We start from the raw sequence: 144,179 nt of genomic DNA on the forward strand, positions 1-144,179 counted from the left end.
CATTTGAAATTAAAAATGATGTTAATTGCATGGAGTTTGTGAAATGGACATTTTCCCGGGAATAGGCCACTTTTTTTGCAGGACTGAAAGACCAGGTTCGTTGCAAATGGTCCACCTGTATGGTGGCTATTTTAAAACACTTCTCCACTAACAGGAACCCACAAGTGGCATGTAAGGCTGCATATAATTTACAACGTGGGGAAGATCAGGCACATAAGGAGTTTGCATAAGAAGTAAAACGTGCATTTGCGCAGACATTCAGGCGGGTGAATATGAATAGCAGGGAATCTGTGACCACATAGTTCCATGCTCTTCCCAAATATATAATTACCCAACTAGTTTGCGATTTCCATGACCGCAGGACACTGGATCGGATAATAGAGCAAGCCACCAGGATATATGTGGTCCAGGAACCCACTGACAGTAAAAACGCTAAAACCACTAAACCATCTACCACACCTGCCACTGGGAAGGTGGTGGAGGTGAAAAAGACCCCTTCTTTGAATCACTTGTAACAGTTCTTCAGCTTTCATTTGAAAAGATCCCTTTCCAATTCCAGCCAGAAAATAGCACCAATGGTAATCCTGGATATCCTTTTTCCAAGATTGTTTTGCCACAGTTCAAAGAATAGATTAAAAACTTCTCCTTCTACAACTTCACAAGCGGTTATGACCTCTGCAGTAAATTTGGTATAATTGTCAGGATATTTCTTCTTGGGTTGTTGCTTTCCTCTTGACAACTACCCTTCTACTAATGTTAGCTACTGTGGGAACAGACTCCTTTGTTCCACGGTATGCCACTACTTCAACCAACTTCAATGTAACATCTACCCACAGTGTTATACACAACCACAGTTCTGCTATTTCAACTTCAACTTTACACTTCCGGATGTTTAGGCATTTAAAGTCACAAGACTCTTCGACCTCTACAGGTAGGCAAGGCATTCTTCTTCTTTATGCTCCAAGAAAAGGGCAGCCTCTTTGCCTCTTCTCTCGGTCTTACTGCCGCAGGTATAAGCTGCCTCTGCTTCAAGACCGACTTTCTCTCAACTTCAGTAGTTTCAGCATTACAGCTTATTTGTTCAATGTTCTTTTCAAGCACCTGTGTGGAAGGAGGAGGCCTTTTTGAACCCCCCTCCCCTATTCCTACACTTCCTGGGTGGGTCCAGCCATTGGGTACAGGGCCCCAGCCCTGGAGCACTCGTGCAGGAATACCTTTAGGAACTGTGAACCCTTTCCTGCGGGAATACCTTTAGGAGCTGTGACCCCCTTGCATACACCCCTTATAACACTGTAAAACCAGAGGTGGATAAGACTCCATATTGCAAATCACAACTCCATTTTTGCAAAGTTAAATAGCCCTGGAGGTTTCACTCAAGCTGCAGCTCTCCCTGTCAGGCGCGCACAGAGAACGAGTTCCTCCCCAACCTCCTCCCCTGTGCCGTCTCCGCAACTGCTCGGTTCCCATGAGAAGGCTGGCTGCGAGAACGCAACAAAATCCACACTGTATCTTCTGCCTTCCGCCTCCCTTCACTGACCCAGATGCAGCCCAGAGCAGGGACCAGAGCAAAAGCTATCTGTCTCTATAAACCTGCCCACACCCCACAGACCCTGGCCATAAAAACATAATCCCAGTGCCCTCTAGGGCAGGGCCATCAGTTAGGAGGACCCTTAAGCCTGTGAGCCTATTTTCCCTTTGATATGGATACAAATAAGCACTTTTCTTCTTAGGCAAAATCGTACAAACCTAATAGTAGTCTAAGGAGGCCTATGAGTGAACAATATAAATACATACACGTGTGTAATTAGAAGTTCCTATGATAACCTGCTATGATGAAAGCACGATGCATGTCAACCTATGGTTCTGAAATGCTCATAGCAATATTTTGTAACACTACAATGTTTAACCAAATATAAATCTGTACACACCAGCACTGCGCTACCTCATTTCTTACAAGGTCGAATGTAAATACATGTATAGTGAAGTTAATCACTCCTAGCCAGCCGTGCTCCCAGTTAAAGACACACCCATAGACCCCAAGCTGTGACCTGCACGTTTATGAATAAGTGAATTTTGAGTCAAATATATGTTTTATTTCTTGATCACTCCTTGATGAATTCTTTGTTTCCCTTTTTGTTATGATGAGAGTGCCTAGTTAAATGAAAGTTAAAGCATGTCCTATACCAGTGTGATTTAAGTGGAAAACAGCCAGTCATGTGCTAAAAGCCGCTTGTAAAATTGTGTTCTGAAAGACCCCGAGCTATTGTATGATATAGAACCAGACTACAAAGGGGTCTTGATTCCCTCCAAGTTCATCTGGGTGTCAACAGAGATTAACAGTGAGTTAGTGATGTTTGGACATTCGATCACTGAACCCCCACAATGAAATGTATGCCTATAATGATATGTACCTTTAGTGACCTAGTCATCTCAGCCATCTATTCTAAGTTCCCTTTGTTGTTTTCAAGTGGACACCTCCGACCATACAATGACCCCATGAGCTCTACCCCCTAGCCAGTATATTCAGAAGTGTTTGAACAAGGGGAGCACTACATTTGGTGGGAGACACTTACTTCATGACTAGTAATAAATATCTTGCCTTAGAACCCTGTTTTCACAAGTGGTAAGATACAGGCTTTCCCACCAGACAAACAGATCAGAGTTCTGAATGAATGAGAGTGTGTGGCTGCAAGGGCAAATGTTACATGGCTAGGATGTCAAAGAATACATAAGGAGTCGACATGGAATACCAGGCTGATGAGCCCAGCTGACCGATTGACCCCGGACACCGCATCGCCTCATCACGTGCCCTCGGACCAATCAGTCCTCTCCGACTCTATAGCACCTATAGTTGCCTACCCTTAGTGCCCAATCCCAATTTCTCTTGTGCCCCCTAGGCCTTCCCACAGCGGTGACGTTTTCTGTGAATATAACCAAAGTGTAACATGTTTTCTGCAGAGCGCTCTCGGTGTGAGCAGAGTAGATTCTGCTTGGCCTCATTTTAGATAAAAGCCTTTAATATCACTCTCACTTGGTCTTGGTCTCATTCCCTCCTGGGATGTACTTTTATTGACTCTGTTGGGTAATTTACCAGTATTATTGGGGGTCTCTCACTTTTACATCCAGCTCCCTTCCCCAGATTTATTCACACCTTCTTGGTTCCAGTAGGTACCCTGAAGCTGTATTTCCACACTTCCAACTTTGGGTAACAATGTCACACTTGTATCAGAGACAGTGGATCAAATCAGGTGGATATATTTAAACAGACCTTTCTTCACTATCTATCCACCTGAGTTGCTTGTTCTTCTTGTTAGTACAACAACTTCTAGGTTTAAAGAATACTTATTCATAATGTTACAAGCTCCATCCTTAAAATGAGAAATAGATTTAGGCCCATGCAACCACTCTTTAAAGTAGATCTTTAACCCTAAACAACTGCAAGTAATTGTATTCCCACATATTATCGCAGAGATGCTTTCTAACTCCTTTCAGGAACCATATTCGACCACAAGCAACCTTCCTTTGATGCTGTAAGTATTTGGAACAATTGTGAAAGTGAACATTAGGGTTTTTGAAATGTTTTAGCAAGCATTCTCTCTTTAATCGGGGACACGCGACCACTTGGGCAACGTTAATAGTTCAACAATGGGAAATTAGATGCTTTTCTTCTTACGTGAGCACTGCGACTTTTACTGGAAATGTGCGTGATACATTTCCATTTTTAGCAATGGTTTTCACAATAACAAACAGTGTATACTCTCTTCTACTCTTACGCAAGCCACTTTAGAGCTGGCAACAGTTACCGGCAAGGTATTCGGAGTGAACCTGAACCAGGGACGTAATTTCACCAAAATGCCAGGGGTAGTGGAAGTGACATCACATGACCCATGAACTCTGATGATATCATAGGAAATTATGTCATTTGACCCCACCCTGAAGTGACATCACGGGAAGCAAAGGAACATGACCTTTCAGCCCTTAAGAAAACAGGAATTGGCATCACACAACATTGTTCCTAAGTACACTATGAAAAATATAGTTACAATATTACTGTAATGTGATATACATTTCATACAAGAATGGATCACCATATGTATCGGTAATATCAGTGTGTTTAGGCCCATATTACCAAATTACTGTGAAAGTAAGCAGATATCCAAGGCGAAATGATAATGATGTGTTATTACATAGCACTTACGCTTAAGAGCTTTATATAGAACAAACATACAATATCACCCGACCTGTATTGGTACTTATTTATCAACCTCAGAAGGATGAAAGGCTGAGTTGCCCTTGCTGGGATTCGACCCTGCAACCTGCAGATCACACACACATCGCAGCAGCGATTGCTCAATCCACTGAGCTTTCTCACTGGCTATAGCTATCTTAGTTGCTATAGTAAAATGAGCAATTACATGTCAGAAAGAAAGTTACACATTGTAGTGGATACCATTAAACTGGTAACAGATTTAACAGCAGGCCAGCTCATCTGCAGGTCTGGTGCAAAGTTGGCCACATGTCGAGGCTGCGTGGATCTACTTTACAGGCTTCAGAGGTTGGCAAAATACATACCATTGCGAGGGTTCATAACTGTGTATTAAAGAATTTGCACTTGCACTTGCACGGCATCCTGTACTCGTTACCTCATACATGCAAACATCCTAAACAGCATGCCTTGGAGATAGAAAGATAGACACATTACAACAAAGCATTGATTGTGGCACAGTGAAATCAAGGGCCTCTTCATGTGCTATGGTCAAACATTTCTGCACTGTACATAAGCTTTTTGGCACACAAATTTTGTCAAGTGACCGAGGACAATGAGATGGAATGTCTTGTGATGATTGTAACAGAGACAAAAGCAGAAAAAACATGCGATAACTGCAACATATGAAAAGCAAAATACATGATTCTTATGATTTTATGAAAAGCAAAATACATAGTCCGAAATGGATGCTTATTTTACTCTAAATGCTTTTTGGACAGTTTTATCTGCATTGTGAATTTTAGATGTTTAAGAACAAACTAAGTCAGATGTTTAAGAACAAACTAAGTCAGTGACTCACCCCCTGAAGTGTGCCTGAAATAAACCTTTAATGAATCTAGCAATTTTTGTATAGAATTCCAGAAAGACAAATTATTATTCCTATCTTATTTAGGGCCACTGCTCCAAGTATTACACTTGTAGAACCCCCTGTTTTTTTAAGAGGCCTGAACAAGAAAGCCAGCCACTCCAGAAACAAAGAGCCACATGGCGCTGGCCACAGCCTGGGTGCTTCAATTTAAAAGAAAAGTTTACTTTTTTTGCATTTGTTTAGTGGTATCAAGGGAGACCACAGGGGTAGCAAGGGAGACCTCAGGGGTCACAGGTGCGACCCCAACTACGCCCCTGACCTGAATGGCAAGCTTCACTCACTGGCTCCAGGAAGACTGCGGTTTTGAGTTTCTTCACCTTCCCGACTTCTTCCACTTCTACTATGGCTTTGGGGACACTTGGGACCCACACCCAAGCAGAAGCAGCACGGTTGTCTCAGGTCCGGCCATGCCAGCTTGAAGTCTCCTTCACTCCTCCCTCGGCTTACTTTCGGCTGCAGGCCTCAGGCTTCAGCACAGTCACAGCTCTGAAATTACAGCCACTGGGTGAACCCGGAAAAACCTTCACTCTCAGAAAGTCTTTCTCAGTTCAGCCATGGCAAGGCAGGGTTTATGAACACAGGACCCTCTCAGAACTTGCAGGTGAAATCTGCTGTCTCCACATCTCAGCGTCTTTAGGTGATCACACTTCTTCATGAACTGCCAGCCTCGAACTCTTTTACTTCTGCTACTACTACCTGTCTTCCAGCTCCTTCCGTCTTTCCTCTCCTGCTGCAGCCTTTTATGCCTCATAGGTGGGGCAATTGGTTTCAGGTGTTTCAGGTGCAAGCCATTAATGTTAATTGCCTGAGCCTTGCAAAGACTGTTACAACCTGTTGCACGAAGATAGTTGCAAAACATATGTTACAGATTGAGGGGTTAGAAGCTCTGAGAATGAGGGGGTTGCCAAGATGACAGGTTCCATGGGAAAGAAGCTCACTGTTTCAAGTTTGTTGCCACATGGGGTTAGTTTCACATTTGCTGCTAATTATGCTAGCAGGGTGCATGCAGGGGGATGCACTCACTATTACACTAAAAAGTTACTAACCAATAATACGTGATAATGTATGTTGGGTTTAGGTACTCATATAGGTGGGAGTCAATGGGGATGAAGGAATTATAATACACCTTATATTTTGTATTGTATGTCAACCTTCTTTAAATGCTGTAACCCAATGTGGGCGGGTCAAATGTTCAGTTGTTCTTTTCTACAGAGCTGACTGACTTTCCTGGACATTTACTTGCATGCATTAAAGAATTTTTCCTTGCAACCCATGCTTCTCATCATGGTTTCCTTTAATTGATTTTTAGAGTCTAACCCACATTTTTGGTGACCCCAGAGTGATTAACAGCCCTCCCATGGGAAGCTGAGGGTCCTCCTGTCTTACTCCCCAGATTGGGGTGCCCCAATCCCTAAGAGCAGTGTTTGTGCACAACCAACTGAGAGGTGAGCAGATGCTGTGTTTTTTGTCTAAACATCTTTCCCTAGAGGTATGCCATTTTGGGTGGTGCAGGCAGTTTGAGGGGAACACAGCATCGAGGGGACTCAGAGCACATAGTAAGTTGAGAGCACAATGTGTGTGAAAATACACAATTATTCCTTTTGCTGTTTTTCTTTTGCTATTTTCTTGGTTGCTTAGCCATATGGTGATTTTGATATTTTAATGAATTAATGAGCAGGATGGAAATGCTCCTCTGAGAGAGGAAAGACAATGCTGTGTAGCTAATAACACTGTAAGCCCTCAGTTCTAGAGAGACGGGAACTTGAGGAGGTCTTAGTAACCTTGTCCCGAGATAAGGGGAATGTGGAAGAATCTACATTATTGTGTATATACATGTATCTTCTTTGGTCGGGAGCACAGGGGTGAGCATTGTGTAAATATACATGTTTTATTGCAATATTTAATACAGACAATTGTATACATGTTAGTATTTATTTTCCTCTTTTTCTTCTTCTCTCTTCTATCTCTTGTTCATAATATTGTATATAAAAGTGTTTTTGATGTTGGCTTTGCCACCCAGAGTTTAGATAGCTATTGTTGGTCATTGTGTCTATAGGTGACACTAGCAGTTCTGTAAGCGCCACAGCTTGTTTGGAAGGCATTGTTGGTGATGAGGTAAAAGCCAAAGGTGGCTGGTGTTGTAAATTGGTGGCAGGTGTGAATGAACAATCCCTCAGTGGAGGGGGAGCTTTGAAGGTAACTGGGATTTGGTGTTTTGTGGTTTGAGAACGGCCACCAAGTCAGAGCTAACAAGACTTAATTTCTGATGTTGCTGTTGATCAAAAGTATTGTGATAATATGGACACATTATTATTATTAGAGCATATGTGTAAAGCATTATTACAGTATAAGGAAAAAATATTAAAGTATCACCAGGGGTGGGTTCAAGAAACTGTGGGGTAAATGTTTTCACCATGGCCCGAAGAGGGCACCCATAAGAAAAATATATTGGAACATTTGCATACCTAGTTGTTGTCAATTTATAAGGTCAAGCAATTGAAAAATCATCTTTTAGATTTATGTAAAATGCTTTTAGAAGAAGGGAGTGTCCCCAAGAATGGGAAGTAGGGGCCTGCCATCACTAGAATATAGGCGGTTGCCCCTCAGCCACCTTATGGGTGCTTCCCATTGTGGCCCGCTGTAGGATACACACACCCCAAGTTTTCTTCCCCAGAAGAGAGGGAAGAGGAAGCCAGGAAAGCCACAGGGTGCCCACGGGGAGTCAGCAATCTTGGCCATTGGGAGCAGGGTACCCAGGCTGGTAGAGGAAGCATTAGAAGAAGCAGAACAAGAATGAAGGGAAATAATTGCAGAGTCGGAGCAACAACCAGGAGGACAGCACACCCATAGGGACTGACAAGTGTAGAGCAGGACAGATATTATTTAAAATAGATAGCCAGGCAGTCCAAGTCCCTCCAATAAGGACAGGGTAGAGTGAGGATGAGAAACATACAAACGAGGACAGAGGGGTGCCAGAGTGGGATTAATTGTATGCAGGGGGCACACAAGTAAGAAACCACAGTGAGTGTGAGTCAGATGGCTTGGAGGAGCAAGCTCCTTGGAGCAACAGGCTTCGACCGCAGGTCGACCGACTAGCCTTAGCTAAGACCAGGAAACAAAGGAAAGCATTACAATGTAGAAAGCGAGGAACACAGTTCCCTCTGCTGCAGAAGGGAGTGGGGGCACCGCAGTATGTCCCCTGGACCCAAGGTGATCAGGAACATTTAAAGCAAACCTTGCCTTCTCTCACAGCGGGTAAGTGGATCTATGCCCACAAAAACACAAAGCACGGGTCACATTAGTGGTAGGGGATATAAAGAGCTTGCTTGTTTCCCTGCTCGGGGAGCAGACCAATGAGATTTGGAGAAAGGCAGGGTTCAACTGAGTGGTGCTGCGCGACACTGCACATGATGGCGCTCCCTTTAACAACTGTAGAGCACAGGTGTGTAAGGTTTTGAGGGATACATACCCTGGTAGGGCAGATATGAACTCTATTATGGCCCACACAATGAAGGCAGGTGAGGACCGCAGAGTTTACAAACAACAGATACAAGAGATATGGCATTTAGAGACCGGGTAAGCATGGGATAAAAACATACCTGTTTTTTATCCTCTGTTAAGTAAGGGCCTCCCCACAGAAGTACAGGCGGATCAGAGTAAGGTGGTAGAGATAGAAGTGAAACGAGAAACTGAAGAGATATCCAGAGAGCAAAACACTATTATTTACAAAAGTATCAAATTATTTTATTTATCATGATACAAAAATTTAAACAAGTCAATTAATGGCATTCTACTTTGTAGAGCATCAATAAATCACGTAACACAACAGCATAGATGAACAAATAACTGTGACTAAAATACATCCATCTCAACAAACATTCATAGTGCAGCATCCAAACCATACATCATACATAGTGACATTCAACCAACCAACAATGGCTAAAAAGATAACTAAATTAATTAACATTATTTGCCAATTGGGAGTGGGACAAACATTCATCACATCCCATTTGAATATTTTAATGTTTACAAATATATTAGACAAACAGCAATAGAATTCATTAAAAACAATCTCTCACAAGGGCGGATCTGTAAGGAGAAGTGTTGTGTAGATCACATCCCTAAAAGAATAAACTCAACCGGTTTCGACGTAGAGTGTGTAGTAAACAACGTCTTCATCAGGAGATACAAAGCAAGAAGCTGCAGAAAAAGAACATTACTACATAAATATGCGGCAGTGTCCCATCACATGAACTAAACTCAACAATAGATTGTATATAGCCACCATGTGCCATCTGTTACGAACCAATAAAACTAGACATTTGTGCTGGGGAAGTATATCTAAATGAGAACAACCCAGAAGCAGGGTTTTATTTAGAAAAGCCAGAGGCGAGGCACCAACCCTGAGAGTGTAAAAATTATAATTAAAATTAATAAGGTGCACCATAGGGGCCACAAAGGTCGAAATAACCCAGGCAGGAAAACACTAGACACCCCCACATGCGGCACAAAAATATCATGGCTGAATAGATGCAATATGCTAGACTAAACAAACCTTATATAAGTAGCCATTAATATGCAAAATGCCAAGGATGGATCGTATGCTGGAATCGTATCGCCAATGGAGTTATGACTAGTGGAAAATGAAAAATTGATTGAAGCACACATAAGGTAAAAAAGTGACTACAACAACCAAAGAAATCAAATGCGAGCGGTCAATTGTTACCTGTAGTTAACATGACACTGCTCTCAGTAGCCCCCTTCAAGGATTATGGTACGGTGGCTTTCTGGAGGGTGATGCAACGAAGCAAATCGTGTCAGCAGATGTACGCCTAGTGTACTAACAAACAAAAAATAATATTAGCCTAAACCGCATATGGCAAAAACAAACTAAAGATATCCCAATAAAGTCATATACAGTTAAAAAGTGGCTACTAATTAAAAAATTAGCTGGCTGCTGGCAGAAGTCTGACAGACGAACTGTATACACAGACTTAAGTACGTAAATGAGAAGTGTCTATGATACTGCAGGCTAAGTAAAGCACGAATCTTCATATACGAATGCAGCCGAATATGTATATTCATACAGACGACAAAACTTCGTCTCAGAACAAGGATAGTACAATACTAAAGCGGCAGTGTAAAGAGCGGCAGATCATATTCGTACTTACTTGAAGTTAACACCCGGTTGGCGTGGGCGGCTGGAGTTACTGAGCACAGCCTAGCCGTAAATCTCAATGGCCATGCTACATCGGCCGTGTGCAAGCAGCCGACTGAAGCCGTCGCTGCTGTGGACGTAAGTCACGTGGAAGATCATGTATCCTCAGTGGGAACGTGTTGCGTGTGCGTAACGAACCCAAAACGCGCCCAATTTAAAAACTCTATACAAGAAGGAGCAGTGTGACTCATAGAGGTGACATGGAACTAGAATAGAAACTATGTATACCATACAATGTCTGTACAAGGAAATTATCTATCTGCTATTGAACTCCCATGTTTCCATGGAGTTCAGGCCTTTGTGGAGGGTGCCTAAATTAAAAATCCACATTTGTTCTTTGTAGGCCAATTTGTTGGCAGTATGCACATGGCCACTTGCTGTGATTTTTTCGGTGCAAAACCATCTTAGTGAATCTGCATCATGCCCCATCTCGAAAAAATGGGAAACCAGGGGGGCAGTAAAACAACGCATCCTGATCTTGGAACGATGTTCATTGATGCGCACATGTACCTCCCTGGAAGTCTTGCCTATATAGAACAGATTACATGGGCACTGAATGGCATATACAACATTCTTGCTTTTACAAGTGGTGAATGTACGCAAGTCCCATCTTCTGCCAGCATTCTCAAAGTGTGTAATTTTTTGGGAAAATCTGCAGGCCATACAAGAGGTACAAGGGTAATGACCTACCACAGGTTGAAGGTTAACATCCCTAACCATGTTACCTTGTAATGGTAACCTGTTGGCTCTCGTGAGTTTCTGCGCCAGGCTCTTGCCCTTTTTAAAGGCAAAAAGAGGTTTATGCAAGTTAATCTCAGCAGAGATCAGAATTCTCCAATTTTTAAGGATGATCCCCTTAATAGACTCACTGAATTTGCAGAATGTAGAAACACAGACAATTTGTTCTCTCTCTTTGTTTTTGGGGCGTACACTAAGTAGGGCATCCCGGTTGGTATACCGCGCTCTTTTTCTGGAATGTTTGATCAATTTTTTGGGGTAACCCCGAAGTAACAATCTGGCTTGTAGTACATCTGCATGTTTGTCAAAATTGGAAATATTAGTGCAATTACGTCGTAACCGTAAGAACATACCATACGGTAAATTCCGTAGTAGGCTTTTTGGGTGTTGGCTCTTGAATTGCAAAGTTGTATTGCGTTCTGTAGGTTTTCTATATAATTCTGTTTGTAAGCATCCTTCATCCACAAAAATGGATAAATCAAGGAACGCAATCCTAGAGGTGGAGAATTCAAAAGTGAATTTGAGATTGGGATCTACCTGATTCAGCCAAACCATAAATGTATTCAATGTAGCAGAGTCGCCCTCCCATTTTAGAGCCTCTGTCCAAATATATAGACACCTTTATTAAACCACTTGCTATGGCCACTCTCACGTTTCTTTTGGACTCTAGGGATGTTATAAATCTGGTTGAAGCACGCCCTTTTGATTCCTCCACACAAATTTTGGTCTCTTTGGATATTGAGGCGCTTTATACTAACATCCCCCAAGATAAAGCAGCCTCCAGTCTACGCATTATGCTAGACAGACGGCCTTTACCTCATGCTGTCCCCACTGAATTCCTTATTAATTGTGTTGAACTAGTGTTGTCCAATAGTTTTTTTAAGTTTAAGGATGCCTACTTTTTGCAAACTAAGGGCACGGCGATGGGCTGCACTTTTGCTCCTAACTTGGCCATCATTTTTATGTCTTTGTTTGAAGAAAATCATGTGCTTAGCGTCACCAACCCCTTTGTCAAACATATTAAGTTGTATCGTCGCTACATAGACGACATCTTAATGCTGTGGGAGGGCGACTCTGCTACATTGAATACATTTATGGTTTGGCTGAATCAGGTAGATCCCAATCTCAAATTCACTTTTGAATTCTCCACCTCTAGGATTGCGTTCCTTGATTTATCCATTTTTGTGGATGAAGGATGCTTACAAACAGAATTATATAGAAAACCTACAGAACGCAATACAACTTTGCAATTCAAGAGCCAACACCCAAAAAGCCTACTACGGAATTTACCGTATGGTATGTTCTTACGGTTACGACGTAATTGCACTAATATTTCCAATTTTGACAAACATGCAGATGTTCTACAAGCCAGATTGTTACTTCGGGGTTACCCCAAAAAATTGATCAAACATTCCAGAAAAAGAGCGCGGTATACCAACCGGGATACCCTACTTAGTGTACGCCCCAAAAACAAAGAGAGAGAACAAATTGTCTGTGTTTCTACATTCTGCAAATTCAGTGAGTCTATTAAGGGGATCATCCTTAAAAATTGGAGAATTCTGAATTCTGCTGAGATTAACTTGCATAAACCTCTTTTTGCCTTTAAAAAGGGCAAGAGCCTGGCGCAGAAACTCACGAGAGCCAACAGGTTACCATTACAAGGTAACATGGTTAGGGATGTTAACCTTCAACCTGTGGTAGGTCATTACCCTTGTACCTCTTGTATGGCCTGCAGATTTTCCCAAAAAATTACACACTTTGAGAATGCTGGCAGAAGATGGGACTTGCGTACATTCACCACTTGTAAAAGCAAGAATGTTGTATATGCCATTCAGTGCCCATGTAATCTGTTCTATATAGGCAAGACTTCCAGGGAGGTACATGTGCGCATCAATGAACATCGTTCCAAGATCAGGATGCGTTGTTTTACTGCCCCCCTGGTTTCCCATTTTTTCGAGATGGGGCATGATGCAGATTCACTAAGATGGTTTTGCACCGAAAAAATCACAGCAAGTGGCCATGTGCATACTGTCAACAAATTGGCCTACAAAGAACAAATGTGGATTTTTAATTTAGGCACCCTCCACAAAGGCCTGAACTCCATGGAAACATGGGAGTTCAATAGCAGATAGATAATTTCCTTGTACAGACATTGTATGGTGTACATAGTTTCTATTCTAGTTCCATGTCACCTCTATGAGTCACACTGCTCCTTCTTGTATAGAGTTTTTAAATTGGGCGCGTTTTGGGTTCGTTACGCACACGCAACACGTTCCCACTGAGGATACATGATCTTCCACGTGACTTACGTCCACAGCAGCGACGGCTTCAGTCGGCTGCTTGCACACGGCCGATGTAGCATGGCCATTGAGATTTACGGCTAGGCTGTGCTCAGTAACTCCAGCCGCCCACGCCAACCGGGTGTTAACTTCAAGTAAGTACGAATATGATCTGCCGCTCTTTACACTGCCGCTTTAGTATTGTACTATCCTTGTTCTGAGACGAAGTTTTGTGTCTGTATGAATATACATATTCGGCTGCATTCGTATATGAAGATTCGTGCTTTACTTAGCCTGCAGTATCATAGACACTTCTCATTTACGTACTTAAGTCTGTGTATACAGTTCGTCTGTCAGACTTCTGCCAGCAGCCAGCTAATTTTTTAATTAGTAGCCACTTTTTAACTGTATATGACTTTATTGGGATATCTTTAGTTTGTTTTTGCCATATGCGGTTTAGGCTAATATTATTTTTTGTTTGTTAGTACACTAGGCGTACATCTGCTGACACGATTTGCTTCGTTGCATCACCCTCCAGAAAGCCACCGTACCATAATCCTTGAAGGGGGCTACTGAGAGCAGTGTCATGTTAACTACAGGTAACAATTGACAGCTCGCATTTGATTTCTTTGGTTGTTGTAGTCACTTTTTTACCTTATGTGTGCTTCAATCAATTTTTCATTTTCCACTAATCATAACTCCATTGGCGATACGATTCCAGCATACGATCCATCCTTGGCATTTTGCATATTAATGGCTACTTATATAAGGTTTGTTTAGTCTAGCATATTGCATCTATTCAGCCATGATATTTTTGTGCCTCATGTGGGGGTGTCTAGTGTTTTCCTGCCTGGGTTATTTCGACCTTTGTGGCCCCTATGGTGCACCTTATTAATTTTAATTATAATTTTTACACTCTCAGGGTTGGTGCCTCGCCTCTGGCTTTTCTAAATAAAACCCTGCTTCTGGGGTTGTTCTCATTTAGATATACTTCCCCAGCACAAATGTCTAGTTTTATTGGTTCGTAACAGATGGCACATGGTGGCTATATACAATCTATTGTTGAGTTTAGTTCATGTGATGGGACACTGCCGCATATTTATGTAGTAATGTTCTTTTTCTGCAGCTTCTCGCTTTGTATCTCCTGATGAAGACGTTGTTTACTACACACTCTACGTCGAAACCGGTTGAGTTTATTCTTTTAGGGATGTGATCTACACAACACTTCTCCTTACAGATCCGCCCTTGTGATAGATTGTTTTTAATGAATTCTATTGCTGTTTGTCTAATATATTTGTAAACATTAAAATATTCAAATGGGATGTGATGAATGTTTGTCCCACTCCCAATTGGCAAATAATGTTAATTAATTTAGTTATCTTTTTAGCCATTGTTGGTTGGTTGAATGTCACTATGTATGATGTATGGTTTGGATGCTGCACTATGAATGTTTGTTGAGATGGATGTATTTTAGTCACAGTTATTTGTTCATCTATGCTGTTGTGTTACGTGATTTATTGATGCTCTACAAAGTAGAATGCCATTAATTGACTTGTTTAAATTTTTGTATCATGATAAATAAAATAATTTGATACTTTTGTAAATAATAGTGTTTTGCTCTCTGGATATCTCTTCAGTTTCTCGTTTTACGATAATACTCTGGTCCAGAGGATAGAGTTTTCCTGCATCTTTCCGCTTTTGCAGAGATAGAAGTGAAACCATGACCTGAGACACTGGCACACATAGTACACTACTGTTGACAGGAGAAGGAGAAGGATCATGCAGAACAGATGCAGAGGGCAGAAGAAAAGTTGGTGCAGAAAATGTTAGCAAAGATGAACATGGAGGGTGCAGTAATAACCAGCACCACGGCCAGACAACCCGAACCCAGCCCCATACAGGGAGGGGCACGGGAACTTAGAATGGACATGGGAGGTCTTCAGAAAGGATGCAGAAGCTTTCAGAGGGGAAGAGGGGGAGGGTTTGCAGTAACGAGATCACAAGTAGGGCAGCAATGTTGGTCATGTGGAAAGATGGGTAATTTGCATGAGAATGCAGAAGCAAGCATTTACTCCTAATGCCGCAGCATATTACCCCACCTATCACCCCCAGCTGCAGCAATATCCCCCTACCCCTTAAACTCTGGGCCCTGCATCGCAACTACAGGTACACCCTCAACACGCACATCCCCAGGCACAAACTTTCACCCAGGCATTCACTCCGGTGTGGGACAAGAACACTGTGCCACTGGTCACAGTGATGCATTACACAGGGGCGAGCATATGGGGAGGGGGCAAGGCTTTCCCACTCCCAGGGTCCACCATCACTACACAATCTGACTGCCCACAGAGAACTTTAGTGTGTCCAGTGCTATCAATAACTGTCAATCTGGAAGAGGAACCCAGAGTGGAAGTGAGAATAGGTAATAGAACATTTTATTTTATGGTTGATACAGGGACCACCAAATCCTGCATTAGGGAGGGGTTGTTCCGACTGTCAGGCAAAATAATGGACTTGCAGGGATTCTCTGGTGCTGTTCAGGTGGTTCTTTTCACAGAAGATTTACTGATAACCGTAGTCACACATGACTTGTCAGACCCACTGCTGTACTCACGAGACACACAAGTAAATCTCCTGGTGGGTATAAAATGAGTAAGCTAAACATGACCATTTCATTTACAGAAGAGGGCCTAGTGTGCTCTACACCAGGCAAGTACTACACCAGGGTGGTTGCAATCATCAAGGTGTTGTGTGCACACAGTGCTTTCAGAGGGATGTCGCTTCACCCAGAGTTAGTCCTCTACAGGGTAATAGTGCTGTTAGGGCAGGTGTCAGGTAATAGAGAAAAGATTTTGTGCATACCCTCTGAATTTGTATTTAGACCAGCAGTTGAACAAGAAATAAAAACAGGTTCCATTATTATATTGCATCTCGCTGCAGTTATCACCAGGGCTGACCATATAATTGTGTGTGATACCGACGAGGATTACCTCGAGTGACGCACCATCTTTTGCATCGATCCCACACGAAGGTTGAGGGATGAGTCCGACGAACACCTGTTCAAAGACACCCAGCGGAAGGGGAAATAATGTTTGAGACTGGTATACCCTGCCGGATAAAGGTCGAGAACAGAGAAGTACCCCACACCCAGCTTTTAGCCAAAGATCTACCATCGCACTTGCAGAAGGATTTGGAGAGACTACCCAACTATTTGTGGACCAGTGGCCCACATGATGTGGGCTGTATGTGATTATTTCTAATATGAACATTTCGAAGATGAAAATGTCTAATTCTAAATGTTCGTATTCGAAATAAGAACCCCAGAGCTAAATGGCCACTGTACACCACGCTCCCCAAAATCCCTTACTTACCTTTTGGCAGCACACTTCGCTGTGTGCCACCGAGTGCAGTGCCGGTTCCCATCACTTCCGTGGATGGGAAACGGCACTGCTGGGTCCTTTTGTTGTTTTTGTTTTTTTGTTTTTGAAAACTTTGTTATTTTGGATGCAGGGGACAAACCCGCAACCTCCGCTTCCCTTGTTCCCTATAATGAGTGTGATAGAGTGTCTGGTGTGCCTGCGGACCGTGCTGCAATATTTTACTGATCCTGCTTCGTTTTTCACAGACTTCACTTAGCCATTGCTGCTGTTTTCTACGAGCCCTGCTGTTTGACAGACTTGCAGAGTCTGTCCTTGCTGCCCATTGCCAGACATCCCCCCTCCAGCTCATGCTCGCTCTCATATCCACCCAGAGTAGCGGAGCATAGCGGAGTGTGGTAGAGTGTCTGGTGTGCCTGCAGATCCTGCTGCATTATTTTATTGATCCTGCTTCATTTTCCACGGACTTCACTTAGCCCATGCTACTGTTTTCTACAAGCCCTGCGGTTAAACAGACTTGCAGAGTCGGTCCTTGCTGCCCATTGCCAGAAACTCCCCTTCAGCTCACGCTCGCTCTCATATCCACCCAGAGTAGAAAAGTGTAGCGCAGTGTGGTAGAGTGTCTGGTGTCTGGTGTCCGGTGGTCGATGGAGATGGACATGTTACTGAGAAGCTCCAAAAACCGGACCCCATCTGACCAGGCTCAGGCGTCATTGTCAAGAAATCAGACTGTCAATTCATCCATTGCTCGCCAAACCCCAGAGGCTGATGACCCTGTGGTGAGTATTCATAATTCCAAATCTTCTACCCAAATTGTTCCAATGCTTTCATCACCTTTAACGCATATTTTGAGACGCTCTTCAACCTCTGGCTCTTCTCTAACTATGGACACTGTGCTTGCCCCATCGCCCCGTAAGCCATCATTAAACAACGAGGTGGTGTGCTTTGCTTCACACCCTTTTCCATTTGTCCATTTTGTTTTCCAAATCCAACTTGCGCAGACAACATGTTTTTTACACCACCAAGGTCTTCATCATGTTCACGGAATGTGAACGAGCAAGGCTTCACCCCTGACTGCGTATTTGGTGCGGCGCACGCAACAAGTTTAAAATCTCAAACAATTTCAAATTTACAAGAACGGCTTGTCCGCGCCAATTTGTGTTCGAAGGCCCCTAACAGCCCTTTAAATCAAGAACCCTTGACGTCTATTGAGCCTGATGTACCAGCGGCTGCAGTGGCTATCCATTGCGAAAAATCCCCAGTTGTCTCTGAGGCAGATATGGTCGCCAGCCCAAGGGCAGGTATTGGAGGAGATGTAGAGGGAAACGCCAGGCCTCTCCTTGTGAAAGTCCTGGTCCACAGCAACCCTCTGTCTACAAGGGTTGTGGTCTCGTCGACCCGGTCTCCCAAGGGGGGCCCGCTCAACAATGACTTAAATCAAAAGGAACCTAACCACAACATTTTGGCCAAGGAATTCGTGGCTGGGATAAAGGCAAATACTTTTGGGACGGGTGGTCCTGGCTTGACCAAAGAGTCAGAGTCGGGTCAAGTTGCTGACCTTTGTGCTTTGGCCCCTTCTCAACCTGGCGAAAGTTTTGATGGCTCTAAGACCAGTTTTGGTCCCCACCCTACCCATCCACGATTGCTGCCCCAAGCAGTGTCATCATCGCTTTCTTCTAATAATGCGTTGCCAGAAGGCATCGCATGAAAGAAATCCTTGGCCAATCCATCGACAAAAGTGGACGACCAGCCCCGCACGTTTCATAGACTCCATAAGTGAGGAACCGCCTCAGGTCCCTTTGTTCCTTCAATGTTTACAAAAAAACTAACTGCCACTGCATCCATCTTAAACCCCGGAGACTTGTCAGATGCAGACTTGCTGGAGGGAGTTGATGCCTGGGGATGGCTGCCTAAAGTTCCGCAGGGCCATCCAGGATCTAGCTAATCAGGGGCTACTATGACTACTCCATTCAATTGCTGTGCCATGTTGGCCAGACTCCCCCCAACCTCACAGGTTACACTTAAAAACACCATGATCAGTATGGACCCACTCAGTGGTACAAAGGGAGGCAGTCTATGGCCGTTTAATACACTTCAGGCCTCCAGCGCTGAGGACAGGTGCCAAGGCCTGGTGGTATCGAATCCAAATGTAACTTCGATACCAGAGCCAATCAGCACGGCAGAGGCACCGCCCATGATCAATCGACCTGCGAACGTGATTGCCCGCAACCATAGGACATCAGAGGAACCCTCAAGTGACCCTGGCAAATTCAGGCTCCACTGTTGTTTCGGGAACAGGGGCTGTGCCCTGGTAAATCTAGGGGTGGTCGGTCCAGTCCACCATCTTCAACACCAGCACAGACCATCTTGCCTGGACACTTGGACGAACAGTCCTTCACTAATCAACATAACAATCCGTCAAACAGGCGAGAAAAAGTCGACTTATTTTCAATCATGTCGACTATCACAATAGCCCTTGCCCCTTTCACCAAACTCTATGAACAGTTGAATGATACTTTCAAAGACCACACCACGCTCTTGGCCATGACACACTTCCAACTTGTTTTTTTGGAGGGCTTTGTTACTACAAACAAGAATCAAAATGCAGTAGAGCAACCCTCAGGCGTCATGTCAACAGGTTGCTTCAAGGAGAACTTCCCAATCATATAGTGTGTGACAAGGCTACCCAGACGGTAAATACGTCTCCATCAGTGGATCTTACAGGCAAAGCAGAGAGCCCTACAGAAATACCTGACAAAACCCTGAAGGCTGCAACAAACACCAAAAAGTCTGGGAACAAATGAAGTGTCTGGTTTGATCGCCTAGCGGAAAGTCCAGTGGTGGTAGAAGGTGGTAGAGGATCTTTAGACAATCTGGCGTATTCCATTTTTAATCAACAGAAGCCACCAGGAACCTGAAATAAAGATAAAAAGGCAAGTAAAGCCATCTAAATTGCTAACCAACAGCAAGTAAGGGAAGGTCAGAGATGTGCGTCAGGAGCCCCAAAACCTGCACCAAGAATGACTTTGCTAAAGCCCATTAGCGTGACGGCCTCCGATTCCAGCAGGTACACTGTGGAAAGCAGAGACTCTTCTTTGCCAGCACAAGCTCCTCTGGCCCCTCCGAGTCCAACTCTGCAAACATTACTAGACCTTTCCACCTATTAATTTGATGAATCTGAGAATAGTCAGTCATCCGAAAGGGTGGCTGCAGATCTGGTCATCGCCCCTAGTGCTGCTCCTGTTCAACGAGTAGTCATGGCGGTTCCGCCCTCCTCACCTGTTTTTGTGTCTATGGCTGAAAACAGACAGTGAATAAATGCTAACAAAAGGCCGGTGACCTTCAACAACAAAAATACCAGAGCTATATTGCCAAACCAGCACACACGTGTCGACCACTGAGCTAAACAACTAGGTAAAGCTGAGCCACTGAGCAACAAAGAGAACAGATGGCAACACAGCAGCCACACTTCAGGAAGGAGGAGGCCTTAAAATCTCCCTTACATGCTCACTCAAACTGGAGAGAGTCGTAGACTGTGACAATAATCTCATCCTTAATTTAAGATCAGTCCTTGATTTATTTCACTCTATTCCCAATTTGAGACAAGTGTGTTCGGATGATTTGAAACTTATCGAATTCACAGATGAAAGAAGAACAGATTCTGTCTTTCTCCATATTCATTCACCAGTAGTCAAGAATATGCTGGTTGATGCTACAGAGAGCTTACTAATGTTTGGTTAATGATCTAACAGAAGGAAACCTTTCAGACAATACAGCCACAAGGCTCTCAACCACGGGCTCCCGGCCTAAAAACACCTCTAATAACACCTCAAGTTATTCTCAAGAGGCTGGTGTAACAACACTGTCGATACCAGAGAGGAAGTACCAGGACTGCCTAGAAATAGGGAGGGTCCCAGCGGGCCCAGCGATGAAGTTAAATGTCAGCTTTCAAACAGCAACCTCCTTGTGACATGTTGATTGTGCTAAACCAATTGTGACTTCCAAGACATCAAGCCTTGGACAAACAGACTGGTCCTGGTTGTCTTATGCATTGGTGGCATCAAACAATCTTTAGCCACACTGCAGCAAATCTCCAAGCGCAACGTAAGAAAATGATGCCAGTTCGGCCCATTGCAACTCCTATTATTTTAAAGCTGGCATCTTGGAACACCCGGGGGCTCTCCCACTTGACCAAACCTAGTGAATTAAATCTTGGCAATTATGATCTGATTTGCCTGCAAGAGACTTGGTTGAAGAAAACCCCTGTGTTGGACGGTTTTGAAATTTCTATAAGCCCAGCCGTTAAAGGGAGAGTCGAGCGCCTGTTAGCAAGTTTGTTGACTGCAGTGAAAACCGGTAATTCCTTAAGTCTCCTCAAGACAGTATCAACAAACATTCTTTCTCAAGAACTTGTTATTGGCTGGGAGACTGGGGTTCTACTAAATGATGTAGAACATTCAAACAATCTTACAATAATCAATGTTTACTGGAACCCGGCGTTGATCACGAATGAAGCATTTATAGACCAGGTTGCCGATCAACTGGACAACGCTTTCACCAATCAACAGTCCAAATATGTAATTATTTATCTTCGGTGACCTTAACATCTCAGATTAAGTTGAATGTAAGCACGGCTGCTCTTGGAATCTTGAAGAGCCATGGCACTCCAGACGATTCCTTTGGAATTAATTAATGAACACCAGGGACATGCACATGCTCAATGGCAACTTCAAGGATTATATGCCACCTCATCCAATGTTGGAAAATTCCATCCGTACCTCTGTTTTGGATTATATTTACGTCTCCAATCATTTTGTACCCTTGGTAGACAGCTTTGATGTGATCAAAACAGCACAGAGCGATCACCATCTCCTTCTATTTAAATGGAGAGCATTTGGGCCCATCCTTAGGGAATTTATGCCACTAGTGGGCGATACGTGCAATGGGGGACTTCGTCTGAAATTCTCATCTTCAAAGATCAAAAGCCTAATGACGGACTTCAAAACAATCGGCCAGCTGGTCGAATACTCTCCTTTGCTAGAACGATTTACCACCCACCATCCAAAAAAACATCTTTGGTTAGCTCCAACATCCACACTTACAACAGTGAATTGGTAGCAAGCAGAAAAAAGGTGAAAAAGCAGGGAAAGGCAGCAAAGAAATCTGGTCTACTAAAGGACTCTCAAATATCCTTGTCTGATAAATCAAGTTATAAAAACTGGTTGTGTTCAACCAAACGACAGAGATACCAGAAAGATTTGGAGGCCATGCTTAGAGCTCTGGCTGGCAAAGTCCAGAGGAAATTATGCTCATTGATTAGACCAGAAGGCAGAAGAAATAACATCAAACGGAAATCAATCAAACTCGATAAATGAAGATTCCCATTTCAGACGTCTCTACACTACAGTCTTAGACCCCAGTCTTAGACCCCAGTCCAAGAGACAACGACCTTAGAAGCCAGACCATGTAGGTAACTGCAAGCAATGTTGATGATATAGTAAAGAGAATTAAAAAGTTAAAGAGATCAAAGGCCCTGCGATCTGATGGGTTGTCAAATTGCATGCTCCAGGAACATCCAGACGATTGGGTTATTTTCATCTTTTCATTGCTCAACCAAAAAGTTCATTCTAAGCATATCCCAAGTTCATGGAAGAGGGCGATACTGGTACCAATTCATAGAAAAGGTGATCGGGGTGGCCCTACGAATTATCACACTATCGTCCTCTTGGACTTCATCAGCAAGCTTTACAGCACCATCATCCTGGACCATTTCCACAGCTGGTGTCGACAAATCAACTGTAATGATCCTTTTCAAGTAGGATTTGTTAAGGGCTTGGAAACCTCAGTAAACATCTTGATACTTCAATTACTGAAGAGGAACCCTGGATGACCTAGACCCAAGATCTTTATGGCTTTCCTGGATCTGGTCCAGGCTTTTGACCAAATCGACAGAGATAAACTCTGAACGAAGCTTGAGAGGAAAAACTGCCTGAAACCTATTATCGACCCGATTGTGGCCTTCCACTCCAACACATCATTAAGAGGGAGATTAAATAAGGCATGCCTTCTTTCAAAAGAAATCATAACCCGGAGGAGGGTCAAACAGGGATGTCAAATGGCTGCAGCCCTTTTCAATTTTTTCTTGGAGGACATGAAGGAAGGTTTTTCGCTAACAAGATCTTTCCCGCTCAAGGTCGGAGGAGTCCAATTACCTTGATTATTGTACGCAGATGATGTTGTACTAATCGATCAGACCCCAGTATGTCCTCAAAGACAATTGGGCTCCCTAAAACATTACATCACATCAAACGGCCTCGAAATCAATAAGGAAAAAATGAAAATATTAAGGTTTGGTAACTCCAGTAAAGGGAAGAACCGCTTCTCTTGGTTTCTGGATGGCAAGAAAATTTAACAGGTTCACTCTTTCAAGTATCTGGCCGTTTGGGTGAGTGACTTAAGATCAGAAGCCCCCATTTCAACACATCTACGAATAAGGATGAAGGCTCTTACTAGCCAAGCTTGCACCCTGAATCAGAAGTTTGCCCATTTCTCTATCATGCCAGTCCTCAGGTACTAGAGATCTAACGTTGTACCAGTGGTCACCTATGGAGCTGATGCCATGTTTAACATCCCGGAGCCTCTCTGGCCATGCCTCGAAGGTTGAATTTGGAAAAAAGGTCTTGGGCGTCCCTCTGTCAACCCCATCACCATCATTCAGAGAGAACTAGGTCTTAACTCACTGAAATGTACAGTTGACTGGCACAGACTCGCCTTGTTCAGAAAGTGCTATGTCTCTTCCCATCCAGCGATCCTGGAAATGGTAAACAAGGAATTAACCTCCAATCGAAATCCCATCTTGAGCAAGTGGCGATCAAAAACCATTAATTATTTATCAGAAATTGGCAGTTCTCTGGAACAACTGGTGTCTAATCCTGAACATGTAAAACAAAAAGCTAAAGATCACGACTGGATTCTAACCCTGGAAAAGGCAGGCAATTATCGATCTGTTGCTCACCTACCTGTCGAAGGTAGGAAATTTAACACGGTTTGTGACTACTTGACGCAGTTCCCCGACAAAATAATTAGAGACCAATTTCTGCGAGTTTGCATGAACCTCTACCCCATTAATGAGATCAGATCAATCCGGGGTCTATCGCAGGGAAATCATTGTTGTCACTGCAACGACGAATCCAAGGTTGAAGCTCTGCTCCATCTAATAACAGTATGTCCAGCACTAAAGGATGCCCGTACAAAACACTTTATACCACTCCTGTCTGACTTTCTAAGCTCAGACTCTCAAGTCTGGTGGCAATCTCTAATGGATGGACGAAAAACCAAACACTTAATTGCTACAGTCAATTTTCTAGTATTGCCAGAGGGGGTGTCACCTGATAGATCGAGACCCTCAATGACCATGGCTACACTTACTTTTTGCTTCTTTTTTCTTTTCTGTTTTAGTTTTCTTCTGTTTTCCATTTCTTGTCTAACTTAAGTCAGTTTGTCTGTTAAGAAGCAAGTTGGTAATGAGAATTGCACCGTACTTAGTTTTAGGTTGTTGCTAAAATATTGTTGTTTCAATTTTAATGCAAATAAATAAATAAATAAATAAACAAACAAATAAATAAAATAATGAAAACCGAATGGTTGAAATGTTCTGCATTTTCGGCTGTATGTAATTTTGGTACAGCCGAAATCCGATTATGTCAACTATTCCTTTTTTTAAACAATATTTTTGTGCAATGCCATGATGTGGGGCTACTAAAGAGAATAGGAGCAGTGCGCACCAGGTTGAAGTCAGGTGCAGTCCTACCCCGGGTAAAACAGTGCTGCATGTCCAAGGAAGCAGAGGAAGGCATCTACCTGACCATTGTAGGGTTGTAGCAGCAAGGGGTCCTTTAGTTATCAGAATCCCATGAAACAAGGTTGTGTACCCAGTGAAAAAGCCAAAGGATCATCTTGGAGGATGGTTCAGGATTTGTGCCCTTTGAACAACATTGTAGAAACAGAATTCCCAGTGGTCCCTAAACCCGCAACCGTACTTTGCAATATTCCTTCAGAAGCAACTCACTTGACTGTGATAGACTTTAAGAATGTATTCTTCTCTATTACACTACACCCAGACTCCCAGCCCCCTACTGCGTTCACTTTCAGAGGCCAAAGATTCCAACACACTTGTTTGTCTCAAGGGTACTCCAAATCCCAAGCATTTTTAACTGAGTAATACAGAAGGACATAGGAAACATACAAACATACAAACACTGAGCACAGTAATACAATATGTAGATGACCTTTTGGTGTGCAGCACCTCAGAGGAACAGTGCAGACATGATTCAGTGAAGCGCCTGATGTTATTGGCAGAAAAGGGCTATAAGGTGGTGTGGGGGGTCAGAAATGAGAGAGGGACACAAGGTAGTCATGTTTGCAAACAAAGACATTTATTCAAATAAAAATGGGTTTGGAATCTGGCCCTATTCTAAAGAGGAATTTCTCTACCTAGAACTCTGAACTAAGGATCAGATCAGTTTGTGTCAGGTAGTCAGTATCTGCAAAGCCATCCTTGTGTCCAAAGATGTCCTATCCTGACCCTTACACTAAAACAAACAAACAAAAGGGTGCAAGAAACTGTCTGTATCTTGATGTTAGCAAAAGTGTTCAAAACCAAAAGTGTAATAATGACTCCAACATAAATGTTGTCCAAGGTAAAGACTCATGGATACAGAGGTTGGTCCCCTTTCGCTAGATTCTTAAATAGGATGGCAACATTATCTCTTTAGCTAATAGTTCCTTTGTGTCTTCACTGGGCTCCCAAAGTTCTTGTTTAAACAATAAGTTATGTAACAGTCTTTCTGTAAGATTTCTTTTAACTCTGCAGATTGCTGTTATACTTCCCTTCCAGGAATCTTTATTTAATTACATCTGCTTGGTGTACTCGCCTTCCAGGACTTCTCTTACATTTTTTTCAGATCGTCTGGTATACTCTCCTGCCAGGAATCCTTATACAATTTTCAGCAGCCTGGTGTAACCGCCTGCCAGGACTTTTTATGCATTTCACAGTTCTTTGATTATACCACAATACATATACCATGAGGTGCTTTGTATATTTGCCTATGGTAACATTTGCTAAAATATCTGCCCACATTGGCATCTCATGCATGTGTACTTGATTGGGGGTTGCCTTTGTACTTTGCCTTGACTGCATTCAAAACATACTTTGGGTCCAACACACACCTATTCTGAAGAGTCACTATTCCAATTGCTCTGAGCTTCTCCTTCATGGCGCTTAGGCCCAGTTTTGTTGGCCATCTGTATGAGCTCCCACCTGGTGATTTGGAGCCATTTTGTATTGGCTGCTGTTTGTATCACTGGTAAAAAGAATGAAGCACAGAAAGTGTGTGACTTGCTGAACAGTCAATATTTGTCTGGCATCTCTTGTCATTCTTTTCTGTATTCTTTTGATAGGTAGTTGCCTTGGTGGTGACGCTGCAGGCCCAAGGACCGATGGGTCATCTGATGCATCTTGTGAACCAGTTTTGTCATGGGATGCTCACGGATGGTTGCAATATTGACAAATGAGACCACCAGCATCGGGGGTTACAGGGTTGCCAACGAACATACAACTCCAGGATGGCAGTAACTGCACATAGACCAGTCCCCCGCTGATGTAAAATATGTCCATTGGGGCTACGGTAAACAGGGAGGTGAGTGGGCACCACAGGGTTCGAAATCTTTCAAATGTTAAAGTCAATGCAAAGGTAAAAGCTGAATGTTCAAACTGGAATTCAGAAGAAGCAGGCTGCGACAAGTCTGGAGACACCCTGACTCAAAATTGCAACAAAAGCTAGAGATCAAGTAAACATACTAGGTCACACAGCCGCTCTCTATGGGGCCCAACCTGGGCAAATAATCATTCAAAGTTCAAAATAATTGTTTTTGATCCGGTATCAAGGGTTTGTTCAAAATGAAAAGAGTCTGTTGGTTGTTTTCAAAATGATAATTTATCCAAAGAAATTCAAAACAAAGCTATCACTAATATCATCTTAGTGAGGAAGCAGTTGCCACAACTCATATGTAATACAGACTTAATGCCAATGCATTTCGGAAAAAAGATTTCCTTCGTCAGGGTAAGTCTAGTCAATTCCAAGTCAATAAAATAAAATAATGCACCATTACCAACATGATGAATCAAACTAATCACACATACATGTAGTAATAAAAGAAACATAGCAATCAGTAGAGATTCCAAAGGAAATGAGTCAAGGAGAAAAGAAAAATAAAAAGAAATAATGAGTGGATTGTCTTGTAAATGACAGAGGAAAGAAACATGTGTAAATCTTAGTTTACCTTAATAGTGTGGCACCATTTGGGTTTGTCTCTATACCTACACTGTCGGATTCAGGGTCTCTTGGGACCCATTTTTCTTTGGGAGACATCCCCATTCCTGAAAGAGAAGATTTCTTTACTTGAATCCTCTGGGGAGCCTTCTCTTTCAAAATTGTATAATTTTGTTATGTTGCTCCACAAAGTGAGTTTTTCTTTGACCTCTTCTACTTACCCCTTGATCTTTGGGTTCTAAATTTCCAGGAGCAGAAGAGTCACTATCAGGTTGAGAGGATTCTATGGGTCCTTTTCGGGTGATAGAGGAAGCTTCCTCAAAGGCTCTTGGTACCTTCCTTCGACCAGGGCCCCTCCTTAGGAACTTGTTGGTTATTGGGACTTTCCTTCAGCCATTGCCCACTGGGGCATCAGACCCAGGTATTGAGAGGGGTGGTGGGAAGCATGATTAGGTTGAGGGTGCGACTGAGCCCTCAGCATGCGTCCCAGGTCATCGGTCAATTGTTGGGCCTGTCACTCCAGTTTCATAACTTGTTCTAGGTTGTAGGGAGGTCTCTGGTCATACATCTACTGTTCCATAAAAGGATAAATGTCCCTTCCAGTGAAGTAGCTAGGGTATTGGAAATGTCCCCCATAATTTCTAGTCCTGATGCTCCCTTCTCCTTGGATCAGCGGTCTATTGTCCTGGAATCGGGGAGAAGGAGGAGTATTGTTTTGGAAGTTAGGATTTTAAAGGTACCTGTTTGAAATATGTAGGTTGCAAGGTGGCATGTATGAAGAATCCTGTGGATCCGTCACTGAAACCCTGCCCAAAGTCTCCTCCCAGGTGGCCAGGAGAAGACAGATGCTTCCTGATCCCAACCGTGGGGCTGGTGTACTGCGGGAGGATCACTCACCTAGGTGGAGACAGAACCCAGAGCAGTGAGAAGATTCCGTGGGATGAGACAGTATTTTTCTTCTGGTATTTTGCCAGAAGAGGTTATGGCTTATTGTCATTTTAACATCTCTCAACCTCCTGTAAAATCTAAGGTTTTAAAACCTAAGGTGTAAAATCCAAACCTATTATACTAAAAGAAAGAATCTTTTTGGTCCCTAAAAGCAAATGTCTTCCTCGATAACAAGGGTACACTTCAAGGAATAGCTAAAGTGTTGCCTTCTCTACACCATCTTCCTCTGATTAAGTTAAAACATACATCCCCTCTGTTAAAATGACTAAGGGAATTAAATCTACCCTTAAAAATACACAAGAAGTAGAAAAACCTGACTTTGAGAAAGTAAACTACATGCTCCAGAATCTCATAGCAACTGAGACAAACAAGAGGGCTGAAGAACCATGTTGATGTGGAAGACAGGCAATTAGGATTGTGTGATGTCGCCGTCACACATGTCTTCCAGCTCAGACCCCATATCTCTTGGGAAGCAAGTGGCCTCATGAGGAGTGTAACTAAAGCAATGCTCTTGGAGAACTCATTCTTCATATTTATGTGTGTTTCTAAGTCACTGGATACCCAGCAGTACAAGACTCAATAGAGGGCAGTAGAGTCACTTCCTGGTTTTAGTGTTCTGACGTCATCTCTACATGAGGTCTTTGTTCATAATGAAAAAAGGCTCTTTTTGTCTCCTCTGTGCCAATGGGCAGAACCTATTACTTTGTTAAATGCTGTAATGTCCTGGGAACAGAAGGAAAGTCAAAGTCTAATCCTCAACACAATAGCTAACGTGTGTCCTGCCCCTCCTGACCCTCCACCATGGGCTCTAGCATCCTGGTTTTCTCTGAAGAGAAGCAGGACTACAGTTTGATTTTACTAAATGACAGAACGTTCAGAACTGGGGCCTAGTGTTGTGAATGGCAAACGCTATCACCTAAATCACCTATATGTCAGTAACTACCTCTAAGGCAGCAGACAGCAGACCCTGCCATCTTAGCGTTAACCATTAGGCCTAATGTAACATAATGGTATATTTGGTGGTGTTAAGATAGAAGTGAAATGCAAAAAAAGCCTGGGTCAGTAAAATGGCCTAACCTCGGTAAGCTTGTCAGAGCTCCTCATGTGGATACAATTCTCTGAGCCTATTGTATAGGAGGTGCCAACCCCTACCTTCACAACTGAGTATAGATAATATGATAGGCAGATCAAATGGTTCTATTTTTTTATTTGTATTTCATTAGCTTTGGTTTAAAAAATAAACCTTAAAGCTTAAAAATAAAAACGTTAATAAACATAACCATTAACTGAAGAAGGGAAAAGCAAGAAACAGAAAATATAACAAAGTACACAACACTTTTCCCCTTTCGCTTTACAGCGAATCTCCATAACAAATCCGAAAAACTCAAGAGGAAAAGGATATTCTAAAAACTAGCAACTTAAAACATCCAGTATAAAAATACTTTCATAGCATCAATGCTTGTCCTAGCTCTATCACATATCCTAAATCATGCTAGGTGTTATTAATTGTCTGGCATCAATTCAAAAACTTCTTTCAAGAAAGCTAACATGGCCAAAGTCAAGGAGATCTGAGAACTCGACATTAACCTCTCCATCAATCATCTGGAGATAGAATCTAAATTTCGCTGAAGTGTTTCGCCAACCATTTAGACCAGAGATCTTCCACTCCCGGGCAATGTAAGGTGAGGTGAACTAGTGTTTCTCTGTTGCAGTCACATAGCCTACATTGGTAGTTGCGTAAAGTCAGCTGACTTGCGGACCTCCGTCACTTCCTTAGTGGGATACAGATTTAACCTCACCTGCAAAAAGTTGGCACGCTCGTACCGGCATGGAAATTTGGCTATGTAAGGTGGCAATGGGCCCCTTGCTCTGGTGTCCTTAAAGTTGTTCCCATAGAGCTTTCAATTAGCTCTATTTTCCAGCACATGAATCCAGTCCAAGTCGTACAATTTCCTCTTCACCCGGGACAGGTTTTTCCATAGCGACTCATCTGATTCACCCAGATCAGCCAAAATGTCCTCGCAGAGTGAGGTCCAGGTGTTCCAAAGGACCTCAGTAGGCTTGGACATTGATGAACCAATCACTGCAAAGCCTCCTTGCTTCTCAAATGTGCAGCATTTCCTATAAAATGAAAGAGTTTTCCACACTGTAATAGAGTAGAGGGAGGTCAGCACCAATTCCACCCGAATGACCAGGATTGATATGCTATTAGGTAGGCCTAAGACCCTCCTCCAAAATAGGCCTTCAAATTTGCCCCACACCGTTGCTGATAGAGAGAAAGATGCCTCTGCGCCATATGTTAAGATCAGTGTCACTTTTAAGAGGTAGAAATCGATTACCGGAGACAGGGAGAATTTGCAGTAACGCTTCTGGATGATACAGGCTTGAGCAGCGAAGTTTTTCCCTTTGGGTATTGGCTGCACTGTCGTTTAGACATAGCCTCAGGTATGCAAGTGCCGACACCTCCATTATCTTTTCCCCCTTAATGTACCATGCTTTTGCAGCGCCTTTTTTCTTCATCCTCTTTCTGGCAAAGATTAGGATCCTTGATTTTTTGACATTTATATTCAGCCCGTTCGCCTCCACATATTTCCCTGGGGCATCAAGCTGTCTTTGTAGGCCCACCTGCGTCTGATCAAGCAGAATTAGGTTGTCAGCATAGAGCAGTTTTCCAATTGGAACCCCCGCCAGAGTGGGTGGAAAAGATCTGATTAGCAACAACGCCAACTCTATGTCCGAGATGAAAAGATTGAAAATGGCAGATGCCAGTGGGCATCCTTGCTTCAAACCATTATAGGTAAAAATAGGAGGGAGGTTAGACTATGTAGTAGTTTCAAAACTTCTCGAATATCCACTGGGCACCCCCAGGCTTCTAATTTGGCCCACAGGCGTTGACAATCTTTAGTGTCAAAGGCCTGGGCCAGGTCAATTGAAGCAACGTACAGTTCATGTCCATTTTTCGCCTTACCCTTTGACTTTAAGATATTTAATAAAAATAGATTCAGTGAGGTCCCAACGCCCCTGATGAATCCTGCGTTGCCAGGGGACATAGTAAGATGTAGACATTGCCCAGATGGTGGGGGCGTTGAGCAGCAGTGACCCAAAGATTTTTCCAATGATGTCTAAATGGGCCTGTAATTCCCTGGGTTCGCACTGTTGCCAGTTTTATAAATCGGGACAATGGTTGAACAAGTCCACGATTTCGGTATTTTTTTCTCCTGCAAACCACTGCCCCAATCTCTCAGGCCATTTATCTGGATCTTCTTTGAGTCGTAAGTTCATCATCCCATCAGGGCCTGCCGCTCTTGAATTACTAGCCCTGAGTATTTGGTCGTAGATTGCACTCCGAGACGTAGAGAATGACCATGAGGTCACTAAGCCAGAGTCCCCTTTAAGCAATTTGTTTTTTGGACCTACAAATACCTTCTCAAAGTGAGCCTTCCACTATTCTGCCGATATCGAATTTAGCACTAAAGCATCTTGGGGGGCAAATAGATGATTCATGACTCTCCAGATTTCCGCTGTGTTTTTTAAGGATATGAGACCTAACATTCTGTCCGCAACATTTGATCTTTGTGGCACTTGAGTCAAATCTTGAAGGCTTGTTTGAGCCGTCTAGAGCTTTCAGCAGCCTCCATAGTTTGTCTGGAGGAGTTTGCTCTTAATTCCTTGTTCAAGACCTTTTTGCTCTTCGTGACCTCTATGTCATATTTATTACGAACAGTAAAACCAGCTTTGTTAACTGATGAGTGAATTACATCATAGACTTTGAGTGGTTCTGACATCTGTGATTTAACTTGATTGGCATTTGGCTTTTGAGGTGCTGAAAGCTGTGGTATTTTCGCCCTCAGCCGGTTTCTTGCCAGTGCAATTTCAAGATCATCATTTAGCCACATGCCTCCCTTAGATGAGCATTTGTCTACCATTATAACTATAATGTTATGATCACACCGGTCATTTTCCCATATCTCCAAACTTTTTCATTCCGAGTATAACAATATAGAGACAAAGACGTAATCAAACACTTTCTTGTCCAAGCCCCTTTTCCATGTTATCCTTGGGCGGTGATCGTTCGTGACGTGCGCATTAGACAGAAGTATATTTCTCTCTGCCAGTTCATGCCTCCAATTAAGCCCTCTCAACACTTGCTGAGGAGCCACAGGAAATGGGTCTTCTTTGAGGTTTTGTGCCCCATCGAAACTGTGGATATTTAAATCGCTGAACAAGAGGATCTCTAAGTTGACGTGGCTAGCCCTTGCTTCGTCAATCAGCCCGACCACTGTACTCACAAACCTTTCACTCCACGTTGATGCCACATTCCAATAGAGGTTAAACACCATGACATTTTTAGAAGTCCCCGTTGGAGAGGGGCCCATCAATATAATTATCGGCTGGATCAGGGGTGAGGGCTGAAAATCCGATATGATCACATAATCTCTTGCAGCTCTCAGGGCTATTGTAAGGCCAGCCGTTGGTCTAGCATTTTGTCCTTTTTCTGCTAGATTGAATACTAAAGAAAAGCCTTCCAAGAAGGGTGGGGACCTCGGACACGTCTCCTGTAGGCAGACTATGTCCATCTCGTGGAGGTTCGGGATACCCTTCCCAAACAGATGCAGAAAACCTCGGGTGTTCCAACTACATATTTTCACCTGATGGGTCATGGCATGTGGCTGTTGACCCCCCCCCTACCATCCCTTTGCTATGATCTTGCATTTCCTTCAGTGAATGTGCCCGCCAACCAACTCCATTCATCACTTTCCAAATTATGGCTGGTCGCTGGCCGGCATCTCTGCTCATTTTTTGTATTAGGGATCTGATCTAGATGTATTCTAGGCTCGTGTCGGGAGAGCAATTTGGAGGCATTCCTGGAGGACGACTCTTGCTCTGCATTTTTCTTTATTTCAAGAGAAGCAGTGGTATAAGACCATTGAGCCGCCCTCCCCCGTTGAGATTCTTCTTTCCGCTTCTCTTGAGGATGGTGGGTGGGAGTGAGGGTTCCCCCTCGTAATCTGAGAGCTTAAAATTCAGTGGTAGTAGCTTTGCCTGGTCCGCCAATAATATGTCGCTCATACTCGATGAGGAGAGATGTATCAGTATCTTATCAAGTCAGTGTTCATCCGGGAACTCCACTAGCTGTAAATCCTTGGATTTAATTTAATTAAAATCTGGAATGGTGTTCAGAAGACGTATAAGATTTGCTCTATGCAAAATTAAGTTGTCCTTAATAATGAGCATTCTCTCCAGCAGGAGTCTGGAAGTCCTCCTTCCATCCTTAGGAGATCCTTTGGGAGGAGGACTTCTTTCACAATCAGCCTTTGGCCACCTTGAGTCTACTTTGACCTGGCGGAAAATAGGTTGATTTTTTGCTGAAGACCCGCAAGGGTAATTAGCGCTATGAGTGGCCTTTCTAGAGAGAAATCTTTTCTCTTCGAATGTTTTGAAGCTCAAAGCCATCAGAGGGCTGCCATTTGAAATGTGAGCATTTTTCGATCCCTCCTCCACCTGCCTCTCTTCAACTTGGGGATCTGGGAAGCTACAGTCGCCAAGACCTTCTGAAGAAAAAGTTACCCTTGAAGTTCATCTTCTTTGTGGAGGTAGTGTTTGCCTTTTTGGGAGCTCAGCCTGATGTCCTACTGCCTCACATAGAACCTCTAATGGGCTAGAGGCTACACTTATAGATTCTTGCCTTTGCTGCCTCTCACTGAGATGGAGATTTGGTGTCATTGCTTACCGGTTCATCTTTGTCCATAGAACAGGTAGAGAGGTTGATGAAGTCTATGGTCTGTTCATCAAGTGAACCTTCCCACTGCCTTACTACATTAGTTAGCCACCTTACCCCAGCAGGGGACACAGCTCACTCCAAAGTGCTGCATCCTGTTGTATTCACCAGGTTTTTTGGCTCGTTAGTCGAGATTAGTAATAACATCCCTGATTGATTGCCCAATCCTTCCCCCTACCTCAGGTAGGCAGAGATCTCTTTGCGATTGTCTGGGAACCTGTGGGTTTGCCACATTCTTTCATTTCCTAGCTTCCTCTTTAAGGCAAGTCTCTTGGTTTGGAGTGACTTAGTGTTTAACCTGCCACTCAATAGTAATTTCAAAAATATGTCATATTTCTTTTTGGAGAGAATTGTCCCTGAAACCCCCTGGTCTTCTGGCTCCTTTCAGTCGGGACTGTGGTTGAGCAATGGAAGTGCTGGAGTCTCCGTAATCGGAGGCTGAGGTACTGACTGTAGTTGCAGGGCCGTAGGACGTGCACTTTCCTCCGAGCCCCCTAGCATACCATTTAAAGACTGCAAGGACTTTGACACAGGAAGCTGGTCGATTTGGATCTGTTCATTACTGCAGTCCGCAATACCAACTGCCGTGGTGAGATAGTCAAAACTGGTGGACAGTTACTTGACGTCAACTGAAACGGACCCCGGAACACCTCGCTCCTCCTTCTATTCTTATCTCTCATCACTGTTGCAATAATTGAATGGAGGATGCTAGTAATCTCTTATTTTTATCGAGGTTGCCTTGAATTCCTGTCACAAATCCTTCCAGAAATATCAGCTTGGTGTGCAACATTGCAATCAATGTAGACTGATCTCTAATGTGATCGCTCAAAGTTTCATGTAATTTCATGATAGGGGCCAGGGTTACTGTCAGGGCCGCAATTAGGCCTGTATCAATAGTAGAAACACGAGGAACCTAGTCTTTGACCTGAGCTGCAGCAAAGTCCAACAGAAGGTCTTCATCTGTGAGTTGACGAGCTGTGTGACCCGTCAAAGGTAGGTCGAATCTTGATCCATGGAGTGGACCTTCCTGAGTAAAGGGGACTGTAGAGGCACCCCCATTGAGATCTTGAGCCACGTCTTCTCCCGAAGAGTTCAGCTTCAATCTTTTTGTGGGTAGGGCTCTAAGTTCTTCCGAAGATTCCACTCTCCTTTTTAGAGGCAGGCCTCTTCCTCATTCTCCTTCCTTGATGGCTGGACGCCCGTGGTGTCAATCATAAGGCTCCTCCATCCTCCCAGTACTTAGCCTGCCGGCAGTTGTCTGCCAACCAACCCCAGTCGGCTTTGTGTGTTCACAGAGGGGAAGGGGCCCTCGGCATCAGTACTGCTGGCTCTCGCAATGTCTCTGATGCCTTGGATTGATTCTCAGACCTCCGATAGGAGAATCTAGATGTTAGAGAGGCAGTTTCTGGGACCAAGCCTTTCAGCTGCCAACATTCTTTGATATTGGACTTGTCTTGTTTCTTTAGGAAGGTGTTGCCTGGTATTTTCTCAAATCTGTATGCTCTGGTGGGTGCAACTCAGTCCCCTTTCAAGGATTCTACTGATGTGTCAAGTATTGTCTCTGCGACTGGAGCCACTTCTCCCTCCAGTATTAGGGGTTGTGATGATGGTAATGAGTTTTGGGGATCAACAATCTGAGGCCCAAGTCGCATTGGCGTGGGCGGTGACTACGGGCGCTGTTGTTCTGCCTGCTCTTCCACTTGCGGGGACGATGAAAGGTAGGGTGGAGGAATCAGAGGGTTGGTGGATAACCACTCTCCCCTGAGAGCACCCTTGAATCTGGGTGCAAGTGGATACAAGTGACACTGGGACCAAATTTACGGCCCCTAAAGTGTTCAATGCTGAAGTGTTTGTGGCTGTATTGTGAACTTGTATGTTTAAAGGGCATGCCTTGGGCCTCGACTGCTCCTCAGAAGTCAATGGGTGCACCACGAGTACCTCCTGCTCACTGTGCCGCGCACCAGCTTGAGTTTGTTTCAGGGTTTTTAATGAACTTTGGGCTTGGGTTAGTCGAGCCTCCGGCAGACCCTTCAATGGGCTTTGGATGGCAACCAATCCTTCACTGGCCCCCACGCTCTTTAAGCAGACTACCATCGCTTAAGGCGGGGTGCTCAAACTTAACCAAAGCATGGAAGTGATCTGTTAGGGGCCACTCTGCTACTCCGCTCCTCCTCAGTAAAATCGCGGGCAGGCGAGCCCTCCTTTTCACTTTTTCACCTTTCTTACTGGCTTAGCGCTCGGCCCGACCCAGCATGACCCTCAGGATACCAAGGGATATTTTAGTCCAACTACTGTTCAAAGGTAGAAAATGCACTTAAAGGTCAGAGTCAGGTTAGAGTAGCGGGCAGAAGCACAGTGGCACAGTGGCATTGCAGAGTGCAGACTGATACTTGCCGGCACTTCTCCCCCCACTACCCACTGAATGCACAAAAAACCTGTCTCTCACCCAAATGGATACAGACAGGCATCACCTGACTAGAGGTCTTACCAAGGTGCTGGTCTCTGAAGGGCTCTTCGCCCGGAGTCTCTGTGACTAGGGAGCCACCTCAGGGATTCACCACCTCACCTCAATCACTATCACAGCACTCCTGACACCCCCGTCTCTATCGGCTCTGCTGCTGCTGCCACGCTGCTACACTGACCCCATTAGAGGAAAGGACCACACAACGTCTGATTGTCAAGCCGCACTATGAGACTGAGAACTGAACAGCCTCTTCTGACAATCTGCACTATTCTATTATTGCAGAAATCAGGATTATAGTGCCTTTATTTAAGGTAAAAGGTGCACATGGTACTGCACATATTTGGGTTAGAATGACCCAGGAAGTGAAGGGTGCTTTAGATATCACAGACATGCCATGAATATATAAAGATATATTATGAATAAGGGATACAAAGTGAGAGATGCTTAAATAAATAAATAATAGCTCACTGAAGAATTTATATATTTCAAAATGGATACCTCAAGTACAAAATGGTGTTCAGTTTTAAGCCAGGTATGGAAAGCTATGATTCATGCAGACAAGCAACAGAGGCTGATAAATTAGAGATGGACTTTGGCAGCATCGCGCAGCGAGATAATTGGTTTTGTTAGCCAAAATTTGAACTTGACAGGAAAAGCAGACAAGATTCATGATAAAGTCTATATTATACCGAGGAGAGCACAGTGTGTCCAACCAAGTCTAAAAATAAGCTTATCAGTTTTGTGCGTCAGAAAAAATAGTGGATGCCAACTATGCTAATGTGGCTTGGGGTGCACCAGATAAGCCATCCTATCATAATGAAGTGAGTTTTTTCCTCTGGCTAAGAGGACCTATCAGAAGCATACTGTGACCCAAGTAGTCATTTGCATAAGGATGGTGCATCATCCAAATAACCTATATAAGCAGGTTGAAGGCAAAATGTTGCTGAATATTTTTTTTAAGCTTATCCTGTAACTACAACTAATAAAGATTGCTGAGAAAAACTTCTGGGTGCCTGATTTTCTCCTGTTTCTGTTCCTGAGGAAGGATTTGTGGATGTCTGCTGTTTGAGGGGGACCAAGGCCCTCTATTCATGTGGTGCCCAACGTGGGGGCCCTAAGGTGTTTTTCATAACATCCAGGGACAAGGACCCAGGTTTCATGGTGATATGCTGGTGGGCAGGGGAGATGCCTGAAAAAGATTATAGGGTGAGTGACAAAACTGCAGTATGATTTCATTTATGCCAGGGGCTTCTCCCCATGACCTATAGCATGGCACACCTGGCATCTGTGAATTGTGGTATGTATTATGAAAGACAGAGGCAACAGAAAATAAATAAAATAATGGCATGTATATATTATGGGGTTGTGATCATTTTTGAAGTAACAGGAAATATTGTGTGGAGCTAGAGATAGCGCCTAGAGTCCCGATTCAAGGGAGTCCAGAAGGAGACATTTCAAACTCCAGTCAGAGTAGAGCATGAATATAAAACATGCAAACAGGTTTGCATAAAGTAATGTCTCAAACCCTGTACAGGGTATAAGTAAAGGAGAGAAGAAAAAAAGTGCTCACGGGGTGTTTTTATTAATGTACAAAATTGACTAGTCTGTGAAGGAATTGAGATGAAGTTGTGGAGCTATAGTGACTATCTAATAAAGTGATTGGCGCCAATCAAAAGAATAGATTGGGTATTGAAATTACAGACTTGAGCAGCAATTGATGGGGCGTGCTCATATTTGTTGTTTTGAAATGTTTGGAAGCTTTATTTAAGGAAAATATGCAGTCAATTGTGACTCTCCTCTACACTTATTTAAACAAGCGTGTGCAATCGGGTAAAGGGTTAAAGACAAATATAAATAATATACCTACAATGATAACACTCTTGACAGATTGAAATGCTTTGAACTATAAAAATCCCACAAGCGAGACACATGAACGAAGACTTGTTAAGATAAACACTGGGAGATTCTGCCAGCATTTCCTGGCTACAAAAGTGCATAGTTGATAGAAGCTTCGCAGCATTCAGTGTGAGATTTATGTTTCAAAATCACAGCGCCTTTGAAAGTGAGCCATGGCTCTTTTTCAATGCTGATATAAAGGGATAACACAGAGCCAGGAAGTGATTAATATTTGTAGAAAAAACAGAGCTGTTTGTATTTGAAAACATGGGACAGCCCTGCGAGTTAAAGTGGCTATGAACCATTTTTGCATAAAGACTGTTTTTTTTAAGTAAAAGTGACAATAATGTATACTACTGCAGTAGCAACATTATGTGAAGCTTTAAGAAATTATCTATGGATATTAACATTGAAACAGAAAAATAAATAGAAAATTCATGAAAACATGATCAAAATGAGTGGGAATGAGTAGGGCCAAAAGCTGATGCATGTATAAGCATGCGTGGAATAAAGTTAGTGATTTATTTGTGTATTTTTGAAATATTCATTTTCTTTGTACAATGGTTGTGAGCCAGGGCTGACTCACACCCTTATGGAAATATAGCCTTGAACCAGAACTCATTGAATTGACTTTCATTTTTTAGGGATTTTTGTGATATATATATTTAATGCTTGTGTTTTTGAATAGGGAAGCTCAGCTGTAGGTCCAAAGGACAAACACCAGCTGAAGAAATTGACAATTGAGTAGGTTTTGAGAACAGTATTTTTTTCATGGTATTTGTGCATGTTTTTCTTTTTGAAGCCATTTGCTAGAGAAGCACTTGATTGAATTATAGGACATTATGGGATATATATTTAGAAAAATTGTTGTTATGCCAAAGACACTATCTGTGGTTGAAGCATATCGTGAGTTTACTGTTTTATACTAAGAAATTGTCTCCAGTCATTGCACATATGTGAACTATGGTGGTCCCATTAGGTCACTGTTTAAAGTCACACAAGTCACTTCCCATTTTTAAGGGTTTGTTAGTTATTTTTGAGTTGATGCTACATACTTTCTCTGTTAAGCACACATTAGATTGCCCCTGATTTATTCTTATTGGTGATAAATGGGACATTTTGAAAGAGCATATTTCATAAAGCAGGCATGGGCAAATCACACAGATGAGGGAAAAGTAATAGAAAGGAACTATTTAATGGAATGTAATTGGGAAAAGAGGAAAGGTGCTTCGCTAAAGGGTTTCAGTGCACTACTAGAAGGAAGAGCAGATGCCCACAGTTTATTTTCATGGAATTTGTAACAGAAGGCAAGGAAGTATATCAGCAAAAGGAAATGGCAAAGGGATTACAGAAGCTTTATTGTGATGGGAGCATGATCGGACAGTATAATTGCACCCACCGTGACCCCCAGTGCTCTGCCCAAAAGCCTCCTGGAAAGCCACACATAGTCTATCCTGGATTGTATATATCGTGCACGTGTGAGTAAAAGGTATACCCCTCCCTCTTGCCCTCCAACTACGTCCAGGCATCCACGAGGGCCAGGTCTTGTATTTTCCCCCTAAGCACTCCCAATGGTTTCCCTTGAGCCATTAGAACTTTGTTGCTTCTATCCCGAGTGGGTCCTACGCTATGTTGAAGTCTTCTGTTAGGATGATGTTTTTTTTTGCAAAGGTCTTGAGTCTACCTAGCGCTTTCTGGATGAAAGCGCCCTGTCCTGAGTTTGGGGCATATAGTGTTACAACTGTGTAGGCTTTCCCTCTCCCTATCAGAGCCACCGCCAGGTATCTCCCCTGTTCGCCTCTATCAGTTTCGGTAGGTGTCAATTCCAGGCCATCTCGCAGTGCCACCAAAATCTCCCCTTTCTTGTTAGGTTGCGTAGCTTGGAAGAGTCGGGTATACCCCCGGAACCTGATTCTCCCCTGATCGTGAGAGTGGATATGTGTTTCCTGTAGGGTTACTATGTTGGCTCGCTCCCTTCTTAGATACCTCTCTATTTTTGTCCTTTTGATTGCGGAATTTAGGCCATTGACATTTAGGGATAATAGTGTAAGCTTGTTATTACTGCCAGTCATTCCATAGGGGATACTTTGTTAGTTGTCCACCCTCCGGTCCAGATCCAGGGCCTCCCCCTTTGCCATGTCCCTTCTCACCCTCTCCACCCTTGCCTTGGAACCTCTTGCCTTCCCGAACCCCCCCCAACAACTCCCTGCTCCCCTCCCCGGTCTGGGCAGATTCACCCGGCCTCTAGCCCCCTTGAATTAGTGTCTCGAGCGTTGAACCCATACCTATATCCAGAACTGTCCTGTGCAGGTTCCCCTAAACCCATTCCAAGACTCCCTTCTCTCCTCCCTCCCCATCGGACCTCATGTAGACCCTGTTGTTTTTATTTGTGCCCTCCCCAGGCGAAGCGTGGTTGTGTGGGCCCCTACAAAAATACAAGATCAGTCAGAGAGCCCTTTGTGGAGGACTTGTCTTTATTCTGGTGGTTCCCAGCGGTCAGACCTTTGAGGAGTGGTTGATAACCACCCTTTTTGGATCTTTTGTGTCTCACTGTGGACCATTCCCAGGGTCTGAAGATGTTTTGTTGGGACTCTGATGGGTGGGCCTGCAGATTTCGGCGGTCTCCGTTCTCCAAGAGACTCTCTCCTTCCTCAGGCAATGTTATTCTGTGTTGCTTCCCTTGCCAGTCGAAGAGCAGGCCGAATGGGTATATCCATCTATAGAGGACCTCTCGGTCCCTCCAGAAAGCCAGGATTGGGGCCATTTTCTTCCTCATGGTGAGGGTTGACTGTGCTAAATCCTGATGGAGGAAGATTTCTGCTCTGTAGAATGTAATCTGCTTCGCCTTCCTCGCTTTGAGGAGTATTGCTTCTTTGGTTGGGTAGTCCTGTAGGGCTGCCAGGATGTCCCTCGGTCTCGCCCCTGGCTCAAGTCTGCGGGGGCAAACCCTGTGGATCCTGTCAAATTTTATCTCTGGGGTGGAGTCGGGGTCCATGAGCCCCATGAAAATGCCTTTGACTACCTCTGGGAGATCTTTGTCCTGTGTCTACTCCGGGAGGGCTTTGATGAGGATGCTGGACCTCCTAGACCTATTTTCTAGGTCCTCTGCCTGCAACTTGGGGTTGTGGGTGGCTGCGGCCAGGGTCTCCAGAAGCGCATCAGATCTTCTTGTGTCCTCTGTCAACTCCTGAATCGCTCTTTCATTCATGTCCACTCTCTCGTCTGTTTTGTTTACGTCACTCCTAATTTCTTGCACACCCTCTGCCAGCTCCTCTCTCATTACACCCATTTGTTTTTGTAGGGCGGAGGTTATCTTGTCCCCTAAGACATTGAAATACTGTTTGAGCATTGATTGGGTCAGTGGACGGTCTTGCTCTTCCTGCATGGGTTCTTCACCAGTTCCTGGGGGAGGGTCTGTCGTTTGTAGACCCCTGGGGAGATCCAGATACCTGGCCCAGATCTTGGTAAGGGCCCCCTCAAGGGCCTTTTTGGATCCTTTCATTGAGGCTAGTAGGTCTTTCCCCCTTGATTTCGACATGGTGCCTGGATACAATGAGGGCCGAGAGCCATGCGTTGGCTGCAGCCGCTTCCTGAACCCTACTCCTCTACTCACAGGGGTTCCTTGCTGTACGTGGGGTTGGCAGCATCTCGCAGTGAGATAATTGGGTTTGTTAACCAAAAATTGAACTTGGCAGGAAAAGCAGTCAAGATTAATGATAAAGTTTATGTTATACTGAGGAGAGCACAGTGTGTCCAGCCAAGTCTAAAAATAAGCTTATCAGTTTTGTGCATCAGAAAAAATAGTGGATGCCAACTATGCTAATGTGGGCTAGGGGCGCACCAGTTAAGCCATCCTATCATAGTGAAGCAGGTTTTTTCTCTGGCTAAGAGGACCTATCAGAAGCATACTCTGACCAAAGTAGTTATTTGCATAAGGATGTTGCATCATCCAAATAGCCTATATAAGCAGGTTGAAGGCAAAATGTTGCTGAGTTTTTTTTAGAGTGTATCTTGTAACTACAGCTAATAAAGATTGCTAAGAAAACTCCTGGTGTCATGGTTCCTGCCCCTCATGTCCCCAGCCCTCCAAGATGTCGGGCTGGAGCCAGGCCACGATCACCTACAAGGCCCTCAAGGGCCTCTCCATCCCTCCAAAGACCCACTTGGAGTCAGACTTGGCACTTGTGGCACCAGACTCACTCGCTCCCATAGGATAACATTGGGGATTGGACTTGTAGTGCATTGATGGGGACAAGATGGATGCCCCCACATATTTCGGTTCCCAGAACTGCATGTGCAGTCGAGTCTTTTGGGTGTGGTTCATCCCAGAGACACCTGGGATACCCAGAGACTATTTAAGCCACACCCAGGCTGAGAAACATGCTTTGTGTTTTCTGCACCTGCAGCGTGACACTCACCGTGTTCGGATCGGTCTCCAGTAGGCCTGCATCTTTCTTCTGCGCTCAGCTCCTGCAAGAACAAGAACACCGTTAGGAACAGCCTTACCTTGCGGCGCTTCTGCCCATCATTCATCGCTTCTTCTGTTCTGTGGGCATCTTCGGCGGTGTCATTCCCATCCCAACACGCCGCTTCCTAAGGAAAAGGGAAAAGAACAGAAAAAAGGCATTAGTAAGCATTCAGCAAATCTTTGCTTATTTTTGAAGACTGTACGAGCTTCAAACGCTTACCTGAATCCCGCCGCTCTGAGGGAACTCTGTCTCCGGAACTTCTCATCCATCTGCAAGAGGGAAAAGACACTCCAAGTTAGCGTGGAAACATCTAGAGGCGCTGCATACCGCGCTTACTCACCGCATTTCTTCTTCATAACCGGCATCCATGCTGAAAATGTCGCGGCACCTAAAAGACACAGAAAAATAAATCAGTTCAATACAAATACGAAAGGGTCGCATCGCGCATCGCGCTCTCACTCACCTTCAGCGCTACTCATCTCAGCAGCACGTCGCCATCCCCGGACGCCGGCCATCATCCTAAGGAAGGAAAGGAACGAAGTCAGAGAACTGTTCAAAAGACTCATTATACTTACCTGTCGGACTCTTGCCAGTGAAGTAACTAGGCAGCAACGAGCCTGCATCAATCAACGCGCCCCTGCGCTGAAAGCAGGATGGAGAGCACACTTTCCAAGAAAACAAGGTGAGCTGTGGATGAAAGGGAAGGGTTGGCCCCCGGGGAAGAAGGGGTTCAAGCACCCAGAAACAATAGCGGGTTAAACTCTACCAATCCTGTGTTTCAGGCCCAGTCTCCAGTCGAGTAGACTCCAGGGAAGGGTTCGAGGTTGTAAGAGGTCAGAACAGGCTGAGTGATGTCCCCGTGGATACCAGGTGAGCGTTACACCCGGGTGCCTGATTTTATCCTGTCTCTGTTCCTGAGGAAGGACTCATGGATGCCTGGTGTTTGATGAGGGACCGGGGCCCTCTATTCACTAAACTTCCCATTATGTTTGGTGTGTTGATAGCTTATCCCCATTTCTACACATGGGACAAACTATACACACAATGCCAGGAGACACAATCTAATGTATTACTATAGACCCAAACCGAACAGAAACAATCTACTGTGTAGTCCGCTACTGGATGATCCGCCACTCTAGTACCTTACTCAAAAGCAGCATTTGGCTCAAACTGCTTTCCGGTAGCTCACCTCCCCCTGCTGCTGACACCTTGTAGCAACAGGATCCCACGTGAGAAGGTATCAAGGGAAGGTGTGCTCCATCCTTGCAAATCATTTTCTTCACCCCAAAAGTTGGGGATTTGGGCAGTTTGTACCCAGCTAGGTTCCAGAGAAATCTCTAAGAAATCTCAAGAGGATGCTTATATGAAGCGGATTTAATGAAGATAATTTAAGAGGCATGGGTCTCACCCCTTTATATAGTAATTTTACCATAGTGAATTGGTCCATTCCAAGGCTAATGTAAGGGGCCAGTCCGTACTGATGTAACAAGGGTTTTTTCTTGTGAATTCAGCTCCCAGATTGCCTTGTATAAAGGAAGCTGGGAGGGGTCACATGAGAAATGATGGCCTGGGCATTTTCAAGATAATGGGGCCCTTCTTCTGGGAACAAATCCTCACCTCAGCTACACTATACTGCCCCTTTCACATGTGTGCCTGAGTTAATAAAGACTCCAGTAACATGAACCTGATGTGATGTTTCTATTCTGTCCCAGAATCCGAATTACCTAACAACCACCCTACCCCGTGGTGTTGTGTGCTGCCATCCTGGGATGGCGTCAAGCCTTCCCAACAGAAAATAAAGGGGTGTCAAGGGCTGAGCCAAACATCTGTTGTTGGTGGAACTGCCAAATCCAGACCACAATACACAAAGTGCTCTGGCAGCTATAGGATTTACAGGAAACCTGCAAATAAAATGAAGTCAGGTGGGTTCTGGCATGTATAATTGTAGGTCACTACATCAAAGTAGATAAAGTTTTATATTTAAATTTTACCAACGTTCTGCAACCGGGCCATAGGGAGACAGTTATACATAACATTCATGTAAAGAACTTTAGTAAAGGTGCAGTTAAGTTGAGCAGATTTAATGCAAGAAAACCATTGAAATTCAGCAAATAGGGGAAGTCATGACCAGCTGAACTTGCTGCATTTCCGTTGATGTCCCCCATAATGCCATCTAACCCATAATGCCTTTTTGTATGTCATTGTGAATCCCTTCTCTTATAATATGCATGTGCTCATGGGCTTTGCAACAGGAACGCGCCAAGTTAAGATGGTCATGCCTTCCCACATACGCTGAATTTAAAGTATTTTGTTGCATTAAATATGCTCAAGTTAACTGCACCTTAACTAAAGATATTTTAGTGAATTTCAAGGGTTTTGTTATACCATAGTGTTTTTACAGGCCACGGCCACTCTACATGTTCCCCCAATATGTTTCATTGTTTTGCATAATAAAAATAAAAAAGGCTTGGTATAGCACACAGGTGGTGTTATGTCGTAATGCCATCAAGGCAATAAGGACCTGGGGTGGGCTTCATTGGTTATTGAATACCTACTAGCCTGAGGTAACGGTGTGACTGAATTGAGGGCCATTTTGGAGGGCAGCAGCATCATTACCAGCTAGTGTTGCAACCTCACAGGTTTTTATCAATATTAGCACCAGCGAAAAAAACATCCAGGTTAGTAATGGTATTTTTATTTGGCAGAGATCTTTCCATGGGGGGAGCAAACCTGTGTCCCTAGAAGCAGAACATACAAAGATGGCCACCTTGAAAATGATAAAGTAAGCTCTAAAAAGAGTCATTTTTGGTTTTGGCTAAAACGTGCTACCTATAAGCCGAACCTATTGCAATAGAGTAGAGCTTGGGAGAAATTGCATATGAGCAGGGACACTGAGCTTGTAGGTGTTGATTGGTTATTTACCCACTCGGTGCTATGGTGCCTATTGCTCGTTTAAGGGTGCTGTTATAGATTTCTGCTAATCTACTAGGGGCTTTTGAGAAGGGAGGCTGAAAGCACAGGCCTTCTAGAAAAGGTAGCAGGTTTGGTTTGGTAAGTTTGCGTGCACTCCTGGCTAGTGAAGTGGAAGGGGAGTTTTAGCCTTGGAGGTGGGGGTGGGGAGGATAGTGAAGTGAATGAGGTGATGGTCAGTCCATGGGCAGGGGCAGAGCAGTTGAGGTCAGCAACCCAATCTAGGGTGTGTCCTTTGGAGTGTGTGTGGGTTCAGTGGGGGTCATCACGAGTACGGCGGTAAGGGGTTAACGACACCAGTAAGGATGCCGGTGCTGTTAATCCCTTACCGCCGCATTCCGAGGTCCCTTAGCGGGTCCGACTAAGGCCGGCTGGTAAAACCGTCCTTAGTGGGCCGTTATTAGCTCCCTCCCCATTCCCATTGAGCCCTATGGGGGCTCGAATGGGAATGGGGAAGGGTTTTGTGAATGGGGACTTACCGGGTCCTCCAAGGTTGACAGGCATTTAACCCCTTAAGTGCCAAGGACGAGTACACTCGCCCTTTTTGCATAGACTTGCTTAATAGCCTGACTGTTAAGAAGTGCACAGTCCCTGAGCAACAGATTAGTCATTCTCTTATATCCTACCGCTATAAACTCATTAATGAACTATGATGGCAGCCCTTTGGTACATTTGACTGGGTTGTGCTTTGTCATATGAAATGTAACTGCACCGTCTTCCACAAACAAACTTTACTTAGTTGACTAAAAAGAAACGGTGAACAGAACAGAAAGAAACATAAAACATCCAGATGTTTAACTCTTTATGCGCCGAGGCGTTTCGTTCAACACAGACCGCTACACAGTTCCCTTAGCATATTCCATTGCGTTTCATGCCCAACCTCCTGCTACGTAAAGTCTGCCACGATGTCTCTCAGAGGAAGAGACCCTAGATGACAAACTCAGCCCGTTTTGGGATCTAGCGCGGCGTGGTGCCTCTTTGTATCCTTGGATCTCCTGATTTTACCCGCTAAAGGACTAATAGCCTATTTGCCTGGAATTGGGCCATTTCCCGAGCATTCTGCTGCTCTGGCTGCTTCTCCCCCCTGTGCTTTTTTACCTTAACTGCGAAAATAATGCCACGCGTACCGGTTCCATTGCCAGGTGGATATAGAGAATCCGAAATACGCGAAAGAAGACATTTCAAGGAGCATCTTACACACACACACGACACTGTCACTCTACATTTTGACGTGATGAATGCAGAACCTGATTTCATAAATATTCCAAGTAGCACTTACGTGCTAGCTGGCACCTATGTTTTTACCCGCAAAGTGCCTTTCAGGGCAGAGTGGCACGCCATATTGAGGCTTGTATGACTCAGCCTATATAATTAACTTATGTTAAGATTTATTAGAACAAATTCAGCGCGTATCATTTCCGAGCGTCACCGAGCGCCATGTAATTGATTGGCGCGCAGTGTCGAGTGGGCTACCAGGGTGTCCAGGACCTCTCTGGCATCAAGCAGAAGCCTCATTCATCACACAATTAGAGATGGTAGCTTATTTCATATTTTGATACTTTACTGGCGAAAGGGACATGGTCCCAAAAGACCCAAGCGCAAATTCCGTTTCGCTTCACTTCGCGGACTCGGGCTGAATATGCTAATTTCCGCGCATGTTTTTGTACGCGGACTGAAAGCTCTCCTCAACGGACAGCGCTCATTTACCACACTCCTGTCTGAATGGCAGCAATTGCTACTACCATTTCCATTTGTGCTGTTTTTTTTTCTTCTTTCTTTCATATTATTACGAGGGAAATTTACATTTGAATTAAAAGCAAATAGTGCATGTCAGTGTAAGCATCAGGGGTTGCCAGGTTGTCTTTTTTCTTTTCCAATTATAACTCCATTTCAAATAGGAGAAAGCAATTAAATAATGATTACCGGAAGCGCAGAACCAAGGTTATGCGCTGACATGGCGTCTCCCCTCTGTTAGCCCCTGTCTTACAAAATGAAATCGTCCTGGGAGGCAGGTTAGGTGGTTGACAAATTGCAATGCTCTGGTATGAGGCGAGTCATGCACTGGAGAACTGGGAAGGGAACTGCAGGCAGGCTCTGCCCTCCCCCCACTTCAACCCTGATGAAGGCCTTGATAAATGCTCTGCTCGACATGGCATTAATTAACAGTACATTAATATGGTTTTATTGCCAATATCATAACAAGGTTTGCCGTAGTGGTCACAGGGAACTGCTGGCGTATGTCATTTTCTATAAATTAAAGTGGAGCTTAACTTCTCGTTTGTCCAAGCACGGGGTCAAATGCAAACAGAAAGGAAGTTCTAATTGCCACCTAGATTCCTCCTGCACAGTCACCAAGAGACCGCGGGCTCGAGTCGCAGAACCCTTCTCCAGGCTTACACCCACCCCAGGAGTAGACCACATCTATAATTACAGTGGTTGTGTACATTGAATGCACTTTACAAAACTAAATCTGTCAGCTATGATTTTTTTACAGGCTTTATCATATATGTATTGTTCGGAATATAAACTTCACAGAATGTGTATGTATGATGGCTTTGTGTGGACGAATGAGTGAATGATTTATTGTCAATTGTATGAATTGTATCGATTACTATGTTCTTCATTCTCCTGCAATGTAAATAATATTCCAAGTGCTGATTAAGTCGCGATTAATTCGTCTGTTTAAATGATGTATCAGTTACAATAAATCCCTTTTGATACTTTGTTTATAAATTAAACTCCTCTGGACTTTTTCTTCTGAGCTAATTAGTTATACTAATACCCTAGCCCAGAGTGGAGGGTTTCCCGCGTCTTTCAGAGATACTTATGTAAGGAACATTCCTGTAACAAGTTTTAATTCCCACCAGTGTAAATGCCAAGCACACTAGTGAGCAGCAATGGGATTTACGTCATATTGGGCCTCATTACATGTATAGCGGCAATGTTAAAAACAAGTGGTATTTGAAATACATTCTATTTTTAAAATACCACCTAATTATAGGTTGGGATTGCGTGGAATAATTATGGCCTGTGGTACACAAAACGTACTTGCAGCGCACAAGTCAAGGGACCACGCTGGAGGACGGCATCGACCCACTTTTTTTTTTTTACAGAAGGTGTGTGACAAATCAACTTCCAGGGCACCAGTGGTCCAGTGATGAATATCGTTTTTTAAACCATCAATCAGCCCTACACCTCTAGTACACCAGAAGCGATCCAAACACATTGGAAACACAAGTAAATTATAAACCTCCTTGTCCAATTTTTGTAACGTGGACAGAACAGCATGCTTATCTGCGTAAGGTCGTGGATCATTGGTTAGTTGCATCACAGCGAAACTACAATTATTACCCAATGATAAAAGGGACTGTCCTGTCAAGGTGGTATAAACATATCTACTTTATTATTATTAAAACAGACAGTTCTTGCACACTACAAAATACAACCCATCCTGTAAAGGAAAACACAGACGATAGGCAGTTTCACGAAGGACAGGGATGCACTCTGGATACTGACAGGAGGGTAGTCGGTAAAGCAATCAGTCTTAACTGTTCAAGGTTATTTAGTTTCAGCACCAAGGGGTCGTAAATGTCACTAGGGGCCTTTGGAGAAGGACCAGGGGGATAAAGCGCACACTCCCCCTGCGGATGGTCGAGTTCCTCACAGGGTGAACGGCACCCCCTTGTGTGTTTAAAAGGAATTTTAAAAAAATTAGTTACACCGTCTTAAATGGCCAGTGCGGTGACAATTATCCTAAGCCATGTCTGTTTGGCAGTAAGTCCAGATACTCGGCCACAAGACCATAAGAATTACTTCGCCGAAAAATGTCTTACACACAGGTGTTGCTAGTTCTAGAAAAGATCTGGGGATATACTAATGTCGGGACTGTCGCGATCCTGTGCTAGCTAGCCTTTTGGTGGAAGCACCTGAGCTTCTATCTGGGGCTTCAACCAAATAGCCACTCAGCCCCCCACGGCTAGGAGCGCTTCTGATTAGCCAGCACGTTTATAGAAAATCTGTTCTCTTAGGAAATACTTTTTTCAGTTACTAAAGACACATAGCATAAAATGTGCATATTTAACTTTAGGATATGTTCACTTCCTGTGACGTGTGATCTCATTTCCTAAAGCGTAGTCAGAGACCCTCACTTATTTTTGGGACTTGAGACCTGAGATGAATATTCCTTATTTACCACATGCAGTACTCTATATGCACCCCATTGCATATACATCCCGTGCAATCTCTTAAATGCATGCTGTATCTGATGTAATTAGGTGGTATTTTGAAAGTAGGAGGTATTTCAAATACCACATGTTTTTGCAGTTTTTTCCTTTAGCACCATATTTGTAATGGGTAAGTCTATAAATATGCATTTGAACTAAACGAGTACATAATGGATACAAAATAACCAAGTATTACAGGGCCTGAGGTAGTGGCACTGTAGTTATGGTTAAGTTGCTCAACTCATAGGAAGAGCACTTTTTGGGGCGCTTATAACTCCCCCGCCCTGGACGAATCCTCACCAGACTTTGCTAAATAAGTATATGCCCCCCTGGCATTGATTCTGCGAAGTTTGGTGAGGTTTCGTCCGGGGTGGGGCAAAGTTATAGGGTGGTCCCAAAATGTGTGTTTTTTCCCTTAGATGCAAAGGAAAGGTTTCTATGCTCACGCCTACAACCCAAACCGCTGGTCGTATTTTGACCAAATGTGCAGCAGAAGTGGCGGCTTCGTACCAAAAGCATGCTTCTGTAAATCCATCAAGTATTTTTTTTTAAAAAGGCCAAAAAGTAGGTAAAACTAAATTAGTGATATCTGGGTTCAGTTCGCAGACTCACTACCCTGTTCGCTCTGCGGACGGGCTGCCTATTGGTCCAGCGGGTGGTGTGATGTCCGCGGACATCAGAAGTGCTCACTGATTGGTCAATAATAAATGTGAGGTGCGTCATATTTTTGGGAAACTCCCGCCAAGTTGGATTCGCGGACAGCGGCCGGTGTCCATGAACATTGCAGTAAAAACATATTAAAAAACAACATTGCACTTGTCAAACTAATGAAACAATCTCTGGGGAGGTGAGGGGTCATGAGGATAGGATGCGATATGGCCATAAAAAGTAAAAAAAACAGGCACTTTTTCGTCCCAGATGTCTGCAAACAGTTCGGGGACAGCCCTGTGATATTCGCAAACATCTTAGAAGTTTGGGGGTATCCATACATATTTTTGCATTACAGGGTTGGTGAAAAGCAGTTTTTGGATGGTGAATAACTTTGGCGCCACTCAATGAAACTGTATGAAATGTTGTGATTCCACTCTAGAGGTGACCTTGAATGGTTGTATGTTGATGTCATCAATGACATTTGTGATGTCATCTATTATGTACTGGATGTTAGTCCTAGCAGTGCCCGGTGGTGACACGCGTTATGATTGCTTAGCTTACGATAACTGGCACATTTCTAAGGGTTTTCAGTTTTACTTGTAACCATAACGTCCTTTTAACAAAGGTTTTTCACAGAATTTTATAGGTTTTTATGAGTGCAAGTTAACCATAACATCCCTTTAACACATTTTTTTCAGTGGATATTTGTATATGCAGGCTATTCAAGAAGTATGTCAGGCAGGCAGACTTTTTTTGGGCAATGTAACTGAGGTGAAGGCATTCATAGATATGTGGTGGATATTTATTTTGTGAAATATACATGAGGTGAAAGCATTCATAGATATGTGGTGGATATTTAAAAACATTTTGCAATTCATGTCTTACACTTATTAGCTGCACAGCTAACGTACCTGAATACCCTAGCCCTAAGTGGTGCAGAAAACATGGACACATGCACCAAAATGTATCATGAAGGGGCTGTGTAGAAAGGGGAGACATTCCATCCTCATACAATGGCTCCACGATACCCTTGGTATCTTGGAACGGAAATAGCTGATTTCTTTCCTAACTGATCGCTCCTCCCATGTCATCCTGGCAACCCTCTCGTCTCCTGCTTCCTTCTCCACCTGTGGTGTCCCCCAGGGATCTAACCTCTCTACCTGGTTCTTTAACATCGACCTTGCACAGCTGGCATGCTGCATCTTCTCCTTCTCCCTCAACTTCCATTGTTATGCAGATGACACTCAACCCTTTTTCAGACTTCCTGCTGACTCACTTGCACCCTCTTTCATCCCCGACTGTCTGTCTGCCATCTAGGCTTGGTGCTCTTCCAATGATCTCTGCCTCAATGCCAGCAAAACTGAGATCCTTCCGATTGGGACCCCTGATCCCTCTTTCTTCCCTTCTCTCTGGCCTCCCAACCTGGGCTCTCACCCTGCTCCTTCTCCTGAAGCCAGAAACCTTGGAGTCATCTTTGACTCTTCCTTATCCTTCCTCCCTCACACGCAAGACTTTGCCAAGAAGTCCCACTTCCAACTCTTCCTTCTCAAAGGAATGCTCCCATTTCTCACTTTCCACCAGAAGCTCAATGTTTCCAGAGCCCTCGTTCTCTCTAGGCTTAACTATTTCAACAACCTCCACCTCAATCCCCCTTCTTCCACTCTGCAACCTCTTCAGTTAATCCGGAATAGAGCAGCAAGACTTATCCTTGGCCTTAAGCCCAGGGACTGCATCTCTCCTGCCCTAAGAAGCCTCCACTGGCTCCCAGTTGCTGCACGGATCAAATTAAAATCCCTCTGCATCATCCACAAGGCTGTCTGGGGCCGGGGACAACACTATCTGCAACTGTATCTTACCAAACACTCTCCTTCTAGACCTCTACGCTCCACTGGCACCAACTCACTGTGTGTAAAGCGTTTCACTAAACAGACGCTGCTCGCTTTCCTCAGCTGGATCCCTCCTCTGGAACAGCCTCCCTGTCCTGCTTCATCTTGAGCAGTACCTTCTGAAGTTCTGAAAACACCTCAAGACTCTCCTCTTTCCCTCCACTTTCTGGTCTTCCTTCCCCTGCTAATCCCACAGTTTCTGTGATTAGTGTCTTGGACCGTTATGCATCCTCTGGGCCTCTGACCATTCACACCCAATCTCCCCAGCATCTGTCTTCCTTCAGCACTTGCCTCGGCACACCCTCCGCACTGGAGAGCCACACTTTCCACTCAAAATGTCTCCTGGCCGCATAGCATTTTCCATACCTTGCACTTCATCTGTGGCTCACCCTCGAGCACGGACACCTAAGCACCTACCCAACTGCACTCTTCCTTCCTGCACTTGCACGTTCGGAATACTCACAAGGCATAGTAGGTCCGGCTGCCCCATGCCCCTCGGTATTTTTTGTATTTAATTGTACTGCTACCCCATGTTCCCTCCCTGCTGCCCTGTGGGTGCTTTGAAACAGAATGCATTTCCTGTGTAAGCGCCTAACAAGCAATCAATTATTGCGATTCACACCTGATCTGTTGTCTTATTTATCAGCTCCCAGCCTACTGCCTGATTTTCCTATGTGTATGCCCATCTCCCATTTTACTACACTTGACTCACGTACCAGCCTCTGTCTCTTGGTCTAACGTCCACTGCTAATCTGCACTGTCTCGTTGTAATCTTCAATTGTCAATCTGCTATTTTTCTGTGTATTTTGCAACCATTATTTTGTCATTTTGCATCTGTTAATTTGCTATTTCCCGGTGTAACCTGCAACTGCCACTCTGCTATTTTTTGTGTTGCTGCATGTCATACCTGAACTGCTCTCAGGCTTGCAAGTCCTGGCCCCACTGCCTTAACTTCCAACATGTATGCGTAACTCCCATACCATTGCATTTGACACCTGTACCAGTCCCTGGCTCCTTGCCCAACTCCATTGCCAATATGCAAAATCCCACTGTGTTGCCAGACCCTCAACTGACCAACATGGTAGTTACTGCACACCCTTTCCCCTCCAAAATCCCCCCTAGCTACTTCCTACCCCCATTTTTCACAAAATGTAGCACGGTAGCGACCCCCCCAACGGCAACCTCAACCACACGCCCAAGATCCATGAACACTAGAAACCAACTCCTGGGTCTCCGCTCCAGATATTCTAGCACCACAGCTCAGGCACCCCTAGACACTTCCCAGTCCACAGTCCCTCTGAAACGAGTAACTAAGCTAGCCTCACCCAGACCACCCATGGGACCCTCTAACTCTTCCACATCTGGAACGGCCAACACCAATTCAAATAAAATTGTGACACCAAATAACCTGCAATGTGCCTTGATCAACGCCAAATCCATCCCTGCACTTGCCACCGAAATCCACGAGCTGATCACCAACCTTGACCTCGTTATCCTAGTTATTACCGAGATCTGGCTACATAGCGCTACAGGGCTAGCTCTCACTCCAGCCATCCCATCAGGTTACTCCATCATCCGGCAGGACCGTCTCACCACTGTAGGAGGGGGTGTGGCACTCATAATGAAAGATCACCTAGAGGCTAGACAAATCCCATCCAACTTGGGAGGAAACACTGACGCCCTCGCAATAAAAGTTTCCCTCTCCCCCAACACCACCATCACCCTCAACCCTGTCTACCGCCCACCTGGCCCAGTACTAGATTTCCATAAGAACCTCATGCACCTCTTAGCGGAAAACCTATAAAACCATCTCTAAAAGTATCCACTTAGGTGATTTCAACCTCGGATTCAATGAGAAGAAGGACAGATCAGCCAAAGCTCTCACTCTAGCCCTACAGGAACTAGGATTTGACCAAAAAATAAACTCACTCACGCATAGCAAAGGGCACATCCTCGACTGGGTAGCCGACCACAACTGTGATATTGACATCAGCTCTATCACCCCCACCCCGTTGTCCGACCATCTTTTCATACACTTCTTCATCCCCACTGTGACCACCAAGACAAAAAATCCTAACCCAATCCCCCCAGCCTTGGCAAGAAGTGCCAAAAACCTCACCAAAGATAAGATTTTGCCCCACCTCTGCACCCTCAACACCAACCCCGAGTCTTCAGACCCATCGCTGGTAGCAGATATCTACAAAACCACTATAAGCACCGCAATAGACATTATTGCTCCTCTCCAGAAGAAAAATCCAAAATAGTGAAACACTCCAACACCTGGTTCTCCACTGAACTAAAAGAGCTCCGTTCTCAGAAATGCAAAGCCCTGAACATCTGGCAGAGCTCACCCACCGCTTCTACGCTATCCTCATATAAAAACCTGCCCCACAATACAAAAAAAGCTATAGTCACAGCCAAATCGGCCTCCTACAATGAAAGGATTATAAATTCCTGCTCCGAATCCAAAGAGCTCTTCGCAATCTTCAAAGAACTTACTACTCCAGCCACCAAATCTCAAGATATCGTCAAAGATCAAACCTGGTGTAACACAATGCAAACTACCCTACTAAACAAAATCAAACTCCTGCAAGAGAAAATTCAGGAGCACCACAACAATCTGTTGCACCACATTAAACTAACTGCTAGCACAGAGCAAGTGATGACCCCTAGCACAGAGCCAGTGACCAGCAAAGACCCCATACCACTGTTTAAATTCAGTGAAATGACAGAACTGGAAGTAATTGAGATAATGAACAGAATCAAGCCCTCCAACTGCAAAGGAGACGCCTGCCCAGCGAAACCAATTAAAGACTGTGCAGATACACTTTCCCCGTTCCTCAAGTCCTTCTTTAACGCCTCCTTCAACTCTAACACTGTTCCAGACAGCCTGAAAGAAGCCAGGGTGAGCCCCTTTCTAAGAAAACCCTCCCTGGATCCAGAAATTGCAAATAACTACATGCCCATTACCACCGTCCCTTTCTTGCTTAAGATACTGGACAAATTTGCCTACACGCCAATCCAGCAATATCTAGAAGTAAACCACATCTTAGGCAGCAGACAGTCAGGCTTCTGTCCAGGACACGGGACTGAGTCGGCCCTACTCGATCTTAAAATACAACCTAGTGACATCATGGACAAAGGCAAACCAGCACTTCTCCTCCTGGAGCTGTCTCCTGCCTTTGACCTTTTCAACCATGATATGCTAGTTATGCATTTAAAAATTAGGCTCACGTCTCTCCAGAAGCCATCGCCTGGGTGGCCTCCTTCCTAAAAGGAAGACTCATGAAAGTCTTCTCAGACACTGCATGCGCCTCCCCCACCACTATCCATTGTGGCGACCTGCAGGGTTCATGTACTGCCCCCACACTATACAATATATTCACCGTCCCACTCTTCAATTATCTCGACTGTCACAACATAGCGTACACCAACTACGCTGACGGCACTCAGGTATTACTCCCACTATCTGGTTCTTATGAAGAAGACGCTGCAGCCCTAACCAAAATCTACTCAGCTATTCAGACATGGGTGGCTGCAAATGGCCTCTGCCTAAACGGGAACAAAACATAGATCCTCATAGTAGGTACCAGCAAAACTCTTAGCAAGCTCTCACCACAATACAAAACCTTCAGCATTGACAACTCCACCATCACAGTCTCAACAGCTGTAAAAACCTTAGGGGTTTACCTTGACTCCTATCTATCCATGTCCCGCCAGGTCAATGCTATGGCCTCTTCTGCCACACTCACCAACAAGGAGATTAATGCAGTTAAGCCTTTTCTCTCTACCAAAAACTGTCTATCCATTGCCAGAGATACAGTAGGCACTAAACTGGACTAATGCAATGCCCTATTCTTGGGCACCTCTGCAAAAAACCTCAACAAACTCCAAGTCACACAAAATAATGCCCTCAGGGCAGCTCTGAGCATTCCTAAAAGGGAACACATCTCTCAAGCTAGGAAAGATGCCCACTGGCTACCGGTTAAGGAGCGTATACTCTTCAAATCACTGGTCATTACACACAGATGCATCTCCTCAGATGCCCCACCTTACCGATCAGAAAGAATTACCCTCAACGCCTCCAATAGACCCACGAGATCCTACCTCTCCAACCAGATCAGTGTTCCCACCTTCAAAAGAACTAAAGCGGGAGAGTCCAGCTTTCAACACCTGGCACCAAAAAATTGGAATGCCCTGCCTACCACACTTAGGAACGAAAGATTTTACACTACCTTCCGCAAAATGTTAAAAACTTTACTGTTCTGTCTGAAATGGGGCTCAATGTGTGTGGGATAGATCCAAAAGTGGTAAGGAGAAGGGGGTGGGGAAGTGTTTATTGTTACTGCCACTCCAAATGCTAGCATCTAGACCACTTAGTGGAGGACAGCCATATTGAGAAAAGGAAGGCAGCTTGATGGCACGACGTGGATAAAACAGGGTAGATACTGTATCCAAGTGATTGACCACCTGGTGTGGTCCCTGCGAGAAAGCTGCAAATGCTGCAAGACTAAAGAAGACAAAAGAAAGCATCTGTAGGAGCAGGATTCCTCTAGCTCATCATCCTCAGTTCAGGAAAGAGGGGAAAGAGGGACACATATCAATGAGGATGCAACTGCTAAAGCTAACTCCGTGATGGTGGATTCTATGGGGTTCCAAGAGAAGGATGAACAGGCTCTTGCAGGAGGTCAATGTCGTCCTCCAAAACAGGGCAAGAGGACGGTTGAAAGGGGACTGCCAATGCTGCCTGAGATTAAAGAAGCAGTCCTAAAGGAATGAAGTGAGCCTGGCAAGATCGATTTGCTGAGTGTTCAGGCCAAATTTTACCTGATGCCAGGGGAAGATAAAAGCATATCTCAGTCTCTGCAGCTGCAGAGTCTGGCTGGCCAGGCACCCATGGCTCCAGAAGACACCATTAGGGATGGGAGAAATGAGAAGGCCGATTCAGCTATGAATAAAGTGTACTAATGTGCCAATTTGACTGTAGGAGAATGCATATATTCTTCATACACAGCTGAACCGGTCCTGGGAGGCTTTTCACAATTAGCCAAAGCAAATAAAATGGGTGAAGACTGCATCCATTTAGCAGTCAATGCAAACCAAAGTAGCCATCCTCTCAAACCTGGCATATGATGATGTCAAAGCATCAGCTTTCACTAGGGGGGCTATCATAGCAGGAAGACAACATTTTACAGACTGCCAACAGAAATCAGCAGCTTTGAAAATCTGATTGGAGTCAGGCTTTTGGTTCAGAAATGTACTAAAAGATAAAGTCCATCGGGCATTTCAAGGCCGATAAACAGGCAAGCATATTACAAAGGAAACCAGAATGTATAATGCAAGAGAAACTATCTTTGAAAAATCATGCGGGCTGTCAAATGAAAGGCAAAACACAAGAGTGGGGTGTCCCTCCAAGATCACACAGACAGGACAGCAGCCTACTAGAAATGCTTTTCTGGCAGAGGCTTTGCAAAAGTCCTGACGCGAGAGGAAGGTATGGGCCCATCTCTGACAGTTCTAGAGTGCAAAAACGTTTAATCAGATATCTGCTTCAATCGGATTGTGAGACATGGCTATAGAATTCTTTTAACAGAAATTCTGAGTCATCCCTGGGTAATAGCCACTCTGGTCCAAGGGCTCTGGGGAAAAAGTAAAGCGTTAATAAAGGGCATCCAAAGTAAAAATGTGATGTCTGACAAAGTTCAAGATGGAGATGCTGCAACAGATCATCCCATTGACAGGATTTACTGGCATCAATCAACCTCCAGGATGCCTATTTATGACTCACACAATCAATTCCTGAGATTTCAGGTGGAGGTGTGCCACTTTCAGCTTTAGGTCCTTTTCTTCGCACTAAAACATCTAAGCACCACCCACCTTCTTAGCCCTGCCTCTTCCTTCCTGTTCTTAACTATTAGATCAAGGGCGTCTCTCGCCCAGGCGTCTGCAGTGAAGGGCAAACAAAGAAAAGGGCAATTCCTGTTTGGACCTGTTTGGACCAGGAGGATCCAGGGCCCGAGCCCCTGCTCAGACAGCAGGTAAGCATACACCAACATGTGTTACCCTCTCTGTCCCCACAGGCCATCCCCATCACCTCTGGTCCCACTGTGATTCTCCCTTGTGTTCCCCCCCTTCTCGCACACAGGTGTTGCCTGATTTGCTTGATTCTTTTACCCTGTTCCTCCTCAACCTCGTCCAGCCTACTTCTGCAGGAGTCTGTCCTGATACATTCTGGTTTCACCATCACCGTCTTGTGGCCAATGCTGGATTTGAATTTTATGGACTTCATTCATTCACATTGCGTCACTCTTTCTCAACTCTCATGCTGGACTTCCTTTGCATCTTGTATTCATGGTGGCCCTGAATCATGCTGTTCCCATCTTCATCTTGTATCCTGGCTTGCAACATTATGTGTTACTACTGACTTTTGCAATTGTATTCGCTCTCCACTCTTGCTTCTCCACTCTTTGTGACTGCTTACTCTCTGTTCTCTCCTCCTTTCCCTTCTCCCTTTTCCTATCTCCTCCCCTTACATTGTTCTATGCACTTACTCTATCAGGATTGTCCCTGGACCTAATATGATAGCAAACTCGTCTGTTTCCTCCACCCTCCCATTACTATTTTTTCCTCCACACATCCCCTCCAGTATGTTGTCAGGCCTAGTATGATAGTCGCTTGTTTGATTCTCCCCTCCCTTTCTGCACCCCTCTCCCTCACCTTTTGTTTTTCTCCGGCTCTACCAGAAATGTTGTCAGGCATAGTACGGTAGTCGCCTGTCTGATTCCATTTCCTTCCCACTCTCCCCCTCCCTTCCTTATCTATGTCTTAGCTCTTGCACTAGATTAAATGTCGTCAGGCCGAGTATGATAGTTAATTTCAGATCCTTACTGTTCATGGCCTATAAGAATGTCATTGTATTTTCCCTTGTTGCCTCCCTTGCCTTGAAGCGCTTTGAAACACATGTGTATAGGCGCTATATAAATAAACTATCATATCATATCATAAGGACCATCACAAGAGTGTTCACAAAAGTGATGGGACTGGTGGTAGCGCCGCTAGACACGATGGGGCGCTTTGTATTTCCTTTCCTGGAAGATTGGCTAATCAGGACTCCATCTGTTCAATTGGTGAAGGAACATCTAATTATTGTGCACAGTAATAACAGAATTTGGCGCTAATGATAAATTGTGGGAAGACCAATATCAATCCCTCCCAGGATTTGTATTTTCAATGGAGCATGGTTTTGGACTGTGTTTGAGTATTGCGACTTCTATCTCAATTGATGAAGAACCTAAGAAGATTGACGACTAGTGGCTGCCTAATCCCAAAGGTAAAGGAATCTGATTATTTTATTTATTTATTTATTGTATATTTGTAAGGCGCCTATACAACAAAAGGTGTTTTAAGGCTCCACGATGATGTGAGATTCTCCCACAAACTGACAGGTTTGGCCTATGTTATCAATCAAACCAATAAAAAGAAACGGCCATTGAGGGCATTTTAAGGTTTGTATCTAGAGTTAGAGACACCCAATTGCTTTTAAGTTGCAAGCCTACGAAGATAGGGTATCTTCAGTGGCCGTTTATGGGGCTGCTGTTTTGGGTTCAAAAGTGGAAAAGCCCTCCAAATTACTGAAAATGCGTTCTGTAAATGCCTGCACGATTTACCCAAATCAGTCCCAAACTCCATCATAAATACTGGGCCTGACTCACATAGTTGATAGATTCTCAACAGCACCTCATGAGTTGTTCCTGAATATTTTAAATAACAGACATGCAACATTTATTTTCTACGCTACTTTTGTAGGACGTCTGCAGAGTGATAGAGCTGGTTGCATTGTTTGGGTAGCATATTTGAAGTTTCATTTAGATCTATTTTTCAATCAACCCCACTGGCCACTCTGTTAGCGCTAGAGAAATTATAGCTATGAAAAAAAGATGAATGCTGAGAAATGTTAAATCCTGAGAGAAACCAGGTAAATGTCTAAACAAGGAAATATACAACCCACATCAATTTCCTTTTTCCCCAAGTAGCCCACCTTATCTTTCTTGGTTACTCGATTTTAAAGATTTTTTTTGTTACTAAGGTGCTTTTTGTCTTACTCTGAATTCAATTTTGGCTAAATGGTGTGTTAACAACAATTACTCTCACAGTATTTTGGTCTATGGTTATTTATATTTTAATATCAATAACCAGATTTTGGACAATAGTAATTGGCCTTTTTGCTCCCTTGCATAAGAATCCTGAATGCACTTTATATTCTTTAGCCCAAAATGTAAGCTATTGGGGAAAATAACCCATAAACCTTTAATAAAGACTTTAGGTTTTAGACATTGTTGGCAGCCTTACTTTCCCTTCTTTGGGCCTCTTCACCATATAGCACAGGGGCCCTGTTGCTCTTTCTAAGGCAAGCGTGAGGGATTCGATGCAACCAAATGAGAAGGGTGTGAGATAGTTAGCAGTAAGTGAAGCTTATTATTTTACTGTTTTGAAATGTTTTAAATTGTATGTTTCTTGTTTTTTAAGAGTAGTATGGATGTCTATTAGAACGTGATACTTTATACATATGTACATGCTGATTGGTTTTAAATTGTGGTATTGTTGAACACTTTTATGGCACTGCTTACCAAAATAATTTTTCTGACTAACAGTCTCTATCTAGTGACATCATTTATAAAGAAAGAATGGGTGACCGCCAGGCAGCTGTTGAGGCTGCAAGGGCATGTGACCTCTACAGTGTTTGTGGTGCAGTGGGGAAGACTTTACCTAAGACTTCTGGTGAACTAAATTCTAAAGAACTTGAGGCCGGAGTCAAAGGACTTTAAGTTCAGGATCAAGATTTCCCAAGAATTGGTCATCAGCCTCCAATGTTGGCTTCAAGTGAACATCTTGCTGAAAGTGTTCCCTCCGTTGTGCCCTTTGGTTAACACTCTTACCACAGATGCCATCAGGAAGAGTTGGGGGAAACCTACAAGCACAGGTTGATGGTCAGTAGAGAAAGGCACCCAGACATCCAAATTCAGGGAATAATGGGTAATACACAGGGCTCTCCTGGAGTTTGTTCAACAGATCAAGGGGAGACCTGTATAGGTCGGATCAGACAACAGTTTGGTATCAATCAGGATATCAATCAGGATGTATACGAATTGCTCTAATCACAATTGATTGCGGGTGAAATGCTCACGGGAAAACTGATCAAGTTTATTAGGTCAATTAGGACATATATGTGGGGGGAAAACCCTGCAACCCTCCACCCAATCCAAAAAAACCCCTCAACTCCCGACCCAATCCCCTTATATTATTTATTATTCCAAACCCACCCCACACATATATAAACAAACTAAGATACAGGAAATGGTCAATTGTGCAGGTCAATTAGGACCACTATTATTAGGTCAATTAGGACAAAAGGTCAATTTGAAAAGGTCAATTTGGGTAATACCTATCAACCACAAGGGGGGAACTCGGTCTGGTGGTTTGAACCAAATAACAAAAGAAATTGTAGCCTGGGCAGAGGACAACCTTTTAAGTCTAAGGGCTACTCATATCACGTAATGGACAATGGCAGAGGGGACCACCTTAGCAGATTGCTTCCCTCCAAAGGGTGGGCGCTAGGTCTCGACACCTTGCTGCAGATATCTAGGAAGTATGGGTCTCCAATAGTGCATCTCTGTGACGCCACACAGAATGCCACTGTGCCAATTACTTCATGGTCACAGGACCTGTTATATGCATTCAGTCATCTGCCTCTCCTGGTAATGGTATTGGTGAAAACCAGGGATAAATGGACTGAGGTAATCCTGGTAGCCCATGGCTGGCCTCAGAGATCGTGGTTCCACTGTTTCTGGAATTGGCCACGTCTCCAAAAATACTGCTGAAGAAGGCGGAAAGTCTGGTGTTGAGGGGACAAGATTGTTGTCCCAACAATGAGCCTACCAGGGGGTTTGGAAGTTGGAAGGGAAGGGTGGCATAGGCTAGGAATGTCAGGACAGATAGCCTCTATTATTTAGACCACTAGGAATTATACTCACAGATTATATGATAGACACTGGAAGAACCATTTAGATTGATATAATAGGCATGCTTGTACAGCACTGGATTGTCCTGCACCTACAGTGTTGCATTTTCTTCATGAAGGTTTTGAAATAGTTTGTCAGAGAGCCACAGGATTTCGGTTCAGGCGGTGGTGAGCTTGTAGCTAGGTTTCACATGAGCTGTATGCAGGCACGGCCACCAGCTGCAAATGGCGTACCTCCTTGGGGCCTCCTGTTGGTCCTTAAAGGGATGTAGGGTTCTCCTTTTGAGCCTTTGGAGATATGTGGGTAAAACCTTTTGACTAAAAAAGTGGTTTTCCTAGGGGCTATTACGTCAGCTAGAAGGTTGCCAGAATTCAGAGCTCTGATATGCAGGAATCAATTTATCCAAATCTTCCCTGACACCTTACTCCTGCATTGTAAACATCATTTCATCCCTAAGGACTCATCAAACATCTATAGATCACAGACGATGGTTGTCCAAGCTTTTTACCTAGAACCTAAATCACCAGAAGAGCATGAGTGGCATTGTATGGATGTAAAGAGGGCTGCCTTGACTTATCTAGAAAGGACACAAGGGTTTACGTGTTTGAACAGTCTCATCATCACCTGTGGGAGACTAACCTGGGCAGGAAGGCCGGTGGATCAGGTGTGCCATTAATGAGGCATATGGGGTTTCCAGCTTTAGTACAGGGTCGTTCAACTAGAGGTAATGGTGGCTTCATGGGTGGAAGCTCAGTGGGTGCCCATTCAGGACATTTGCTGGGCAGCCAAATGGCCAGATCCAAAGACTTGTATGCGCTTTTATAGGCTGAAGCAAACAGGACATGCCTCTTCCTCATTAGGCTTGGGCCTTTTGTAGACTGTATCTGAATCTTAAGATACTTTGCGGTAATAACGTTATTGTGTGTGAGCAGAATCCAGGAGTTTGAGTCGTTCTTGGGCCATCCATATGTTGCTTTGATATTCCTAATTGCATACATACTGGATGAGGAAGAGGGATGTGGAGATAATGTGGGGATTACTTATCGGTAATCTTCAATACGCCTAGTCCTGCTCTTTCTCATCACAGTACTTATGATATGAGGCTTCCAGCCCCCTGAGACAAGACACTTTTACACCCCATTGGTGGGATGCTGTCAACCCTTAACCGCATAGGGTCAGTAAGGATATTTGCAGCAATGGGCCTTAAAAGGAAAATCCAAGAGCCAGTATAATGCTGGACCAGATATAAAGCAACAGAACCAGAGATAACTTCATGGATGGACATAGGTTGATCACATGTACTGAACGTGTGGGGATATGGAGAATATTCATTTCAACTACTAAAAATTATTTTTACTATTTAAACTTCTGTTTATTAACGTTTAAGTGTACATCATGAAACAATGAGAATTCAAAAAGTTGCTATATACGGAGCATTTTATCAGTAAAAATATGCTATAGAAGCTATGTTTTACATAAACGTACATCCACCCGTTCAAGGACTGTCACTTTTGCTGGAAAGCAGGTGACATCAACGAAAGCAAGCATGTCCTCACTGTCCCTACCATGCAGTAGAAAAAGGTCTCTGTCTTATTCATACCACGGGAAGGGAGGGTCTCTGCACCTGGACATCTACTCGTGGCACCCAGCAAGTAAATTCTGTAGGAGTCCCAAATGTCCTATTCTGAAAAGAGATCACAAGCAATTGTCTGTACATTTCTTCCTGATCTTAACAGTATGAAGTGTCCTCAAGCAAGCCCTAAGTAGGTGGGATTCCCCATCCAAGCTTTGACAACAGGATTCCTTCCGAGCTCAATAGGAGAAGTAAGCCAACAAGTCTTCTACAATGTTTTGATATTGGTTTACACTAGTGACCCAATACAATCACCAAAGTGTTAGGGGGACCTTAATTCCCATCATGCCCAGAATGATCTGAAAGACACATGGCCAGAAGTTCACAGTAAAGAGAATGCCTAGGACAAATGTAGGCATTCTGCCCACTTCCATTGCATGTGCACAGGCTGTCGGGAAAATGTTTTGCAGTCAGAGTATGATAGATGTGGTGAACACAATTTGAAGTGCATCAATTGCAAGTATTAGTTGAAGCAGGCCAGCTGAAGATGTGTGTGGGGCCATTTCAACATGATGGCTGCCCCCCTTGCTTAGAGCAGAAAGCAGTCTGAGGCACCCATGTGGGGCACACATTATAATGGAGATGAAGGTAAAGTTAATAGCCACCAATTATCACGAGATGGTGAGCCAGCAGTGAGACAGCAGGGAGCTGAAGCACTGAATGCCAGCTGAATAGCTATGAATACTTCTTTGTAAGCAAGCGGCTAATGTGGAGGAACCAGTGTTGAAAGGCAACGCAGTGATAACACTCCTATTTTCCCCAATGGAATTGACGGCTGGACGGGCTTCACCAAACGCTGCTTGTAAGGTGAGCACTGCAAAGTGCACACTGTAAGCACCAGACTGTAGGTAATATATAAAGGAATATATTGCCTTGTTGTTATACTTCTGACTGGCGATATGGGGGCATTTACTGAAGGTCCCCAGAGGCTCGAGGCCCTGACACTGTCCCTAAGTTGAAGGAACCCAATTTTGTTTGACCCAAAGTAAAATCCCATCGATCATCATCGATGAAAAATGTAGACCCCTTTCCCATCTTTTATATATAGAGAAACGAGAAAACAAAACAAAATTCAAAAACGTATCATTGATTGTAATAGCTGTCCCAAAATAAAAACCCTCATTTGGCAAACCTCTATGTAGAATATTTTTGGGAAGAAGGTAGTCTATGGGGACAGCAATCCTTTTAAGGAACACATTATTCAATGTTTGCAATACACAGACAATGGGCCTCATTACGACCCAGGCGTTAAGGGTTAACGCCGTCGTTAACCCTTAACGCCTGATTCTGATTTTAACGGCTGCTTTTAGGAGCCGTTAAAATCCATGGCGCTAACCTGCCATGATGCTAATTACGCCACCGTAATTTACGGTGGTGTAATTAGCGCCTTCCCCACTCCCATTATGCCCTATGGGGCAAAAATGGGAATGGGGAAGGGAAAATGGGAAATGGGGATTTACCGCCCCACTCACCTTGGAATGGGGCGGTAAATCCGCCATCCACCCTGGTGTAAACATAGTTTACACCATGGTGGTAAAGTTGGCGCAATTAGCGCCTGGGTCGTAATGACCCCAATATATTTATTGCGTGGGAAGGATCTCTGTCATTAGCCAATGATTTTGTGACATGGCTCAACACTCAAAATATTTTGCGGAAATTCGCCACCAAAGAAATCAGTGATAGCCAAAAAAATGATTTCACTTGCATTGTCTTTCACGAGGAAGGCCGTTTATGGGTTAAACCCTTTACTAAGCCCACAGATCGGAATGCCCTCCTACATTACAATAGTCATCATGCAAATCATATTAAGTCCAATTTACCTTTTGGGCAGTTTTTGAGGCTGAAAAGAAATAGCAGCAAAAAATAACACTATGAGGACAGTGCAAACATTTTGGCTGAGAAACTAATATGTAGAGGGTATCCCAGGCGGTTGGTCAAAACCTTGGCCAAGAGGGCCTATAATAACAATCAGGATGCTCTTTTGGAAGACAGGCCCCAAAAAGAACAAAAGGATACAGGTCTAGTATTTGTGAATACTTTCTCTAATATGTCTTACAGTATTAAATCTGTGATCATGATTTTTAAGAAGAAAGAAGCAATGCCATTGATAGCTTTCAGGAGAAGCCTGAACATAAGGAATATGGTCATGAGAATAATTTCAGTAAAACCGCCCAAAATCATAAAACAATCTACACTATGGGGAATGACACCTTTGCTTGGGCATTTTGCTTGTTGCCAGTGTGTCATGTGTCATTTCACTAGGAAGACTACAGACGTAATATTGGCCTAGGGGAGAAATGGGTCATCAGAGAACACACCAATTGTAATAGTGATAATGTGGTGTATATGATAGTCTGCCCATGTGGTTTGAGATAGTTGGGTAAAACCAACAGGAAATGTAAGATTAGATTAATAGAACACATAGCTGTGTCAAAAACAACATAGTACAAGGCCCCCTAGTCAAACACTATATGGAAAAGGGACATACCCAGGATGACATGGAATGGGTCATCCTAAAGAAGTTCAACGGCCCGAGTAAGGAAATAATTAATCAGAGACTTCTTAATCTTGAACAGAGGCTGATTTTCAAAACCAAGAGCCATATTGTGGGTTTAAACAAGGGTATTGAATCCCACAATGTGTCCATATCCAAATGAGCGCTAATTTGGGATGATCCTAAGCAACCTCATGTAAAGGTCCCCTGTGAGCCTGACTGGAATAATTAGCATCTGTCGAGCAATACAACATGAAGGCATTTGTCTGTGAGTAAAAACATGTTTGGTAATGTAACTATGTGACCTTTTGATTTGGGACATAAACATGTATTTGTTTGGGGATGATTCCTGGCAAAATCGCCATCCATTATGTATAGGGTATGTGCAAATGACTTGGAGTAACTACTCAATTATCGTGTGGGAGATGTTAATTTGCATTTGTATGGGCTATTCAATGCATAAGAAAACAGTGTTCATGCTAAACTGTTAATGAATATATGCATGAATTTTACAAATGTTGGATGTTTGGCTGAGGGTGGGCACCCGGTCTCCCAGGTTTAATGTTTTACCTTCCCCAATACGCAGGTGTAGAGATGTCGCGAGAGCCCCGCTCTCGCGAGATCTCGCTCGCGCCCGCAGCTCCGCCCCCGCGCGCTACGCGCGCATTACGGGACGAGCTGAGGACGCGGACAGCTGCGTCTTCCCGGCTCCTCCCAGCACGGGATAAATAGAGCATTAAAGCTGCGACATTAAGGCTACTGCAGCCCTGCCCCTGTTGGCCACGTTGGCCCTTGCCACTTAGGGCACCGTGTGTATGAGAACTGTCCAGATTAACCACCAGAAATAAAGCACTGGTGAAACCCCTGCCTGGCTCCTGTCTTCCTTCAAGCATCAATATACAACATAAATTGGCGACGAGGATCACCACAAGAAACCGCGCAGAAACATGCAGGGAGCCACACCGCCGCCACCCTTTCTACAAACGCCAGGTAGGCCTACCATTCCTTGGCCACAATGGCAGCCCCTGTTCACGACATACGTGGAGGCTATGGGTGGTGCAGGATTTTCAGCGGCGAGACGCAGGGCCATGCTACTCAATGCCCTAGGGGTGGAAGGGCAAAGAATATTCGAGGGCCTTACCCCGATTCTGGTAGATGATGACAATGATGATGTGTTCAAGGAGGTGGTTAGAAGAATCATTAAGAGATTCGCCAGCAAAGAGAACACAGTACTCCATAGAATAAGGTTGTACACTCGAAAACAAGAACAGTCCGAACCCGTCGATGACTACGTCACGAAATTAAGGGAACTAGCAGCCCTGTGTAACTTCGGCACCAATGCGGAAAACCGTATTTGCGACATGCTAGTTGTCCACACCAACAGTCGGAAAGTCCAAGATAAGTTCATCCTCGAAAAAGAGCTACAGTTAGAGAAAGCCGTTGAGATCGCCAGAGCAGTAGAGGAAACGGTGGAAAGAAGGAAAGAGTTTACAGGGGCCCAAATTCCCACTGAAATACAAGCGGTGGGATTCCGTCCAAGAAAGGAAAAGTTTGCACCGAACACGAGAGAAGTAAGAAACAGCAAGAAAGAACCCCTCAAGTGTCATAGGTGCACCAGCACCAAACAACTGGCGTTTGACAGAGAGTGCCCAGCCAGAGACAAAGAGTGCTCCGTCTGCAAACGCATAGGACACATCTCAATAGTGTGTCGATGGAGGAACAAGAAAGTCACCAGCCTTACCACAGATCACACAAGGGAAAGAGAATCCTCTTCAGATGAGGAGGGAAGACCCACAGTCATTATGGTGAACAGCACACGAGCCAGGAGAGAGAAGCCCCACTGCGTGATCAAAGTCGATGGAAGAGAGACAAGGGTCATGGCAGACTCCGGTTCAGACCTCACCATCTTACCCCTTCGGACATACAAAGAAATGGTGGGTAAAGAGAAAGTGGAAGTACTCACCACACGACACAAGCCCACGGTGTTTGGTGGGGCCTCAGTCGAACTGCTAGGGTATATCAACAGCAAAGTCGAATTTAAAGGAAGAGAAACCATCACCAGGGTCTACTTCAGCCACGAAGGACCTGCAGTTTTGGGCTGGGATGATCAAGACAAATTAAAAATCAGACTAGATCCCAGCACAGAAGAGCAAGTTCTATCAGTCAATATGAGGAGCGGATCCGTTGTCAAGAGCGATTACCCAACACTTTTCTCGGAGGAGCCGGGGCACATTAAAAGTTTTATTCACAAAATTGTGCTCAAAAGAAATGCTGTCCCTGTCAAGCACCGAGTGAGACCAGTACCGGCCACAGCAAGGGACACCCTTAGACAACAGCTAGACAAAATGAAGAAGGAAGGAGTGATAGAAGAAATTGAAGCGTCCGAATGGCTGAGCCCACTCGTCCTGATAAAGAAACCCCAATCACAGGAATTAAGGGTGTGCATAGACCTACGCAGCCTCAACCTAGAAGTCATCACGGACAATTACCCGCTCCCAAGCATAAATGAACTCATTTTATTAATGAAAGAGGCCAAAATATTTTCCAAACTAGACATGAGAAATGCATATCACCAAATACAGCTGCACGAAGAATCGAAACCCCTTACGGCATTTATCACTCCATTTGGCACATTTCAATTCACCAAAATGCCTTTCGGGTTATCATCGGCCGCATCTGCCTTTCAACGCATGATGGACGTCCTGCTAAGGAAAGTCAAAAATGTGGTATACTTTCAGGATGACATATTGGTTTACGCAAAGGACAAACAGACGCACGACACCACCCTCAAATTGGTTCTCAACAAGCTACAAGAAGCAGGAGTGCGCTTACGTCATGAGAAATGTTCATTTGGGGTAAAAGAAGTTGAATATCTGGGGTACAAGATTTCGGAAAAAGGAATCAGTCCAAAACAGAATCTTATGCAAGCCATCATCAAAGCTCCTGACCCCGCCACCAAAGATGAGGTGAGGTCATTTCTACGATTGGCGGAGTACTATGCGAAATTCATACCGAAGTTTTCAGAAACAACCTCACCCCTACGCGATCTACTCAAAAAAGGGACAGAATTCGTGTGGAAGGAACCCCAGAAGAGGGCGATGGACACCATAAGGCAACATATCATGAAAGCCCCATGTCTTCAACCTTTTAACCCAGAGTGGGATACGGTCATTACCACTGACGCCAGTGCGTACGGACTAGGAGCAGTGCTAACGCAGAGGAGAGGTGACACCGAACATGTGGTGGCCTTTGCGTCACAGGCACTATCAGAGGCGGAACAGAACTATTCTACCATTGAAAAAGAAATGCTAGCATGCGCATGGGCAGTCGAACATTTCAGAACATACGTGTGGGGCACAAAGTTCAAGCTGGTGACAGATCACAAGCCGCTCATCCACATGCTTAGTCCGGGAGGCACCAAAGCATCCACGCCCAGACTAGCTCGCATTGCAGCGAAACTACAGGAATACACATTTGAAATCCATCACATCTCAGGATGGAAAAACTCGCAAGCCGACTGCATGTCGAGACTGCCAGAGAACAAGGAGAGGGCTACCACGTTCCTACACGGAGAATGCATTGTCGCATCCATCTCAGACATAAGGGCCCCGAACTACCTGGAACTCAGTGAGAGACACTGGGAAGAAGAAGATGCGAATGACCCAACCATGGCTAAGATTCGCAAATGGATCAGAGAAGGGTGGCCAAATGAGAAAATACTGCCAGAAGGCATGAGACCATATTGGAAGGTGCAAGATGAGTTGTCAGAAACAGAGGGGATAATCATGAAAATGGACCAAATCATCCCCCCCACATGAATGAGGTGCACAATTCTCTGCAGGGCCCACGCGGGACACCTCGGGAACACGATGACCTGCCGCAGGGTGAGAGAAGCTTACTGGTGGCCGTCCATGGACCAGGAAATACGCTCCATGATAGAGCGCTGCCATGAATGCCTAAACAGCGACAAAAGACTGAAAGTTTGCCAAGCACCTCTCATACCCACGGAGATACCAGAAGCAGTATGGTCCAAAGTGGGCATAGACTTCATAGGGCCCCTGGAGGCGATGGAGACAGAACACAAATACGGCATAGTGCTGGTCGACTATCTATCCAAGTGGGTGGAAGCCGAGTTTGTCCCAAACATAACCACTGAGACAGTCATTGAAGTACTCACTGAAATCTTCCAAAGGGAAGGCCTCCCCAAAGAAATCGTCACAGACAATGGAGTGCAACTAGTTTCCAAAGACATGGAAGAATTTTTAAGAAGGAATCACATCAAACAAAAGAAGGCGGCCTTGTATCACCCCCAAGCGAATGGACTTGTGGAGAGGGCGAACAGGTTCATAAAGGGGGCCATCCAACTGGCAACAGCGTCGGGTATGGACCCCCTCAAAACCACCAAAGAAGCCATAGCGGCCCACAGGCTCACGCCAAACGGAATTACTCAAGTATCCCCGTTCAAAATGTTGAGAGGGAGGAGTGCGGCATCCACCCTCATTCCACCATGGCTGTCGAAAGTAAGAGAAGATGAAGCAGTTGACATGACGGAAGTGGTATGGCGCATTGAGAGAAACAAGACACGCATGAAATCGTGGAGTGACGAAAGAAGAAGGACGAAGCAAGCGCCCAACATAGAAAAAGGGGACTGGGTCAAAATCAAACTGCCAAGAAAAGATCAAGCCACAGGATCCCGGTATAGTCAGCCCATAAAGGTAACTCACAAAGGAACCAATCACGTCCGCACAGAAGACGGGCGCACGTGGAACTTTGAAAGGGTAGCACTATACCAGCGAAGGCAAGAAAAAGCGAGGACCTCTGAGACACCCCGCATAGAAACCGAAAGAGATGAAGAGAGAGACGAGGAACGAGAACCCGAAGGAAGCGACGGAGAAAGAGATGAAACCGAAACAGAACCAAGGACCGTATGTGAGTCCAGAACCGGTTCAGCAGAGACCGTGCCCTGCAACCTGTGAGAGGCCCAGAAGGGAGCACCGAAGACCGGTGAGATACAATGACTATGTGTTACAGTGAACCCGTTTCGCATTGAAAAAGGGAGGTGTGTAGAGATGTCGCGAGAGCCCCGCTCTCGCGAGATCTCGCTTGCGCCCGCAGCTCCGCCCCCGCGCGCTACGCGCACATTACGGGACGAGCTGAGGACGCGGACAGCTGCGTCTTCCCGGCTCCTCCGAGCACGGGATAAATAGAGCATTAAAGCTGCGACATTAAGGCTACTGCAGCCCTGCCCCTGTTGGCCACGTTGGCCCTTGCCACTTAGGGCACCGTGTGTATGAGAACTGTCCAGATTAACCACCAGAAATAAAGCACTGGTGAAACCCCTGCCTGGCTCCTGTCTTCCTTCAAGCATCAATATACAACAGCAGGCTTATTTTCGTTGCCCTATCCAAAATGGCGCCTCTACCTAGACATGACTGTAGCATCATGGGTCTTTCTTTTATCTCGGCAGTCTTGCCGAGTTACTTATACCCTGTAATCCAATGAGTGGGTTTAAAGTTTTTGGTGTGAAAAGAGGCGCTGCTGGCAGGAGGAAATCAGTGAGTGATTCCATTGGTGTCTTTGTGTAACACTTCATTTTTCTAGTGTTTTCTGTCTCACTGCAGAATACGTGGTTTAATGCATAAAGGAAAGCCGTTTGCAAGTGAAAAACAGACAGCTCGCTTCCATTTTGCGGCAAGTGTTGGCCTTGTAGTCTGTTCATTCTATTGTTATGAGATATCGCTTGATAGACGGGTCATTTTGAATCATACCATGAAACAATCGCTAAACATGGGGGAATGTGTAATTGCACGCGGGTCCTTTGGGGTCTGTAGAACTCTTTGGTTTTTCTCTAAGAAACAATAATACATGTAGTGTTAATAGATATTATATATACCTACAATACACACTGGAATGGTATTGACAACGATTGTTTGGGGTAAATATCCTGTGGAAGTGATCTGGAAGCAGCTGTTTGATCTAAATGCGTTTTGTTTGGGGTAACAGTCATTTTGTGGTGTATTTCTTCATATATAGCATATGGAAATAACATCAGAGGGCATCCGTGAAGTCACTGCACGTTTACCCACCTGTGGGCACCAGACTATTTTTTAGATCTTTAATAAACAGGTGCTGTGCGTAGAATGTTTGAGTATGGGGAATATTTGAGGAAAGCTAGACACATGGAAAATATACCATTATTGGCCTTTTTTTTAATTATTTGTAGTTTTCTGGTAGAGGTCATCTTACGAGACCTTCTCTTTTGGGAACAATTTCCTGCCCTACTTCGAGGAGCATGAGTGCACAACCGTACTTAAAAATTAGCTACCAAGCATTAGAAGCAGTTATGACAGTTGAACTTTGGTGTTTGATGGTGCATTAACGAGCACTGTATTGATTGCTTCTTCAATCTGAAGCAATCTGTGAATGTGATGTTGGTGGGGCTCCACTAACAATGTTGCTGAATTGGTTGTCCCTTTGTCTCCCATTCTACCCTCTAGTGCTTGTGGCATTTGTTTACACTGTGGAGACCAGGCTGTGCATCCATCAGTTGACAGAGATTTGAGTGGGGTTTGTGCCCCTGAAAAAGGTTCTGTTAATCAATTTAAGGGAGTGAAATGTGTCGGCATTCTACAATTCAACACAATAGGGTCAAATACTGATTGAATTCAAAGGCCCATGTGTTGGGAGATTGTTTTGAATTGGGTATTGATGTTTTTTATGTAATTGTATTGTGTACAATCTATATGTATTGTGGATGCAATTTCTGGTTGTTTTACATTGTGTTACTCATCCCGAGCTTTTAACTTGTGAGGATAGGAACACAATAAAAGTATTTGGATTTTTGTATAACTGTGTTTCATTTTGCACTATTTTTGGTATCTATGTGGATTTTTTGGACAGCTGTTACAATCAATGATACGTTTTTGAATTTTGTTTTGCTTTCTCTCGTCTCTCTATATAAAAGTTGGTTCCCCCAGTTAGTAGAGAGATAGCCTTGCAGAACGTAGCCAGGGTCTGATCTGGGGCATATAACCTTATTATTATACCTCTGATCCCTTTCCCATATACATTTAGAGCTACTAATCAATCGCATAATCACCAGGACCACCGAAGAATACAACAAGTCTTCCCTCACCCTGGGTCTCAATTGCAAGATTCAGGTTGGGAAGAGGTGGGTGGGCTCGGCAGGAAATGGGGAAAGCATATTCTCCATGGCATAAGGAATCCTGGTGAGGAGAAAAATGTCCAAAGCAGAAACCCCTACCCATGCCTCAAACACCGCTAGGGAAGGGATGATAAGATCAAGGAACACATTGACAAAAGGGTGCAGTTCAAGTATTAATAGTTACAACAAATGCCTTCTCAAAAGTAATGTCTTGTCTGGCTACATTAGCCAGTCAGATGCGTGGAGAATACAGACAGCCCATGCCCATCCTCATTGCCAAACTGACTCAGACCCTATACATGCAAGCCACCGTATGTATTTCATCCCCTTCCTGGGACCCCACAACACCAGAGACATAAGGGATGCAGGCAACGGCACCACAACTGCCCATGGAACTTTATAGAATAATTTTAAGACCGGATTTGATTTGCAAAGGCATCAAACTATAAGGGTGCTTCCAGAAATGACAAGGGATCACTTCAGCATCCAAACCAACTTTAGGAGAAGCTGTCTAGCTTGGCAATGAATGATTAGAGCAACGACACTAACTGGAATATTTTAAAACATTTACAGAAAGATAGGCAATACAACTATGTTATTTAAATAGATTCTGGCATCAGTGAATACAAGATAAAACACCATCTATCAATTTGTGTCAACATTTTGCTTACCACCACTCTATAGTTGTCCCATATTAGAGAAACAGGATTGCTAGACATCTTCTCTCCCAGGTATCTAAGGGAGACTTGCTGTCCTCTAAATTACTGGAGATCTGCAAACCTTCCACCTGCCACCATACAAGGAGAGATATCAGATTTTGCAGTATCTTCTATGCTAAAACACTCACCAGAAAAATCGTAGACATCACATAAAATCAGGGACAAGTATTCATAATGGTATTTAACAGAGTGCATGATATCATCAACTGGTAAAGAGAGAACAATCTGATGAGAATATAATTGAAGATATCAATGTATGTGTTATTGCTCGACGAGAGCCACACATGATGACACAGCCAATGCAAACAGGAGAGGGGAAAGGGGACAACACTAATGAGGTGTCAGCTCAAACCCAAAGGCATCTCATTGATATGAACTTTAGCGTTGGGAAGAGAATAGAGATGCTTGGCTGGCAAGATAAAATAACCTCCCCATCCTATCCGATGGAGAACAGGAAATATAAACGGCCACTCAACAGAGTTGAATGACTTTTCAGCATCCAACATCACCAACAAATCAGGAAGCTTGGGCTTGACCTGAGGTGATAAGCTGAAGAGTTTCTAAAGAGTTTCTAAATATTTTAGTAAGTGGAGTGGCATGGAACAAAGCCTGATTGATCTGATAAGACAATGATGGGCATCAAGGGGAGAAGGCCATTTGCTCTGCTCCAGGCAGAAATTGTATTCCCTAAATTAAGGAAGATGAAATAATATCATGTACACATACCGGCATCCTTATTCAGCTTCAATAGTAGAATGAAGAAAGCCACGCTATTGGACAACAACAGCTCATCCTTCTGAAGTGCCGCCTCATATACCTTGAGCCAGTGTGGGGAGTAACAGCTCTGAGAATACCTTTTAAAAATCCCAGAGAGGACCATCAGGACCAGGACCTTCACCTCCAGCCATACTGTCGATGGTGGTGTATATATCCGTACATTTGTTTGTTCGTTGAGGAGATCTCAAAAGGCACAATTGATCCAAATATGCATTATGTTAACACAGCCCCCCTGTACCGCTCTCAGAGAATAGCCAAACCCATCGTAGTCAGACCCACAAGAACGGCTTACACCAACGGAATCTCCACTCCTAAGTCCCGGACTATTCGTGCTGGAGGTGCCAGTTTCCCAGTCATGGCCGCGATCCATTGGAACACGCTACCACCTTACATTAGAAGTATTGAGTCGCATTTAGCCATCCGGAAAGCGATCAAACTATGCCTTTTGTATGAATTGAGCCATATTGGCCCCAATGCTTCCACCTAAGCTGCACTTTTTTCCACATTCTATGTGATGTAATCTCCATTGCGACTGTATGATATATGAACCTGTAACCACCTATGTGTGATGTTGGAAATGCATTGGAGGGACAGGGCCTCTCTGTCCTTGTCCTGTAGTCCAAATACATTTGTGTTCTGTATTGTTTTCTGCCCAGGAGTCCATGTGGGACTCCTGGCAATGCAGATCTTCCTGTTTTTGGTTTGGTGTACAGACCCATGGGATACCCTTATGGCACCCATCGGTGGGGGTGCAACCCTGTGCCCCTAGTGTATGCTTTTGGGCACCTGTGTGTGGCCCACAGAGCAGGGTATGGGGTGGTGGCAGCTCCATGCTGAATTTGACAGGTGCTTTGAGTATCCTCCATTTTGGGATACCCAGGCCCTGCCATTGGAATCAGTTGATTCCTGATAGGAAACAAGATCGCCCCTGTTGCCTCTTGCATTCTATTGCCTGTTACCTTGTTTTCCCAAGACATTGGGAAGTCCTGTCCCAAGTCCTGGGAAGCCCTGACTCTGTCCTTTCCCCCTGACTGGCTGTTGGGTGGAAGTTCCATATATGGTGTTGTTGTGAAGTTCAAGCCAGACTGGCTGGAGCCTTTCCAGTGACTGTATGTTGTGGGTACACCCTGTGGGTGGGAACCGGGTGAATGGAGTGCGTGACTAATATGCACTTCCTGTTGTGGATGTCTGGTTTCTGGTATGAGAGACAAAGACTGAGACAGCCCTGCCCAAAACTGGCATGAATGCAGTGTGTAGTGTTGAATGGCTGGGTACTTGTCACAATCCACATTCCTTGTTGTGTCTGAGAGGGAGGAGTATGGCCTGAATGCACTGTATGCCTGATTGGCTGACTGACTGCATGAATGCCCTTCTATATGATTGGCTGCTGAGTGTGACCCAGCAGTGTGGATGAGAGACAGAATAGTATATCTGGGGACCTCTCACCACTGGAAATTGTTCAGAAGCTGAGTTGACACTTGAAGAGTAACTGGAACTGCTTATCCTCGACGCCCAGCTGGAAGAAGAACTGCTGCTGCATTTCTTCAACCCGATCCAAAAGCTGTCAAGTTTGTTGAGGACTGATCCGAGAGAGTACTTGGTTAGGCGCCCTCTTCTCATGCTCCGAGGGACCATAGAGCACCGCTAACCTTCGCCAAAGCTCCTTGAAAGTCAGACCCTCGAAAGGCTGCCGACTGGAGACGTGGACCACCGAGGAGAATGAAGTGAAGCACCCAGACATCAACGCTGTCGAAGTCCATTGCCGTCGACCAGGGTTCGGAGTATCGCCGTGTTGCCCAGAAGAGGGGACCGCTTGATGCTGTGCCGCCGACAACCGGAGCCGCCTGCTCCTTTGCCTAAGACTGTTGAATGGAAGGACTCCCTTGTCCGCACCGTCGACCGCTTTATCCCGCCGGAGAAAGTCAAGGACGCCGACGCTCTGAGGAGAATCCGCTGGTGGGTTTCCTGCCACCCAAAGACCCCAAAGACTTCGACGACTCAACGCCTTTGTTGGGCCACAGTTCTTCAGAAACTCTTTGTGGTCCTGAACTATCAATGCTCGACTTCGTTACCAATAATAGAGAATCTTGGCTGTAGTCCTCTGTGCCTTTCCTCTACCATATAGAGTGCAGAAGTACAGACCCCCCCTCCAGTCTTTACACTATGTATGTAATCTTCTGAGGGGGCTGATAGAGAACAAAGAAGTATGCATTGTAAATACATACGCCCCCAACCAAAACACGGCGGCATACTTTAGGACGCTGTGTACCAAGCTCAGTGCGTGTGTGGGGGGTGCAGTGATTTGGGGTGGGGATTTTAATTGTGTATTGAATCCTAGGGTAGATAGGTCGGATGATAAGAGGGCCAAGCCCAACCCAGCGGCTAAAGTTTTGCAGACGCTGCTGGCGGACTTTGGCTTGGTAGATGTGTGGAGAGCGAAGCACCATGACGAGAGGCAATACTCGCACTATTTGGCTCCGCATCAACTAGATACGAGGCTTGATTATATCTTTGCCACTCTGGACGTAGTTGCTGAGAGTAACCATATAGATTACAAAGCAAGAGTTCTCTCTGATCACTCGCCCCAGGTCCTGAGGTGGCAGTATTGCCCTCCAAGGGCGGGCATACCAACATGGCGCCTTTGGGCGGAGGGGCTCAAAGATCCAGTCTTCAGAGAGGACACAAGGGATGAGATTATTGCTTACTTCGAGGTGAATACTGGTAATGTAAAGTCGGCTGGTACTTTATGGAGGCTTTTAAGGTTGTGATGCGGGGGATCGCCATTGCGAAGTCGAAGGGATTGTTGGGTGGAGTTCTAGCTGATCTACATAGAGCTGAGATCGAGCTGGAAGGAGAGTTGGAAGGTGGCGGGGCTGATACAGAGGTAGTCTTCAAATTACAACAGAAGTGCACGGAATACTGGGATAGGCTCTGTAACTTAAATTATAAAAAGTATATAGAGAGACAGCATGCGGGAGGAGATAAAACGGGCCGACTTCTAGCGTGGTTGTACAAGAGCGAAACCCTGAGATCCCTCATTCGAATTGTAACCAATGAAGAGGGCGAGACGGTGGACACCCAGGAAGGTGTAAATGGGGCATTTGCGGAATACTATAAGGCATTATATGAAGATGATGAGGGGAGCAGCCAGGAGGAGATAGATGAGGTACTGGAAGATATAGCCCTGCCCAAGGTCAGTGACGAGGAGAGGGAGGAGCTGGATGCTCCGATCACTTTGGAGGAACTGAAAGAGATTGTAAGGCAATTACCCACCAGCAAGGCTCCAGGTGCGGACGGGTTCCCTAGTGAATTGTATAAAGTGTATGGGGAGGAGGTGCTCCCACCCATGCTAGAAATGCTTAATGAGGCGTTTGAGGTGGGACGGTTGCTGGAGTCACTCAGGGAGGTGATTATAATACCACTCCCCAAGCCCAATAAACCAGGACACAGTTGCGGTTCCTACAGGCCCTTGTCGATGCTGTAACGCTCACCTGATTCCCACGGAGGCGCTGGTCTTGGCAGGGTGGTAACTGTATCTTGAAAAGTGAAGTGCAGGACTCGATTGGCTTCCGGGGCTGGGCCTCTCCGCACTGTGTGTCTAACTCGAAGAGTAAGATGTCTGCAGGTGAAAGAATATGGGGCTAATGACCTGGGATTGTCGGGTGTCTCTCTCTCTCTCCCCCTCTCACTTTTCCGTGGAGCCCCAAGGTCAACGTGCTCACCTTAGATAGGTGAATGCTGGACTCTCCATTTGCGTCTGGTGCAGGGTGCCGTTACCAGTTCCTTCACTGGGTTGAAACGTAGGCCTCTTGACTTCAGAGGATTGCTAACCGTCGTTAACTGCACGAACGGTGAGTTTCCGGGCACCTTGAATGTCCTTAGAGTCTTTAGGTGCGGGGGCACGTTAGTATGGAATAGGGCTCTGTATAATGTTCTTTTCAAATGGTGCCTTTTGTCTTGCAGGGCTCTTGAGGCGGAAGATGGTGGTTTGAAGAGAGCCGGAGTTCGAGCCAGCGCATAGGAATGAAGCGCTTGGGAGTGCGTAAGTAAGTGCCTGTTGCCTGCTTTCGAAATGCACTCCAACTGTCTCTTTTCTTTTGCAGGTATGAGTTCGGATGCTGAAGAGACTCTGGAAAACGCCGGGGTATTTGCAGGCGCCTAATTGTGGAGGGCGCGATGGCGCGTGAGTAAATAGCCTGCCTAATGTCTCTCCTTTTCTCTTTCAGGTGCAGGAATGCAGCGTTGAAGAAAACCGGAATTCGAGGGGTGCCGGTAAGTAAATTCCCCACAGGAATAATTATGCTTTTGTCTTCACAGGCTTTTATAATGGCGGAGGAGCAGCGCAAAGAGTTGGTAACTGCCGATGGATCAGGTGAGGAAAGCGCTGCGAGTGAAGGTTGCTGTGCTAACCTGTTGTTTCTTTGGCTTTGCAGGTGCTTCTGAAGGCTGGATACAAGAAAGGTAAGCTTTTGTTCTCACAGGTTCAGGATCGGAAGAATGAAGACTGGAACCGACACGGTGAGCGTTCTGCTGCAGATGCAGAATAACGCGAAGCACGTTGCATCAATCAGGTGTGGTTTAAATAGCCTTGGAGTGATGAGGCGTCTTCCTCCACTGCCTCGCCCAGGAAAGAAAAGAGTTCCTGTTCTAGAAGAGTTCCAGTGTTGTATCCAGGGAGTGGAGCCTGCCCCACCCAGGTAAGAAACTAGTCCCGGCTCGTAGAGGATTCCCATATGGCTGGTAAGTAAGCAGCATGGTCTGCTGCAGGTAAGTCCACCCAAGCATCTTTATACATGTTATGAGCCCGGGGCTTCCAGTGCCGGGACCAGTGATTTTGATGAGCCTGGTGCCACCGGCGCCAGGACAGGGTCCAAAAGGTCCCAATGGGGACCGGCTGGTGCCTAGGATGAAGGTTAGAGGCCTGATTCCAAGGAATTTTGGGCTGGTCCTAGCCCCTTGGAAGCAGTGATCATGACAGATGCTGAACCAGGACAGCAAGATACTGACAGCTGTCCTGGCCAACAGAATGTGGAGAGTAATCGGCAAGTTAATTCACCTAGACCAAACGGGCTATGTCCCGAGCAGGAACATCACTCACAATCATAGACGACTCCATGTGGTCGAATGGGGGTGCAGTAATGACGGCGAAATGGCGATTGTGGCATTGGACGCAGTTAAAGCGTTCGACTCTGTTAAGTGGCCGTGGTTGTTGGCGGCCCTAGGAGGGTATGGAGTGGGGCCAGGTTATATTAAATGGGCTGAGATGTTATATAGTGAACCGCTGGCCAGGGTCCGTACGGGTGCAGTGGTGTCTGAAAGATGGCAGCTGGGCAGAGGCACTAGGCAGGGGTGCCCCTGGTCCCCGATGCTGTACATACTGGCTCTGGAGCCCTTAGCAATATACCTCAGGCAACAATATGACCTGATCGGTATTGAGGTGGGAGGGGAGCGTCACCTTATATCCTTGTATGCAGATGACTTGTTACTATATCTGAAATACCCGGAAGAAAATCTGCGGTATGTTTTGGAGGTGATGGGGAGGTATGCCAGGCTGTCCGGTATAGCGGTGAACCCCCAGAAATCTGCCCTATTCCCGTTGGGTAGCTATGTGGGAACTCCTGTAGAGAGGTTGCCGGTGTTGCAGATTCCGTGGGCAGCAAGGTCTTTCTGCTACCTTGGAGTAGATGTGTATCACACGACGGAGGAAGAACATAGGCGCAATACTGAAATAGCCATTGGGAAAATCGGGAAATGCATGAGGTTCTGGGAGAGGTTGCCCTTAGCAATGATGGGCCGATGTGCTATGCTTAAAATGGTGGTATTACCTAGGCTTTTGCATTACTTCAACAATATCCCATATATGATACCTAAGAAGTATTTTGTTAAGCTGCACAGTATGTGCAGGGAATTTTTGTGGCATGGTACCCGGAACAGAGTGGCATTATGGAAGCTGCAGAACTTTTACGAAAAAGGCGGTATTAAACTGCCTAATTTTGAGGCCTACTATGTAGCGGCGCAACTGCAATATGTGGCTAAGTGGCTCTCCGATGAAGAGACCCCTGAACAGGTTGTTCGGGAGGGACTGTACCCCTTTTTACTTGCGGGAAATGATCTGGGTGGCTAGCGCAGACATGAGGGAGCGCCCTAGAATGCTGTTATTGGGGTGGAACATGTGGCGCCGAGCCTGCCGGATGATGGGGGACCCTTTCGCGTGTGTTCCGCAGATACCGTTGGTCGCACTGGCAAAGGGAGACAGGCAGCTGAGGGTAATTATCAGGACATACTGGGAATCAGTGGGACTAGTCACTTTGGGAGACATTTGGCAAGATGGGACTATTATGGAGTTGGGGGAACTGGGGGAAGCGGCGGGATTGCACGGAGGCCAATATGTCACTTATCATAGGGTAGTGCAGGAGATTCGGAGCAGATGGCCTGCAACAACTTTGGCGGGTGAACCAGATGCTACTGTTGGGGTACTGTATGATATATCGGAGGGTGGGCATGAGGTTTCTAGATTGTATGAGATGTTGATGGCTAAGGTCGGGAGGAACCTGGTGCACTTGAGATTAGAATGGGAAACAGAGATGGGAGCCCCGATGTAAGATGGGATGTGGGAACGTGCTTTGGGATATCATAAGAAGTTGTCGAGAAATGCCAGGTTCAAACAAATACAGTTATATATAACGCATCGGGCGTACATGACCCCTCTGAGAATATCAAAGTTCCGAAATATTGGGCGCCAGGTGTGCCCTAAGTGTGACAAGGAGAATGCCGACATGATACACATGTTCTGGGTGTGCCCGGTAATTGAATGCTACTGGGGTGAAGTGGCACAGAAACTAGCAGGGAAGGGGGTCACGCTCAAAATAGACTCGGCCTGGGCCTGCTTGCTGGGAGGGTATCCCAGAGCGCGAAAACTCAAACATTTGGGGAAATTTAAAGATTTGGCATATGTGCTCGCGAAACGAAGGATTGCCATGGGATGGAAGGAGTGTCATAAACCGCGAGTGGAGGTCTGGTGGAAGGACCTACAAAAATGGGCGGAGGCTGAAAAAGTGGTGTGGCAAGAGGCTAGTAACGCGGGGGGGATGAAGAAATGGGCTCCCTCATGGCATGGAAATTATTGATAGCTGAAATGTTTGGAGCAGTGTCGGCTCCAGCTGAATCTGAGGGCAGCGATACCCTGACACACGGAACGGATACTGATTGTCAAGAACAAATAGGCTCATAGGGGGGGGACTAGGAGTGCAGTGTTTATGTTGGTAAATGTGTTTAATTATGTTTTGTTGTATTGTTGTTTGGTTTGAATAAAATAAAAACCCTTTGTAAAAAAGTGACAATTATGTGTTGTGAGGACAATGGGAAAATACAAAGATGCCTGGTTGTCTTGTGCTGGTAAGAAATGTTCAAGTATAAGGTTTTGTAATACTGGCTCATTGATTTCAGGAATAAGGGGTGTTAAAAATTAATGTTGAAAACAAGAAAGGGGGCCGGGGGTCAAAAAAATGCAGACGAGCATTGGTACAACTTTAGACAGAGTTCCACCACCCGGGCTCTCCCCACCCCCTACGAGGAGAGCACTGAAATAGAAGCGATGATGCAATACTTTCCAATGCAAAGTTCCAAAACTCGGAGGGCAAACAATCTCTCACTCTGGCTGAACGTGACCTGTGTGTGACAGGCATGTATCTTAGCTTGTTTGCATGTAAGTTTTATATTTTCAAATTCAGATGTTGAAATGCACCTAGCACTCCAACTTTCAGCCATTTCTACCTAGGGGGTGGTGCGGCACGCTCATGTACGAAGCATAAAAAGGGCAGATAATATATAACGTAGGTCTACGTGTTCATTGATGAAACACTTTCTTTTGCGGACATTTAACGGTACCGTTAATTTGCAATGTCAACATCTAGTGAAATGGTGTCGTTAACAGTTATCAGATTAATGTTTGCTATATTTCCATATACATTGAAACATAAAAGTAAATGGAATTGTTTTTATGCATTGCACTTCGCTGTTAAGATTTGTTCGGATTGCTTCTTGCGTTTTTTTGACAGGTGTATTGGGAGCCATCACTATTCCCCGCCATCTTGGAACGGGGACCACACTGTGGCGTTGCCCCGTGTGGGACACGCACGCGGCGGCGTGATGTTGCACGTCGCTGCGTGCGGTTTAAATAAACGGGGAGTTCCTGGACGCAACAGAGCGACCGGGGAGCCTGAACTAGAATAGAAAAAAAAAATGTATGTAATCTTCTAAACTTGCTTTGTCTGATTATACGCTCACTATAACTATGAGCAAAGTAACCTTACTGTACCTAAGACACTCTCTTGCAACAGCGTCTCGATGCCCATGGGCTGTTAGTGCGCTTTGCAAATTCAAAAATAAATACGCGAAGCCACAAACCCACAGCCACATTTTCACTTTTGCTGAAATACAGAGAAAGGGGTGGGGTATCCAGATATCATGTAGTCAATAATGTCTGCAGGGTCCTAACAGGTGACTGTGCACAATTTGGTGCAGATTGGTGAAACAGTGTGGAATTGTATAGGGAACATATGCGAAGCCCCAAAACCACAGACCCACACCCACATTTTCACTTTTGCTGAAATCTGGGGAAAAGGTTGGGGTATCCAGATGTCATGTGACCAGTAATGTCCGTAGGGTCCTAACAGGCGACTGTGCAAAATGTGGTGCAGATTGGTGAAACAGTGTGAAATTGTATAGGGAACATACACAAAGCCACAAACCCACACATTTTCACTTTTATATACATAGATAGAATTGAGCAAATAGAGACATTTTTTAACTGAACAAACTAACCAAATATATTGAGGCAGAGAATGCGCCAAGGAGAGACACCAGGTAAATTAAACTGGCAAAGGAAATGTGGCATAGATCACACTGGGTGTCTGCAATTATGAGGCATGTGAACCTAGAATTCAAAATGGCACACAGACTAACCAAGATTGTTCAAGATAAGGTTGCTAGTGAAAGATAAAAGGGTTTTGTGCTTAGCAATCTAAAGCTCCTCTTTATTACTCTGATTCTAAGCAAGTTCCTTACACACAAGTGCTGTACAGTTACTGACTCCATCAAGTTCACTTATGTAACAAGCAATGAATGAAGCCCTTTGAAGTGGACAATTTCAGTGGAAATATGAAGGTTGACTGAAAAACATTACTCTCAGGGACACAAAACATCTTGGACAGGAGCCATCTCAGCAGAACATGTTGCTAACACAGCCACACAAAAAGGATACAACAAGAAGGACGGTGAAGGCATGAACACAGGAAACCACTTTACTTTACAGTTTGAAGTGGTCATGTTTACCAGCATAATATGGAAAATCGGATTGTGTATCCCCCAGATGCGATCGGGAGATGTTCCAGAGGTTCACATCATACAAAAGTGCTCATTTGAAGCCGTCTATTTAGGTTTTCGAAGAGTAAGTAGATGACTTGAAAACGAGCATGCAAAATAATGCTGATGCTTAGGGGGTTTTCTAGTGATCACTTTGGGTAGCAAGCTCATTACTTTAAAAGGGATTCTATCCAATACATACAGATGAGCGCACAGCTAGAGCTAAAGGAAAAGCATGTGGGTTACTACGTTTCATAATTCATGTAGAATCATAGTTGTTGAAATAGGGCCAACCCGCCTGTAAAGAAAAACAATTTTCTGTTTCATTTATACCTTCCAGTCAATGCTCTATGATTTTCCCACCTCACACCAGCAGATGGATTGCTGAAGGGCCTGAAAAGGCAACTCTGAGAAGTTCTGCTAAATGCCCAGAGAAGGATCTGCATATGATAAAGGTTTTCTTGTGGTAGTGAGCAAGATGGGAACTGAAAGAGCGTTAAAGTGTGAATGTAAGTTGTATTTGTAGACCAAGATGTAAAAAAGAAATTATGAATAATCCCTTTTATGTCAGTGTATAGCTTTTACAGCAAATAAGATGCCTCAATGACCAGAGGATGAGCTAAGTGTGATATGCAACATTTAAACAATCTCTCTGGCGCCTAGAGATTAGCAGGTGTCAGTCATTACTCCCTTGTGTAAGTGCTTGAGTAAGGTGCAAAAGTTATGTTATGTTGTGTTATTATGGTTTGTACCGTGCATTACTGCCGATTGCATGGCCTCCAGGCACTTTGGTGGATATGAAAAAGAAAGGGTGGGTATGATTAGTAGGCAGAAGAGGGAAGATGCGGTTAATAGGTGTTGGTGTGCAGTCTGGCAAAACACTGATCAGAATTTCATTGTTCTGTTATGTTACTCTGCTTTTACACTGCACCAGGTTACCACTGTAATTCATGACAATTCTTGTCCGGGGTCACCATAACATATTTTGCTGTCAAGAATAGCATGAGCAAAGGTGAAGTAAGAGGGAGAGAAATCAGCAAAGGAGTTTGCAGACATAGGGAGGGAGTTAGGTAGGGCTAACATCTTGTATTAGTTGGTTTGCATGTTCTCTCTTTATATCTGGACTATCCTCTTTAGAGAGGCAAGACAGAAGGGTATGTGTTGAGCTAATATAAACTCCACTGCCTCAGACCGTGGCAGCGGGACTGGCATTCTATTTCACTATTCCTACATTCCTGTATCTTGCTCTCAGTCCCGGCCTCATTTCCCCTCCTTCGAATACCATTGCATTTTCTTGCTAAAACCTCACTCCCTTAGTTTCCTCATTATTTATCGCCCTGCTGGGCCTCTTGACTCTTTATGCAAAGTCCCTGACTCTCTCCTTTCTGTTCTTCTTCCTTCCTTTGTCCCCATTGTTATACTAGGGGACGTCAACCTCCATCTCTCACTCACCCATTCCTCCTCCCCTTTTCTTTCCTATAATCTTTCCTTACTCCCCTACCCTCCTTCTCATATCTCTGGTTCTCCCCTCGACATTATGCTTTCCTCTACTCCTCTTTCCTCTGCCATTACTTCTCTTCCATTTCCAGCCTCTGATCATCTACTCCTTTCATTCACTTTTTCTCCTCCCTCTTTGCCCCAGTCTACTTCCTCTAATCTTATCTGTTCCCATCGCTATCTTAATATATTCAACCCATTCACTTTTCTCTCAGCTTTAAAAGCCTCACTTCCCCCTCGTACTCACTTCTCGATTCTCTCCTCTAACAACGCTACTCTATTACACACACTTGACTCTTTACACCCTACCGGGCCTTTTCACCCTTCATGCTGGTCTCCTCAGTCCTGGCTTTCTCCCTCATTCCATTCGCTCTCCCATAAGTCGCGCAGAGAGTTCATGGAAAAAGGATACTTCCTCTGCTAACCTCTCCTTTCCTCTGCTAACCTCTACTCTTAGCTAAAGACTTACTAGTCTAATCTTATTCTCTGTTTCTCTTCTCATCATCATCGCCTTTTCGGCCTTCTTAATCAGACCCTCCCCGCCCCTCCTGAATGTTTTCTATTTACCTCCCTGTCTCCCTCTGACTTTGCCATGTTCTTCTCTGACAAAAGTATCTATGATTCGCTTCTCTCTCTCTTTTCATGATTCCACCCATTGCTCTTTCAACAATGCGGTAATCTTTCTCCTACTTCTCCCTTCTTTCTGAATCAGAAACTGCTGTTTCTTGCTCGTGCTCACCCCACTGCTTCCCCCTCAAACCCTATGCCGTCTCTTTTTACTCCTAAAATGTAACACCTGCTCTAGCTTTTCCTGCTCACGCGATCAACTCTTCTCTTTCTTTTGCTATATTTCCGTCTTCATTCTTATTCTAAAGAATCCCTCTCTCGATCCTGCGTCCCTTTCCAACCTCTGTCCTGTCTCTCTTCTTCCCTTTCTTTCCGAACTACTTGAAACTCTCCTCCTATCTTGACTCCAACTCTCTACTCTCTCCTATCCAATCTGGTACAGCAGATAATTTCCTAAATAATAATGCTGGTGCTGCCAAGCCTACTTAGAAGTTAGCCTAATCCAAGAGTAGGATGTGCGAGCATTGGGTGTTGTTTGTAACTAAAGGCAAGGGGGCTAGTTGGACTGGGTTGATAAAATACATGTTATGTATGGCTCTAGATGGAAAGGACCCGAGGTTTGTGCTCTGTGTAGTGCTTAAAGCCACAGCAAGACCACAACAAAGCGCTGGTGAGTGGGGAGAGAGTCTTTCTTGCTGCAAGCCTGCAGTGCAAGAACCAGTGTGCCCCAAGAGTAGTATTGAAGAGCCCCTCACCAACTCCAGACTATCAGGGTTTTCAATAGATAGGTTCCATGCTGAGAATGAAGTCCTGAGGCGGCTGCCTGAGTAGTCACTGTGCCACAGGGCAGGGAGGGAGCGAGGGTGGGAAGTACATTACAACACAATATTTAAGATCAGAGGGGGTAGAGGGAGAGGGACGAACCTACTATGCCTTGTGAGTATTCAGAACATGCAAGTGCAGAAAGGAGAGGAAAGAGGGGGTAGGTGCTGGGGAGTCCGAGCTCGTTGGTGCGCCATAGATAAAGTGCTAGGAATGTCGAGTGCTACAGTGTCTAGCAGTTACAGTCAAGGGTTCTTATTTTAATTATTTTATCAGAAAACACACAAGAAATACTGCTGAAGTGTGATGGGATAGAAAGACTCTGAGGGAGGCAGATAAGGGGTTCATCAGTTCCAGGATCGACGCGAACACCTCACTTGTTTTCTTTTGGCCGATTCCATTATGTTGCTTTACAAATACTATTCAGTTGCAAAATAGCTTTGTTGTAGAGCGTCCACTTGGATTGTTCACAGCAATGTATAGATTAACCCACTTTCCCAAAATTGCCTGGTTTAAGACTGTTAACATTGCAAAAAGCTTGACATAGCTGTAGGTTAGATTGATCCATAACTGTGCTGCCGCTCTGGTGGCCTGACAAGGAAGCCTCTTAACAAAAGTTGTTAAGTCAAATGGTTAAGGGGGTAAACAAACAATCCATTCAAATTAATGGGAAACTGCGATTTAGGATGATTGCGGATCCTCTTTGAATATGGATTTCGTCGCGGTAACCATTCACATAAGTCGAGTGGTCACAGACACCGTCAGGATCGAAGTAATCAGATAAGCCATGCAAGGCCTATTATAATAATGCAGTCTTGTCAGCTGCATGGATAGTTTGTGTGATCTATCATTTAGTTAGCTGCCTTAGAGTATACAGATATACAGGAAACAGTAGTACATTGCATGCTGCTGTATGTACAATACATGTACAGTGCACAATTTATTAAAGATCAGGTTGCACAATGAACTAGTCTATAAATGTCTTGACATATCCCAAAAGTGTATAAGGTTATATAGCCTTGCAACTGTGTAAATGACACTACATGAAATTTAGAGTTGACTCATTTGGTAAAATCCACGTAAATCAATGCAACTATATGTTTGCAATGGTTTACATGCTTCGCAAATTATTTTGTAAAACTTTGGTGTATTTGTTGGTTTGCAAATTTGCAAACCATGTAGTTCTGCAAGTCCATTTGGACACGTGCTCGAATTTTGTAAACATTAGGTTTACCTGGTTTACAAAGCAGAAGAACTTTGCAAACTTAAGGTACACTCATCAACAGTGTAAACATCAACTACACATCAAGTTTGCAAATGGTTTGCAACATTGTTGTAAACTGTTATGGTTTACAAAACTGGAGCAAACTGTTAAAATAGTAAACATAAAGTGTGCCCATGGTTCACATCTTTGTAAACACTATGTAGACAGAATGTACGCTCATGAACATGTTGTGCAAACACCAAATAAACTTCAGGTTTGCAAATGATTTGAAACATTGCTGTAAACTATTGTAAATCTATGGTTTTGTAATAGTTTACACATTCTACAAAATGTGTAAACCATTGTTTTCATGCAGTGTGAACAGTAGACCTTAAAGACATTTGTCTCACACCCAATTTCGTGGAAATGAGAGCGGAAAGGGAGAGGGGAAATGATTAAATGTGCTGTTTCTGCTGATCCACTCGATGACCTAAACCTAGGCAATTTGTGAAGACTCAGATCAACTTTTTTGCATATTTTCAAAGTTCATTGCATCTATCACATGTCTAATGGTCTTGCCAACTGTTGCCACAGTGGGGTTCCCATTTAGTGTCTGAATATAATTATTACTTTCTCAATGAAGAAAACAGTTGAAGATCTGCAATCATGGCTGGTAGCCTTCTCGGCTATCAAAAAAACTTGTGTTATGTCTTAGAGGTCCAAAATGATGGGTTTTTATATCCTTGCCTCTGTAGGCAGGGCCTCATTATAAGTTGGCCGGTACATGGGGAAAGTGCCAGTAATAACGCTTACTGGCACTTTCATCAGACCGGTCAACTACAACTTTGCCAGTACGGATGGAGGATTTACCTCCAGCTAGGTGCTGGAGGTAAATATGACCCCTACCAGCAAAGAACTGCTGGTATTACCAGCACAGTAATACTGTTGCCAGTAATACTGGCAAATCCTCCTATGGAGTCCTATGGCACTCCATGGAATGGAGATTTACCAATTAAACCGGCACTTGTAATCTGCCGGTAATACCGGCAGACAAGTGCCGGTAACGGAAGTAGCATTTACTGGTATCCTGACGGAATTACCCGCGGGGTACCAGCAAACTTGTAATGAGGCTAGTCTTTGTAACTCATTCTGCATTTGCTCCGATCATTCGATCATTAACATTGTCAGTACTTTGTTTTGGCATTCAGTTAGGTGTTTCAGATTTCCCATTAGCCCTATCGAAATTCCAGAAATATGTTCACATGATCACACGTCAGCTGTTTGTGGGGTGTTGTTTCTCTGTCCATTTCGGTTGAGCGGGAGCTGAACATGCATTTAAAAGTGGAATTAATTGGTATGTATAGCACTATTTCAGAGACATTTTAAGGTTGGGGTTTCCATGTTTATTCTCACAAGACATTTGATCCAGTTAACCCTTTGTTATCCAGCCTACGTGAATCGTGAGAATGTGTGGGCATGCAAGTGGGAACTGTCTCTTTTCTGGAGCTTGCCTGATAGGTGCTAGTTGGAGAAATAAACACACAAATAAGGCAAACAAGCAAAAAGGGAACTGGGCAACCTGTCGGACATTATCAAGTGGAATCATTAGGAATTGCCTTCAATGGTAAATTTATAATATTAAGCATTGGCAATGCCAATAGGTCTGTCTTTGTAAATATAAATTGTGAGCCTTTTTGCTTGTGGGGGCTTACAAAACGATCTTACCCTCAACATTTACAGAGCCAGAAGCATGTTCAGGAAACTATTTAACAAGCACCTGGCATGCAGTTCACCATAGTTTAAGCAGTTGCCTTCTGGCTCTTCCATGCAGAGCTGAAGGACATTGCTGAGTCATGGATGAGGGGCAGAGTGCAGACGGTAGAGGGGGAATTGTTTCAGCAGTTATCCTTGTGATGCAAGATGCAGTAAAGCTTTGAATTCGACACACAATCAGCTGCTGTGGGGCTTTTACTTGCCAACCACAAATGGAACTGAGCGGAGAGGAAGGTGTGAGATGGAAGGAAGTAGAGTTATAGGTGATTAACATCAGGGTTGCTCAGTTACTGTTCAGGTCTGGTTAGTAGGCACTGCAAGGTGTCGGTATTGTTAAATCGTATAATCCCGGGTGATAAATGCATTCTAGTAATGCCCCATTAATGGCACCGCAGCCCTGCTTGGAAGTACTGGTAATGCCCATTTACATTTACAAAAGATCTACTAGAAAGCATTGGTTTTGCCCATTAAATATAGAGCATCCCTGCTGAAATATTGTGAATCTAGCCATTTAGGGCAATAGCAGCCCCCACAGAGGAAATGCTGGTATTGTCACATTACGGGCCCGATTCATGGAACGTTTTCCATTATAAAACACTTCCATGAATCAGGCCCTAAATGTTTAGCAGCACGTCTACGATTTGCCCGTATTGACTCTTTAAGTGTAAATAAGTCTCCTTAGAATTGCATGTACTGCCCCACCATATACATGGCAACTAGTGGGAATTGTGATGAAGGCTCTTGAGGTCAAGAACAGGGAGGGTGGCAGGTCATAGAAAAGACATAGCTTTATTAATCCAGTATGTGCATGAATCCATAAAGACAGGGATCACACCAACTAGTCATCCTCAGTCATCTTCAGCTAAGACTCTACTGGGGCAAAGACAAATGTCTAATGTGTCTTGAAAGGTCCCATTGTCCTGGGGATTCAAGGCCTCCAATCTAGCAATTAGCCTTTTCCTTTTCCAGCAGTTGAGGTGTCACCCTTTCTCAGGGCTAGCAACTTGCAGAGCAGGTGTTTTTTTTATACAGTTTACCAACTCAGACTGGGTTTAACTCTGAGTTTCACCTTTTAAATCTTTACTTTAAACCTATGGAATTAAAACAGTTTATAGGTGGATTTTTAACAGTAGCAATCCTTTTACATTCTTAAATAATCAAGCCTTTACACAATAATATACTTTAAAAAAATAGGCGATTTTGCTCTTCATTCAGGAAAAAGCACATTTAACTTATTATTTTAAATTCGGTTTTCATCTGCAGCAAATACACATTTTAGTCAACTCTAGTCCTTCCCTTGAGTGCTGGAATTGTTTGTAGCATGGATAAATGTATCAAGCTGTCACAAACGTTACCCCTGGCCTGGGAACTCAGGGCCTCTGGCCCTCGCCCCAGTATTCCTGCAAGGCCCCAAAGGCCCAATCATGCCCCTCTCGGCCGTCGTGGAGCCAGTCCTGGTGCCTTTGGCACCAGGCTCATATGGCATGTGGAGTTTCTATTGGGGAATGGACCAACATGGCTGCCTCCACAAGGATCGACGTGGAACTGCATCATGCAGTCTAGCATCCAGGACGTGGTCCGCCCTGGAGGCACCTGGGATACCTGCTGGCTATTTAAGCCACACCGAAGCTGAGGCACGTGCTTCGCGTTGTTCTGCACTTGCAGCGTGACGTTCACCATGACCTGCTCACAGCATCCTTGGCCTGCATCGTCTGGGAGAAGAAGAACACTGTTATTCCTCCTTACCTGTTCTGCATCCAGCTCCTCGCTCACTCTGGAATCTTCTCTAGACCTCATCTTCCTCCACGAGCAACATCCTAGAGAGGAGAGACCAGAAGGGGATAATTAGTAAGCGTTCGTCTTCCGACATCATCATCCCCAGACTCCGCTACTTACCGAAGCTCTCCTGGAAGTTCGACTGCTGCCCGGACATCCTCCATTCTACACTCTGCTTCCATCTGGCCGCATACCTTCCAGGACTTCTCGGAGACCTTTAAGGAAGGACAGCACAGGTTAGCCTTATTCAAAGACGCTCACAGCGCCACGCTTTGCACATTCTCTTACCTTCTTGAGCACTGCCCTCTCCATCAGCTCGAGGTCTCCATCACCCTTCTGCATCAACGAGAGAAGGAGATGGTCAACAGGGCAATAACAGTTGCGGGCACTCATTCTTCAAAAAACTCAAAACTTACCTCAAGAGAGGAGTCACAGCCGACCTGGGTCCCGGGCCCACACCAGTGAAGTAACTCGGCGAGAGGTGCCCAACCACGACGCACCCCTTCACAGAACGGCAGGACGGAGAGCACACCTTAACGAAATACAAGGTGAGAGAGGCTCCGAGGGGGGTCGCAAGGGAAACACTTGAGAGGCGGGCTCCAGAGGAGGTGATTGTAGCTAAAACCGAACTCCTGTCTTCCAGGATAAGCCCACGGCAGCGTGAGTCCCCGGGGGAGGTGAACCAGCTCCAGAAGTGCTCCGGACCAGTCGGGTGGCGTACCTGTGGATACAAGGTGAGCGTTACAGAACGCGAAGCCCAAACATAATAATCCACCCGGGCGCCTAGTATGGAAACCTCAGAAACCGATCAGTTGGCCCAGTTGTTGGGGCAGTTGCGTGGAGAGGTACATTCAGCCCGACAAGAAACCAACGCCCTGCGGAGAGAACTAATTGTGGCCAAAGAACGAACTGATGATCTTGGCAGACAACTCCTTCAATCGCCGACCGGGCAAGCCACGTTGCCCGGAATCAGTCCATCAATGCCAACTCCCACGAGAAATCCGGTCCAGATCAATCTACCTGGGATAGTACCACTAGCTCCACCAGAGCGTTTCTCGGGGGATCCCCGAAGATACGTGACCTTCATGAATCAGTGTCGCCTCCACTTTTTGTGCAGACCTGGGGCATTTCCCAATGACCAATCGCGTGTGGCCTTTGTTTTATGCTACTTGAGTGGTAGTGTGGCAGACTGGTTGGTGCCGTTCATCAGTTGGGATGGCCCACTGTTACACGATTTCGGGGGCTTTCAGCAGGAGCTGGAAAAGCTCTTCGCCCGTCACTCCCATGAGCAGGCTATGGATAACAAACTTTTGTCCCTTTGACAAGGAAACCAGGATCTGTTGGCGTACATAGCCACCTTTAATAGGCTGGTGGTCGAAGCAGAATAGCCGGAGGACAAATCGACCACCTTGTTCCACTGGGGCTTGCGAAGGGAGTTAAAAGACATATTGGCCCAAGTAGTGGATCCACCCAAGGACTGTGCCGAATTCATAAATTTGGTGGTGCAACTCGAACACTGGTTGCAAGATCGGAGAATAGACCGAAGCAAACCGGATGCACGCCCCATATTCGTGCGCCCCAAGGAGCAAGCCCAGCGGGGGTCTGAAGGCACCACGGAACCAATGGAACTAGGAGGGGTTATGCCTCCTTTAAACAAAGCCAAATGGGATAAGAGGAGAGAACAGCAGTTATGCCTGTACTGTGGAAAAGCAGGCCATTTCCTTAGGGAATGTCCAGTTAAACCACCAAGAAGAACCGTAGAGGCCACAGACAAGGATAAACCAAGTGAGGAGTTGGAAACCTACCAAGCCCGGCAATTGTAGGGGTCCAATTGTCGAGCGAAGAAATCCAGCTACAGACCTCCCATTTTGCTTTGCCCGTGATCCTCATCAGCCATCAACAGCCATCAAAGATGCATTCATTAGAAGAGTACATTGATAGCGGAGCAGTGGGGAATTACATGGACCAGGATCTTGCAGCAAAGATGGGGCTCCCAATCTGTTCAAAGCCAACCACAGAGACTGTAACCACGGTAGATGGCACCGAAATCACCTCCGGTCCTGTGTCCGAATGTACCACAGAACTCACACTCTTATGTGAAGATGGCCATCGGGAAACTATCACCTTCGACCTCATCAAGGCACCACAGTTTCGGTTAATCCTAGGAATGCCGTGGCTGGTCACGCACAACCCACTGATCAACTGGCGTTCTTCTCCCACGACTGCACACACACCTGCTATCCCAAAGGGAAAAAAAGGGAAGCATGCCAGTTCACCTCTCCAGGAAGGTACGATAAGTGTCCTAGGCGCGGTTGCTACCTTACCATTTCAATACCAGGACTTTCAAGACGTGTTCCAAAAGGAACAAGCAAATACCCTGTGGCCGTATCTACGCGCTCACCAAACCTGAGAACCAACATCTGAAAACATATCTGAAGCAATACCTGGCCAACGGTTTCATCTGCCCTTCGAAGTCAGCTGCAGCGTCTCCCTTATTCTTCGTACCGAAGAAGGAACGAGAATTGAGGACTTGCATTGACTACCGTGCATTGAACCAAGTCACCGTCAAGAACCGCTACCCCCTACCTCTGATCCAGGAGCTGCTAGACCAAGTCAAGGAAGCCCAAATCTACACGAACTTGGACCTTAGAGGGGTCTACCATCTTGTGCGCATTAAAGAAGGGGACGAGTGGAAAACGGCGTTCCGCACCAAATACGGCTTATACGAATACCAAGTGATGCCGTTCGGCCTATGCAATGCCCCAGCCGCATTTCAATACTTCCTGAACAATGTTCTGAGAGAACTGATTGATGTCTGCGCCTTAGTCTACATCGATGACATCTTGGTGTATTCGGCTTCTGAACAAGATCATGTCAGGCATGTACGGGCCATTCTTACCAAACTCTGTCGACATCATCTCTACGCCAAGCTTGAGAAATGCTCATTCCACGTTACGGAAGTAGAATTCCTGGGTTTTATCCTCACTCCAAAAGGAATCTGAATGGATGTGCGCAAGGTGGATGCCGTCCTCAAATGGCCAGCCCCAAGCTCATTCAACGGAGTCCAGAGCATGCTAGGTTTTGCAAACTTTTACTGCCGTTTCATCCCAGGGATCTCGCAAATAGTACACCTGATTACTTTGCTATTAAGGAAGTGCAACAAAATGTTTCAATGGACAGAGGAGGCCGAAAAGGCCTTCAGGAACTCAAGGCAAAATTCACCAGCGCCCCAATCTTACGACATCCACGTCCGGACCTTCCATATGTGGTGGAGACTGATGCTTCCAGTATGGCGATGGGTGCAGTGTTATCACAAAGGGACCCACACCCCGGCCGGCTACATCCCGTGGCGAACTGGTCACGAAAATTCTCACCGCCTGAGCTCAACTATGCCATCATGGATAAGGAGTTGCTGGCCATAAAGGCCGCCTTCAAGGCCTGGCGACACTATCTGTTGGGAGCCAGACATACAATCACAGTGATAACGGACTACCAAAACCTACAATACCTGAAAGGTGCAAAGGCTCAATCTTCTCGACAACTACGATGGGCCCTATTTGCGGAGTACGACTATGTAATCACGTATCGACCAGGAGTAAAAAATGGCGAGGCTGACGCCCTTTCACGCATGGGCACCGATGAGGTGGTGTATACACCTCCTGACCCCGTGGCCATCATTTCGGGGGAAAGACTCTTGGGCATCACAACTACAATGACGCAAGACGAGTTGCTGTATGAAGTCTGGCAAGTATTAACTGAGGAGCAGCTACGAGAGTGGGGTTCCAGAGGAGAACACTATAGCGTTAAGGACCAACTGCCTTACTACAGAAATCGGCTATTTGTGCCTGTAAAAGAACTTCAAGAACAGGTAATCTCAGAATATCACGACTCCCTAATGGAAGGCCACCCGGGAATTGCCAAGACCCTGGCCAAGGTGAAACGAAGTTACTGTTGGCCAACTTGGCGCAAAGATATAATTCAATTCATCACTTCCTGTGGTATCTGTGCTCAGAATAAGTCAACAAAGCAAAGACCCGCTGGACTTCTACAACCATTGGACATTCCGCCAGCTGCGTGGCACACGTTATCACTTGATTTCACCACCGACCTACCCTCCTGCCAAGGTTATAACACTATCCTAGTGATCATGGACCTGTTCTCCAAGATGGCTCATTTCTTCCCATTCAAAGGGCTACCAAATGCATTGGGTCTCGCCAGAACCTTCCTAGAACATGTGGTACGGCTGCACGGGCTCCCATCAGTCTTGATTTCAGATCGAGGTACCCAGTTCGTGTCCAACTTCTGGAGGAAGTGTTGCTCGATGGCCCAAATAGACATTGAATTATCCACTAGCCATAACCCCCAAACGGATGGTCAAACGGAGAGGACGAATCAAACTCTCAAGCAATACTTATGTTGCATGCTTCACCAAGTAGAAGGGAGTTGGAAGGATCTATTGTGGATTACTGAGTATGCCTATAACAACTCCCTACATAGCAGCACGGATCAGACGCCGTTCTTTACTGTATATGGCAGACACCCACGCACGTCAGAACTGGACATGCCCACGACTCTGGAAATGCCAGCCATCACAAATCTACATGCGACTATTTCACAGGCCTTCATGAGAGCCAAAGAACACCTGCAGCAAGCCAAAGCCCACCAAAAGAAGTACGCGGACCAGCATCGCACAAAGGCCCCCGACTACCAAATAGGGGACATGGTATGGTTAGCCTCCAAACATGTACCTCTAAAGGGAACACAGACATTCTGCCCATGGCTTTTAGGACCGTTACCAATTGAATCCATCATAAACCCATCCGCGGTAAAGCTTACGTTGCCAACCCACATGCGGATACATCCAGTGTTTCCGAGTAACTACCCCACCAGGGCCTATGATAATTCAAGGAGAACCAGAATTTGACGTGAAAGACATCCTGGATTCCAAGTATGTTAGAACAAACCTCTACTACCTAGTGGACTGGAAAGGATATGGTCCGCAGGACAGGACATGGAGCCCAGTGATTACATTCATGCTCCACGCCTGATTTGGCATTTCCACCAAGAGTACCCCACCAAGCCAGGACCAGACAGACGGACCACCCTGAGAGGGGTATTGGGGGGGGGAGTGCTGTCACAAACTTTACCCCTGACCTGGGAGCTCAGGGCCTCTGGCCCTCGCCCCAGTATTCCTGTAAGGCCCCAAGGGCCCAATCATGCCCCTCTCGGCTGTCCTGGAGCCAGTCCTGGTGCCTTTGGCGCCAGGCTCATATGGCATGTGGAGTTTCTATTGGGGAATGGACCAACATGGCTGCCCTCGCAAGGATCGACGTGGAACGGCATCATGCAGTCTAGCATCCAGGGCGTGGTCTGCCCTGGAGGCACCTGGGATACCTGCTGGCTATTTAAGCCACGCCCAAGCTGAGGCACGCGCTTCGCATTGTTTTGCACTTGCAGCGTGACGTTCACCACGACCTGCTCGCAGCATCCTTAGCCTGCATCGTCTGGGAGAAGAAGAAAACTGTTATTCCTCCTTACCTGTTCTGCATCCAGCTCCTCGCTCACTAAAACCGAACTCCTGTCTCCAGGATAAGCCCACAGCAGCGCGAGTCCCCGGGGGAGGTGAACCAGCTCCAGAAGCGCTCCGCACCAGTCGGGTGGCGTCCCTGTGGATACAAGGTGAGTGTTACACAAGCATTCGTTTAGAGTCTTTCTCTGAACAGCTGATTCTTTAGAAACTGTTGCAAAGAAATTGCTATGTTTCCCGTGGAAAAGGAAAAACAAAGTCCCTGATTGCTTTTCCAAAGATACTTTTTGTAAGAGCTGTCATTCAAATGAGGCCCGGTTCGTCTGAGACTCAAGACTGAGCCTGGGCATTACAGGGCCCTTTAATCACAGTGGTTCAGTAGAAATGATGGATTTAGTGCCAAAACAGCACTTTCTAAGGTTGAAAAGCTGACATTTTAAAGAGGCATTTTGGGTTGACAGCAAAGTAATGCTGCTTCTTTCCTTTGCTCCATGTTGAATGTTGCAGAGCACACTGGCATACTCCTGCAGTGAGTACTCTGTTCCACCCCACCTGAAATGTGTGTTGGCAGGGCGGTGCAGCCATATCCGGTTATTGCAAAGCGGAGTTTAAAGATCTTGGTGCGCACAGGGGCAGTGCAGCCATTTTGTGCTGTTTCTGGCATCAAAGCAGCAAAGTGGTGTAACATAACACATCTGAGTGGGTCAAAATATCCCACACACTGCAACTAGCAAAACTATTTAATTCTATCAGGTGAAGTCTCAAAATCGGCGGACGTGTCCACTACCATTCTTCCGTTGAATCTGGGTAAGGATACAGACGGGTGCACCTCATATTGCCTGAGTACCCTATTTACCTCTGTTAGGTAACATTTGATGGATGTAATGATTTATTTAAAAAAATGTGAATCCACAATGGCTTTGCGCTGAAATATCTTATTATTATTTGTTTAACATAAGAAGACACTAAAAGACACTTAAGAAAGTGCTTCCTATGATTCCCGCCCCCTTCGTCCTCCTGTGGTGGTGGCTATGGTGATCTCATGGCTAGATTACTGTAACTCCCTTTATTTGGCACAACCTAAGGGCTTGATTCAACGTTTCTAATGACTCCATAATCTGGCTGCCCGTATCTCTACAGGCACGCCTTATGGAGCCCATATATCACTGGTTCTTCGAGCCTTGCATTGGCTCCTGGTGACCCAACAAGTTAATTTTAAAGCACTTTGCATCGTTCACCGCACTCTTCTTAAAAAAAGTGCAGAATTTCTTCAGGCCAAATTCACGGGCTATCTTCCCCACCGGACACTGTGCTTGCCTCTGCTGACCTACTGATCGTCCCTATCTACAAGCGAGCTCAGATCGGAGGGAGGGCCTTTTCTATAGCAGCTGCAGAGCTGTGGAATGAACTTCCACTGGCTATTAACAATATTTCTAACTAGTTGACTTTTTGAAAGGCTGTTAAAACCTTTTTATTTTAGGCCATTCTTGTTCTGGTTCCCTGGCTGGGGACTCCTCACTCTAGCACCAAGAAAACCTATGGTGTCCGTGCGCTTTACAAATGGGCTTAACATAACATAACAATACCAAATGTTTTTCTGGAAAGCAAAGCTGATATATTTATGCTGCCATGGCCAAAAAGGCAATATCATAAATTGTGCATTTGTATTTTAGTATTCTGCAAGGAAATGAAGGACAGAATGGCAATTGCAAATCTCACGAGAGATTTAGGGGGTCATTACGAGGAAGTCGTGTAGAGGAGGAGCCAAATGCCTCTACTAGAAGTCCCACCCTTATTCTGCCTATATGTTGGAAGCCGGAAATTGCGGCATGCAAAACACTTATAATGATACCCATACCACGAAAGAACTTAGAAACAAGGTATCCATAACAAAGCCCTATAACACGTATCCCCGGAGAGATGACGGTCTCCCAAGAGAGAGCCCCGAAGAATTGTGAAGATGTGAACAAGAGAGATGGGTGGCGTCAAATGAGGTAAAGGTGACACATTGACAAGGATGGTCAAAGGAGAGAATGTATAGACCTTATGGTATCTGATGACCAAATAAAGAATGGATTAACCTTTCATGTGCGAAATGAAGATTAAACGTGTGAAGAGAATTGAAGAAAATATAAGTTGTTTTATAACTGTACAGATGCTGCAACGCAAGTAGACTAAGTAATCATGATGGTTGGCTATACCTAGTGAATAGACTGCAGGCCGTTCCGCGAATATATATATACGTGTATAGAATCTGGATATTTGATGTTGCAACTTTAGTAAGCCAGGACCCGTGGAAGAGAAGGGCTGAAAATGTGATGCAGCAGAAAAAACTGCTGAAAATTGAGGAAGGATCGAGAAGGCTGTCTGGCCCAGTGTCAAGGGTTGGGGCATCTTTTATCGACACATCTTCCACCCGCATCATCTTGGTTTGATATCCATGGGCCGTCTTTGTCCGGTTGAATTTGTCCTTTTTTTGGGCTGCCTCACAGCAAGTTCCTGGACCCTTTAATTCGAAGGCCAGTCCTTTCGCATTTTATTGTCTCTTTCATCACAGAGCACTTAGAGTCTTAGTTAATTTTTCTATAGTTCTAAAGTCTACACGAGGGGGCATTTAGCTAGGGAACATAAGGATGGGGGAGTCTTTGTTGGAAAAATGTTTGCTTTTATAATTCATACAGCAGAAATGTCTAGTTGGGTTCCTCGATAATTTTTTCTCTGCTCATAGGGTCGGATGCCAATCTCCTGATGCATACATTTCTTCCGTCCATCTGTAATATAAAATTGAATGTGTTTCCTTTGATGAATAAGTATGTTTCTATCATGAACACTTCCTCCTCAATTCCCAACCCTTAAAAACCCTACTTGTGTGTTTCCTTTAAACATTCCTGCCCCCTAAACAATCTACATCATATTTTTTCTTCATTTTTAATATGCCAAAAATTACTATTACTCTTTTTTCTTTGCTCATCTTTAAAATGCATGCTGGCTGATGTCGGGACCTGGATTGTGATCTGGATTGATACAATAAATACATTCACGTATATATAGTATTTGCCCTTCTTTTCTATGGGCTTATTTTCTTCACGAATTATATAATTTCAAAGGACAAATTTTCTCCCTAAAGTCGACATTCTCAGACCAAGGAGTCAAAAATAACAAACAAACAAACATCATGACAGATTAAGAAAAACATTTAAAAAGAGATGCCATCTTGTTGTGTTGTTCTTCTGTCTTCTTGGTGTATCCATAGCTGGAGAAGACAATGCGGGCGCAGGATCTTACTTTCTGCAGAAAACCGAAATAGAGGCAAAGTAATTTGGGGACTGGCAAGGGGGTCAGATTTCTCCCTAAAATAGACTCTTGCTCCCTTCTGTCTACAAAAAGAGGTTTACTAAGAACATGACTTGCTACTTCCAGCCCATTTAACTACAGGCTTCTTCATTTTGGGTCGTTGGTGCACATTTTAAAATAGTTTATTAATGTATCACTCAGGCCTGTACTTGGCTTCTTCATGCTTAGCTGAACGTTTTTCTTTGTTCTTTCAACGTCTTCCTTCTGGTCGCGTAGGACTGCGGTCATCTCCTTTTTCTGTGTCTTGATCCTATAAAGACATAATAAACATATTTTGTCATGCGTCGCATGCTGCTTTATTGCTTGCTGCTCCTGCTTGCCCTACACTAATCTAGCCTACCCCTGTGATTTAGATTCCAGCACTGTTCCCACTAAGTGCCGTCAAGTTTTGACATAAGATCAACATTGTTTGCCTATTCTACACATTTCCTTCAATTCTGCCAAATCTACCCAATTGGCATCTCACCAGTTGTCAAAAGTTCAAAGAATTACTCCACCTTTTACCTGAAGTGTTCTGCGTCCTTTGTCGTTATAGATGGTCATACTTGCATCTATATGCTATTCTATACTCACACATGTTTGCACCTATCTTGGGAAAATGTGACATAATTGGAAAGACTGTAAAAATAACAAACAAACAAACATCATGACAGATTAAGAAAAACATTTAAAAAGAGATGCCATCTTGTTGTGTTGTTCTTCTGTCTTCTTGGTGTATCCATAGCTGGAGAAGACAATGCGGGCGCAGGATCTTACTTTCTGCAGAAAACCGAAATAGAGGCAAAGTAATTTGGGGACTGGCAAGGGGGTCAGATTTCTCCCTAAAATAGACTCTTGCTCCCTTCTGTCTACAAAAAGAGGTTTACTAAGAACATGACTTGCTACTTCCAGCCCATTTAACTACAGGCTTCTTCATTTTGGGTCGTTGGTGCACATTTTAAAATAGTTTATTAATGTATCACTCAGGCCTGTACTTGGCTTCTTCATGCTTAGCTGAACGTTTTTCTTTGTTCTTTCAACGTCTTCCTTCTGGTCGCGTAGGACTGCGGTCATCTCCTTTTTCTGTGTCTTGATCCTATAAAGACATAATAAACATATTTTGTCATGCGTCGCATGCTGCTTTATTGCTTGCTGCTCCTGCTTGCCCTACACTAATCTAGCCTACCCCTGTGATTTAGATTCCAGCACTGTTCCCACTAAGTGCCGTCAAGTTTTGACATAAGATCAACATTGTTTGCCTATTCTACACATTTCCTTCAATTCTGCCAAATCTACCCAATTGGCATCTCACCAGTTGTCAAAAGTTCAAAGAATTACTCCACCTTTTACCTGAAGTGTTCTGCGTCCTTTGTCGTTATAGATGGTCATACTTGCATCTATATGCTATTCTATACTCACACATGTTTGCACCTATCTTGGGAAAATGTGACATAATTGGAAAGACTGTATCCCTTACTGCCTTTTTCGGTACTTACCTGTGTTCTCTTACTCCTAATAATGATCTGCAGTTTGTCCACACGCTCCGATGTGAACCAATACTCACCTCTTTCTTCTCTACCTGTACAGTAAATACTTACTTTTGTCTTAGTATAGTGTCTCTTCGCTTGCTAAGGCCATGCAGACATTCCTCCCATGTTCAAGAAAGGTCAATAATCTTCATCTATAAAATATAAATCAATACCATTAAATACTTTCAAATAATGTTATTTTACTTACTCTCATATGTTCTTTTGTGCAGGTGTACTAAAGGTTTTTCCCATATAATCAGAATGACCTTGGCCCATCATACTCTTGTGGCCCTTCTTTAACCCCATCAACATTTTTATTAAAATACACACACAAAATTCAATTATGACCAGTAACCTCAATTGGTGCTCTTTATTTTTCCAATTCCGAATCTTTTGTTAATTTACACTTCTTGCTACTTAATATCCAATCATTCATTCATCCAATTATTAATTCATGTATTCATTCATTTTCTATTTATTAATTCATTTATTTTTATTGGGCTCCCTCATTTTTTGTCATTAAACCTCTAGTTCTCGTGATTCTTACTCCTCTGATGTTAAAGGTCTATAAGTTATTTTCATCTTCTTCTTACTCATTTTACTGGACCCATACCATGAGGGCCTGTAGTCCACAGAACACTTGACACTCTCTCCAAGCCTTCCTGAAAATATGCTAAATGCTAATACATTGTTACCACATGCTACAAGATTTTCCCTTTTTCTTTTTTCTATGCATGATGCACCTAAAGAAATAACACTTCATCATCTGTTGAGTCCTGTCTACCTATGTCATAATCAGTGATGTTAATCACCCTAGAACCTTCCTTGAGAACCATCACTGTCCTCCACAGTATGCTCTTATTGTCCATTCATTTGACACCTGATGTCTGCACTTACCCTAGCACTTGCCTCCAGCTGGCCGCACTTCTTATTTATTGTTTTTATTTATTTTACTGTTTATCCTATGTACTTCCCTGCCCCTCCCCCTTTCCTCTCACACTTCCCCTTCCCCCTCCCCGCTCTTGCACGATCTCAATGTCACCTGGCCTAGTAAGATCGTTGTCTCTGTCTTCCCTGTGTTCCCCCTCCCTTGCCTCATCGCGCCTTGAAACACTTGTGTGTAGGCGTGTTATAAATGCCATATAATATCACATCCTATCATATCATTCCCTTAAACATTGCCTTTTTCTTTTGCTCTCATGGGTGTCTCTACTTCTAGTGGGAGGATCTGTCCCCCCTCTTTGTCCCTAAATTCCCACTGCTTTGAACAAAAAATCATCAAACATTCTCACCATTTCCTTTGCTATGCTATATAGCCATAGCCTGTTTTCTTATGCTAAACAAAAAAAATGTAATTTCTTCATGTATTTCTTATGTTTTCCTAAAAAAGTGTTTTTTATCTTATTTTATCCTTGTCATCCCCCATAGATATTCACTGTGCCTAGTTCAATAACATCCACTAATATATTGGCCTGCTTTTTACTGCAATTTGCAGTAAATTACATTTTAAATCTCAGCAACAACTTGTGACCCTCGACACATTTATTTTTTATTTTTCTCTAAATGTCTCCATACTTCAGAGACATAGGGCCTCATTATGAGAACGGAGGCGGCCATGGAGCTATTAGCTCTATGGCTGTCTCCGTTCCGGGCTCCATTACCGGGTTCCTGCAATGGGGATTTACCGGGTTACTCCGAGATAGGAGGACCCGGTAAATCCTCCATGCAGGAACCCATCCCCATTCCCATTTTGAGCCACCATAGGGCTCAATGGGAATGGGGAGGGAGGTTATAACGGGCAGATTACATCTGGCCCGTTATTGCCTCCCTCTTCCCCTCGCGGGACCCGGAAAGCACGCCTGGTTTTACCAGGCGTGCAATCTGGGTCCTACGATGGGAAGCTTGTAATCGGCGCTCCCGGAATGAAGGGGGCTGGTGCTGTACCAGCCCCCTTCATTCCGGGAGCGCCAGCCTTATAATGATGCCCATAATGTATGGTGAAGGAAACATTGTTCCTCTGCTTGGCATGTCTCCAATGTGCTCCAAATGTTCTGTTGCAAATTTTTAATTTGCATGCATATCACCAAATGCTTCTTCATTATATTGCAATACCTGTCCCATGCCGTCTTGCTATTCCCAACTATTAATGTCTTGTGTATCACCAACACTATACAACGTGTTCACAAACCCTCTGTTTGACGACCTTGAACATTTGGGTGTCATCTACACAAATTATGCAGATGACACCCAAATACACATTCCCATCATGAGGGACTACACCAAAGACACAGAAGCCCTAAACCACATCTACCTTATCATACAAGCTTGGATGGCCAAGCATGGACTATGCCTCAATGACGACAAGACAGAGTTACCCCTGTTAGGTTCACAGCCCAGACTCAACAAACTTGACGGACAATAATCATCTTTCAACATTGACGGCAACAATATAAGGATATCCAAGGAGGTCAAAATGCTAGGTTTACCTAGATTCCTCACTCACCATGACTAGACAAATCAATGCAATAGCCTCTTCCACTGCATACAAAATCGACTACTGCAATGCACTCTACCTAGGCATGAGTCAACGCAACCTTAAAAAGTTGCACATAATCCAAAACAATGCCATACAATCAGCTCTGAACCTCCCAAGGTCTCAACACATTTCGGACATAAGACGTAATACCCACTGGCTCTCGGTCAACCAAAGGATAGAGTACAAAACACTATCACTCACACATAAGTGCCTTGACAACACAGCTCCCAGCTATTTGGCTGACAACTTCACCCATAACAGCACAGCACGGCCCACCAGATCTGCTCAAACTCACTGCTTAAAGATACCCAGGTTCAAACTCCAGAAAGCTGGTGGCAATAGCTTCCCTGTGCTAGCTGCTAAACTGTGGAATACCTTACCTCTGACCTTAAGAATGGAACCGTTTTACCACAGATTCAGAAAGGATTCCAAAACCGGCATACTTTCGCAAGAAGTCCAGAATCCCAATACAATAAACCCCACTATCTCAACTATGTAACCTGTTACCTTCGGTCCATCACACTCTATCTGTAACTACCTATCTGCAATTAATGTATCACAGAACACCTCCTCAGAGATATCCTTCCTTTCCTCTCCTTCCCCCAGAAGCTCACTGTCTCCAGAGCCCTGGTTCTCTCTAGGCTGGACTATTGTAACAGCCTCTAGCTAAATCTGCCTGCCTCTACTCTCCGCCCTCTGCAACTTATCCAGAACAGGACTGCGAGACTTGTCCTTGGCCTCAAGCCCAAGGATCATATCTCTCCAGAACTGAAATCTCTTCACTGGCTCCCAGTGGCTGCAAGGATTAAGTTCAAAACCCTCTGCATTGTCTACAAGGCCTTCTGGAGCCGGGGGCCGCAATACCTTCAACTCTCTCTTCCTAAATATCTTCCTTCTCGAGCTCTTCGCTCATCCGCATCCAACTCCCTCAGGGTCAGTCGCTTCTCCAAGCAACAAGTTGGTGGTAGATCTCTCTCTTCGGCAGGGGCCTACTTCTGGAACAGCTTTCCTGCCTCCCTGAAACTTGAGGAGAACCATCTCCGGTTCCAGAAGCACCTCAAAACCTTCCTCTTTGCCTCTGCTTTCTCTCCCCCTCTCCCCTGCTAAATTCCTGGCAGAAACGGCACTTGTTACCTGGCCACCCTTTCTGATTCTCGGACCCAGGCCCTGCCAGTTGCCCACCTGCACTGCCTCCCTGGCAACCCCTGCACCCGGGGACTGTTTTCTGCATCCCTACAGTCCCCCTACCAGCACTTATGCCTGCACTTACCTTGCACTTTCCACCAGTGGCCGTTTTATTTATTTTATTTATTCTACTATCCCATGTACTGCACTTAACCCTCTGATGCACTTTTTCCTTCCCCCCCATGCACTTGCGCGATCTGAATGATACCTGGCCTAGTAGGATCGTTGTTCTGTCCTCCCTCTGTCCCCCCTCTGAGGCCTTGTCACGCCTTGAAACACTTGTGTATAGGCGCGTTATAAATGCTAAATCATCATATCATCATCATCATCTACAACTGTAAGTAATGCACCATGTATCATATGTAATGTAATTATAAGAAAGATGTCTGTGTAACTGTAAATAATATTGTATCTTGCATATTTGTAACTTCAAGAAATGTGCCCAGATGCCCCAGGGCTTGGTGCGCTATATAAATAAATAAATAAATAAATAAATAAATAAATGTTGTCACCACTGTGGTTACCCAAATCACTCCTATTGTGCTTCTATTTGGCAATCTGTCTTTTTTCTTTTCATAGCGCACTGAAGATTATTTTAGCAAAAAGAACATTTTTTCCTCTCTCCTTCTCATTTGCACATTTAACTTGTGCATGTCTCAATATCTCATGTCCATTATAAATGCCCCATTCCCTTCTAAATAAGGGATGGCTATTTGTCATATAAAAAAACACCAATTTAGTGGCACTCCTTAATATGTGCTCAATAATAAAAACGTCCATCACTATTTCATTAAATGACTAGCCATCCCCCTAAAATTGGCTTATGCAGTCCTCAACCAATATTTGAATGAGTCCCTCCATCTTTTGTCATATAACAACTGGGGGCCACCTCTAAAACAAAGACGATATATTCACAACAAGATTCACCTATGCATCACTTTTCTAACCTGAAAATAAAATGTAAAAAATATGCATCTTGCTTGGTTAGGCAACTAGGGGTTAACTCACCTTGTAACATATCAAAATAAAATCCAGCGCTCTTCCTCAGCATCTGATTTTTAACCACCATTCATTTGAATGCCAATAAAGAAATGACATTTTTTAAAATATGTAATATGTCAATTGCTCAATAAATATCAGTCATTTCAATCGCTCACTGAGTGTTCCCACTATGGACCATCACCACTACACATCTATACCTAAAAAAATCTCAAAAATAACAAATGTATTAAATACATTCGGGTTCAAATCCAACTTTCCATATGCATACTGGCGAGCTCCAGGCCACTTTAAGTTAGGCATTAGAAAAAACAGTTTTTCCAAAATCACACAAAATATATTTCTAAGCACTTTCCTTACATGTTAATCCTACATAATTTAAATCAATATTTCATAACATTTTTCATGATTTTCTGAATACAATTTCTCCCTATTTTTTCTTCAACAGGCATGCTCATACACCATAGTCTTGTTGAAACCCATTTAACAACCACACATTACTGTTTTTTCTGCGCAAACTGTCTAAGTTTACATGAAACTCAAAGAACTATCCCTGCAACCATAAATGACCCTCTGCAATTTACCATCTTATCTCTCAGTCTTTGAACGGGGCATCGTAGCTCCATCCAGCAGTGAGCAAATCATTATTTACTGTGTGTTTTCTGCGCTGGCCGACTGCCAAGCTACGCACACCACTATAAGAAAATATCTGTTTTTTGACATTTTTACTTTTAAGACATGCACTGTGTTTTATTAGCCCCACTTTTCTTAGCAAGAAAGGAATGTGATAGCGGATTTACACCACTTCCTTTGCAACTGTGTAGCTGGCTGTTTAAAGTCAGCTTAACATTTTTTCATGTCTGTCATATTTTATCTCCCTTCATTTGTGTCAAAGGAAATGCAGATTGTTGTTGTATTATGTTCTTTAGCTAGCCAAGAATGTCTACTCTGCATGAATATAAAATGTAACCCTGTATGTACCATGGCCTGGCTGCTACAAGGGTTCAACTAGCTGAATAATTTTCTGTCAAATTTTTCATCATTTTTTCAGGGTTTTTGCTTTCATTACATTTAAATCTTGCAAGTGAGTGCCCTCTCATCAATAGCTTACTCTTACTTATCTTTTTTCTCCACTTTTCTTCACTTTGTTTTCTGGATTTGTGGCAATTATTTTTCTCAACTAAATAATAATATGATACAGCATTTATAACGCGTCTATGCACAAGTGTTTCAAAAATGTATTTTCTTAACCTGTTTCAATTATTTACACCTCATTTTTGTTCTTCAACATCTCATTTTCTACTTTTTACATACAATACATACAATACACACACAGACAGTCTGGCCAGCCCCAACTTAAATCTCCCTCTGCCAATGCTCCTCGTGGCTTCTCTTGCCCCGAATAATGACTCCGATCATAGTATAAGTTGATCTCTTTAACGATCCTTGATCGTTCGTAGCCTAGGTATGTCCACTTGGACTTTAGAACAACTTCTTCTTAAAACATCCCTTAACGAAGGATTCTGGGCTTATTATATGGATTGCTCCTCGTCCATATACCTTAAACTATGACGCTCTTCATCCTTATTTCACTAACTAGACACTAATACAACCCCCAGTTACAGACCCCTTAAAATACATGTTTTTATTCTCTCCCTTTTTACCTCTCAGCCCCCCATATGAATACCAAAATCGACAGGGGCCACAGTTCCATCATCACATGCCAACAGCCACAGGAGACCCCCCCCGACAAGGATGGGGGCATACTGCAAATTAATTTACTTACCCTGCCACCCTTGTCAGGGCCTATCTCCCAGTTCTGTGAGCATGTGCCTCTATCTGGAGGATTCTTGACTCTGGAAGGACAATCTTCAGAGTCCCTTTGTGATCGCCAAGTGATGACACAGGCCCAAAACCCTCCTTGGTGGTATCTGTGGATCAGGCATGCAGACACTGGAACCAGGAGGCAGAGAGAAAGACAGGAACCTGGACTGATTTTCAAACATCCACTTTATTCAGACATCAGAAATACCAGCACTGAGTTCTCAAATTCACTGCCTTTTATACATTTTGTTGGCACAGCATCTCATTTTATGATGCAATACAATTTGATTGGGCCTGACAATTAAGAACAAGCCCTCATATGCCTATGATTTGCTGGCTTAGCTGCCACTCAACAAGTCCCTATGCCATAACTATGCATGTAAGATAATTAAATTTGTGTGAGATTCTTCTGACCTTTATTATAGATCCTTTGATGTCTAGAGAAAGAACATCCTTGGCAGCCCCTTCGAGGTAATTTTGGCAGGCGATAGCATGCTTCTCTGCCAAAAAGTCTACAGCTGCAGTGGACTGCCCATGAACCCAACACAATTGTTGCTAGTTTAATGGTTGTCTACTCTAATTTACACCTTCCCAGAACACTACATGGCCTCCCCCGGCTCATCAATCTCAAAATTTCTGCCAACAAGTTTGAACAAACTGTTCCAGATATGTCCTTCTTCAATGAACTCTTAATGAACTTCTATGAGAGAATTATCTAATTATTTCAGTATGACTTTTTGAAATTTTACCATTTTGTATTTCTAGCAGCCATTTTGTTTTTCTAACAGTGTCTGAATATTCAGTCTTTCTACCAAATGGTAACCTAGTTATGAACACAACTTATTTTATGTCCAGTTCTCAGACAAGATTTTCAATATTCATAATGTATGTTTAATACCTGAGATACCCTCCGCTGCATGGGGAATTCTGACACTAAAAATAAATGTCACCCTAAAAGGTACTTTTTTGCTTTTGAAGCTCTACAATTCTTATTTTTTGCAATACTGGAACTATTGATCAGCCTGACAAGTTATCTGCATTCAGTTTGAAGGGAGGGGGGGCTTTAACACCTCCTCTACACTTGTCTTAGGAACAAAAAAGAACTTCCCTTCTCTAATCCTTCCCCTTCAGGAATCACCTGTAAGAAAGCATCTGCAAGTGCTGGATCATTTCGCTGGGCGAAGGCTAGGTCGGGAAGGATGGTAGGTTCATCTTCCCTTTTTGCCTCCGTGATAGATGGTTCATCAGCTTCTCCAAAGCCTAAGGTACCCCTCTCAGTTTCTTCTGGTTCACTCTCTAAAAACCGGGGAAATAGAGCCCTTTCAAGAATTCCCTGTGCAATTCTGTCCCCACAATGTACTTCAAATGGAATTTTGCCATGATTCTGTAAGAGAGGCTTTATGTCTCCATGGATGGAAGTCGGGATCTATGACGCACGCTAGGACATCCAGACCAAACTTCCCGGCCAGGTCAGATTCTTGAGCCAATCTTACATAACACCCAGGAGGGGGTATCAGGACTAAGACTGTGGAAATCATTACTCTTTTCTTTGGCGGGATAGTAGCTTCTCTGCTCCTACAGATATCAAAGCCTATAGATTATTTTGTGGTGATAGAGGGATTTGAGGCTCTATAACGAAGCTTCTGGAATTTTAGGGTTCCCCAATTTGTCTCAATTGAGTTGTATCCCACTTCTCACACCATGTGTAAGAAAGGCATGGTATCAAACAGTAAGACAGACACAAGTGATCACAGTTCAATGGTGTTTATTGAACTTCACCTGGGTTCGAAAAAGGCCTATCTAATACTAAATCTAAAGATGAGAGCAAGCTACGACCATCAAATAATGAAAAAGCTGGCCTAGTGGTGTGTTGTCAAAATAAAAGGGCCTATAGTAATAAACCTACTGCCAATACTTACTTCTAAATACAAACAGTGTGAGAAACAATGTTATGCAAAAGACAAATGTGCAAGAAATGATATGTCAGGATATTCAAGCCATTTGGCCTATTACGACCCTGGCGCTGACGGAATGAAGGGGGCCGGTATGGGACCGCCCCCCTTCATTCCGTCAGGGCTGATTATGAGGTTCCCTTTGCGGGACCCGGATCAGACATCTGGTAAAACCAGACTTCTTTTCTGGGTGCCGCAAGGGGAAGAGGGAGCTAATAACGGGCCATTCATAATGTGCCCGTTATTACCTGCCTCCCCAATCCCATTGAGCCCTATGGGGGCTCAAATGGGAATGGGGAATGGTTCCTGCAAGGAGGAATTACCGGGTCCTCCTATGTCGGAATGACCCGGTAAGTCCCCATTGCAGGAACCCGGTAAAGGAGCCCGGTTTGGATGCAGCCATGGTGCTAGTAGCACCATGGCTACCTCCAAACTCGTAATGAGGCCCATTGCCCTCCCTTGCCCCCATGTTCAGTAAGGGACAGGGTGTCACATTCCAGGTTAGTACAGTCTCTGGCTTCTCTAGCACAAGGATGCAGTTCAAATCTCAGTATCAGGGCCTTCTGTACAAAAGTCTCTTTGCCATTCAAATTCTCTTACTTCAGAGGGCCTGATGCGACAAAAAAACATTCAAAAGTTCCTTTCTCCTCAGGATTCTCATGGATGATTTTCGATTGACACGGTTCCCCCTTCACCGGGCTCAGACCCACTTTAACACAAAACCTTCTTGGGTGATTCATTGTTCACCCCAGGTCCCCCTCTGCCAGGCTCAGACCCACTTTAACACCAAATCTTCAATTGGTCTTCCTCTGCCGGACTCGGACCAGATTCATGTATTTTTCCAAACTTTATCTGCTTCATTGAAATTGAAGACTTGTCCGCGGGATTTGACTTGACCCGTTGCAAGACCACTTTGATTCACATTTATTTGTTTTCTTTCCATTGATCTCCCTCTGCTGGGCTAGGACTAACTTTATCTACGTTTGTCACTTCCCAGCTGGGTACCTTACAGAGATCTTTGATAGAGCACCCAAGCGGTACCAGACCACTCTGTCAAAGGTAGTGTAGCTTGCTTTAAAGTTCAATCATTCGTCAGCGGTTTAACTTCATTTGCGTCTCTTATCACACATGTTTTAACAATGTTCATCCCAGCACTCGCCATACAATGTTGCTGCTTGATACCTTGGTTTCAACACAGACCGTTCTTTTATCGGCCTCCCCAACTCACTGGCTGTGTTGCTTTCACTGAATCGGCTTTGCTCTTGGAGCCAAGGACAGTACCACAGTGGCTGGAAATTCTCCCCACCTTTATTACTGACGCAGGAGGGCCCCGGTTACCTCTGACACACATTGCAGGATTCTTCAGCCTGCTTTTTCTCGAGGTATCGAGGAACGGTTCTTTGTCAAAAAGGTCAAGGGACCTTCCCTGCTTGCGACCCCCTTCTGTTTTGCCATCTTTTTCCTCTGGTTAAACTGCCATCTTGGCACTGCTGTTTTCTCATGTGATTTGCCTCACTAAGAGTGTGCTCTTGTGCACTGCCTTTTATCCGTGTGGGGGAGTGTAATGGAAGTCAGGTGGGAATGATTGTTGACAATTGCCTGACCTTGCCTGACCATTGTATGTATATGCCTCAGGTGTTCATTTGTTTTCTTTAGAGTGGGCTGTCATTGAGAAAGTGTTTGTGTTGTCAACAGAGGGGTAAAGTTCTTAAATATCCTACCAGGTAGGATGGGGTAAAGGTGTTACAGGGAACGGGGTACCATGTCTCCCCCTCCAGTGTCCCACTCCCACTCCCCAAAGATCCCTCACCCAGGTGATCCTCCCGCACTGGCCCTCCGCCAGGAACTGGATCCAAAAGCGATGGCCGTGTCCTGGCCACCTGGATGACAGATCCCCGGCGACTCGTGGGTGAGACACCTTCTGGTTTCTCACAGTATCCATTATTGTGTGCGACAAAGGGAATGTACCTTCTGTAATGCACAATTTGGTATCCCCGTGCTGGTCAAAAATGAGAATGTCTTGCCGCCTATGCTCACTGCCACCTGTGGTTCCTCTTCCGGGTCTGCAGTCAATGATAGGAAAGGGCACAACAGAGCCCTCTGTGGGCAGCCCTATTGGGTGTTTATGTCTTTGCCCAGTGGTAGGAAAGGGTTGCTCCTGTATAGAGTGAACCGTGCCCTGAGGTAACAAGTTGGCGTCCTTGCTGACTTGCTGTATGTGCTTGTGCCTGTACCTGGATATGTGCATGTACTTGTGCCTGGAGAGGATTAGGTTGCAGGTATTGCTGTGGTGTACTGCCACTGGGTAGGGTGGCTATAATTGTGGAGCTGCTGGTACAGTTGGAACTGATGTGGACTGCTGCTGGTGCATCGTCTGTGTATTCTGGGCATTTGGTACAAACTGAGTCTGCTGCTGCGGCATACTCTGACTGTTCTGGAGAAACGTGTATTGCATGGGCGATGCTAGCTGCTGTGTTTTTGGATAGTAAGACATGTTATGGTAGTGCGGGTAACGTCAGGGCCATAGTATATTTGGTTTCTTTTCCTACACTCCCTCACAAAGTGGCCCCTCTCGTTGTGAAAATCCTCCTAGTGGTGCAAACCCACCTTGTGGTGCGAAAGCTCCCTGTGGTGCAAAACCTTCTTGTGGTGTGAAACCTCTCTGCTGACCTACTCCCACTACTCCCACTTGAGGTACCCCTCCTCCAAGTGGGAGGAACCCTCCCTTGTGGCACAAAACCTTTTGGTACGAATCCCACCTGTGGCACGGACCCCACTGTGCAAGGGCAGTTAGGACAGACCCTTCAAAATTGAATTTAGCCAACTTCTTCTGCACCAACTTTGTCTTCGCTTTCTGGGAGTCCTCTATCTCCCTTTTCTCCTTATCCTGTTTAGCCCTGCAATTATGTACTATGTTTGCCTGTATCTCTGACCACCCCTTATTCTATATCCCCATGACCTTCACCAATTCTGTCATACATCTGTTGGGGGACCCCTCAGTATGATATGGTAGAAAACAGTTATGTTTCTATCCCACGGTTGTCGCATCCCTAAATGCCACTTCTTCCTAATTTCTTGAAGTTAGCATGCAGGGTCCTCAGCTGAACCCCTCGTGCGAAACAGAATAGAGTGCATGTTGTTCTTGTCTGGATATAACTCCCTCAGTACTTTCCACACATTCGTCCTGATTAATTGAATGGTGCACCATTGTGAGCATCACTGTTTAGTGTCACCCCACCTTTCATTATATGCAATTAACCTGTGACCAGCAGGCTTGCAAACAAACTCTTCATGTGGCCCACGGCTAAAGGTATCCCTGCCATCTCTTTTTCTAGAGCATACATCAATTTCCCTGCATCTTTGGTGTGGGATGGCAAACTATTCATCAAATTCTCTTTGTCCATATTCACCCATGGTACATACCTCAACCTTTCTGTAATAAGGGGAGCTGCATCCCCAGCTGCTTATTTTATCCCTTCTCTCCATCCTCTTTAGTTGTCACTGCAGCTGTGTGGGTGGGTTGTCTCCTAAGTATTTTGGCCAATGGTCTGTTATCCCTCTCTTCCCTGTCTTCATGTTCCCATAATTCTCCCATTTCCACTTTCTCACTGGCCCTGCAAACTGAGTCAGTGTCAGACTGCCCATGTGATGAAAAGTTATTTGCCTGTGCTTCAACTTTTGCCCTATATTTTGATGTGAGGTATGTGTACATGTGCCCTACGATGTCCTGCACATGTGTACCCTCCCTGGGCCATGATGTGAAAAGCTGCCCTGCTGTGCCTCATGCCCACTCAAAATGATATTTCAATATCTTGTCCCGGTGCTGTGGGAGTGCCTCCCACATGAGTTCCAATGGAGCCATCATTGTGCTGATGTATGTCCACCCCTATCCCTTTTATACATTGTGCCATCAGTGCCTGATACCACATCCCTCTGCGTGTTCCCCTTCTCTATATCAAATACAATTAATTCAAATATACATTTTAAACTCCGAAGTCAATTTTAAGCCCCGATATTACAATGCTAATCGTCAACCCGTTGTGCTTCTTGCTATCCCCCCCAACTTCATCAGAACACACCACACCCTTCACTCCTCCCTTTTTCAACTCCTCACAACACTTCCATTTACCCACTGCTCACATACACACATCCCATCATAATCCAATCGCCTGTACTTCACCAAACAAACATACACCAAAAAATACACTCAATATAACGAAAACCAAATAACTCACCCAATATAGCCTTCAAAATACCACCCCTATCCACAGCAGTACACCTCCATATACACTTCTAAATACCACAATTACTTCTTGTCTTTTATAAACCCCAAAATCTCTTCTGCACAGCTTGGTAACTATTGGCACAAAAATTACTCTACATCAATATGTCAACGCTATTCTAATTATGATGTCAACTTTCCTTCCAACTGAGGAGATCCCGTTCCATAATCTGCATATAATACTACGCTATGTATGATGCCATCTTTTTTCCCAACCGAGAAGATCCCTTCACCAAATCCTCATACAAAAGGGTTCTGCGGCTACACCATCTTTCTCTACCTTTGGAGAGATCTCTTTTCCAATCTGCATGCACTACTACACAGCACATGCCTTTCCCTACTGTAGGGAGGTCCCTGCACTAATTGCACTACTCAATAATAATAGAAAAAGGAAAGAATCAACAGGTCCAACTACCACACTGCACCTTGTGCTTTCATGTGAGGATGCACTCAAGGGTTTGTCGGTCCTCTGACTCCCTCAACGCTGGACCTCTTCCAAATGCCTGCACCACCCGGGACAGGCAGCCATGTCAAAGGGATCAGGCAGAACGTTCGGGAACTCAGCGTCTGTGAGGCGTCCTTGTTTGTGCGCTCCAAAACTGGTCTCCATAGGCTGGCTCCAATGCCCCCTCGCGTGTGGCGGAGAGCCCTCAGCTCCTCATGTCCTGGCATCTCGCTGGGGCCTCCAAATGTTGAACTTGGGGTGCTCCCAAAACAGGTCCACAAGTAGGAAAAACAATCAACAGAACTCAAAAAAGAAGTGCGCCACTTGCAGAAAAAAACACATTTATTAATTCATCACAGCTCGGAAGAATAACTGAACCTATCTTACTTCACAAACCCACTGTGGGATGAACACTTTATAGCCACAAACAAAACATTAGCATATGCAAAAAGGAATGTAACAAAAATATCATACCAATATTATCATTGGCTGATCATCACCAGTTCCCTAAACAACCCTATAAACAACCCTTTACATTGCTCAAAAACTACTGGCAGTTACCTTTTCGTCACAAAAACAGAACACTACCAACCAACATGATGTCACCCCCACCACACCCTTGGTCAGCAAAAAAAGCACCAATCCCAGCTCGGGGAGCAGTTTGATAAAGGGCTTGATTTTAATTGGACCATGCTACCTCAGACTGGGGCCGCAACATCCCACCGAGATTGACCAATAAGCCGCAAACCAACATGGCACACACCTCATCTATTCATTCCCCATTCCCACTGTCTGCACCTGCTCACTATGTCACTCCTCATCTCGATGCATGTTGCCAATCCTGGTGTACCATCATCTAATAACTGTCCTGCAATGAATGGCCTTCTAGAAAAAGTGTTGACAGGTTCACCGCTGAACACTGCTCCTGGACCATCATTTCTGCTAATTTCTCCATATTATTCAGGCAATTTCACACTGTGCTGTCTGAGAACTACTCCCACCCCTCACTGTGGCCTTCACAAACATTATGTTTTCTTTCTCTATCTGGTGATCCAGCAGCTACTGTCTGGGACTGGCATCCATCCCTTGAGAAAGTCTTCTTTTGTAATAATAAGTTGGTAACTGTCTCATACCCTTCCCCACCTGCCCTTGAGCACTTAGTCTGCTTGTAGGACAGGACGAAATTCAATCAAGTACTCCCAACTAACAACTAACGCCTAATAGACTATATTGGCAGCTCTGCCCTTCTGGCTGAGGCCTATTCAAAAATGGCAAAGTACTTGTTCATTATAACTAATATACCTACTGGCACAATGCACAATAATGCAGTGCTATCTGTTACACGCTATGTACTCTAGAAACTGCAGGGGCAAAAAATTCACATTATCACCATTACAAGAATATAACTTGATGACCTTTATGTGCATTTGTGTCAGATGGTGAGTGTGTAACTGTACATGCTATGCACCTTCTATCCAGCTGTCATGCAACCCGAAAATGTAGTGCCAAGACCTTGATTGTGGGCAGGTGTGCTACGCAATGCACCATGTGTTTTCTGTGAATTGTGATGCATGCAGCAATGATGTGCCATGCACCATGTGTTTTCTGCAATTGTGTCATGCAGGCAAAGTGTATTAAGTATGGTGCCATGCAGTGTGCTGCGTGCCGTTCGCAGACGTGGGCCAATGTGTTACTCGAAAAATAATATACTGCGTCCTCTATGCTAGGTTCAGTATATGCAAAGAATACCATGTTATGTGGCGCAATGCTGGCAATAAGCAAAGCTACAATGCAGCAATTGCATGTGTTATGTAAAAACAAAATGTAATGTGTCCTATATTGTGGCACATTTTAGCTGCTAACCTACAGTTATCAGCACTGCTAATGTCCTCGTGGCACATGGCCACTGCTGTGGTCCTCGTGCCCTGCTAGACAACCTTTCTCAGATGATACTTGCGCTCACGTTGTGGGCAGTGCACCTGCATCTGAACACTTTCCCAGCCTCCAATGTTTCCATTGTGATCAATCTGCTGTGATGCGCTTTGATATGGTCTGGACTGTTTTTTTAATATAGCTAAAATAGACCTGTACAGGATGAGAACATACTTTACTAACGTAAGTAATTTGACAGGGAACAGATGGATTTGGAGTAATGAAGATTACCTCAAGTAATCGGGGCACGTACAGACATTCGGCTCATGTGGCTTTATTTAGATTCAGCAAAAGGTTTGAGCGAAGCTGCTTCAAAACTGCCTTGCACTTTTTCTGTAAAGTAGTGCATGCATACAACGGATGATCCTAAACTATTTATAACGAGTGGTACTGGCCTTGATGTGACTCCCAGTGGACACTCCATTCTGTGTAGCCCACTCGTCTCTCGTTAAGGGTGAAATACTGCATGTCAAGATACATGCCATCTGTATTGGACTGATGCAGCAAACCCGCTGTAGAAAGATTACAGAAAGAAATCCAGGCAGACCAGTAATAAGGGATATTTGACCTGCTTATCATTGGATGGCATAATTTCAGGCAGCAAATTGACAAGGGGGGTCCTGGGAGTCCCTCTGCCAGACATTAGTCCTGGTTACGAGGGACTTACCCAGAGTCTTTAGCTCACTATCTTTCACAGAGAAGAAATATCCCAAACATATCAGTCTTTGTCCTGCCCTGGGGCAGTCCAGCACCGAAATGCTAGGCAATTCTCCTCTGAACAAGAGTACCAACAGCATCCCCAGACACGTGTTTCGGTCTGGTTGGACCTCATCAGTAGGGAGGAGCTGTGCCTCTCTAAGAATAGTGAGCAAGGGGTCCACGTCTGGATTCCCCTAGTAATTTAGGGTGAGACCCAAAGTTACTTAAATATGCAAATTGACAAGGGGGGTCCAGGGAGCCCCTCTGCCAGACATTAGTCCTGGTTACGAGGGACTTACCCAGAGTCTTTAGCTCACTATCTTTCACAGAGAAGTAATTTCAGGCAGCACAACACTGCACGTGGTGGAAATGACATGCTGTGCAGAGTGGACACCGTGCTGTCTAAAGGTCAAAGGGCTCAAGGACTAACTCCTCAGGTCCTTCACTACAGGTCATGGAGCCCTGTCAGTATCCCCCAAATTATGACCCATAATAAGATTAGCTTTATTTGTGGCTTCTTGTGGGTGTTGGTTTGCCTCCTAAGGTAGCGCCAACATTAATTTCATTGCCATCGGTGCCAGGAAGCAGTACCCATTTGAATGTGGTGTGCTCTCAAGAAAATGTATTCCACACCATGAGGCAAATTTGAGTGGTGGGCATCCATCGTACTGCTATTTCCCAGTGCATCGTTGGACCCCAATACTATCATCTTGGGAACACTGCCTTTCAGCTGCCTCTGATCACTGAATGAACCTCTAAGGGATCATGTGCTGCAAATCAATGTTTGGGGCTGCTCCAATATAACCCCAGTAAATTAATTCTAGCAGAGCCTCACTGTTGCTACACAGCTGCTTCAGCTGGAGGGACCAACATGGTAACTAGACATACATTTTTCCCCTTCTGGCATTCTAGCACTAGAGATTGGAATACTCTGTGTAGGTTGTTTTTAATAAAAATGCAATATTGCATGTGGGGGATCCCCCAACATTTCAGGCACGTGCTGTTAGTTCTCTTGCATGCAATTTTCAACTTTTGTGAAATGGAGAGCACAAGTAAAGATTAAAAGAAGGCAACACTACCTGAACTCTTTACTTTTACTCACCACTTTACAAAAAAGTAAAAACTGCCTGCTGACATTTATTAATGGTTTCCTAAGGAATACGCCTGATCATTAGTCGGTGCTAGTGCTAGGCGGAGTCCAAAGGAATCCAATTGTTTTATTTATTTATTTTTATTCATTTGGATTTGTAGAGTGCACTACAGCCCACAGGCATCGAGGCGCTATTGCATGAGGCTGTAAGAGGGCTTGGTTCAGGGTTACATTGAACGTGCAGCCCAAACAGTAAGATTTTCTTTAGTTACATTTGCAAGTGGTTCAAGAAGGCGGCATATCTCAAAATTACAGTGTGCTTTTAACCTAACAGTGAATAACGTAAAAATCATACATAGGTGGTTACATCTTTAGAGTATAATACAGTCCGAGACGGTTTCCTACTAAATAGTGCTAGTGTACAGCCTAAATAGGGCCAGAAGTAGGGAAGCAGCACAAGACGACCTATGTTATGAAAATAGCATAGTTTTTATCGTTTTGTGGAAGGCTAAGTGTGAATCAATCGTCCTGATGTGGGGGGTCAGAGGGTAGAGAGCTCCAATGGGTTGCAGCCATGGTAGGGAAGTTAGTCCCACCTGTGCAAACTCTCCGGGTCTTAGGAGTGGCAATTCTGTTGGTATATGCTGATCTAGTGGGTCGGGCTGAGGTTGGCTTGGCTATTCTTTGAACCAGGTAGGGAGATGCCAAGTTATGGACACATTCATGAGTAAGGGTGAGGGTTTTAAAGACAATCCGCTATTTAACAGGGAGCCAGTGAACCTGCTTCCTGGTCTCAGAGATATGGTCCTTTTTAGAGACACTGGTGGCAGCCCTAAGGGCATTGTTTTGTACCATTTGGAGTTTGGAGATATTTTTGCCAGAAGTCTCTACAAAGAGGGGATTACAATAATCCAATCTGTATCCAATTATTGTTCTTGCAATGGTAAGGCAGTTCTGTTCAGATAGGAAGGGTCTGGCTGCATTGAGGAGTTTGGTATGATATGCTGAGGTGGAGGCAATGGCATTGACCTGTATGTTCATAGTGAGGTTAGAGTTCAAATAAACGCCTACGGTCTTGACTGCTTGGGATACAGTGATCTGTATGTTTTCAATCATGAAGGAACTGTATTGTTTGTCCACTTCCCCAAGGGTGGCAAGTGATCCAATTAACAGAAGTTTGGTTTTCTCACCGTTGAGGCATAACCAATTTTCTGCCATCCAGGTTTGGATAGTTGAGAATATGGAGTTGAGGGTGTTCATATCAGACTTGTAATCACCAGTGAGGGGGATAAGCACCTGCGTGTCATCTGCATAATTAGTGTATAAAATGCCCAGCGCATCCAGAATGTTGAACAGTGGCCTCGTAAATAGGTTGTAAAGGGTAGGCGAGATGCAGGAGCCCTGTGGGACTCCACATTTTATGTGACTTGGATACGCACAGGCTGAGTCAGAGAAGACCTTCATAACCCTTTCCTGAAGAAACGAGGTGGTCCAGGCACAGGCCTTTGGAGAGAAGTTCGCAGCAGAGGAGAGATGGTGACAGAGTGTCTTGTGATCCACCAGGTCGAATGCTGCGGATAAATCAAGGAGCAGAAGGAGCGTGGGTTTGCCTGCGTCTCTCAGGTTGTCCATTTGATTTTTAAGGTCTAATAGTGCAGTTTCGGTGCCGTGTCCTGGACGGAAACCAGACTGCTTAGAGGCCGAGAAGAAGATTAGCTTCAAGGAATTTTTGGACTTGCAGATATGCTGCTTTGTCCAGGATTTTTAGTAAAAAAGGGACAATAGTGATAGGTCGGTAGTTCCCTGGGACCGTTGGGTTGAGGGTGGGATTCATAAGGAGAAGGCATACCCAAGCTTCCTTAAGACAAGTTGGGAAATGGCCAGACTGGAAGGATGCATTAATGAATGCTGTGAGGAAAGGAGCCAGGATAGGGGCACAGTCTTTGATGAGCTGAGCCGGAAAAGTGTCCCCTTTTCAGTCGGACGGTTTAATATATTTAAGTAGAGCAATTACTTCAGGTTCACTAATTTCCTTCAAATAAAGTGGCAGGGCTTCAGAAGATTTAGTTTCAGCAGACATGCTACTATGTAGGCTAGCTATTTGATGGCTAAGAGCCTGTTGATGAGCTAGGATTTTGGTTTGCAGAGTATTAAGTTTATCAAGCATAGCGGATTGGATGTTATTACACAACTTTTCATCCTTATGGAGAGTCAGAGGTGGGGTGGTGGGATTTTCCAACTCTCTGGAAATGGCAAACATTTCTTTAGTCCCTGATTTAGCCTTTGCTTTCCTCGTATTGAAGGAACTGGCTTTGGCATTGATTATGGCAGCTTTATATTCTTTAGAGATAGTCTTGAAAGCTACCTTAGAGGCGTCATTAGGGTTTGCTTTCCAAGAGGAGAGTGCTGCCCTCTTTTTGGAACTTAGTTCCAGAAGCTCCTGAGAGAACCAGGCATTGGAGTGCTTGGCATGCCTAGCTTTCCTTAGGGTGAGTGGAGCAATGGCAGACAGCACTTGGGTGATGACCGATTTGAACACTCTCGCAAGAGTATCTGGGTCCCTGGGGGAGGGGGGCTGAAGGGCAGGCCCCATAAGGGAAGACGTGAGCTTTTCTTTAGTAAGCTGACGAGAGCTTCTTGTGAGTGCTGCAAGGAGCAGGGTCACTTGCTTAGAGGGCCCATTGGTAGTATTAAGGTCAAATTGAATGGAGTGGTGATCAGACCATGGAATAGAAGACATCTCTGTGACCGAGACAGAGCAGTTATGGTGGGCCTCCCCGTCGAGTGTGAGACCTTTAATGTGGGTCAGCTCAGAGATAGCTTGAGTGAAGCCTAGGGTGGATAGAGCTTTATGAAGAGCGGCAGCTTGGGCGTCATTAGGGTCATTCAGGTCTATGTTAAGATCTCCCAAGAGCATGGATTTGGTCTTTTTTTTCAAGTTATCCGAGGTCTTCATGGAAATCCACGGCTGATCCAGTTGTTGGCCGATAGATAATATGGAGGGTAATGGTACACGTCTGGGAAGGGTTAACTTTAAGTAGAAGGTAGTCACAGTTGCAACCAGGTTCCCTTTCCACCCTTCTGATTGAGATAGCCTCTTTGGCAATAAGGGCTACCCCTCCACTTCTCTGCATGGTACGGTCTTGCCTAAAAATGGTGTAGCCCACTGTGGTGGTGAGGGCAAGGGCTGGGCCAGATGCTTCGTTCAGCCAAATTTCACTAAGCAGCAGTAGTTTTATGCTTGAATGAAAATATCATTCCGGCTTTAAACTGTGTGCTCTTCCAAGACACAGTCGGAAGGCAAAGCAGAGATGCAAACTTTGCTTCCTGCCCCTTCTCCACCTTGGAAGGGGATGGAAATGGGCTGAAGCAGTGAAGCAAAGTGTAAACACATTACACCTTGCATTTACACTGTGTTATACTGTGTAACTCACTTTAAAATGACCCACAGTATGCCTTTCCAGAAATTAGGCGTAGTACAATCGTTGCCATATGCTTATATAGTGCACTAGGGCAGTAAAGCTCCAGCTGCAAAAAACGGAAGCAAGCTCTGGGAAACACTTCAGTTATTTTTGCACAGAACATTTGAACCCTGACAGTCGCACACAAACAACTGATCCTGAACATATCTCGGCCCCAGTTAACTATGATCCCGTCTTCTGTGTGTAGCATAATATGTATTCCAACACCGTGCATGTAGAGAAAAAACTGAGAGCGTGAACACGCCTGTGTGTGTGGGAATGGGTTTGTACTTCAATGTTGGAGTGTGACTTTTAGGATTTAAAGCCCTGTACTAATGGCTAAAACACAAGCTTATTTGCTGTAACATATTTATAGGAACATTAGTCCTAATAGGGAGACTCACACACTGAAAGCAAGGTCAAGTGATTCCATCTTTAACACCACATAGCCTTTCAAGGGCAGTCGACTTTTCCTTTCCGCTCTCATTGCGAATGCGTGCAGTCCTGTCAGATCCTGTCTCTGCAAGTTCCCTGCCATGCAAATTGTGTCATTCCTCATTTTGATATTCAAAAGCCCAGACAAGGCAGGGAGATTGCAGACAGATCCGCCGAGCGCCTGTCATTTAATGTTTATGGCGCAAAATTGTTTGTTGACGCCTGCTCTTGAGCACCCCATTCAAGACATCAAGATGCTACGCAAGTGTTCACATTTGTAATTGAACATTGTTGAAATTCATAAGGCAAAGCAGTATCACGTTAATTGGATTTGTTACGAAAAGTGATAATGTCTTATCCTTTGACCATAGTGGGCCACTAAGAAAAAACTTAAGGATTGGATTGATTTGCAGGGCATAAAACTCAGTTTCCATTAAAGCGTCTGAATGCCCGGGTCTGTGCAATTAGCGGAAAGTCAATTCCCATTACTAGTTAACACTATTGAATATCTGCTGTCTTTAATAAAAAGCCATGTATAGCATGAAGAGAGTAAATCAATATGCCGCTGCATTTAAATCCCGGGCCTGTCAGAGTGCAGCCAGAATTCAGTGACTCTTCAAATTGAAAAGACTGCCGCGTTTCATGGTTTTCGGTTCCTTGATCAGTCTCCCCTATAACTGTAACCTCTCTAGTCCCCTGCCTCCTTGAACTTACCCAGAGCCGCACTGCACTGGCTGCACTTACTCAGAGCATTGCTGGACCGATTGCGCTTCCTCCTTCCAGAATACGTCTCTTACTACCCCCCACCATTCCTGCTGTATTTAAACATGCTATAATCTTACCCATTCTTAAAAAGCCATCCCATGAGCCCACACAACATAGAAACCTCTGGGCCATTACTCTTCCATTTATTTCTGAACTGTGCTGTCTATTCTCAGATCTCTTCCTACTTGATATGATACGATATGGCATTTATAACGCGCCTATACACCAGTGTTTCAAGGCGCGACAAGGCAAGGGAGGGGGAACAAAGGGAGGACAGACAACAATCATACTAGGCCAGGTGTCATTCAGATCGCGCATGTGCATGGGATGGGGGATGGGAGAAAAGTGCGGGGTGTGGGGGAGGGACAGTGCAGTACATGGGAATAGAATAAGTACAATAAGTAAAGTAACGGCCAGCCGGTGGAAAGTGCAAAGGTGAGTGCAGACATCAGGTGTCAAGTGCTGGTAGTGGGACTGAAGGGATACAGAAACAGTCCCCAAGTGTGGGGGATGCCAGGCAGGCAGTGCAGGTGTGTGTGACTGGCAGGGGAGGGACCTGGGCCCAGGATCAGAGGGTGGCCAGGTAACCAGTGCAGATTCTGAATCAGCCAGGAGGTCAGCAGGGGAGAGGAGGATAAAATGCAGAAGCAAAGAGAAAGGTTTTGAGGTGCTTCCGGAGCCAGAGATGGTTCTCCTCAAGTTTCAGGGATGCAGGGAGGCTGTTCCAGAGGGAGGCCTCAGCCGAAGAAAGAGATGTACCACCAACTTGTTGCTTGGAGAAGCGACTGACCCTGAGGGAGTTGGAGGCGGATGAGCGAAGAGCTCGAGAAGGAAGGTATTTAGGTAGAGAGAGTTGAAGGTATTGAGGCCCCAGCCCCCAGAAGGCCTTGTGGACAATGCAGAGGGTTTTGAACTTGATCCTCGCAGCCACCGGGAGCCAATGCAAAGATTTCAGTCCTGGAAAGATACGATCCCTAGGACAAGTCTTGCAGCCCTGTTTTGGATGAGTTGCAGAGGGCGGAGAGTAGAGGAAGGCAGATTTAGAAAGAGGCTGTTGCAGTAGTCCAGCCTAGAGAGAACCAGAGCTCTGGAGACAGTGAGCTTCTGGGGGGAGGAGAGGAAATGTAGAATACCTCTGAGGAGGTGCAGCTGGTAGTGTGACTTCTTAGAGACGTCAGAGATGTGAGGAGAGAAGGAGAGTGCGGAGTCAAAGATGACCTGAGGTTTTTAGCCTCACAGGTTGGAGCAGGAAGAGGGCCAAGAGAGGCCGTCCAGATAGTGACAGAAAAGGAGGGAGCGGGTGTACCGATGAGGAGAATCACAGTCTTACTGGCATTAAGGCAGAGGTCATTGGCGGCACACCACTCCTGGATAGCAGATAGACAGTTAGAGATGAGAGACGGAGAGGAGGTGGCCGAGGGTAGCCTGAAAATGAGCTGAGTGTCATCCGCATAACACTGAAAGTTAGGGCAGAGAGCAGCAATGCAGTGGGCAAGAAGTGCCAGGTATAGGTTGAAAAGCCAGGGAGAGAGGTTAGACCACTGGGGACACCACAAGTAGAGAAAAAGATAGTGGAGAGGAAGGACCTGAGTTGGACATGGGAGGGTCGGTCAGAGAGGATAGAAGTCAGCCACGCCAGGGCCTGACCGGTGATACCAAGGTTATCATGGAGATATTTGAGCATGATGGCATAGTTGACAGTGTCAAAGGCAGAAGAGAGATCAAATAAGATGAGGACCCAGGGGGTGTTAGAATCAAGGTTGGAGAGCAGGTCTTCACAGATGTTCAGGAGAGCAGTTTCTGTGCTTCTGGCAGCTCTGAAGCCAGATTTATGGTCATGTAGACAGCCAACAGATTCAGTGTGGCGAATAAGCTGGGAGATGGTCATTTTTTAAAGGAGTTTGCCCAGGAAGGGAGTGATGGAGATTGGGTAATAGTTGGCTGGGCAGGAGGGGTCGGCAGAGGGTTTCCTAAGAAGAGGGTGCACAAGGGAATGCTTCATGGGATGGGAAGACTCCAGTGGTGAAGGAGTGGTTGCAGAAGTCGGCCAGGGCAGAAGTCAGGGAGTCGATGTGATCCTTGATGGTTTTGGAGGAACAGGGGTGAACCTGTTTTGACAAGGCTTTCATAGATCGGACTTGTCTCGAAACCTTGTAAACTGAGAAAAGGGGAAAGGCAGAGAAGGAGGGAAGAGAGGTGGCTGCAGAAGGGCCAGAGGAAGAGCAGGGAGTAGAGGGAGGGAGGAGATAGGTGGAGAGTGAGGACAGGATGTCCTGAGTTTTAGAGATGAAGTGAGAAGCCAGTGCCGTGCAGAGTACCTGGGAAGGGGCAGGAGAGGTAGAGACTGTGGTGGGATTGGCCAGTTCCTTTCAGATTTTAAAGAGTTCAGCCGAGTTGTTAGATGCCGCAGAGACGCACGCTTGGATGAGAGCTCTCTTCTTAGTGAGGACAGAGAAGCGGTATTGCCTTTGGAGCAGGCGGCAAGCCAGTTTGTCAGAGGATGTACATGAAGCAAGCCATTTCCTCTCGGCCACCCTGCATCTTCATTCACTCCTTCCTACTCTTCAATCTGGTTTCCCTCTGTACCATTCTACTGAGATGGCTCTTCATGTCACTAACTCTAGTCTCTATACCAGCCATCACAGGCAATCCTCCAATCTCATCCTTCTAGATGTATCTGCAGCCTTCAACACTGTTAAGCATGCTATCTTACTCTCTTCTCTGTCTTCTTTTGGCTTTTCTGGTTCTGTCGTCACTTTGTTTAAACCCTAATGATCAGACCAATCCTACTCAGTCTCTTGGTCTGGTACTATTTCTTCCTACCGTCCTCTACTTCACCGGGTTCCTCAAGGTTATGTTCTTGGCCCTCTACTGTTCTCTCTTTATAAAATTCCCCTATCTGAACTTATCTCCTCCTATGGCTTGTCATATCTCTTCTATGTCAAACACATATTCTTCTCATTCTCTTCCTTTTCTGACTCTCTTCATACTTCTGTTTCCAATGGTCTCTGTGCCATCCAATCTTGGATGACCTCTCACTTTCTTTCTTAACACTGCAAAAGCGGAACTACTCTTCTTTCCTGCAAATACCTGCCCTCTTCCACTCCCTTGCCCTTGGCTCTCAATTCCCTCATCTCCCCTACCTTTTTCAATCTGCAAAACACAAGGATGTCATATTTGATCCTTTAATATTGTTTAAAGCATATACCAAGCTCAGGAGCTGCAGACCCTTCTCTATCCTTCCCATATAACATATCTATCACTGATTGCTTCTGTCATTTTTATCTCTTTAATATTTGGCAGGCCTGCCCCTTTCTATTTTTCTGTGCTACCAAACTCCTTATTTAATCTCTCATCTTTTCTCATCTTGACTACTGCTGTACTGTATGGCCTTTCTATCTCTTACCTAACTCCCTACAATCCATCTTCAATTCTGCTATCCACCTCCTCTTTTTTCTCTCACTGCGTACCTCCATTTCTCCCTCTTTTTTATCTATTTCTCACCTTCCGTTTGACTTTTCTTCTTTTCCACTTTCTCACTATTCTTTACAAATGTATCCATGGTCTTGTCCCTCTTCATCTCCACTTCCTTATTTCTTTATATATTCCTTCTGACTCACTGCATTTGAATCTCAATTGTGATTAATTTCTACTGATTACTTGATTTTGTACTCTCTTTAGTGAGTACAGCACTTTGGTGAAAGCGCTTTATAAATGCAAATACATTTAAGTGAATACAAATATAAAAACAAAGAATATTACTCAATAGCCATTTGCATCTGTTATGTTAAAGTCTGCAATTGCCACCCCAGAACATATCAAGCGTAGTAAATGACTCTGTTTGCAACTTGAATCCTGTGAACTGATGACCGTGGGTAACATTTTTATCACTATCTTTCTGAAACCAGGAGTCAATAATCTCACCCAAATGCCTGAAGGTACATGAAAGGAAAGGGAATGATACTGTGTTGACCAGGATCATGTTAAAGCACTCACTCTTCATGATGCCTAACTCTATCGTCTCTTCTATGGATTGGCTTGCCCCCAGTGTGGAATTAGATGGAAGACTTCATAGCGGCAATTCTGAAAGTTACAAGACATTTCTGGATTTCTTTAATGGTACACCCATCATCTTAAAGCTCCCTCAGTTTGATGCTAGTTCCTGGGTTTATGCTTTAGGCATTGTGTAACACCAGAACATTTACAGTACAGCAGGAGTAGGAGCCCAAGAGTTGCAATCTACAAAGATTTAATGTAGTGTTCAGTAAATGGGTAGCAGTACAAAGAGATTGCACTCAAATGTAAGGAGTGTAATTCCTTCATTGAGCACCGGCTGAGTGCAGCCATTAGGAAATAGCTCCCTAATAATCAGGGCCAATTGGGTTTTGCATCCATGGCAGACTGAAATTGCGCCCCTGAAAAGGAGCGAGTCAATACTTTTCAGGAGGCTCAAGGTAGTATTCAACCTCCATAGGAGGCTAACATAAAACTCTATATCAGCGGGACACCCCAGTCACTTTGACAATAGCATTGTTTTTTAGAAGCTAAACACAGAGCCTCTTGGAAACCATTGATTATGGCTGCAAGATGTCCAGCTTAAAAAAGGGAGAACTGACATAATTCCTTGCTGCCTACATGGTCATAGAGGTTTTTAGAAAGGTGAGGAACATTCTCAGGGTAGCACTAGCAGGAAGGCTGATAGGGTTAAAGATGTTTTGTGAATATCCTTTGGTCATGTCTTAAGCATGGAGGGTGAGGTCGTTTATTCACTGCAATCGAAATGCTCAGTTACCTACTCTAGTTATGTGATTTTTAGATAAAATGAGTAGATTTTGGTTTTAAAAACTAAGAACTTTGGAAGATTTGTAACTTCTAAGCAAGCTGTGGATAAATGTTGGGCCTATTCGGGAGGCACGTGATCATTTTTGGGATAAACTGTATGGAATGTATTGCTTTTTTTGGCCGTTGTAAATATACCTCATTATAACAGCTCTCTATTACAGTTTCTATTTTCGTCTTTATGGCTATCGTCTCATAAATTAAAATACCCCGGTATCACACCTCGGTGACAGGCTCAGGACCTAGACATATTTATTCAGGCAAGAATTGGTTGTGTCATTTAGGTTTTTGAGTCTCACGCAGTAGGATTTCTGTTTCATTTGTGTTAAACGTTAATCTATTTGTATTCATTGAATTGCATACTTCTATCATACAAGTCTTAAATGTACCACTGATCAACCTTCTTCTAGATCAGGGGTCTGCAACCTGTGGCTCTTCAGATTTTTTGGACTTGGACTACGACTCCCATGATACTTCACCATTGACTATGTTGGCTAGGACTGGTGGGAGTTGTAGACCACAACATCTGCAGAGCCAGAAGTCGCAGACCCGACTCTAGATGGAGGATGTCTCTAAAAAGTGGGAGAAATCTGGTATAGTAACAGGTTATGGGGGAGCAGACCTAACCTGTATAAAGTAAGAACAACAAAGCTCCCACACCTAAATTAGGTTTATGGCATGTAATTAGCTGGCTAATTATGGGATCCACACATTAGCAGACGACAATTCAAACAAAGACAAGTGGAAGTTCAAGGAAAATACAACCTGACTTCTTAGAGCATTATTATAGTAAAAAAAGTAGTTTTTAATAAATAGACATATTAAAATCATCACATAAAGCTAAACAAGGTGACCAGTTCTATAAAGTGCATGATGGTAGTCATCACAACAATTCCAATGTGCAAAATGTGGTTCAATTGTGTAAAATATGCAATTACACAGTATCTCTCCCTGAGAGATCTCAAATCAAGTGTACAGATAAATATACGGACAGCTTTGAGTTATTCAAGTCTCAATTTTTGCAGTAGGATCAAACCACTCGATATATCAACAGATGACACAGAGTTCTTGATAATAAGTACCTCTTGTCTAGATGCCTGGGTCAATCAGTACCTAGAGTGCACCTATCTGAGATTCTTAAGCCTTTGTTAATGCTTTATATTAGTATCTCGAAATTCCCAACATGTTTCGTTCCTCTAGTGGTTAAAATTACTGTAAGGAACTTCTTCAGGGGTATAGATGGACCGGGCATAACAACCCCTTAAAACCGGTCTTTCGGTGGTCTCTAAAGAAGGACTTGCCAAGATGGCGTTGTCATAGCAGTGTGGATGATAGAATGTTGATCCCCAAATGGCAATTCTAATGCGTAATTGTCTTCACCCTCTTGTTTTGAATACCAGAGGGAATATCCACGCCAAACCTTAAAGAAACACAGACCACACCTTATTAGTACGTGTCGTCTCTATAATACATCAAAAATCATGGCAGTATTATGATGTATTGGGGAGGGGACGCTTACCGTATCTTAGTGTCGTTAAAACCACTCCTCAGAGGCTGTTTTAATGTTCAGTGTAAACGCCTTCTGAAACCCTGTAGATAAACAAAACACAGGACATGTAGTCCCATAGTCTCTTGCTGCAAACTGTAGAATGGCTCTCTAATAGTGTCAAATAGAGTGTACTAAGGACATAGATGGACGAAGATATATCAAAAAGTCGTGGAATTAATAGACTTACTTGTTATGGGCAGCTCACAGTTCCATTATACAAAGTCGCATTCAATGAGTGCTCTTCTTCTACACCAGTCACAGTGGTGAGGCTAGTAGGTGAGTCCTAAAAAGTAGACTCAAGTTAGCGCTGTGATAAAATACATCAGAGCTGTGGGAGATGTCTAGATGGAGGATGACCTGTGTATAGTATGCATAATTATAGAATTGTATTCTGGACCTCCGAAGGATTTGAAATAAGGTTTGCAAAAGTCAGGGGCAAAGTATGAAGCACTGGGGCACTACACAGGCCTTCTGGGGCCTGGGACCTCAATACCTTTAGCTCTCTCTTCCAAAATATATTCCTTCTCGAAGCTCTTCGCTCATCGGCCTCCAACTCCCTCAGGGTCAGTCGCTTCTACAAGCAACAAGTTGGTGGTAGATCTCTTTCCTCGGCTGGTGCCTCCCTCTGGAACAGCCTCCCTGCCTCCCTGAAACTTGAGGAGAATCATCTCCGGTTCTGGAAGCACCTCAAAACCTTTCTCTTTGCTTCTGCTTTTTCTCCTCCTCTCCCCTGCTGACTTCCGGGCCGATACTGAAACTGCATTGGTGACCTGGCCACCCCCTGATCTTGGGCCCAAGTCCCCGCCCCCGTCAGTCGCACACCTGCACTGCCTTCCTGGCAACCCCTGAATTTAGGGACTGTTTCTGTGTCCCTACTGTTCCACCACCAGCACTTGACACCTGATGTCTGCACTTACCCTTGCACGCACCACCAGCTGGGCGTATGTTACTTATTGTTTATTATTCTTTATCCCATGCACTGCACCCCCCCTTCCCATGCACACGCGCAATCTGAATGACACCTGGCCTAGTAGGATCGTTGTCTGTCTTCCCTCTGTTACCCCTCCCTTGTTACCCACGCGCCTTGAAACATTTGTTTATAGGCACGTTATAAATGCCATATCATATCATATCAAGGGTAGGTGTGTTCATTTGTTTCCTGTCGGAGAGGGAAACGGTAACTTCTTTAAAAACAGCTTTTGCATAGTGAAATACAGGGAGCCTATAAGAATGGAATAAACTATTGTATCAAAGTCAGCCAACAGATCTACTAAAACGAATGCCCCAACAGCATCACCATCCATAATATTCCTGATATCACTCATCACATACACTGTCACTGTCTCTGCTCTGTGAGCTGGTCTGAAACAGGCTTGCAAGGGGTCCAGAATCTTCACCTCCTCTAAAATGGTCAACTAAATGGTAATGGCACTTTCCAAAGGTTTTGAATCAAAAAGGGTGGTATATTTTCAAATACAGTCCAAAATGTTTTCCAATGTCTGGAGCTTACCAGTAAGGTCACTGAAGAGGTCATAGGTGGTGTCCTACGTGATGTGTCATATGATGTCATCACTGATGACATCTGACATGTCCTAAGTGATGTCATATGTGATGTAATTTATGATGTCATCAGTGTGCTTAGGGGCTGCACAAGGGGGCCTCATAGTTAAGGTAGCATAGCTTCTAACACCTATTGGGCCTCATTACGACCCTGGCGGAACGGGTTAAACTGCGCCGTAAAAGGTGCCAGCGCCGTTCAACCCGTTCTGCCTCATTACGAGGTCTCCTCGCGGGAAACGGTAAGCACGCCTGGGAAAACCCGGCTTGCTTACCGGGTCCCACGAGGGGAAGAGGGAGCAAACAATGGGCCATCTCGTAATGGCCCGTTGTTTGCTCCCTCTCCCATTCCCATTCAGCCCTATGGGGGCTGAAATGGGAATGGGGAAGGACCGTGTCCGGGTCCTTGGAGGGAGGAATTACCGGGCCATCTGAACTCGGAATGGCCCTGTAAGTCCTCATTCCGAGGACCCGGATACAGACACGATTTTGGCGGCAGCCATCCCGCCAATAGCGGCATGGCTACCAACAAACTCGTAATGAGGGCCATTGAATTTTAGGGTTTGGTGGATTAAATCGGCACCTTAATGTCACTTCAACTACCATTTTATTTCACTTAATTTCAAGGGTTTTGTTTCATCAGATTGTTTCACCTTAACAGTGCTTCAACTGAGGTTTTCTCAATGAATTTCAAGGGTTTTGTTGCACTGAACTTATTCACCTGAAGTAAAGTTTCCACAGAATTTCACGGGTTTTGTTATGATATACCTACCACTAGCTGCAATTCTGTCTTTTTTGTATGACATAACTGATATCAGATCCCTTTTTATCAATATCTGTTCTTCAACTACGCAACATTGGGTTTATCAGGTATTTCATCTTTTTTGTGTCCACTAGAGAAGAAGGGATCTGTAATGGTATACTGTGATGAGGAATAGTGAGGTGAGGTAAGTGGGGGACTGTGCTGAGGAAGACTGAAGTTGCGTAGTATGGGACTGTGATGAGAAAGAGTGCGTGAGGTAGTTGGGAACTGTGATTAGGAAGAATGAGGTGCAGCAGTTGGGTACTGTGACAAGGAAGAGTAAGTTGTTGGTAGTGGACTATTGTGATACGAAAGAGTCATGTGGCAGTGGAGGACTGTGACGAGCAAGAGTGAGATGTGGTATTAGGGGACTGTGATGAGGAAGAGTGAGTTGGTGGCAGGGAGGACTATGATAAAGAAGAGTGAGTTAGTGGTAGTTGGGAACTGTGATGAGGAAGAGTTAGGTGGTGGTACTGGACGACAATGATGAGGCACAGTGATGTGGTGGTAGTGGAGGGCTCTGAAGAGGAAGAGTGAGTTGTTGGTACTGGGGTATTGTGATAGAAAAGGGTGAGTTGGTGGTTGTGTGGTACTGTGACATGGAAGGGTGACTTGGTAATTGTGAGATATTATGACAAGGAAGAGTGAGCTGGTGGTAGTGGGGGACTGTTCTGAGGAAGAGTGAGATGGTGGTAGTGGGGGACTGTGTTGAAGAAGAATGAGTTGGTAGTGGGGGACTGTGAGGAGTAAGAGTGATATGGTGGTACTCGCATGCTATGAGGAGGAAGAGTGACATGTTGGTACTGGGGTACTGTGATGAGGAAGAGTGAGGTAATGGTAGTGCGGGACAGTGACAAGGAAGAGTGACAGTGGTAATGGGGTACTGTGACAAATTAATTTGTGTAGTTGGGGGCTGTGATGACCAAGAGTGAGGTGAGGTAGTTGGGAACTCTGATGCAGGAGAGTAAGGTGTGGCAGTTGTGGACTGTGATGAAGAAGAATAAGTTGGTGGTAGTGGGGTACTGTGATGAGGAAGAGTGACATGATGCAGTAGGGTAATGTGATGAGGAAGAGTGAGACGTGTTGGGATGGTTCCCTGGTATGCCGAAGGTTGTCTGTAGGTCTCAATGGACCAACACCCGTCCCCAGAAAAAACAGAGGACTCAGCCAACGGCTTGTTAGAACTGCGGTTTGTTATAAAAACCAACAGGGATTATACAAGACAATCAAGATTCTCCAGTACTTCTCAACTTTACAATGCGTGCTGCCCGGTTTTGTGGTGACATTGCATCATCACCTGGCCCCTCCCAAACTCCTAACAGGGGTCTTTGCTGTGGAGTTTGTGCGTGCCGCTGTCCCGTCATTTGCTTGCATGATGTTCTGTATCTGCGGCATCTGTTGTGCCGTGTAAGGATGCTGTGAGTTACCCTCAGTCTGGTGCATCTGGGGTGCCTGCAAGTATTGTGGTATAGTAGCTTGCATCTGTGGCATCTGTGGCATCTGTGTCATTGGCTGGTGTTGCTGCGGGTATGCGTTCAGTGTCTCTCTTTGTTGTTGTGCTTGCTCTTCTGTGTAATACTTGTCTTTTTCCCCTTGATATGCTGGCTGGCACTGTGCTCCCCTATTCTGTTGTACCCCCCTGCTTCTGCACACTCTCGAAATGTGCTCTATCGGTCATCACAACCAGCACTTTGGTGACTCCCTCCCTTGCCCTTGAAAACCCCCCACATAGTCACCTGGGTCCTGCTGCACCTGTTGCCCATATCCTCGAAACCCTCATGGGACATCCCTTTGGTTTTAATGTATCTGTGGCCTATACTCGCGTCCCCTGGGTGGCCCCCCTCTTCCTCGAATCCCAAGCTGCATGTTTTCCCACCCCATGAATCCTCCCCTCCCCGGCGGTGGTGCATAATGTTTCTGTGCTACTTGAATAATTATGTTTGCACTAGCCTTGCTTCCTCTTGCTTCCTTTACTTGTTCTTCTTCCTTATTTTCTCTTGTAATAGCCTACAATGGTGTACTATTGTGAGCTGTATTTCTGGCCAAGGTTTGCTTCCATACCTACTAACTTCTTGAGCTGCTTCTGTACTGGCTCTGGCAGCCGCAGGCACAATATGTGGTAAAACAAAGCTACAGTTTTGTCCCACGGTTCTCACCTTTCAAGGCACCAAAGCTCTAGGATCGCCGGAATTATAGTGTAAGGGGTCTTCATCTTTCCCCATCTTGCGGGCCATAATCACACTAATGTCTGACGTGTCTGGGTATTGTGTCCTTAAAGCTTGCCATATGGCAGCTCTGCAATTTGTAAACAGCGGAACATTATGTGCGGTGTCCTGGATGGCCAGTCGTGGGAACCCTGCCCTTTTCCATACGTCATCACCAGCCTCCCCAAGAATCGCCACTAGTGGTCCATTTACATCCCCCACTGCTAATCTCTGCCCCACTGTAATTCTTTCCATTTTGTATATCCATTACTCTGAAACCATGCTTAACGATGGTAACCTACATCTCATGCTTTCCTTGTCAATGTGTTACCATATTATATATTAGGGCTGTATCGAACTTCGGCTTCGAGTCCCTATTCTGCCGAAGTTCGGCTGAAATACAGCTATCCGGCTTCGGCAGAATAGTTTCTGTTTAGGGACTCGAAGCCGAAGTCCACTTTCTATGATTAGCTGCCCTCTCACTGTTTGGGAGATGACAGCCAATCATAGAAAGTTTGACAGTGTTCAGGCTGCAGAAGCCAAACAAGCTGTTTGCCTATTGGCGTCTGCAGCCTGACCACAGAGGAACCAGCCTAACGTGTTGAAATAGGAAGCGAGGGAAGGGAACAGTTCTTCCCTTCCCTCGCTTCCTATGTCAACAGACGGTCTCCAGCAGATGCCAGCACCCGGACCCGGAAAAATTACCGCAGTAATTGCAGGTATGCTGGTCAGGCCACTGGTGCAAAGCCGGTGGCTCGACATTTGTTTTCCCCCCCAGACTCATGAGGCCGCTGGGGCACTTTGCCGACCCCGGCGGCCTCGCTGTGAAATGTGCCCCCCCACCCCTTGAGCACGGTGAGGCCGCGGGGCCACAGGGAACCCCAGCGGCCTCACTGCAATAATGTTGTGTTTGTCGGGCCACCGGGCCAAAGCCGGTGGCCCGACATTGTATTGCATAGGGGGGGCCGCGGCCCCCCCAGGGTTATGAGGCCGCTGAGGCACTTTGCTGACCCCGGCGGCCTCGATTTGTAATGTGCCCCCATTCCCCCCGCGGTCTCACCGCAGTAATTTCAGGTATGCTGGTCGGGCCACCGGTGCAAAGCCGGTGGCTCGACATTTGTTTTGCATTGGGAGGCTGCTCCTACAGGAGCGGCCCCCCCAGACTCATGAGGCCGCCGGGGCACTTTGCCGACCCCGGCGGCCTCGCTGTGAAATGTGCCCCCCCGCCCCTTGAGCACGGTGAGGCCGCGGGGCCACAGGGAACCCCCGCGGCCTCATCGCAATAATGTTGTGTTTGTCAGGCCACCGGGCCAAAGCCGGTGGCCCGACATTGTATTGCATAGGGGGCCGCGGCCCCCCCAAGGGTTATGAGGCCGCCGGGGCACTTTGCCGACCCCGGCGGCCCCTATTTCTCCATCCCCCCTTATCACGGTGAGGCCACGGGGGTGCCCTGCACCCCCGTGGTCTCACCGCAGTTATTTCAGGTATGCTGGTTGGGCCACCGATGCAAAGCCAGTGGCCAGACATTTGTTTTGCAAACTATTCGGCTCACTATTCGGCTCTGGCCGAATAGTTGACAAACTATTCGGTATCTGGCCGAATACTAAATATGCTATTCGTACAGCCCTATTATATATCGATATCACACCCCTTCCTTTTCCAATAGGGGCAGTTGTGTGAACCCTACCTCCCAACCAGCTCCTCGAGTTAACCTGATGTGCTTGTCTGTGTCTCTAGGGTCGGTGTGTGCTCTTGCTGGCTCTCCCCTAGTCACTCGTGCCCAGTTGTCAGCCCCCTTGTGTCGCAATTACTGAAACATGCTATGGCTGTCTCCCCCTTCTTTCGTCCTGGGAGATCCCTAAGTCTCTTAACGTATGGGAGAATGCTGTCAGGGTCGTGTGATGCTGCTCTGGTCCATGGCGCCTGATTGTCCCTGTCGTCCTTCGTCATCCCCCCATTTCTTCCCCCTTCCCATGTCATACTCCTCTGCGCTGTCCCCACTTCCCTCTGTGTCATCTTCTGACTCTGTCTCCATATTGCTGCAATAATAGTCCATGAAGCTCAGTCTCATAGAGGTTGTTTCTTCCCCACTCTTCCCCCTAGAATCGGTCAAGTCTATGCTACCCTTATTTTCATAGGATCTCATGCCCATTCCTTCGGCTGCTGTCATGGTCCTGCTTGGCAGGGTTGTACTGTCTGGCTCTGCATGCCTACCTCCTCCTCCCATGCTCATGCTGTCTCCCGTGCCCAGTGCCCTTCGTGCTCTTATGTCTTTGATCGCGTGCTCTTCCTCGTGCTTGTGCGCCCTCACAATCTACTCTATCTGCCACTTCCGCCTTTCCCTATCCACTAACATTTGTTTTTCCTTCTCGTCACCTTCTCTCTGCTTCTCAATCTCTTCTTGCTCATTCTGTCTCCTCTCCCGCTGCTCCTGCTCTTCTTCTACCTCCCTTTTCCTTTCTCTGTGCTCCCTCTCTCTTCTCTTTCCCTCTCCTTTCTGTCAAATTCCTCCATTATTTCTGCCCAGTCCTTCACTTTGCAGCTTCTATTAAGGCCTTCTATTTCTTTGGTTGCTCCCTCTGCCTCTCCTGTTGTCTTCCCTTCTAGCTTTCGGAGAATCTGTCCCCCTACCCACTCGTTTGTGGCTATGCCCTCTAGCCCCTCCTTTGCACCCTTTTGGGCTTCGCTGCTCGCTCCCCTTTTGCTGATCATCTGTCCCATTCCTTTCTGTCTCTCATCCTTGGTATACGGTGATGGTTTATATATTGGATTTGAATATCCCTCTGCTGCTTTCAGCTCCCGTAATGGGTGCATCCCCTGCTCATCGTCTGTGCCCTCAGAGTTCTCGTTTGCAGGAGAGGGTGGGGAGCGGAGGGTGGGGACACAGACCCGTGCGCCTGCTGCTACCTCAGCATCCAGTGACACCTTGCTGCATCCCCCTGGCCCTCCTGAAACATCCTCCACAACTCGAATAATGTCATGCAGCTCGCTAGCTTCTTTCCCTTGTACGTACCTTGTAAGTGTGTCAGTAGTGATTGCTGCACATCCTTGGAGAAACCTATGCATGGTGGCCATGGTCTGGTTAATTTACCCTCAGTGCTTTTAGTCCATTCTATGCTATATTTACAAATCTTATCCTTATAAGGTGGGAGGGTCTTACAAAGGTGCCATAGGGGCGTGTCACCACCACACTTCCCTTGATACATTGCTTTTGCTCTTACCTGACCTCAAATCGAGGATTTCGATATTCCGCTATTTGGGGGAAAACACAGCATAATCACAATGCTTTTTTGAGCTTTTTACTACGAGCCTCTCTGGCTCCACAATCACCTATAATGCATGCTGTGTGCACCGCCCCTTCACAATCTCTCCCTATTCAGGCACACCCGCAAATCTTGTGCATGCGCCTTTCGCGCACTGCCACTGGACAACCTTGTCTGCCAATCTCAAGCTTTCCAATGCCGATTCCTCACTGCCTCGTGTTCTCCAAGTCCCATGCACAAAAATACGGGTGATGTCACCAATGCACTAAACAAGATAGTGCTAAGAAATCATATGTAGCATGCACAATGCTAGAACCCTGTTGCCCAAAAATGCACACAACCCCAACACAAATCATCTTCCTGCCTCTTAGCAGAGTATACCAATATTTTCTTGTGTTCGATCTGTACCTGTGGCGTCGCCTTGCAAGTAACTGCCTCCTCGAAACTTAACCAGAAGAATCACCTTCCGCAATCTAGGCCAGCTCCCTTTGCTAAACCTTACGGGGATACTGTCATGTATGACCCGAGCTAAAATGCCCAAACCCACAGAAACCTAACAATACTATATAATACTTCTGGTCTGCTGGACTCCTCATGACCGCAGGTAGGATATTCCTATCCCATTAATCAGTAAATAATCACTTAGCTGAGCTGTATTCAGAGCATATATGTGGCTCATACAAATACACGAAATGCAAGTTAGTACATCAAAACATTAATTTTCTTGGGAATTTCTAGTTTATGAGGGAAGCAGAGGCAAAGGCCATGGGTCTACTTCTTTAGTAAAAGGATGCTTTAAAGGGCCAGATCCCCACATACATTCTTAACTTTTGACCTGGAACAGGTGAATGAGCCATTATCTACTATGTGTGTACTTCATGGTTTGGGGGTCTCAGAGTATTTGTTCAGCATATTATTCTGTTAATGATGAGCTCGAATAAACATGTAAAGTACAACTTTGAAAACAACGTAAATGGGTTAATTTAAAAGTCACCAAATGGTGAAATCATATTATCAGTTATAACCTTTGAGTCGTTTGGAGGATTTAAAAACTGGTAATAGATTTGAATTCAGCAAAGCACTCTGCATCACAGACCTATAAACACAATACACCTCTCTCATATTTCCATCAACTGCAAAATGAAGAATGGCCATGAATTTAGAATTGCCTTGCAATTCCGGTTATATAGGCCTCAAGAATAGTGCATACAAGAAATTATAAGAGAAAGATATCTTTTTAATTCCAATGTTATCATAATTCTGAAGCGAAGGAGAGCAATACCGCCACTTGTCCCATGGAAAATACATTGGGGCAATCACAATAAAGGGGAGGATTGTTAGGAGTTTCAGTAGCGGAAAAGAACCTATCATAGACCCTGTGCAAACAGAAAATGCTGCTGGAAAGGATGCAGCATGGGTGGGTTTTGCCTAGTATTTAAGGCCGAACACACACACAGTACATTTGCAGATTTCTTGGGAAATCTGTGAAGGAAAGGAGCTTGTCTGACAGGGGAAGTGCTGATTGTGGTCCCATCTGGACGTAGCTGATCTATATCCTGCTTGAAAAGACATTTTCCAGAGGGGTCCAAATGAAGGAGCCTTTCCCGGGTATACAATCCAATTACATGAGAGTGATTTTATAAGTAGGGGACAGGCTGAGAGCAGAGCTTATTTGGCAGAGCTGCTTGGAGCAGTTGATGTTGCCCTGTATGCCCTGGGCCTTTGGAAAGACAAACCAAAAGTAAGTACAACAACCACTGTGCATTTATATATATTTATTGATCTTTTATTATTATTATGATATTGGTTGCTCCAAGTCAACCTTACACAACAGAAAACAGAATACAAAATAGTAAATAAAAAATACTAAATACTAAATACAATATCCTTAATCTTTAAAATAGTAAAATCATTGAATAAGATCATTCAGTAATGATAGTTACATTTAATACATCAATTACTACATACATTAATATACATTAAATCAGATTCCAAGAGGAGATCATCCAGTCATCTAATAGCAATCATGACATATTACCATGTTAATTTTATCACACCAGCGTAATTGATCAGTTTTAGTGATGCCACTGTCAAGAGAGTTTCTTCCCCACTTGAGAGCCTGTAAAACATTTCCATAGTGTTTAAAAACTCAACCCCCCCATGCATACGTTTGGAAAACAGCAAAACTTTCTGGACCTGTAGATTAAAACAGTCAATCAAAATATGTTCTCTGGTTTGGATAACGCCCAGATCCCTGCTTCCACTAATTTTCCAGATTTCCCCTGTTGCCAACAGATTCAAACAAAACCTAAGAAATTGGCCACACCAATAGGCGTTCAGGAATTTCTTTAAATACACTAGGAGGACCCCCAGTGGTTTGTCCAAAACGCAGAGACTTTGTATAATTTCTACATTTGTACCTTGTCAATTGTTAATTTCCAAACCAGCTCCTCTAGCCATTTTTTCAGGAAATTCCGATTGGAGATCAAATCTTGAACCCCCTGTTCACTCTCATACATTATGGAATCAGCAACCTGAGGGTGGGTTCAGTAATAACCTATATAATAACAAAGCTCTCCACTCCACAGAACATATCAACAAGGGCATCCCTAACTTCAAACGCAAAGCTGACATTGCGAGACAATCTGGTAAACCCAGCACTCTCTGCCATAAACTCCCCTCCACCCTCTCCCAATCAATTCCTCGAGTTGCCACTGCAAGCTCCATCTCAACAACAAAGCAAGAATAACCTTTAGCATATAAAAATGTAGAACCAGAATCATTGAGAAGTGGCAAAACTGGTTACAGATCCTTTTAATTTATGCTGCCAGCTGTGGTGCCTTCTCCATGACCCTGCCTAACACCAATGCCTTGCTTGGACTTGCCTGCATCACAAATCCCACATAGATTATACTTGTACATGGGACCACAGATTGTTTATTTATAGACCAAGTGTAGCCCATAGTTTGTTTTAGCATTTCTGTGGATCCCCATAACGTTTTCTTACCATTAATTAATAGATAGTTATTTTCCACATTCATTTCCATTGCTCTGGCAAGCCTCTGTAAACCAATTTTTGATTTGTACAAGAGATCAACATCATCAGCGTATGTCAAATACTAAACCGGTAGCTTGACAATCTTTGGGTGTACAAATCCAGCTGTCTGGAGATTATCACCCAGATCCAACAAGTACAGATTGAACAGGCAAGGGTCCAAAACACATCCCTGCCTCAGACCTCTAAATGACTTAAGAACTTTAGTTAAGGCCCACTGCCTGTTCAACCTGATGAAGCATACTATCCTCATGAAAATGCATCAACATTGACAACAACGGACCTGGAATATCCCTAACTCTGCCCATAACAATGAGTGATTTTCTGTGTCAAAGGCCTGGGACTTCAATAGCCATGAAATAGACCAGACCAGAGTCAGCATCCCAGGCCCGTTCCTGAAAACAGGACAGAACAAGGTCATTTAAATGTGTTGCTACCCCTCTTCTTAAACCTGTTTGGTATGTAGACAGTCACCCAGTTGCACTCACCCAAGTTTCCAGCTCTCATAAAATAATTCCTGCAAAAATGTTACTATCACAAACCAATAAAGATATTGGTCGATAGTTGGATTATTTCTGTCCCGCTTTTTAAATATATTAAGAATTAGGTAAATCCTTTATAATAATTGAAAGTCTTGGGGGATTCTCTACAAGATATGCCACTAAATGGGGATTAGGGCTGCAAGGAAACTATTGTAGAAGTATACTTTAAAATGGAATGCCCCTGAATCTCTGAATGCATAGGAATTATTATTCTTTGCTATTAGCCAAATATGAATGAATCCCCATGTTTTCACAGGGGAATAATATATTATATCTGGATTTGTGACATGGTGAATAATGTGATTCACAGATCTGCAGGTATTAATAGACTTCTTGATCTGTGAAAAACATAGTTTCCATAAAAATAGAGAAATCATGAATAGTTTTTTGCCCTTTACAGTGGAATAGGAAGTAGGTTATTTTATGAGCTTTATTAAGAAGAAAATAATGTCAATTTAAATAACCAATGTCATTTTTCTAAATAACATTGCACGGAAAATAAAGGATTCCGCTTTAAGTGGACTCCTAATGCCAATGAAAATGAAGCATTGATAACTTTTCGATCTCAGGTATATACTCAAATGCTGTTCTGACCCTCTGAAGGAATATGGATTTGTTGTTCTCAAAATAGAAGCTTCTATCCTAAACTCAACCCTGCATTTAAGCAGTCAAACATACCATAACCAGTATTCTTGTATCTATGTCCAAACTAGAAACCAACAGTGCCCAACATTTGGAATAGAATCTACACTGGAATAAGAAAGTTATATGTGAATGTTGTTCTCTGATGTTAACACTTGTTGAATTCTCAGAGAGCATTAAATGAATACTATATTGTGAAGTATATATTCCAGATGGTTTCATGATTTTTTAAATGTGATTCTGACAAGCAGTGACAATGTGAATGTCATATTACAGACAATTGCTTTTTCGTTTTAGAATAGTCATTCATATTTGCTTTCAGAATTCACATTCAAAACAGCATGTTTCTTAGTAGGGTGTCATGGTGGGGGGTGTTAGATATTTTCCATAGATTAAAGTCACAATCTGTTATGTGCTGCTACCCAAGTTATTTTATTAAATAACATAAGGTCTAGATGAATATTTACTAATAAATAAGTCTCAATTTGTACTGAAACTTTACTTCAACAGTTAACACAATATATATACAGTACTATGTGGTACCATAGTTACTCTTGGCTTCAGCAATGATGCACCAATTGGTAATTGTAATAAAATGCACTCATATTATTAAGCACTATAGACCTTAAAATTGCAAATGTAGAGAAGGAGGCAATTACTTTAGAACGCTGGCAGAATACTTTTCAGATTAAAATGCAATTCTATGTGAAAATCCACCCACCTGAGCAACCTGCAATAAAAGGTAAGTTATACTTTGCTTTTATATTAAAGCCCAGTGATTAAATCTTCAGTAATTGTCTGCTTTTCTCTTACAGGTTACCCAAACCCAAGGTACCTGGGACACAACAGGGGTGCTGGGCCTAACATGAATCTGAAACCTCTGGATGGCCCCCGAGGGATGAAACTCCTCTTCCTTGTCGCAGTACCTTGGGTGCCTTGAAAGGTGAAGTGGCTAGAGTCTCTAACCTTTGCTCGATGATGCTCCACAAGCTTGCACCCCCTCTGGAAGAAGAATTCACTGGGTCGTTGCTGTTGAGCAGGAGAAGGGACCTAAGCAGTGTCGGAAAGTCTGTCACAGTGGTCTCCTTGGTCGGGTTGCTTCTCCAGCTGTGGATGTCCCACGAAGATGAAACTCACTGTGGACCTTGACAACGCTTGGCAGGTGAGTATGAGTCCTTTGTTTTCTATCTATGACCTTTGGTGCAAACAGGCACAGTAGCAGAAGTAGGTGTCGAGTTTTGGTAGTTCGTGGTTGGCCATCATTCAGTCCTTCAGTGCTGCAGCCGGAGCATGGATAACAGGATGGCTCTGGCAACCTGGACTCAGGAACTGTACTTCTCTGAAGCAGGCCACCACCATGTCTAGACCTTTGGGACTCATTTGTTGCTTCAGAATGGTGGGAAACCCACCGGTGGGCACTTCTCTGCAGGCGGTGACATTGGACTTCCTCAGCTATGATAAATTGTACAGATGTTGTGGTTGCAGTGCCACTTGAATATTTCTTCCAGGTGTCAAGCAGCACTATGCCAGGGTACCCCCCTCTTTTGTGTGCACACAGC

Source organism: Ambystoma mexicanum, chromosome 11, assembly GCF_040938575.1.
Source record: "Ambystoma mexicanum isolate Mex_15411 chromosome 11, UKY_AmexF1_1, whole genome shotgun sequence".
Lineage (NCBI taxonomy): Eukaryota > Metazoa > Chordata > Amphibia > Caudata > Ambystomatidae > Ambystoma > Ambystoma mexicanum.